The 144,179-nt window shown below is 36.8% G+C and overlaps 2 protein-coding genes across 3 annotated transcripts; one reads left to right on the top strand and one right to left on the bottom strand.

The window, feature by feature from the left end:
• Positions 1 to 65,960: 65,960 nt before the first annotated feature.
• Positions 65,961 to 72,729, bottom strand: TENT5A (terminal nucleotidyltransferase 5A; the record flags this gene model as incomplete). Of its 2 annotated transcripts, none has more annotated exons than XM_080805566.1 (3): positions 65,961 to 70,692; positions 71,820 to 72,372; positions 72,606 to 72,729. In XM_080805566.1, the coding sequence occupies 2 exons, from the start codon at positions 72,333 to 72,335 to the stop codon at positions 69,916 to 69,918; spliced, it is 1,293 nt and encodes a 430-aa protein (XP_080661692.1). In that variant the 3' UTR covers positions 65,961 to 69,915. The 2 variants fall into 2 exon arrangements, with proteins under 2 accessions (XP_080661692.1, XP_080661691.1); XM_080805565.1 differs by lacking the exon at positions 72,606 to 72,729 and adding an exon at positions 72,551 to 72,570.
• Positions 72,730 to 73,496: 767 nt separating this feature from the next.
• LOC308344306 (uncharacterized protein) lies at positions 73,497 to 127,278 on the top strand (the record flags this gene model as incomplete). The annotated part of the gene is made up of 5 exons (XM_080805886.1): positions 73,497 to 73,785; positions 81,031 to 81,108; positions 82,269 to 82,320; positions 82,470 to 82,573; positions 127,128 to 127,278. The coding sequence occupies 4 exons, from the start codon at positions 73,497 to 73,499 to the stop codon at positions 82,531 to 82,533; spliced, it is 483 nt and encodes a 160-aa protein (XP_080662012.1). The 3' UTR covers positions 82,534 to 82,573; positions 127,128 to 127,278.
• Between the last annotated feature and the right edge of the window lie 16,901 nt (positions 127,279 to 144,179).

The following is a 144,179-nucleotide window of genomic DNA, read 5'->3' as shown; positions in this document are numbered from 1 at the left end:
TGCAAGGTCTCCTTGAGCTATATATATTACTTAAGGATTCATTATCTTTGAAAAACAGTTTTTTTAAAAAACCCTATTAAATGACCTGCTTCCCTTTTTGCATATACCTCATTTATGGAAGATATTCTATGGTAATCTTAAGCTTTCTTAGCACAATGGCTATTTTTATCTTGGACATCTGCATAAAAAATGCAAAATATTTATCTTTTAAACTGTTGGTTTAATCTAAACTGGTGTAAAATGTTTTATGGCTTAACTTCTTAGTCTTTTAACTTTCTTTCCAAAATAAATATGTCCTGTGGCTCTTTGGTCTCACTTTTACAATCATCAGCTTTTGTTATTGGCTTTTTCCCATGTGGAAAGGAATTGGATTTAATTCGTTACAAAACGAAATTTTGAAAAATGTATTTGCCAGTGATGTGACCTTAGCCAAAATGGATGATTCTAGATTTGGCTTCATTATTCTGGTTCTGGGTCAAAATGGATTTGTCCGGAATCTATTTGGAAAAGGATTAATATGTGATTGGAATATTTTGAAAGGCAAGGCTAGTGACAGTCCTGGCGTTATTCCCTCCAACATCTTGAATCATCATTGCAGAGAGAAGAGTCCATTGCCTCAGAAACAAAGAGGGGCACTAATGAATGTGTTCATTGTACTGAGGGTTTTAGAAAAATAGGGACAAATTTGGGAATAAATATGGGGTGAAATTAGGATATTCTATCCTTATGTGGCAATTGTGCACTAGACATTTCATATTGGTGATATATTTAAGTATCCTAGAAGAGTATTAGGTATTGAAAGGGATTAACCATGAAAGAAATACATATTATCATCTTATCCTTATAAGAATATAAAAATCATTTTACCTAATAGAGGAAAAATTTCAATTTGTCTTTTATAGCCATGATATGGATTGATCCTAGAATGGTTGTTAATATTTTTTGATACATCTGACAAAATTTTGTGGTTCTCTAGTTTAAAGGTAAAATGTATGTATCTGGGGAAATTAAGATATAAGGATATTTTCCATAAATAAACAAAATTCTGAAAATTCCAATTACCTTTCCCTTCATGACAATAAGTTAGCAAGTCTTTCATGAAACACACAAAATGTTGTATTGGGTGACATTAAGGAATATAAAAGAAATCTTGCTTGCCAGAAACCTATAACCCAAACATACTTTTTTCTTACAAATCTCATGAGCTACTTTGCACTGTCAAAGAAAATATTCTCCATACCTCAAACATACCAGATCCTATGAACCAACCTTCCCTACTAGAACTAAATTGCTAGGGAAAACCAGCCCTCCTACCCAGGTTATTTAATGGGGATGGCAGATGTAGTGTCTCAAGGACATTCTCTGTCCAGGTAGGTCCTTGTCACTCATCTTTAGCATGTGACAGCTAGAGCAAACTCTTGTCAGCATAAATGTCACATGGTTTCAAATGGGGTCACCACAGCATCTACTTCAGTCCAAAAGAAATCATGATTAGATTTAATTTATACTGTCCACAGAGAAGATTTATACATATTGCACAATAGCAAGGATTTCTAGAAAATTTCTCTTCTTCCAGTCATTGTGCAAATCTTTGTGTCTATCTCTAGGAACTACTTCCTCTTACTCACTCCCACTGAGTTAATTCAGGCATCATTATCTTTCTTTCACACTTTTTATTGAACTGTAACAAAAATGTAGAAAGATGCACAAAATGTACAGCTCAGTGCATATTTGCATTTTTGCAGAAATCCAGCACCAAGATCAAGAAGCAGAATCTCGCCAGTACTCTGGAAGTCCCCTAGTGCTCTCTCCCAGTCACTAACCCCACAGCAGTAATCACTATCCTGATGGCTGATAGCCTAGGATTACTTTCTGCTGTATTAATACTTTTAGACCTCTAAACTGAATCTCCTGTCTCTAGATTCTCTACACATGACCACTAGAACTTCTTTCTAAGACACACATCTGCCCCTGGTATTCCCCTGTCCCAAGCCTCCACTGATTCTCCACAGGTCACAGAATGAAATCTAACCTCTTAGTATTGCATTCATTTATTTCCTCACACCACATTTAATTCTCAGTACCCTCCAGCTTTATTACTTTTGGCTCCTCACACATCCTTTGAAAGGTTTAAGCACTGGTTAGTCTAAAAGGAAGATCATTCAAATGCTCGAATATCAATCACCATGATAGTAAGGATTTTAGTCCACATAATACCTATAGTTGATATTTGGGGAAGGGCAAGTAGTATTGGTGAAAAAAAATATGTATTTCAGTCATATTTCCTCCTTGACATAGTCATAGGGAAGGTCTCTATAAACAAGACAAAATGTTGGCAAGTTGGTAAAAAAGGGCAAAGGAAAAGATTTTGTTCATTTCTTCATTCATCCATACAGCAGTCATTTAGAGGCATGTTCACAGGTAAGGCAAACATGCAGATACGGCCTCAATCCCACAATATACCTGTTTTCACTTACACAGAGGTCTGCATTCTCCTCTACCAGTGGTTTGGCACCTATGGAAATGCTAATTTCATTTTAAAATAAGCAACTTCTTGAAAGACCCATATTCATTTGCAAGCCTGTCTCTTGCCAGATATTCAAAAGCAGGTGCAATGGGGTCAGCTACCTCTGAGATATAAACAAAAGGTTTCGTGTATGAGTCAGTATGACCTTTACCGGCAGAAAACAGGAGAACCAGAGCTGAAAGCAGCAGCTTATGTACTTAGTTAATCCAGTGGCATGAATAAGCAGAGTGTAAAAGGTACAAGTGTTTTTGGTGAATGTAGATTAAATGTGGGCTTCGTTGGTCTCCTCAATATTCACAGATGAAATGTGTTCTCCAGGCTTAAATTTCTTCTTCATGGACCCCTACCTCATGGACAGATGCATTCAAAGAATTATCACATTTCTCTCTCCAAAAGTTGGGAGCTTCTCACCCAACAAATTCATCACCTATATAAGTAGATTTTAACGAGTCAAGTCCTTCAAACAACAACAAAGTAATCTTTCTTTTGGCAAAGTAATAAGAAGTACTCTGTTCCTATATTTGAAATTATTTCAAATACTTGCCTCATAACATTTTAGTTATTCTTTTTAAACACTTTTGCAACTTACTGTTTCAAAAGAAAATTCTCCTTTAAAAATTTCCTTTCTAATATCTTTTAGGAAGATTTCTTATTATGAATGCCCTCCAGCTAATTTCAGAGAATATTAGCAGTGTTTGTTTTCTCCTGTGTATATTAATACTTAGAAATGTCCTAGAAGGTAATGAACTTAACTTGTCTTGGCATAAAGTATACAAACTGTGAGGAGTGCAGTCTGGGAGCTCTAGTCTGGTTTTCTGGATTTAATTGAGCATACAATTTTTCACTTGCAGATTTTTGGCACCAGAGAAGAAGAATATTGGAAGCACGACATTTATCCCAAGAGAATTCAAAATAGAGTTAATTTCCAGCAGCAGCATTAAGTTCCATTTTGCTTTCTCTATAAATGACTTGCACAATGTAGACCTCCCATTAATCATCTTTTGAATAAGTTAGCAAACCAAATGTATGCATGTATGTACATGTGTAAGTGTAAAATGGTCAGGGACAGGTACCTTGAGATTTCGTTGGAAAGGTGTCCATGGTGATCTGAGTACATTTGTACCACCACTCTTGAGTTTTCTGAACTGACACTGATATATCATGAGTAAGCAGATGCACCAATGCTTTCTCAGGCCATAATTCTGACAACCTTCAGAGGTTATTGAGGTCCATATGTGATAACGGAAAACATTACTTTAATAAGTCAGGCTCTTCTTTCTCCTGCTGCTCATGCTGTTGATTTCATTGACGTCAGAGTGCCTTGTCCTGGGACTAAGGCAACCAGATGACTTTCCATGAGCCTCTGGTAGGGCTCAGGAAACAAAAGCCCTATGGAGGGGTCCTGGATATATAATCTATTAGGCTTTCCTTAATTGTCTTCTAAAGCCCCAGGAAACTTTTTTACCTATAGATTTATGTGAAATGTTCTCATTTTCTATAGATTCTTTCACAGGAGAAAAGTGAATATTAATAATTAGGCTTTCCACCTGTATCTTTTTTGGATATACTTAGTGGCACAGGAACTTTATGAAAGGCCTTGGTCCAAATGCATAATTTCTCTGTAACAAAGTCATAAATTGATGACCTGTTATTCATTTTTTAACATGGATATTTTATTAAATTGAGTTGAATGTATGGAAACATTACACACACACAAAAAAGAGCACATTGTAAGTACATACAAAGTGAACACACCATGTAACCAAACTCCCCTCTTAATCATTAACCCTCCAAGAGTAACCACCATCCTGATTTTGCTAATAGATGAGTTTACATGACTTCTGAATTTATATAAGTGGACATATCAATTATGCATCTTAATGCGTCTTGTTTCTTTTAGTTAATATTATATTTATGAAACATATTCTACTCTTGTTGCATATCTGTAGTTCTTTCATACTCACCATTATACAGTATTCCTCTGTAGAAATAGATTAGGATAAATCCATTTTACTCTTTGATGAGCACTTGTTTCCAGTTGGGTATGCTTATGAATATTGGTGGGTATGCTGCTATGAACATTCTCATGCATGCCTTTTGGTGCTTTTCCTTGGCTGCACATGTGTATGTAGTTCTGTTGGGTATAAACCTAGAAGTGGAACTGCTACCGATAGGCTATGCATGTGATCAGTTTTAACACCAGTTTTCCAAAAGGTTTGATCAAATTTACACTCCAGCCTGTAGGGTTCGACTGTTGGTATTTTCAGTGTTTCTCATCATTGCCATTTTGGTGGATATATTGTAAGATCATATAGTTTTAATCTGCATTTCCTGATGATTAATATAGCTGAAAAAGAATTTTGCATATAAGCAACATATATTGGACACCTTCCTCTTTCTGAAGTTCAAGTTTATAACTTTTGCCCATTTTTCTATTGGGGTTTTTGCCTTTTTCTTATTAACTTGCAGGAGTTATATATTTTGGTTATAAATCCTTTGTCTTTGGTATATATTACAAGTACATTTGTCATTCTGTGTCTTGACTTCTCACTCTCTTCCTGATGCCTTGATGAACAGAAGTCTTTAATTTCAATTTAATATGATTTACCATTTTTTCCTTTATAATTAGAAATTTTGGCCTACCCCAACTCATAAAGATATTCCTATGTTTTCTTCTAAAATATTTATATTTTCTTTCACAATTATATTGATTTTTTTTCTGTGAGGTAATATTCAAAATATATTATGACCTGTTATTCTTAACTGAATTAGGTTGACATTCTTTGTTTATCTTCTGTATACCTTCTGAAATTTAAAAGGGGTCATCCAGGGAAAGTCTCAATAGATCCTTGTTTGATAGTATTTCAAATAGAAAAGTGTCTCACTGTAATATACAAACTATGATTAGGTAACACCTAATTCAAAAAAAAAGGGAAAAATACCATTATTCAAGTAGAGAATTTTATTTTCTTTTCTAGTTCTGCAATATTGTTTGAAGAAACGAAGGAGAGAAAAATTACAATTTTAAGATGGCAGAAAGAAATCCACTGGACCAAAAACTTAGAGGTCTACTTGAAATTGTGCTGTCCCTGTGAGTTGTGTATTATCTGTACCTACACAATGCTGTCCTTAGGCCCAGCCTATAAACATCATCAAATTTCCTTTTGAGATTGCTTTACTAGTCCATTTAAAAGTTGTCTTCATTTTACTATGAACCCACATATTCCACATTAAACAACTGTAATTTCATGCTTTAAGTTGGCATTCATTTTAATTTATTATTCACTATTTTATTTGCTTACTATGTTATTTACTCTTTGTTATTTGAGAAGTCAAGCAAGATATAGGATTCTAATTAGAAAGGGGATACATTAAAAAAATACCTAGTGTTGCTCAGCACTGTCCAACAGAGCTCTCTGCCATAATGAAAATATCCTATCACCCTAGAACTGCACTGTCTGGTACGGCAGTCAATGACCATTTATGGCTATTGATAGCACTTGAAATGGGTCTAGTGGGACAAAGCAAGATGATTTTCAATTTTATTTAATTTTAACTCATTTAAATTTAAATATAAATAGACTGGTGGCTACTATATTGGAATATATCAGATAGCATAGCATAGGTCTCACTAGTCTCAAAAGCGTGAAGTCTTCAAGGAATTATCCCCACAGTAAAATGAAGAATAAATAATAAGGGAAAAGGCTATATTAACCTTCTAAATGGTTAATAACATCAGGACTTTTGCAACTAAGCAACTATGTCTAACCTGGTAATGGGATGAGTAAGGATTATATTCCCTGACACACACACACATAACCACACACACACGTACTGAAATGTTTTGTTCAGGATGTAAAAATTCAGTGGCTGATTAGAAGGCAGTATATCTTCTTGCCACCAATTACTGCCTTCTTTCTGTATCCTATAGCTAAGTTTGCAATAAGTTTGGCAGGGTTCCTGCCACACATTCCACAGGCTAAGAATCACATACACTTTTATCCAAGTTCCATGAGTGAGAACAACCTTATTTTTTTAGGAATATTAATCAAAAATCACCTGAAGAAGCAACTACCTGCAATTCCAAAAGAATTCCAAAAGAAACTATATCCTGTATCACAAGTTGATGAACTATTAAAACATCCTATTCAAGTTTTGTAACTATACTTTGATAGAGTATATTTTAAAATTCTGTATAATTTAATTTAATATATTGATATTTATATATCATCTACCTCCTCTTAGAATTATCACTTAATATTATCTTAAAATTTACTCTTGAAATTATAATCCATTTTCATCAATATGACTAATTTTATATTGCTTATAGTGCCTTATACATGACAGACTTTGAGTGAATTTTAAGTATTAATGTTTAGTCTCAAAATTGCTTTTCTGGTTATAAAACAGGTATTCTAAAACAGCAATGAGCCCAGATTTACGACACAGATATCACTTAGTATGAAGAAACTATTATTATGTACATCAATATATTCTGTTTAGGGCCAGTAATTGGACAGGGGAGTATTTGTTTCACTTTGTATTGCTTTCTTTGGCAAACAAAAGAGTGAGAGTGCTATTTTTTCTTTTCCAAGGAGTAGACTACATCCAAAAGAAATTTTTAAAACCTTAAAATCAATAGTTTCAATATTGCAACTCCTCCTGTTGAAATAATCATGTTTATTCAGCAGCTGGAAGGAAAAAGACAACTATAATGAGTGAACTTCTCTGATTGATTCCTGTAGATGTTTGATATGTAACTTATAGTCACCCAAATCAATCCCCTCTGCCAGTCCCGCTTGCCCCTTTGGGCATTATGAAGCTTCCTTCCTCTAAGCTGACACCTGACTCCCAGAAAGAGGATCTACTGGGAACAAGGGAAGAAGGCTCCAGCTAGCAAATAGATTCAGTTTTGCCACTCGTTTTTCCCTTTTAATAAAGAAAATCAGTTATGTTTGCAGATTATGTTATTCATTCATCAGTCAGGTGGCCAGCCAAGCATTATCAGGGTTAGGTATTATCCCATTAGAGTTTGGCTATTCAGTTAAATAGAAAACTGTCATTTCACTTACACCTTTATTGACCAAATAAGTTTTGGAGTACTTAATTTGGAATAAATCTTCACATTTCATGCACTTCTGGGTATTGGTGGGGAAAGCAAGGAGAGAATATGAACAACAGAACTGTTCTTTATCATAAATATAGGACTGAACACTCCTTCAGTTGTAAAAAGTACACTGAGAAACTTTTGGATTTGAAGAAAAACTGGAGTACAAATAAGCAATGTCTTTGATTTGGTTCAATTAAAACATGAATGTTTTTTGCCTTTCTTAATTTGACACTACATATTATAAAGATCCATTTAAAAATTTACAGCAATTGATTTCATCTTTTTGAATCTCTCCCAAGGAAATAATCTAAAAGATAAACAAATTTGTCTTATAAAGTTGTACATTACAGAGTTATTTAAAATAGTGAAGATTCACAAACAACTTTATATTCAACAATAGAATAACAAGTGGGTACATTTTGGAAGATCTTCCACGTTTATATAAAATGTTTTTAACTGATAATTATAAAGACCACGCAGAGCAAATGTATTTATTAACACTATCTTCAGACCAAACTATATCAGAACTAAAGCAATTAAAAGGTCATTAATTAAGAACTGAGAGGTGAACCTCAAGTAAATAAGTTTCTAGAGAGCTGGAAAGCTAAATTCAGAGATTATTGATAGATAATAGAAAAAAACACTAATAATTAGATAAATAGATAATAAATCATAGAGGCATAGATGCATGTAAATATAAATACTATCATAACTACTGTACATGGAAATTCAAAAAGGAAGACAATATCATTTATATGTTATAGTTATAATTGTATAAAGTGAAAACAGCATACTGGGAAAATATTCTAAAGAATAATAATGGTTGTAATAGGGCAGAAGGATTATTTTTACGCCATCAAAGTAATTTTTTACAAAAAGGAAGAACTCCTTTCTCCTATTTACTGTCAGTTCAAGTCTTTCAGTTGCAAACTTTTTCCCATTGGCTATAAATCCCAGTAGAATTATAGGATAGACAAACTTTCCTTTGGAAAGAGGTTAAGGGTTAGTTATCTCCACTGGGTAATTAGAATCATGATTCTGATTTTTAAAATGAGAAAACAGGTCCAGAGAAATTAAGTGCTTGTCACCTTACTCCCACATTTCCTCCATTTGCACCAAAATATTAGTGAACAATGACAAATTTACTAAAAATTTTATAGAGGAAACTCAGTAAATTCTTGAAAATCATTTCAAAAATTACTCTCTGTTAACCCTACAGTTCTCTCTAGTTTTGTTCTCCCCTTGACACCAATCATGGGTCTCCTCATTACTTCACAAATGCTCCCAACCCATTCCCCTGTTTAGCACAGCAATTTCTCTCTGCCCCTACATCTGTATCCATAACTCTTTTTTGATGAACAATAATCCACACTCTTTAAAGGTAGTTTAGTGACCAGGTATTGTACACAAATCTGCTTCTGCCAGCTAAGTAGCTTAATTAAAGTGCTTTTTTTTTGGTATGTAATCCCCTTCCTAAATAGAATGATAATATAGCTCATGTGATTTAAACACAGCTTAATGACAGCCACCCCAATCCCCAAAAGAGGACATAGCTGAATCAAAATGAGACTGTTCCAAAAGACTGATTCACTTGAAGTTCCCTATCCCTGCTCTATACCACCAAGAATCACCACCATGGTAGCCCCTTTAACTATTAAGAATATTTTTCAGGTGAATTAAGGCTAAGAAAGAGTTGAGAACAGCTGAATACATTTCAGTCACTTTGCAGTCATCAGAAATGTATCATTCTGGTGCTTTTCTAGACACTTGGTCTGGCTTCTTTTGCAGCCCCCTAACTGTAAATGTCCATCCTCCCCCCCAAAAGTACATTCAACAATCCACTTTGTGCTAACGTAATTTCTTTAAAAGATGAGCCCTTTTGTAGCCTCCTCCTCACTGTGGACATTCTTAATCTTGTAGCCTCCCAACACCCATCCCCAGCTATTACCTTCAGCCCAAACCCACACTTCTAGCTCTTCCTGGGGTCACTCTTCTTTATAAAATTCTCTTACAAATCAATTGTAATGACAGTTGAATTCATCATGTTCTTGACAACAGTGTTGAAACAACTTGATTTAAAGAATGTTAGATATAAGATAAAAATCAGATAAATGTAAAGTGTATTTCTTCCTCATATCAAAAAGAGAATAATGGGGTGCCTGGGTGGCTCAGTGGGTTAGGCCTCTGCCTTCAGCTCAGGTCATGATCCCGGGATCCTGGGATCGAGTCCCACATCGGGCTCTCTGCTCAGCAGGGAGCCTGCTTCCCTCTCTCTCTCTCTCTCTGCCTGCCTCTCTGCCTACTTGTGATCTCTGTCTGTCAAATAAACAAATAAAATCTTTAAAAAAAAGAGAGAATATTATTTGCACTCTAGAAAAAAGATTTTTTTTTTTTTTGAAAACCAGTGGGCTTTCTTCATCCCAGAATTTATGTTTCTCTCCAACAGCATGAGATGTGATCTGATGTGAGTTACAGCTAAAAACTTATTTTTTAAATTTTTTAAATTTTTTTTTTTTTTTTTTTTTTAAAGATTTTATTTATTTATTTGACAGATAGAGAGATCACAAGTAGGCAGAGAGGCAGGCAGAGAGAGAAGGGGAAGCAGGCTCCCCGCCGAGCAGAGAGCCCGATGCGGGGCTCGATCCCAGGACCCTGAGATCATGACCTGAGCCGAAGGCAGCGGCTTAATCCACTGAGCCACCCAGGCGCCCCCTTATTTTTTAAATAAATGCTTAGGTAATGAAATGCTGATCTGTTGTGTAAGTATCTTGTGATGATCAAAAAATCTTGTGTGATTCTGGACCCCACAGGCCCTCAAGGTGTCATTTGAAAATTTTTTTTCCTGGGACATCATTGAAGAAAGCCCAGGTAAACAGACTTTTTCAGAACCTACTAACTTCAAGACATTGCATGGAGATTAAATTATTATGCTTATTTTTACATTTAAGTCCCTGATATTACTTTTCAGTTCTGTCTTCATTTAAGTATTAAAGAAAAAAAAGAAGAAGAAGAAGAAGGAGCAATAGAAGAAAGGCAAGAAGGAAAGGAGAGGGGAGGAGGAAAAGGAAGAAGGAAACGGTAGGGAGGAAAATGGGGGAAAGAAGAAAAAGGGTGAGAGGAAGCATGAAAATAAAAGAGAGAGAAAGTTAACTTAAGGTTATGTTTATTTGAATTCTGGCATAATTAAGGATTTTACTACACTGAAGAAAGCCCAGTCCTCTGATCCTTTTGCATATGATAACACCAGATTAATAATTTAATTATATCTTAAAAAATAATTTAATTATAAACTAATAGGATTTGTGGCCTGGGGCTTCCTTTGGTGGTAGAGAAACTTCCAGAATAGTATTATGTCTTCTTTACCTCAAATAATTCAAGTATAACTCATAAGCTCATGAGGAATAAATACCATATTAAGTTTTACATTCTATTTGTATATGTTATCATTGTTAAGTTCCCCCTTGCCTATGAGGAAAGACTGGCATCAGCCCTCGTCACTGGGAGCTATGGCAAGGAGATAATTGGATGAGTCAACTACAGATTTCCTGAGATTTAGCTAACCTTCAAGAATGTTGAGAACCCTAATGAAAATTGTGTTCCAACTCAAATATCTGCCTGAATCACCTTATGTAATTGCATGAAAAACACTCTCATGAGGTAGCAGAGCCAGATGTTTACAGAAAACCTTTAGTGTGATTTTATTTTACATTGTTAGAATGGTTTTCATCAAATTAGTTTTCAGGAATAGATGTTTCTGAAGATGAAGTGGCTGAGCTGGGGAGAGCAAGGAAGCTAACTTTTAAAGTTAGTTCCTAGCAATATTTCTCAGTGGAAGACATGTTTTCAATATTTTTTAGGAACTGGTTCAAATGAAGAACATCTTATAAATTTCAGAAAGAAACTGAATAATCTTATATATTATGATTCAGATTCGATATTTGTCTCATTCAAACAGGTGGGTGAGGTAGGTATTAACCATTACAGAAAGTACTACAGAACAGATTTAAACATTTTTAAAGAAAATAGACCTGATTTTGCAGAGACATGCAGGAGGAGTTTTAGTAAGTTAGCACCCCCACTGCTATCCTATCTGCCCAGAATCTAATTATAGGCTCTGACTGTGTCAGTCAGTGACTCCCTCAATCAGTTCATTTACTATAGCAGTTTAAATTTTGGGTGAATATTGCTGGTGCCTGCTTCTTACTTCCGTCCAAGTCAACCCATTTATTTCTATAAGATAGCAGTGTCCAGACTGATAGAAATAGATTCAGCTAAGGAGATTTGTATGTTGCTTTGCCACAGAGTATTGGAGCTGGGGCAGGAATGGGGGCAGTTAGAAATAAGTAGACCAGCTATTTACATTCTGTGCCTCTTGTTCCCTGAATATCACTGGTTGTAATTTAAGACATTTATGCTACTGTGGGCAAAAAACAAAACAAGGAGCGTCACATCCCCATTCTGCAAATTTGATGATCTTAGTATCATGCGTGTGGTGTGGAGAATAGGAAGGTTCAGCCCTTAGCAACCAGCTATGTGACTTTGAGGAAGTTAACCTCTTTGTAAGATTCCAGCACCATCCTTCACAGTATTGAAGGCTTCTTTATCCACTAACACATATTATTATTCTTTTTTACCATTTAAAAAATATATAGTCTTAGAAGTTAGAACTCCAGAATAATTCTATTTCCTTTTCATACCCAGAACATTGTACAAAACAAATTCTGATTTAATATTAAACTTGAAGGTAAAAATAGAATTCTATTTATAGAAAGATGTTTTACAATGGACTTGATAGAAATTACTCCCACCTCTGAAGTGAAATATGCACAAAATAGAAGAAATTAAATTTCACTAAGTATTAGAAATTGCTCTCTTAAAATTCCATATAATTTTTAAAAAATAAATATTTAGTATAAACCAAATAAGTGTTTTTTTTATTATATAATCAGCAGATGTTTCATTATAGAAAGCTAAAAAATACAAATAAGCAGTAAATGTATTCATATTAAACCTCACTTTTCTCATTTGTAAACTCAGGATAATAATATGTATATTACCAGGTTCTTCAGATTAAATAAAATAGATAGGTAGGTACATAGGTGATAGATGATAGATAGATAGATAGAGAGTTAGAGAGAGAGATAGACAAATGTAGAAAGTCCAGAATCCCACCACTGCTAATCTGGTTAAAGTCAGGAACACGATAAATCAATAATAATTTCTTGAATTTTACTAATACTTTTTCTTTTGATCCAACTGCTTATCCAAGTTTATTTAAACAAGAAAAAAAAATTAAGCACCAAGCTTGTGATTAAAATAAAAAATAAAGGATTGATACTTAATTACTATTAATTAGAGGATTCTCTTCAATAAAAAAGACACTTCTGAAATTCTTCTCCATATATCAAGTGAAAGTTACTTTAGAGCTTAATTGAATTCAGGATTAAGGATGAGTATGATTAATTAAAGCAAAGCACCTCAATTTAAGGAGAGATCTCCAAGGCGCTTCTTTTGCATCCTTTCCCCATTATATTACTTCCTCATCTACCTGTTCTGCTTGTCAAAATCAGAGGCATCAAGTTGTTCAGGCCCTCAAAGGTTACATGCTCCTCTCCAGGAGGAATGGGAATAACTTTTGATGTTAGTTCAAACTGTACAGTCCTCTTTTCTTTCTTCCAGAAATGGGGTAGATTGCTACTTACAATGGTAGAAAGAAGGAGAGGAGATGGAAGACTTAAGTTTCCAAATTTAATAACTATGAGAGTTGGGGCAACTTATTGATGATCCTAAGCAAGGATTTCTTTATTGATAAAATAAGAAAAATTAAATATACATATCTGGTTTGTGGAGATTAAATGAAAGCATATGTGTAACTTTTAAGATTCCAGACACACATTACTTTTCATTAATCCAAAAAATTAGTTTGGAGGTTAAAGTTTAGTCAATTGCTCATAAACCTTTTTTTGGTAATAAATTTTATTGAGATATAATTTACATATAATAAAATATTTATTTTATATAGATAGACTGATGATTTTTGATAAATGTATATATCTGTGTAGCAAATATTAACCATAATAAAAATACAGGATATTTCCACCACATCCTAAAAGCTTCCTGGTGCCTCATTACAGACAGTTGGTTTTACCAGTCCAAGCTTTAGGCCACCATAGTTCTGCTCCTCTTGTTTCTTCTAGATTTTGACGTAAACTGAATATGTACTCCTCTGTGTTTAGTTTCTTTTGCTCAGCATAATGCCTTTGAGATTCGACCATGATGTGTCAACTGGTAGTTTCTTCCTTTTTATTGATGAATAATCTTCCATCGTAGTATATACTGCAATTTCTTTATCCTTTCATGTTTATCACACACACACACACACACACACACACACACACACACACACACATATTCCTCCCTCCCCAGTATGGAGTATTATGAATAAGGATGCTATTAACATTTATTTGAAGTTTTGTGTGGATGTATGATTTCAATTTCCTATGGGTAAATATTGAGCAGTATTGCTGAGTTGTATGTTACATGTATGTTTAATCTTATTAAAAATATGCCAAACTATTTTCTAAAATGGTTGCTCTATTTTGTATTTCTACCAACAATTTATGAAACTTTTACTTGGTTCACAACCTTACCAACACTTGGTGGTGTCAATCTTTTTAATTTTAGTCTTTTTAACTCTCGTGGGTATATAATGGTATCACAGAGTGATTTTAATTTGCATTTTATGAATGACTTTTCCAGTGCTAGCTGACAATTCCTATATTTTCTTTACTAAAGTGCCTGTTCAAGTATTTTGCCACTTTTGATAAGGTCATTAATTTTCTTATTACTGAGTTATAATAATTCTTTATATATCCGGGATACAAGTTTTTGTCAAATATATTTATTGTGAATATTTTCATCTAGTCTGTGACTTGGCCTTCTTATTTTCTTTATAAGAACAGAAGTGAATAATTTTGATGAAATCCAGTTTATCAGTTATTTTTATGTTTCATCCTTTTAAATGTTCAATGCTGTTTTATGAGGATTTTCCCTTATGATTTTTTCTAGAAGTGTTGTACCTTAGGGTCTATGATTCCTTTTTGGATTGATTTATGTATATGATAAATACATATTTATATCAAATACATGTGTTTTCATATGGCTATTCAATTATTTGACCATTTGTAAAAAGGCTGTATTTTCCCTATTCTATTATTACCTTGGCACCTTGTCAAAAATCAATTACTCCTTTTGTGTAGGTTTATTTCTAGACTCTCCATTCTTTTCTATTGCTTTATATGTCTATCCTTTTGCCAATACTTATAATAATGTAGCTTAGTACTAAGTCTTGAAATGAAGTATTTTAAGTCCTCAGTCTTTGTTCTTATTCAAAATTGTGTTGGCTATTCTAGATTGTTGGCATTCTTATATAAATTTTAGAATCGGCTTGCCAGATTTCTATCACACAAAAAGAAAGCTATTGAAATTTAAATTGGAGTATTGAATTTGTACTTCAATTTGGGAAGGAATGAGTCTTTTACTTCTTTATTAATTTTCTATCTTCTTTTTTATAAAAAAACAAGAATGTTGTAACCCCAACTGTAATTATGTTTTATTTTTCCTTTCAAGCTTTGCTCTGAATATTATGAAGTTCTGTTATTTGGTGTATAGACATATATGAACTATATGTCTTGAATTTGTTCCTTTATTATTATGAAATTTCCCCTTTATTCCTGGCAATATCCTTGTTCTAAGGTCCATTTGCCTGTGGTTCTTGGTCATGCTACTTTGAAGAATGAAGAGGTAGACTGGAAGAGTGGTGGGTAGCAAAGCAAAATTTACTGAGAGACGGTACAAAGCTCCTGATGAGGAAGGGGACCTGAAAGTGTTACCAGTAGAGTGTCTAAATCTAGGGGTTTTATGAGACTGTTGGTGGGCTGTTTTAATCTGATTAACCCTCCTTGCACCTGTCACCTGATCAGGTTTTTGTCAATGAGCTCATCTACCTATCAGATATGTGTTTACCTGGGAAAGGGTGAAGGACTCCTTTCAGGGTGGTGTAGAATAAGAGGGTGAGGTCTTTTCCTTTTAAGGGTAGTTTGCTCTTAGGAGGGGCGAGGGCCTTGCTCCTGTCTGCCTTTCTTTCAACTATCTTCCTTATTTTTCCCCTTTTTTTCTTTCTTTAGATTTAATTTATTAAATGTTCCATGTTATCTTCCCTATCATCTTACACTTCTTTTATTTTTTAATTGCTTTATAGTTTACAATATGTATCTTTAACTTATAACAGTCTATTTTCAAGTGATATCACATTGCATATAAAATGTAAGAACCATATAACATAGAACAGTATATGTCCATTTTCTTACTTTCTATCTTTTATGCTATTGTTACAATATATTTAACTCCTACCTGTATTCTAATTCTCTCAATACTTTGCTATAAACTTTATTAGCCATCCAATTATGTCCTGAAGAAGTGCTTTAAATTGGAAAAAAATATACCTTTCCTATTTAGTCACATATTTAACGTTTCTGGCACTCTTTATTCCTTTATGTAGATGCAAGTTTCCATGTGGGGTCCTTTCTTTCCATCTGAAGAACTTCCTAAAACATTTCTTGCACGTACATGTACTAGCAATAAACTCTACCAGCTTCAGTGTTTTGCAAAAACTCCTTCATCTCCATGCTTTTGCTTTGTTTTGTTTTGTTTTTCTTTTTCTTTTTCATGCAATACATACCTTCCTTAATACACAACACCAGGCTCACTATCCCCCCCAACTTCCCTCCCTTCCAAAACCCTCAGTTTGTTTTTCAGAGTCCACAGTCTCTCATGCTTTGTCTCCCCCTCTGATTCCCCACAACACACTTTTCCTTTCCTTCACCTAATGTCCTCCATTTATTCCTTATGCTCCACAAGTAAGTGAAACCATATGTTAATTGACTTTCTCTGCTTGACTTATTTCACTCAGCATAATCTCCTCCAGTCCTGTCCATGTTGATACAAAAGTTACTCATCCTCTCTGATGGAGGTGTAATATTCCACTATACATATGGACCATATCTTCTTTATCCATTCATCCGTTGAAGGACATCTCAGCTCTTTCCACAGTTTGGAGACTGTGGCCATTGTTGCTATGAACATTGGGGTACAGATGGCCCTTCTGTTCACTACATCTATATCTTTGGGGTAAATATTCAGTAGTGCAATTGCAGGGTCATAGGGCAGCTCTATTTTTAGTTACTTAAGGGATCTCCAAACTGTTTTCCAAAGTGGCTGCACCAATTTGCATTCCCACCAACAGTGTAAGAGTTCCCCTTTATCCACATCCTCTCCAACACTTGTTGTTTACTGTCTTATTAATTCTGACCATTCTACATGGTGTAAGGTGGTATCTCAATGTGGTTTTGATTTGATTTTTTTTTTAGCCATCTCCCTGATGGTTAAAGATGATGAATATTTTCTCGTGTGTCTGTTAGCCATTTGTATGTCTTCTTTGGAGAAGTGTCTGTTTATGTCTTCTGCCCTTTTTTTTGACGTGATTATCTGTTTTGTGTGTGTTGAGTATGAGGAGTGCCTTATAGGTCTTGGATATCAGCCCTTTGTCTATAGTGCCATTTGTGAATATTTTCTCCCATTCTGTGGGTTGCCTCTTTGTTTTCTTGACTGTTTCCTTTGCTGTGCAGAAGATTTTGATCTTGATGAAGTCCCAAAAGTTCATCTTCACTTTTGTTTCCTTTGCCTTTGGAGACATGTCTTGAAAGAAGTTGCTATGGCCGATGTCAAAGAGATTACTGCCTATGTTCTCTAGGATTTTGATAGATTCCTGCCTCGCGTTGAGGTCTTTTATCCATTTCGAGTTTATCTTTGTGTATGGTGTAAGAGAACGGCCGAGTTTCATTCTTCTACACATAGCTGTCCAATATTCCCAGCACCATTTATTGAACAGACTGTCTTTTTTCCACTGTATATTTTTTCCTGCTTTGTCAAAGATTATTTGACCACAGAGTTGCAGGTGCATATCTGGGCTCTCTACTCTGTTCCACTGGTCTATGTGTCTGTTTTTGTGCCAATACCATGCTGTCTTGGTGATCACAGCTTTGTAGTGAAGCTTGAAATCAGGCAACATGATGTCCCCAGTTTTGTTTTTCTTTTTCAATATTTCCTTAGCAATTTGGGGTCTTTTCTGTTTCCATAAAAATTTTATGAATTTTTGTTCCAGCACTTTGAAAAATGCCAGTGGAATGTTGATCTGGATAGCAATGAAAGTATATATTGCTTTGGTCAGTACAGACATTTTAACAATGTTTATTCTTCCGATCCATGAGCAGGGATTGCTTTTCCATCTTTTTGTGTCTTCTTCAATGTCTTTCATGAGCGTTCTGTAGTTCCTTAAGTACAGAGCCTTTACCTCTTTTGTTAGGTTTATTCCAAGGTATCTATGGTTCTTGGTGCTATAGTAAATGGGATCGATTCTCTAATTTCCCTTTCTGTATTTTCATTGTTAGTGTATAAGAAAGCAATTGATTTCTGTGCACTGATTTTGTATCCTGCCACATTACTGAATTGCTGTATGAGTTCTAGTAGTTTGGGGGTGGAGTCTTTTGGGTTTTCCTTATAAAGTATCATGTCATCTGTGAAGAGAGAGAGTTTGACTTTTTCTTTGCCAATTTAAATACCTTTTATTTCTTTATGTTGTCTGATTGCTGTTGCTAGGACTTCTAGTACTATGCTGAACAACACTGGCAAGAGTGGGCATCCCTATCATGTTCCTGGTCTCAAAGGGAAGGCTGTCATCTTTTCCACATTGAGAATGGTATTTGCTGTGGGCTTTTCATACATAGATTTTATGAAGTTGAGGAATGTTCCCTCTATCCCTATACTTTGAAACGTTTTAATCAGGAATGGATGCTGGATTTTGTCAAATGCTTTTTCTGCATCAATTAAGAGGACCATGTGGTTCTTCTCTCTTCTCTTATTGATTTGTTCTATCATGTTGATTGATTTGCGTATGTTGAACCACCTTTGCATACCAGGGATAAATCCCACCTGGTCATGCTGGATAATCTTTTTAATGTACTCTTGGATCCTATTAGCTAGAATCATGTTGAGAATCTTGGCATCCATATTCATCAGGGATATTGATCTGAAATTATCTTTTTTGGTGGGGTCTTTGGCTGGTTTGAGGATCAAGGTCATGCAGGCCTCATAGAGTCTGGAAGCTTTCCTTCTGTTTCTATGTTTTGAAACAGCTTTGGGAGAATTAAATAGGTATTATTTCTTCTTTCAATGTTTGGTAGATTTCCCCAGGGAATCTGTCAGGTCCTGGGCTCTTGTTTTTTGGGGCAATTTTTGATTGCTGCTTCAATCTCGTTACTAGATATTGGTCTATTCATGTTGTCAATTTCTTCTTGTTTCAGTCTTGGAAGTTTATAGGTTTCCAGGGATGCATCCATTTCTTCTATGTTGCTTAACTTAATTGGCATATAACTGTTGACAATAATTTCTGATGATTGTTTCTACTTCCTTGGTGTTAGTCATGATCTCTCCCTTTTCATTCATAATTTTATTAATTTGGGTCCTCTCTTTTCTTTTGGATTAGTTTGGCCAGTGGTTTATCGATCTTATTGATTCTTTCAAAGAACCAGCTTCTAGTTTCATTAATGTGTTCTACTGTATCTCTAGTTTCTAACCCATTAATCTCTGTTCTAATCTTGATTATTTCCCTTCTTGTGCATGGGGTTGGTTTAATTTGTTGTTGATTTTCTAGTTCTTTAAGGTATAAGGAGAGTTGGTGTATTCTGGATTTTTCAGTTTTGGGTTTTTTTTTTTTGTTTTTTTTTTTTTTGAGTGAGACTTGGATGGCTATGTATTTCCCCCTTAGGACCACCTTTGCTGTATCCCATAGGTTTTGGACCAGTGTGTCTTCATTTTCATTGGTTTCCATGAATTGTTTAAGTTCTTTGATTTTCTGGTTGATCCAAACATTCTTGAGCAGGATGGTCTTTAGCTTCCAAGTGTTTGAATTCCTTCCAAACTTTTTCTTGTGGTTGTGTTCCAGTTTCAAAGCACTGTGGTCTGAGAATATGGAGGAAGTAATCTCAGTGTTTTGGTATTGGTTGACCCCTGATTTGTGACCTAGTATGTGGTCTATTCTGGAGAAAGTTCCATGTGCGTTCGAGAAGAATGAGTATTCTGTTGTTTTAGGGTGGAATGTTCTGTATGTATCTGTGAGATCCATCTGGTCCAATGTGTCATTCAAAGCTCTTGTTTTTTTATTGATTTTCTGCTTGGATGATCTATTACTGAGAGTGGCATGTTAAGATACCCTACAATTTAAAAAATATATATATTTATTTACTTGACAGAGAGATGGAGATCATAAGTAGGCAGAGAGGCAGGCAGAGAGAGAGGAGGAAGCAGGCTCCCTGCTGAGCAGAGAGTTGATTTGGGGCTTGATTCCAGGACCCTGAGATCATGACCTGAGCTGCAGGCAGAGGCTTAACCCATTGAGCCACCCAGGTGACCCAAGATCCCCTACAATTATTGTATTCATATCAATATGACTCTTTATTTTGATTAACAATTGGCTTATGTAGTTGGCTGCTCCCATATTGAGGGCATAAATATTTACAATTGTTAGATCTTCTTGGTGGATGGACCCTTTAAGAATGATGTAGTGTCCTTCTGTATCTCTGACTACAGTCTTTAACTTAAAATCCAATTTATCTTATATGATAATTGCTACCCCAGCTTTCTTTTGAGGCCCGTTGGCATGAAAGATGGTTCTCCATCCCTTCACTTTCAGTCTGGATGTATCTTTAGGTTCCAAATGGGTCTCTTGTAGACAGCATATGGACTGGTCCTGTCATTTTATACAGTCTACAGCTCTGTGCCATTTTATGGGAGCATTTAGGCCATTCACATTGAGAGTGATAATTGAAAGATAAGTTTTTACTGACATCATGTTGCCTGTGAAGTCCTTGTTTCTATAGATTGTCTCTGTAAATTTCTGCTATATGTCACTCTTGGGTTCGTTCTTCTTTTATAGAACCTCCCTTAATATTTCTTATAATGCTGGCTTAGTAGTCACATACTTTTAAACCTTGCCGGTCTTGGAAGCTCTTTATCTCTCCATCCATTTTGAATATCAGCCTTGCTGGATAAAGTATTCTTGGCTGCATTTTCTTCTCATTTAGTGCCCTGAATATGTCTTGCCAGACCTTTCTGGCTTGCTAAGTTTCTGTGGACAGGTCTGACATTATTCTGTTGGTCCTTTCTCTGTATGTAAGGGATCTCTTCCCCCTAGCTGCCCTTAAGACCTCTTGTCTGAAATTATGATTCATGAATTTCATAATTAAGTGTCTGGATGTGTCTATAGACTCGTTGATCTTGGGGGGATGGGGTGGTATCCTTTCTGCCTCCAGGATATGAACACTTGTTCCACTCCCCAGATTAGAGAAATTTTTATCCAGAATTTTTTCAACTGTATCTTCTAGTCTCCCTTTTTCCACCCCCTCAGGGATCCCAGTAATTCTGATGTTGGAACATTTTATGGTGTCATTTATTTTCCTAATTCTGTTTTCATGGCTTCTAAGCTGTTTGTTCCAGTCTTCCTCCTGATTCTTCTTTTCTATCAGTTTGCCTTCTAGATCCTTAATTCTATCTTCTGCCTCAGTTACCCTAGCTGTTACAGTATCTAGATTAGAATGGATCTCATTGATAGCATTTTTAACTTCTTCCAGATCAGCTCTCACTTCCACCCTTAGAGATTCTATGTTGTCACTTATGGTCTTCTCCAACGTAGTCATTGCTTAGATAATCATTACCTTGTATTCCCTTTCTGACATACTGTTTATGTCCATATCCAATAGTTCTGTGACAGAAGGCACAGTCTCTGAATTTTTCATCTGTTGGATGTCCCTTCTCCTACTTATTTTGGTGAGAGGTAGTTGAGGGGATATATAGCTGAATATATCAAACACAATCCAGACAAGGTGCACCCTGGGATTGCTGCTAATAATCCTTCCCTGCATATCCTCTCCGATGATGTCCCCTCCCCCAGGGAATGATTATTGCCAGCATTCCATCACAGGAACTGCTCCGCTAGATTCTTTATTTTCCAGACACTGTTATCATTATACCTTAGGTAAAATCTCACAGACATGCACTGAGTCACTGATTAAGGCTAAGGTCTTTCCTCATCTCCATCTTTATTTATTTTTTTAACAATTTTATTTAAAAAAAAATTTTAATTTGGACAGAGAGAGAGAACACAAGCAGGGGAAGTGGGAGAGGGAGAAGCAGACTTCCCACTGAGCAGGGAGCCTGATGTGGGTCTCAATCCCAAGACACTGGGATCATGACCTGAGCCGAAGGCAGATGCTTAATGACTGAGCCACCCAGGTGTCCCTTAACAATTTAATTTTAAGTAATCTCTACACCCATTGTGGGGCTCAAATTTACAACCCTGAGATCAAGAGTCCCGTACTCTACTGACTGAGCTGACCACACACGCCTCCATGTTTAAAAGGTATCTTTATCGGATATTTCTTCTTTCAATATGGTAAAGTTTTTATGGTAGAGTTTTTTTTTCTATTATCTTCTGAAAACAAAGTCTGAGATCATCTTTAATTATTTTTCTCCTGTGTTTTTTGTTTGATGGCTTTTAAAGTCTTCTTTTGATCACTAGTTTTCAGCAGTTTGATTATGATATGTTTGGCCAGGTTTTCTTTATGTCTATCTGGCTTCAGATTCTTCCCACTTTTTTTCAGATCCCACATCCTGGCATCTAAATATTCTCTATTACTTTTTTCAGTCTTTTTCCTTCTGTGCCCTTCATTTTGGATTATATGGTCTCTATTTCTTTGGGCTCAACAGCATTATATCCTGTAGTATCTAATGTTCTATGAATCTTAGTCAGTGAGTCTCACTTCTATATTACATATTTTTCACATGTATTTCATGCAATTTTTGTCTTTTTTATATTTTCTATTTCTCTTCTCATTATTATTTGCATTACATTCTTGAACTATTTACAAGATCTATTTAAAAGTCTTTGGTTGTTAATTCCATTATCTCTGTATTTTTTTTTTCTTTTTTGTAGTTACAGATCACCCTATTCTAGTTCTTGTCACATATGGTAGTTTTTGACTGGATGATGGACATTGTGAGTAATGGCAATGCATATCTAGATTTTGTCATTTTTTTTTAAGAAGACTGAGATTTGCTCTAGCAAGCAATTTAGTTATTTGTGGATTATTTGATCCTTTAAGACTTGTTTTATTCTTTGATAGGGTGAGTCAAGAGCAGTCCTTATTCTAGATATAGTTTAACCTTACTACTAAAGGCATGACCATTCTACCTTGCCTATGATTTCCCAGAGATCAATAAACACTGTTCTGAGTGACCAGAACTCAAAAATTCCTTGTCGGTGATCAGATCATAGCTTTTGGTTGTTCTTTTTTCCCAACTTGTGGAATTTCACTTTATGTGCATATTTTAGGATTCAGCAAAGGTTCAAGCAAATTTGTATGCAGATTTAACACTTTTTTTTTCTTCTTGGCTTACTCCTTTTCAGATTCTGTTTAACAACTTCAAGGTAATGCAACCTCACTGAATTCTGATATTGGTCTCCTCAACTCAGTAAGACTAATCTGTTCTGCTTGAGATACCTGTCCCTATACCACATTCCAAAATGTGCCTCCAGGCAGAAAGCCAGGGTAAATGTAGGGTGCAATTTATTTAATTTGTTTCTTTTCTCTCAGGAATCACATTTTTATACTGTCTGTGGTTCAATGCTTAATGACAGTTGTTTCATACATTCTACCCTGTTTTAGTTGTTAGTTTGTTTTGTCTTAGCCTACTCAGAAACAGAATCTAACAAACAATTTTGACTGATTTTTTTCACTGACTTAGCATAATGGTATAATAGTAATAATATTTAGTAATAATATACATACAATGTGTCAGGTATTATAAGGGCTTTTAAAAAATATCTCATTGGGTCATCATAAAAATACTACAAAGGAAACATCATCAACACCATTTTATGAATGTGGAAAATGGACCTGAAGAAAAGAAATACCTAGACATGGGGCACCTGGGTGGCTAAATCGGTTAAGCATTAGACTCTTGATTTCAGGTCAGGTCATGATCTCAGAGTCCTAAGACTGAGCCCCGTGGCAGGCTCCCCATTCAGTAGGGAGTCTCCTCTTCCTCTCTCTTCCTCTGCCTCTGCCCGCCCCTCTCCCTGCTCTCTCTCATTCTCTGAAATAAATATTTTTTTAAAAAGAATACTTTTTAAAAAGAATACTTCACATAACAAAGTGACAAGTTTACATCTCAAATGAATTCTCATTTCCTTCTTCTAGTCTCAACTGTTACAGACATCACCATCCTGTACTTCAACTGACTTGGCCTGTCATCTATATAGGCTTTTCTTGCTATTTCATATAAACATGGAGATCACATGGCTTGGTTCAATTTATAATTAATAGATTTCTGATTAACTTCCTGAAATAAGAACTGCTTAGAGTAGCAGGGGAGTGGGTTGGAGGGAGAGGAACAAGGAATATCAATCACTCTTAGATCAAAGTCCTGGGGGAAGACGGGTCTTAAATTTGGACGGGGAAGAGCTATACTTACAATCATAAACTGCTTACATGGCTTCTATAAAAATAAGTGCTTAAGGAAAGAATCATGCAGCCTAAAAAGACTATTTAAACATCTGGAAACAAAGCTCTTTTTCTCTATCTCAAGATAAGCTCTATCCCAAGACAACATTTCAATCTAAAATTTGTGGGGACTTTGGGCTTTGAAAGAAAATAGAATATCAGCAATTCTATGTCATATTTTTGAGTGAACTGTCTGCTATATGGAGATAGTTAGTCATAGGAGGTCAGCTGATGCTAAAGCAATCAATGCAATTGTCATTATCAATGGATGACTAGAGTCTGACGACAGTAATATGACATCCTAGGAGCATAAAAATCCATTCACTAAGGAAGTAAGAGTCAACGCATATACACAAAGAGTGCTGGTTTTTAGATTATTCTACTATTCTCCCAACTGTATAAACATAATCACCTGAAATTGCAGACTCTAAACTTTTTGTCCTTGATGATAATGTTTGAAGCAGAAATGATACAAGCACATTTGCAGAGGGTGCATTAGCATGGAGATGTAAAGCCAATGACAGCATAAAGGGAAGGTCTGAACTCTCCAACTAATGAGCAGTAATGTAATGCATACTTACCATGGAACTGGGTTTTAAAACTGTTATTTTGTTTTTGGACTGGATATCCCACAAGATGAATTTTTTTTTAAAGCCTCATTATTAGCATATGATAAGCTTAAAATCATATGCCACCCTTAATTGAAGTTGGAAGGTGGAGCAGTTTTTTGGTCTTTTTCAAAACTCTGTAGAATGATTTAATAACTTATTACTTTTCTATCCAATCTTTCAGAATCATCTGAGGGAGAATAGATGGTTTTATAAATAACAATAAAGCAAAGACAAAATTAAAATAGTAAGTGAGTACCTTTTCCTTTACAGTCATCTTCATAACTTTTGATATACTAATATATTCATGATAAACTATTCCTGAAAGTATTCTAGAGTATAACTTAAATACTATTTCTAAATACAAGTTAGTGCCTTTCTTCTAATTATCATAATAGAGAATCTAGTTCATTAATTTGTATGGTATCTCAGATATGTAGCTAGAGGTACCAAATGATCAGTCTTATACAACCATATATAAACAAAGCATGTGACTTTCTCTTATGACTATTCTTAATGAGTTCATATTACTTCATGTTTACATTTTATGTTTAAAATATATTTTGTTGCATATAGAATACCACAAAGATTATCTCCATGCAAAGAGCACTTGCTTAGGACCAAGTTTTAGAACTGAGGACTGATATGTCTCAGTATTTAAATATTTTTCATGTTTCTCTCTTACAACCTTAGGTATCTCCATTAAGAAAAATAGAATTTTACAGGAATCATAGGACAGTCATCATGAAAGTGGTCCATGTACTAAAAAATATGGATAAGAGAAAAGTTCACTGTTGCCATGACACACAAAGAAAGAAGTAAGGGCATTTGATGTCTCCTGCGGAATACAGGAGAACTTTTTCTTTAGAAACAGTGACATCTTTAACTCCCAGAAATGATTGCTGGGAGCCTTTCCTGTCTGTACCATTGGCTCGCTGTGTCCCTTCAGGATAGTTATCATGGCTCTTCATTTCTCAGATTTAAATGAAAGCACAGTGGATAGTGACCCATTCTAGGCATGCTACTACTAACTGTTCTCTTTGTTAAACAGAAATTAGATGGCCTGTGTAACATGATTGAAAACTGCTTATAAAACAATCCAACCACCTTATTTTGAAGCTTAAAATAAGCAACATAGTTGGGGAAAAGAACAATATTTATACTAAAGTGGAGAGACAATAAAATTTCATTTTCAGTTAGCTTATCATCACTTTGTAGAGATGCTCAATGTAACTCTGTTTGGTGATCAATTAAATTGTTACTGCCATATACCCATGGAGGCCATTGTTTTCTAGGATCTTAGGTGAGAACACCCATCCTTAACTACTGCAACCTACTTTACAATCTAATAGCTGCCCTCAAATTTACTCAGTAAATTCCATCATAGAAAATAACATTCAGAATGGGGCTGATTTAAAAGTCTGACTCCCTGGAGTTGTGGATACTCTGACCCTCCTAATTTTTAAGAGGCTCCTCTAAAGGATATTATTAACTACAAAGTCAGTGAAGAATAAATAGATAATTCATCGGGAAAGGTAGAGAAAATAAGGTCATTCTCAACCCTAGCTAGAAAGGACTTCACAATCTTTTTATCCTGCCTCACATTTTATAGGTGAAGAACCTGAACTGAGGTGCCTGAGTGACTCCCCCAGCTTTAGCAGCTGGGTTGACCCATACAAAAATCCTGACTCCCACTTACACATGCTCCTCCACCCCTGCTAATGTTCTTAGAAGCGATGAAAGAGTCCTCAACACCACAAGAAGGTGTTGTTCAAAAAACAGTATTTCACTTCTCCGAAAAAAAGACATACAAATAGCTAACAGACACATGAAAAATGCTCAACATCACAAGCCATCAGGGAAATACAAATCAAAGCCACAATGCGATACCGCCTTACACCAGTTAGAATGGCAAAAGTTAACAAGACAGGAAACAACAAATGTTGGTAAGGATGCGGAGAAAGGGCAACCCTCTTACACTCTTGGTGGGAATGCAAGCTGGTGCAGCCACTCTGGAAAACAGTATGGAGTTTCCTCATGATGTTAAGAATAGAGCTACCCAATGACCCAGCAATTACACTACTGGGTATTTACCTCAAAGGTACGGATGTAGTGAAAAGATGGGGTACATGCACCCAATGTTCACGGCAGCAATGTCCACAATAGACAAACTGTGGAAGGAGCTGAGATGCCCTTCAACAGATGAATGGATAAAGAAGATGTGATACATATACACAATGGAATATTATTCAACCATCAGAAACTGAATACCCACGATTTGCATTGACATGGATGGAACTGGAAGGGATTATGTTATGTGAAGTAAGCCAAGCAAAGAAAGACAATTATCATATGGTTTCACTCATATGTGGAACATAAGCAATGGCACAGAGGACCATCAGGGAAAGGAGGGAAATCCAAAGGGGGAAGAAATTAGAAAGGGAGATGAACCATGAGAGACTATGGAACCCCCTAGAAGCAATCTGGGTGTTTCAGAGGGGAGGACGTTGAGGGGAGGAAGTTACAGGGTGATGGGTATTGAGGAGGGCACATGCTGTGATGAGCACTGGATGTTATACTTAACTAATGAATCACTGAATACTACATCAAAAATTAATTATGTACTATATGATGGCTAACTGAGCATGAAAGAAAAAGAAAGATAAGAAAGAAAGAAAGAAAGAAAGAGAAAGAAAGAAAGAAAGAAAGAAAGAAAGAAAAGAGAGAAAGAGAGAAAGAAAAAGAAATCATACAGAACCAACTTAAAGGGACATGCCTCATCAGATTCCAGACCACAGGCTGGCAGTTTGAGCAAGTTATGGGCAAGGCACATGGTATTGAGATGCAGCTGTTTTGAAGGAGCCATTTTTTTGTCTTCTGCCTTAATGCAATGATTTTGATGCCTAGAACAAACCATTAAACTTGCAGCTACATAAACAAACAGTCCTTTGTAATGACTCCAAAATTTCAAAATTCCATGTGAGCATTACAACATTTCATTTAGTCCCACATTTCTGTTTGAGCTAGTCTATTAAATGTCTAATAGGGAAACAATGGAACTGAGTGGAAACAAAGATAAAGACTTCCTACTATAATGGATTACCCACATGAATTTTCTGGACACATGAACATTTGCATTCTAGGAGTCTCACTTGCAATCAAAAACTGGTATCAGATCAAATAGTTACACTTTAACAATATTAACCAAGAGATTTTCCATTTATCTTAATCATCTATTTAGGGCCATATAACTCACATACACACATACATACGCAATGGTAATCACATTTATGAAAAGTTTCCTCACATAAAAATACATAATTTAATGTTTCACTGACCCAGAAGTATCAAAGCAAATAACTAAAGACAAGATTAAAAAAGAATTCTAAGTCAAGCATAAAGAAATCATGCCACTTGAGTAGTTGAAGTCAGCTTTAACTGCTAGGATTTAGTATTAGGAAACTTTTCATAAGAAAAGTGATATCTCAACTGGTAATTTCCAATTGCAATTATACTACTACAGCTGGAAAAATATACATATTGAATTCATAAAATTCCCAGGAAAACAAGAAAGGAAGTCTTCTTGCTTGAAGTAAATGTGGAAAAGACATTAGGTAGTGTCATAATCTAAACTGAAGCCTGATATCTTTGCCGTATTATTAATGTGGAAATAATGACTTAACAGGTAAAAACAATTGCACAAGAGCAGACTCCAGCTTGTAAAATACTAGAAACTAGGCAACCAAAAGAAGCTTTAAGAAGTAAAAATAAATAATATTAGTACTATTAAATAGGCGACATTTGTGCATGTGTGTGTGTGTGTGTGTGTATATATATATTTATCTATTTATATATTCATTCCAATAGGAAAGTGGAAGTAACAGTTTATTTTTTTAAAGTTTTTATTTAAATTCCAATTAGTTAACATACAGTGTAATATTAGTTTCAGGTGTACAATATAGTGATTCAACATGGAAATCACAATTTAAAGCAAGCATCAAAAGAAAGTAAATGAACTGAGGGTTGCAGGGAGTGGGGGGGTGGGTGGTAGGGAGAGGGTGGTTGGGTTATGGACATTGTGGTGGGGGGTGTACTATGGTAAGTGCTGTGAAGTGTGTAAACCTGGCAATTCAGCGACCTGTACACCTAGGGCTAATAATACATTATATGTTAATTAAAAATTTTAAATTTTTTTTAAAAATTAAAAAGAAAAGAAAGTAAATGTCTCTGAACAAAAAGAACCTGTTGATACATAAGATAGAGTGATCAGGCTAATGACTGTGTAAACACAAAATATGTGGAATATATTTTTGATTAATATTTTACAGAAGCTTGGAAGCTTGGATGACAAATTTAGTGATTTTTTTTCTTAACTCCTATTTTTGATTATATATATCCCAGGAATCTCAAGAAAAGTAATTTTTTAACCCTTATAAAAATATTTTGAATTCTCTGATATAAGAGAACATCACAAAGGAAAGATTAGTAGTTTATGAATATGTGAATACTACCCAATAAACCTAGATCCCAAATGAGGAAAAAAAAATAGGAAAAGAAAACCACAGATCTTGGATGACCTCTTTACCAAACCTCCGAGAGACAATGGAAGGAAAAAAGATTTGGGGAAAAAAGAAAAACTTGCAAAACCTGAGTCATGAAGCTGACTTTTAGTTGTAGGGATCTTTTCCCTTTCCTCTAGTAAAAACAATTTGTTTGTATTTTCCACAAATGATTTATAAATAAGATTACCTAATTCAATTTTTTACGTAGTCTTCTCATATTCTACTGCTAACCTCCCAGACACCAAGCTATTGATTGGCTATAATAACTTTCAGTTTTACAGTTAATTTTGCTGACATACAGTTAATTTTTGCTGACAACATGAAACCATATTTCATTGTGTTGATAGCAGAACTGTTCAACAGAAGTATCCCTGAATTTGGGGGTGGGATTGGAAGAGGTATTCATTTAGTAGTGTCTCATGGGAAGAATTATGGCCTTTACGTCATCACCCAAATATCAGTCTCTTCCACTAGGCTGGGAATTCTAGAAGGAAAATCATTTAACTTCTTTGTATTCTTTAGCTGGTGGTATTCAAGAAATATCTGTTGAGTACTTATATCTTTATTTTCCTAACTAATAGAACTCTGATTACTTGGCTATAAAAAAAAGAAAGCCGTGTTCCAAAGCACTTATCAGTTGCCTAATTTTTCCCAGCCATTCTTTTCTATCACAGACCATTTGTGAAGACTTGGTAGCTGACATTATCTGTTTGATTGTCAAGACTTATCTATACTCCACCAAACTGTTCAACGAAAAATTTTGGCACATCTCATTTTTGTTCCAAGGGGTACCTTAAAAGACTTCTCTATCTACAAAGAAGCTGGTAGAAATACTGTTTGTAGGATTCTTCCTGAGGAAGCAGAATTAGCATTTCTCTAAGAAGCTTAGAGTTTCAGGGCACCAAACACAATCAAGAAATTCCTGTGTTTTAACAGTTTGCAGATTGGTATGGAAAAACCATACCAATTAACCATACCGAAAAAACGTACCTGCTATCCCAACAGGAAGAAGCTCAGAGACCCGGGCCTGAAATGTCTAAGAGGAGATCTGAGCACAAACAAAAGTAAATTCAGGTTTTGTTGGTCCCAGAAGCCCCTTATCAGCAGCTGTCTGTTACAGATTCTGTCCCATGGGTATTCAAATGCCTGTGCAGAATGAGACCCTTTTGCTAACCCCATCTTAAGGACAAACTTACAGGACTCCTTTTGTGCCCCAGAAAATGGCCTATTTCTAGATGTATCCAGTAAATGTGGGGTAACTTTACATGGCATTCTAAATAGGATTGCATTTTTTAATTAATGATTGGGATGGTCATTTTTATAGCAAAATATATTTAACTTTAAAATGAATGTCTTCAGTAAAAGGAACATGGAGTGCTTAATAAGCATATATAATTAAAGATGGATCTGCTATATAGGTGATGAGATCACGTAGGCAAATAAGTATAGGCCAGAATTTTTGTTTGCAAGGTTGAATCATAACATGGACCAATCATGAATTTCCTACTTTGGAGAAATTTGTGAAATTGATACTTTGGGGTCTGATAGATCTGAATTTGAATTGATTCAGCTTCTTAATTACCTCTAAGATCTTGAAGAAGTTAATCAGTATGAACTCACTTTATTTATCTGGAAAAAGAAAATAATACCTATCTGAGAGGGTTGTTATAAAAAATAAATGAGGAAGAGGGTTAAAAAAAAGCTATTTGCCAAAAATATATATAGTATATTTATGTATATAAATATATATAGTATGATTTCCCCTTTCTTTTCTTCTTCCGTCCCTCCCTTCCTTTCCCCTTTGTCGAAAGCAAGCAAAAATCAAAACAAAAATCTATGAGACTAGATATAATGAGGATTATGACAGCTTTAGGGAGTCATAAGTGGTCTGATTTGTCTAAGTTCTTGGGCCTTTGCTTTCTTGACTGGGATACAGAAACAGAGACTGGAGAAGAATATGAATGTTTGGGTGTACACTGAGTGGAAGGAGGACAAGCACAGTACTTTTGAGAACCTCTCTCCTGTGTCATTAATTTTCTTGCCCCTGAATAACTCCCCTCAGTTTACAAACACTCTTTTGTTTGTCCCATCTTAAAAAAAAACAAAAAAAAACAAAACAAACAAACAAAAAAAAAACCTCTTCCTTCCCACTCTAGCTATTGCCTATTTCTAAGTTCCCCTTTATGGAAAAACTCTTTCCCCAGAGATTTGTCATACACTCTGTTTCTAATACCTCTATTCTCATTCTCTTTTGAATTTATGCTAATCCAGCTATTGTGCTACTACTCCACTAAACGGTTCTCATGGGAGTCACCAAAGATTGTTACTTTGCAAAATACAGTGGTAAATTCACAAACTCATCTTGGTCTTGGTAACATTTGACACAGTTGATCTCTCCCTTCCTTTGACTTCCAGGAAACACTCTCAGTTTTTTCTCATGTCACCAGCCACTCTCTCAGTCTTTGGATTTGGTTTCTCCCCATCTCTACAACCTCTTACAGTTTACAAGTCCCAGGATTTTTTCTTTGAATCCCATACCTTCCATCAGTGACATCACTTATTTTTGGCATCAAATGTCATATACAGGCTTATAACTCCAAATTTATGTCTTTGACCCAAATCCTTATTATAAGATCCAGATATTTTAAATCCAAGCCCCACTTGGATGGCTAATAGGTATCTCTGACTTAAAAAGACTAAAACCTAACCCCTGGTGTACTCCTAAAATCTTGCTCCTCGTAGTTTATGTCATCCCAGGGAATGGCAATTCCAACATGTCAGTTGCTTCAGTTGAATCCTCCTTGACTCCCCTCTTGCTTTCATTCCTTTCATCTAATCCATAAGCAAGTCTTGTGGGTTCCACCTTCCAAATATATTTTCCAAAATCTGACCACTCCTCACTGCCTTCATTGCCACCACCTTGGCCCATGTTATCATCATCTCTCTCTTTGATAACCTCCTTTCTAGTTCCCTGACTCCCTGGAAGGTATTGTCCAGAAGCCAGAGGGATCCTTCTTAAATGTGGTTTGCTTAAAACCCATTAGAAACTTCCTATAGCACTTAAAGTCAAAGTCTTTTCTAAGGCCCTACATCATATGGCCTCACTTTGCATACACACACACACACACACACACACACACACTCCATATTGCCTATACTCCTTCCTTGCTTTTATTTCTCCTTATCATTATATAATTTTCATATTTATTCTGTTTAATGTCTATCTCCCCCCTCCAAAAATACAAAAGAATATAAACTCTATGGGGGCTGGAATGCTTACCTGTTCTATTCACCGACATACACTTTCTGTTTTTCTGCTTAAAATGGTGCCTGGCACAAAGCAGGTGCTCAACAATATGCATTAAATTAATGAATAAATAAATCAATTTGATGTTATGAGGATTCTACATATTTTCATATCTGATAGACCTGGCCATACAAAGCAATAATACCCTCTTATCAGCACATTCCAGATGAAACTTTACAAAATGAAAATATTATTGACCAATTAAATTGTATCATGTCTTAGTGCTTCCAAAAATGTTTCTTATCGAAGCAAATTAGCCAAGCACCTAATTCTTTCCCAGAGTGGAAAAGATAAAGCAAATACTAGGGGCATGGATATAAACAGAATTGGGTCCCCTAGATTGCCCTGGGAACTCATTCCCAGTCCACTCTCTCCATTGCCTCTAAGCTAGAATGCCTCAGCCCTCATCAAACCTGTCAGAGCTTCTTTCCCTTCACCTGCTTTTTCCTTAAAAATTACTTGTATCATTTATATGCATTATATCTTCCAATTGGGTGGATACACAGCATCAGAGCTCACTGGGTAAAATAACAGTAATGATGGTAGTAGTAGAGGCAACTTGATACATATTCAGCATTTGTGTCAAGCACCAAGATATATATTTTGCACACATTATGTCATTTGGTGTTCACAATAGCACCGAAAGGGAAAGAATATCATCATTCTCATTTTGCAGAGGAGGAAACTGATGCTTAGATTAGATGAAATAACTCTTTATCTCAACACAGTAAATGACAGACTTGGAAATCTATAAGTTCTTGTAAACCAATGAATACAAATTACCTTCAGACTTATTAAAAATATCAATTTCCAGGGAACATACCTGGAGGCTGCCATTGATCAGGATCTGGGCAGAGCTGGGAATCTGTGTTTTTAACAAGCACTCTGGGCAATTCTTTTTATAAGTCTGGGCAAGACTGCATTAATTACTCTGCCTCTCAGTCAGGAAGTTTAATAATAATGAATTGAAAATGACAAACAGAACTGCTGATTTATAGAGTGCTCCCTATTGCATTCTCCCCTACTAATCAAGACGGAAGCTCTCGTCAACTGATACAAATGGTTGTCACAGATGCGTGTTTGTTGTTGTATTTAAATTTCATTTATTTTCTATATGAGCAACAGTTAAGAAGTTTTCTAGCACATTTCACTCCCTCCTATTAGGCCTTTACTAATGTGATACTCAAAACTGTAACTGAAAAGAAAGAAAGGAATTCTAAATTAGTTAAGTTTTTAAAAGAAATTGTTTACACAATGTGTGCCTTTTCTTACCTTCTTTGTGTACGCACCTTGCCCTCCCTCATCTGTGCAGGGTCAGGCAGTGAGATGCATGTAGGGCTATAGTTCCCAGCTGCAAGCTACAGATGATGAAGCATCCAGAGAAAGGCTGATGAAAGGTCAGGGGCCTTCACACTGACTCAGTTCCTTTTCTTACTGTGGAGACAAATAAAGAAATTGGCAAAATACACAACTAACTGTATGAACACATGGTACTAATTGTACACAAATACAATCAAAATAATGGTCAAAGAAGAAAGCAAGTTGCCCCATATCGGGCTCTCTGCTCAGCAGGGAGCCTGCTTCCTCCTCTCTCTCTGCTTGCCTCTCTGCCTACTTGTGATCTCTATCTGTCAAATAAATAAATAAAATCTTTAAAAAAAAAGAAGAAGAAGAAGAAAGCAAGTTGCTGTGTTAAAAAAAAAAAAGCCCACAGAATTTTAAGCTGGTGAAATTCAAGAACAAATCCTACTACTTGTTTAATAAAAACTCAGAATCTTCAGTGATAAAAAAATCATTGTAATAATATAATTCATGGAAAACATTCTGAGACTAATTGTTGGATTAGACAGAGTCTAAGGTTAAAATGGGGTTTATGACAAAGGAAGAATTCAGTTAAGCAGCTTCTCACTCGGGGCTTTTCTCATATGTTCTGATGACTTCTTTTCTAATCTCTAAAAAAATAAATCAATTTAGCCTCATTTTGCTCTTTGTCTTCTAAGAGTTAAATGCCTGTCAAATGCCTGTGATCTAGACACTATGTGTCTAGATCAAGAGAGCCATAATATCAAATTAGAAAGAAAATTAGAAAGAAAATAAATTAAAATAATAAGAATTTAAAATTAATGAAGAATTTCTTTAAAATCTGGATATAGTATTATGGTATCACATGCAAACATGGTATGTATGTAAAAATTGCTATCTGTCTGCAGATAGCAATTATACATGTTAACGAGATGAATCATGAAATGTTTGTCCTATTAATAATCATGCTTATCCACTGTCAATTCTACAAAATAACCACATACCAACCTTTGAGTATGTTCTAATCAAAAATCGTCACACACTCACAGTTCATGATTAAGAGAGGTAGTATTTGTTTTCCACATTATTGTTTCCTTACAAACTACATTACTTAGTCTCTTGAACAATGGACTATAAAATGAGGTTCCTTCAGATCTTATCTTGGCTACCCAATCCCTTGGCCTTGATTTTATATTTGACAAGCTGCCTACCCAGTCTATATCTCAATTGGTAAAGTGAGAAAACCATCGCAAATAACTCACCAGTTAACTGAGAAGAGTTTCCAATAAAGAACTGCAAGGAGTTTGCAATGCTCATATTTGCATGGCTTCTTATTAATGCATAGCACTAGGTTGAGCCCAAGGATTCAATTTCAAAAGCGCAACAGAGCAATAGTAGGGGTGGGCAATAAGCTTCATCTTTGTAAAAGTCTATGTGAGTTGCAAGTCTCCTTGGTTTCAAAAGCCTTACTTAATACAAGCACTAGAAACACTATGTGTCTAGATCAAGAGAGCCATAATATCAAATTAGAAAGAAAATTAGAAAGAAAATAAATTAAAATAATAAGAATTCAAAATTAATGAAGAATTTCTTTAAAATCTGGATATAGTATTATGGTATCACGTGCAAACATGGTATGTATGTAAAGTGTAACAGGCATAATGAGAAAAGGAAATGACACTGAATAAACAAAAATGCAGAAAATTACTTGGATAAATGGAGTATAATATTATAATCTAGTTGATGAAATCAATGATTAAAAATATTTGCTAATAATCCTTAATATTTTGGCTTCCTTCATTCCTCCACTTAACTCATACTTACTGAATACCTCCCATATGCTAACTGTAGGGAAACAACTGTAATGCGGAGTTGATGTCCTTACCTTAGTGGAATGTACTTGCTAGTAAAAGAAAGAGCTCATTTCAGAATTTCAAAAGATGTTTTACAATTTGCTAAAAAAATGTATTAAATAAAACTATAAATAAATAGTTCCTACCCTTAGTTATAGGTATTCTAAATAATACATTAACATGCAATACTTTGCTAAAACATACTTTAAAAAGACCTCATGATTTTTCTCTCTGGCATAAAAGACCAGAAAAAAATTCTAAAGAGGAAAGAAGTGTTATTTATTCCAGACTTCTGTTTGGGGAGTTTGGGGAAGAAGGATGGGGTGGAATGGATGGTGCCATGGAAGTTAGAGGTCTTTTATGTGAAAGAAGGCAGTAAGTATGATTTCCCATGATCCATAACATGTGCAGCAGTGACACCTAGGAAACACCCACATAAAATAAATATGTAGCACATGGGTTAAGAACATGGATTCTAGCGTCAGACTCCTGAATGCTGACTCAGACACTTAGAATCTATACAACCTTGTGTCATATAAACTCTGTATCTCAGTCCTCTCACCTGTCAAATGGAAAGAGCTGTGCCCACCTGTGTCTACCTGGAAAAAAGGACACAGTCCTTTATGCCTCCCTATATCTACACCTGTTACGGCTCCTCCTTTTAAAAAGAAAAGTCTAGTTCCTTTCCCCCTTGACTAGACTGGTCTTCTGGCTACTTTGGCCAACAGAATTCATAAGTTCCAAGCCTCAGACCTTATGCAGTAGTCTCTTCCAAGCCCCTGCATTACTCTTGTGAATACAATGTGACTATCATGTAAACATACTCCTGGACAGCGAGAAATCACATGGCCCAGAAAGAGTGAGTCAGCCCAGTAGTCCCAGCTGAGACTGCAGAGATAGAGCAGAGCTCAACAAAAATTATCAAAGCTCTCTACCTGACCCACAGCTGACAGAAGACACACTAACCCAGCCTAGATCAGCAGAATTGCCCAACTAACCTACAAAACAGTGAATAATATTAAATGATTATGGCTGGAAACTACTAGGTTTTAGAGTAGTTTCAAACACTTCAAAAGTTAACTGAAACACCTCAGGGCACCTGGGTGCCTCAGCCTCTGCTCCTCTCTCTCTCTCTCTCTCTTTCCCTCTCACTCTCTGTATCAAATAAATAAATAAAATCTTAAAAAATAAAAAAGAAACATCTCAGGTGGGTTCAATGTGAGGATGTGAGTATTAAATAAATTCAAATAGTGCCTGGTATATAATAGCACTATGTATGTATTTGTTGATGTTATTAAAAGAGATGAATTTCAAAATTGAGACAATTTGCCAAAGGACCTCTAAATTAAAGTCAGCTGGACTTTTTCTTGGCTTTGCATGCTGGTGATGGATGGTGGCACAATGGCTGTGAACATGACATCTAGCAGTCAGGCTAAGATCTCTGGGATCTCCTAACTTTCCGTACAAGTGATTTAATCAGAGAATGATGCTTATCTAAACAGCTTCAAGTTCACTCACTAATGGCTAGGAGGAAGGAAATTAAAATTGTATAAAGGAAAGTATCAGGAAAGCTAACTATTTTATCATCACTTTTAGTCTTCCCAATAGTTTTGTTATAATCTTTATTCTTATTTTTTTTTAATATTTTATTTGACAGACAGAGATCACAAGTAGGCAGAGAAGCAGGCGGGGAGGGGGGGGGGGAGGCAGGCTCTCTGCGGAGCAGAGAGCCCGATGCGGGGCTCAGTCCCAAGACTCTGAGATCATGACCCAAGCCAAAGGCAGAGGCTTTAACCCACTGAGCCACCCAGGCGCCCCATAACCTTTATTCTTATTAATCGGACATAAGCAACTTCTCAGAGTGAAAAATTCAGAAGTAAACCTGGGATAAATAATTTTATGGATATGTTTATAAAATTAGGTAGTCCCAGATTCCTGGTATTCTCAGACCAGCAGCATAAAGACGTAACTGCTTTTGGCCAGGAGTCCCTGGTACTCTGTAGTGTTTCATAAAAAATATTATTTTTAACAGCTCCTTTAGCTATTTCACAATTAGTTTGTGTTATCTTAAACCTTAATACTAACTTACATGTCCTTTTCAACCCATTATGATACAGGGAAACTGTCTTATACATGTGCATGAGATGAACTGTGAATATCTTGTCCAATCAATTTTATGAATTTCAATATGACATTCTTATCTTTCCTTTATTAAAATTAGTTCTTGGGAATTTCAAGGCCTTTTACAGATGATCCAAATGCCCTTTGGTGGTTGCCATACATATCATCTTTTATGATGTTGGTACTTTTGGTTAATGTTTTCTTTTGTAAGTATAAAAATTGATTTCAGAGAACATTAATTCTCTCTCCATTTCTCTCTCTCTCTCAGAAAATGTAAGTCAGTTTGAGGTGTTGTTTCTATTTTACTACCCAACTTAATGTACTTGTTAAAAATAGAAATTTCACATTCAAATGAGGAAGATTTGATCTAATTATAATTTTCGAAGGCAAAATTATCATATTCTTTTTAAAAAATTGATATCATCAGCAGTTACCTGATTGTACAGAATGACAGGTGTTTCACTTCATACTAGATTCTATCCTTCCAAAAGTTTGGTGTACTGAAGGTCCATCACACACATAAAATATTTTCTGCCCAAATAACAACATATTGTGGAATTTATAGAGTTAGCTTATAAAAATAAATTTATAAAACTAGCATCGCAAATAATTTTAGCTCTAGAATATAATTTCTATTTTAAACAATTTTGAAGAATTTATAAGTCTTATGTGATTTGTTAACTAGCATGTTCTTCATTTTGGAATTCCATGTGATTATACCATATTAAGACAAATTTTTCACCTTTTAGTAGGGAAGTCAGTTCATGTAAACATTCAGAGGGAAGCCTTAAGAGGCTTGGTGAAGAACTGGAAGAACATGGGAGAGAATCTTCCTATAACTGCATAAATTTCTTTGCACTTGGCTTCTCACTTGTGCTGAAGTAAAAAAAAAAAACAAAAAAAAAAACAAAAAATGATAGACCCACACACCAGGGTCTTTTCTACATACCATCATCATTTCTTTAGTACTTCTGAAACTTTATGACTTCCCTTAAATTATCTTAAGAAAGCCATGGGAAAGCAAAGGTTCAACCAGCCACACTGACCCCATGTTTATGGAGAACTAATTCCTATGGCCTGCCAAACAGCTGGTCCCAGTAGTGGGCCAAGAAGAGACTGAATAAGATTTTATTCTTCCTGGAATAACAGTAAGCAAATTAGGAGAGAAACCATCAAACATCACAGGATCTTGGACCTAGATTGTAAGAGACTTTAGAAGACAAAGACTGACCCTGGATTTACATTCTCCAGCCAAAAAACAAGGTTAGAACCTAAGTTATACAAAATCCTCCAAGATTCCTTTTCTCACTCAGAAATGGCCTATAAGGCCCTGCACTAGCTGTCCTCCCCACCTCAACCTTTGGCCTCATCCTCAGTTACTTTCTCACATTGACTTGCCTCCAGAACATGGGCCTCCTTGCCAAGACAGATTTCTACTGTGAGGTGTTTGCATTTGTAGTTCTCTCTACCTGGAATTCCCTGCCCCCGCCCATTTCCATATGGTACATGCTCTTATCTTTACAGATCTTTCTTCAAAAGTTACCAGTGAGGATTTCCGCGACAACCTTAGTTAAAACCAAAAAACAAAAATCCACCTTTTTCATTTTCTATCCCCTTTGTGTTTTATTTTTTGCAAACCACTAACCACCTTCTAACATACTCTATTATATATTTATTTGTATATTTATTTTATTTGATGTGACAATAGTATGTTAAAAGACTTACTGAGATAATACAGGTGCCACTCTGAAACATAAGCCCCATAATATTTATATAGACCTTTTTTAATCAAAAAGCAAACTTAAAATAGTTCTCTTTTAATTTTCCTGACCACCCTATCATGTGTAAATTAATATCATTATTTTACACATTATAAACTTGATGCTCAAAGTGATTAAAAGAAAGATAGGTTAAAATGGGAAGAGATTATTAAACATGGTCTCCTTCCCTCTAAAACACCACTTTATTTTGCAAAAAGATGCACTGTAGATTTCCATTCAGTGACAGTTCTCCTAGTACCAAATTTTTTTCAGTTCTTTTTAAATTAACATATAATGTATTATTTGTTTCAGGGGTACAGGTCTGTGATTCACCAGTCTTACATAATTCACAGCACTGATGATAACACATACCCTCCTCAATGTCCATCACCCTGCCACCCCATCCCATCCCCCCTCCCCTCCAAAACCCTTAGTTTGTTACCTGAAACTAAGAGTCTCTTGAGTTTTGTCTCCCTCTCCAGTTTCGTCTTGCTTCATTTTTCCCTCCCTTCCCCTATGACCCTCTGTCTTGTTTCTCAAATTCCTCAAATCAATGAGATCATATGATAATTGTCCCTCTCTGACTGATTTATTCTGCTTAGCATAATACCCACTAGTTCCATCCATGTTGGTGCAAATGGCAATATTTTGTGTTTTTTGTTGGCTGCATAATATTCCATTGTGTGTGTGTGTGTGTGTGTGTGTGTGTGTGTGTGTGAAGATAGAGATAAAGATATAGAGATAGAGTTGGATAGATATAGATATAGATAGATACAGATATCACGTCTTCTTTATCCATTCATCTGTTGATGGAAATCCAGGCTCTTTCCATAGGTTTGTTATTGTGGACATTGCTGCTATGAACATTGGGATGCACGTGCCCTTCAAATCACTACATTTATATCACTGGGGTAAATACCCAGTAGTGCAATTGCTGTGTCATAGGATAGCTCTATTTTCAACTGTTTGAGGAACTTCCATACTGTTTTCCAGAGTGGCTGCACAAGCTTGCATTCCTACCAACAGTGTAGGAAGGTTCCCCTTTCTGCACATCCTCGCCAACACCTGTCATTTCCTGTCTTGTTAATTTTAGCCATTCTGACTGGTGTGAGGTGGTGTCTCACCGTGGTTTTGATTTGTATTTCCCTGATGCAAGTGAGGATGAGAACTCTTTCATTTGTCCCTTGGCCATTTGGATGTCTACTTTGCAGAAATGTCAGTTCATGTCTTTTGTACATTTCATGCTTGGATTATTTGTTCTTTGGGTGTTGAGTTTGATAAGTTCATTCTAGATTTTGGGTACTAGCCCTTTATCTGATATGTCATTTGCAAATATCTTCTCCCATTCTGTCGGCTGTCTTTTGATTTTGTTGGCTGTTTCCTTTGCTGTGCTAAAGTCTATTTATCTTGATAAATTCCCAATAGTTCATTTTTGCCCTGGCTTCTCTTGCCTTTGATGATGTTTCTAGGAGGAAGTTCCTGAGGCTGAGGCCGAAGAGGTTGCTGCCTGTGTTCTCCTCAAGAATTTTGATGGATTCCTGTTTCACATTTAGGTCTTTCAACTATTTTGAGCCTATTTTTGTGTATGGTGTAAGGAAATGGTTCAGTTTCATTTTTCTGCATGTGGCTGTCCAATTTGCCCAACACCATTTGTTGAAGAGACTGTCTTTTTTCCATTGGATATTCTTTCTTGCTTTATTGAAGATTAGTTGGCCATGGAGTAGAGGATTCATTTCTGGGCTCTCTATTCTGTTCCTTCGATCTACGTGTCTGTTTTTGTGCCAGTACCATACTGTCTTGATGATGACAGCTTTGTAGTAGAGCTTGAAGCAGGAATTGTGAGGCCACCAACATTGGTTTTCTTTTTCAACATTCCTCTGTATATTTGGGGTCTTTTCTAGTTCCATACAAATTTTAGGATTATTTGTTCCATTTCTTCAAAAAACATGGATAGTATTTTGATAGGTATTGCATTAAATGTGTAGATTGCTCGAGGTAGCATAGACATTTTCACAATATTTGTTCTTCCAATCCATGAGTATGGAACATTTTTCCACTTCTTTGTGTCTTTGTGTCAATTTCTTTCATGAGTACTCTATAGTGTTCTGAGTACAGATTCTTTGCCTCTTTGGTTAGGTTTATTCCTATGTATCTTATGGTTTGGGGTGTAATAGTAAATGGGATTGACTCCTTAATTTCTCTTTCTTCTGTCTCATTGTTGGTGTATAGAAATGCAACTGATTTATGTGCATTGATTTTATATCCTGACACATCATTGAATTTCTGTATGAGTTTTAGCAATTTTGGGGTGGAGTCTTTTGGGTTTTCCACATAAAGTATCATATCATCTGCGAAAAGTGACAGTTTAACTTTTTCTTTGAAGATTCAGATGCCTTTTATTTCTTTTTGTTGTCTGATTGTCGAGGCTAGGATTCCTAGTACTATGTTGAACAGCAGTGGTGATAGTGGACATCCCTGCCATCTTCCTGATGTTAGGGGAAAAGCTCTCAGTTTTTCCCCATTGAGAATGATATTCGCCGTGGGTTTTTCATAGATGGCTTTGATGATATTGAGGTATGTACCCTCTATTCCTACACTGTGAAGAGTTTTGATCAAGAAAGGATGCTGTACCTTGTCAAATGCTTTTTTAGCATCTATTGAGAGTATCATATCATTCTTGTTCTTTCTTTTATTAATGTATTGCATCACATTGATTGATATGCAGATATTGAACCAACCTTGCAGCCCAGGAATAAATCCTGCTTGGTCATGGTGAATAATCCTTTTAACGTACTGTTGGATCCTATTGGCTAGTATTTTGGTGAGAATTTTTGCATCCATGTTCATCAAGGATATTGGTCTGTAATCCTCCTTTTTGGTGGGGTCTTTGTCTGGTTTTGGGATCAAGGTAATGCTAGCCTCATAAAAAGAGTTTGGAAGTTTTCCTTTCATTTCTATTTTTTGGAACAGTTCAGGAGAATAGGTATTAATTCTTCTCTAAATGTTTGATAGAATTACCCTGGGAAGCCACCCAGCCCTGGGCTCTGTTTGTTGGGAGATTTTTGATTACTACTTCAATTTCCTTACTGGTTATGAGTCTGTTTGGGTTTACTATTTCTTCCTGATTCAGCTTTGGCAGTTTATAGGTCTCTGGTAATGCATCCCTTTCCTCCAGATTGTCTAATTTGCTGGCATATAGTTGCTCATAATATGTTCTTATAATTGTTTGTATTTCTCTGGTGTTGGTTGTGATCTCTCCTCTTTCATTCATGATTTTATTAATTTGGGTCCTTTCTCTTTTCTTTTTGATAAGTCTGGCCAGGGTTTATCAATCCTATGAATTCTTTTGAAGAACCAGATCCTAGTTTCATTGATTTGTTATACTGTTCTTTGGTTTCTATTTCAGTAATTTCTGCTCTGATCTTGATTATTTCTCCTCTCCTGCTGATTTTGGGCTTTATTTGCTATTCTTTCTCTAGCTCCTTTAGGAGTAGGGTTAGGTTGTGTATTTGAGACCTTTCTTGTTTCTTGAGAAAGGCTTGTATTGCTATATACTTTCCTCTCAGGACTGTCTTTGCTGCATCCCAAAGATTTTGAGTAGTTGTGTTTTCATTTTCATTTGTTTCCATGAATTTTTAAATTTTTTTTCTTTAATTTCCTGGTTGACCAATTCATTCTTTAGTAGGATGATCTTTAGTTTCCATGTACTTGAATTCTTTCCAACTTTCCTCTTGTGTTGATTTCTAGTTTCAAAGCATTGTGGTCTGAAAATATGCAGGGAATGATCTCAATCTTTTGGTACCAGTTGAGAACCTAATGTGTGACTCAAGATATGATCTGTTCTGGAGAATGTTCCATGTGTACTAGAGAAGAATGTGTATTCTGTTTCTTTGGGATGGAATGTTCTGAATATATCAGTGATGTCCATCTGGTCTATTCTGTCATTTAAAGCCTTTATTTCCTTGTTGATCTTTTGCATAGATAATCTGTTCATTTCAGTGATGGGGGTGTTAACATCCCCTAGTATTATTGTATTTTGTTGATGAGTTTCTTTGACTTTTGTTATTTATTGGTTTACATAGTTGGCTGCTCCCATGTTAGGGCATAGATATATATAAAATTGTTAGATCTTCTTGTTGAAAAGACCCTTTAAGTATGAGATAGTGTCCTATCTCATCTCTTATTATAGTCTTTGGCTTAAAATCTAATTTAACTGATATAAGGATTGCCATCCCAGCTTTGTTTTGATGTCCATTAGCAAGTAAATGTTTTTCTACTCCCTCACTTTAAATCTGGAGGTGCCTTTGGGTCTAAAATAAGTCTCTTGCAGACAGCATATCAATGGGTCTTATTTTTTTTATCCATTCTGATACTTTGTATCTTTTGATTGGGGCTTTTAGCCCATTTACATACAGGGTAACTATTGAAAGATATGAATTTAGTGCCATTGTATTGCCTATAAGGTAATTGTTTCTGTACATTGTCTGTGTTCCTTTCTGGTCTATGTTACTTTTAGGCTCTCTCCTTGCTTAGAGGACCCCTTTGAATATTTCTTGTAGAGCTGGCTTGGTGTTTTCAAATTCTTTTAGTTTTTGTTTGTCCTGGGAGCTTTTAATCTCTCTTTCTATTTTCAATGACAGCCTAGCTGGATATAGTATTCTTGGCTTCATATTTTTCTCGTTTAGTGCTCTGAATATATCATGCCAGTTTTTTCTGGCCTGCCAGGTCTCTGTGGATAGTCTGCTGCCAATGTAGTATTTCTACCCTTGGAGGTTATAGACATTTTGTCCCAAGCTGCTTTCAGGATTTTCTCTTTGTCTCTGAGACTTGTAAGTTTTACTATTAGATGATGGGGTGTTGACCTATTTTTACTGATTGTGAGGGGGATTCTCTGTGCCTCCTGGATTCTGAAGCCTGTTTCCTTCCCTGCATTAGGGATGTTTTCTGCTATATTTTCTCCAATATACCTTCTGCCCACCTCTCTCTTTCTTCTTCTTCTGGGATCCCAATTACTCTAATATTGTTTCATCTTATGGTATCACTTATCTCTCAAATTCTCCCCTTGTGGTGCATTAGTTTTTTATCTCTCTTTTTCTCAGCTCCTTCATTCTCCATCATTTGGTCTTCTGTATCACTAATTCTCTCTTCTGCCTCATTTATCCTCATAGTAAGAGTCTCCCTTTTTATTGCACCTCATTAATAGCTTTTCTTATTTCAGCTTGGTTAGATTTTAGTTCTTTTATTTCTCCAGAAAGGGATTTTCTAGTACCTTCTATGCTTTTTTTCAAGCCCAGCTGTTATCTTTATAATAGTCATTCTGAACTATAGTTCCAGTGTCCATATTGATTAGGTCCCTGGCAGTCAGTACTGCCTCTTATTTATTTTTATTTTTTTTGAGGTGAATTTTTGTTTTGTCATTTTTTCCATAGAAGAATAGGTGTATGAGAGAACAAAATGCTAAAAGGGTAACAATGATCCCAGAAAAATATACACTAAACAAATCAGAAGAGACCCACAACTGGGGGAAAAGAAAGGAGAAAAAAAAAAAGCATACGATCAGGCTGGTGAATAGAACAGAGTCACACACTAGATTTTGGGTGTATTTTAGTCTGTTAGAAGAAACTGTATCCCAAAATTTTAAAGAAAGAAAAACTTAAGTATATACAAAAAATAAGGTTAAATACAATGAAAGGATAGAATATGACCATAATAATGAAAATTTAAAAGGGTTTGTAAAAAAAGGTATTGATAAGATGTTGGTTAAAATAGGAAAGAGGAAAAATGTAAAAAAAGAAAAAACAAGGAAAATTTAAAATTTTATCTTTGAAAGACTAAAGAATCCTGCGGCGGGGAAAGCCATAAATTCTATATGCTGTATTCCCTTAACACTGGAGTTTTGCAGTTCTCATTAATCAGTAAACGTGGTCTTGGCTCGATGTTCTTGCTGATCTTCTGGGGGAGGGGCCTGTTGCAGTGATTCTCAAGTGTCTTTGCCCCAGGTGGAATTGCACTGCTTTTGCCAGAGGCCAGGCAAAGCGATATGTTCTGTTTGCTCTCGGTAGCTTTTGTTCCCTGAAAGCTTTCTGGAGGACAAGAATGGAGGACAACAGGACAAGAATGAAATGCCAGCCTCCCAATCTCTGTCCCATAGGACCCAAGAGCTCAGGGCCCCAGTCCTCAGTGCACCCTCAGAGAAAAATAGTCAATCCCTCCCATCTCCCTGGTCTCCGGCTGCACCCTTTGCTCACCCAGCCTGTGGCCAAGCATTTCTATCTCTGGTGCAAGGCCTTGTTTGGAGTCTTGCAGATTCCTACAGTGTGCTCCCATGCCACTCCTCCTGGAGGAAGGAGGAACTGCCCCTTGTAGAGTCCCTGCTCAAAGAGCAGTAGCCTGACTGTGCCTCAGATCACAGTTTATGGCAACCCAGAGCTGAGATCCCCCTCCTCGGCTCCATCTCTGCAGCTGGCTTCCCTGCTCTGATAACTGGGAGCTCTGCCACACTCAGGTCCCCTCGGTCTTTCTGTGACCCTGAGGGTCCTGAGAGCACTCTCCCAGCCAGGGCTCCCCCCCCAACCCCCCCCCGCCCCCGGCCTTAGCCACTGAAGCAACATCCCTCAGTGGAGCAAACTTCTAAAATTTCTGATTTTGTGCTCTGCTGCTCTATTGCTTGCTGGGAGCAAGCCCCTTCCCCCAAGGTCTATCTTCCTAGGTATCACCTCAAATTCACTTCTCTTCACATTCTACCTTCCAGAAAGTGGTCTCTTTTCTGTTCATAGAATTGATGCTATTCTTTTTCTCAATCTCCTGTTGAGTTTGTAGATGTGCAGAATGGTTTGATAACTATCTAGCTGAATTCCTGGAACCAGACGAAATTTAGGTCTCCAACTCCTCCACCATCTTGCTTCTCTCCCCACAGTACCAAAATTTAAATGCAGTCCAATGTGCCCATAACATTTCAGATATATTCTTAAGGCATAAAGCAAGTGTTCCATTAGTATCAGTTCATCTGGATTTCATCCCTCATTTTCCCATAAGATTTTATAAACATAATTCTGAGGTCCAAAAATATTGTATAACAGAATAGCTCGCATTTCTTTCTACATATTTTGATTTTATGTGGATGTGAGTGTGTGTGTGTGTGTGTGTGTGTGTGTGTATGTGTGTGTCTGAAATTTGGTTTGTTTGTTTTCAGTTTGAGAGGATCTACCAATCTTGAAAAGGGTCTGGACCTAGTTTTGAATACTTTCCATCACCTAAAAAGGTCAGTATAATATTTAAAAAACAAAACAAAACAAAAACCACTCAGGGAAAATAAAAAGAAACAGGAAGGAAAAAGGGCAGATAATTTAAAACATAATTAGCTGAGGAAAATGCAAAAGTTATCCCATTACATTCTAATAATTTTTAATGAATAATCTGCCTTCAGGCTGCAGGCAGACAAGTCTTATAAGCAACCAGTGCTGTCAATCATCTGTCCTAGGAGAGAAAACCTTAGGTAACCTCTCATCTTACAAGACTGCAGTCAAAAGTGTCAGGTAGAGAATTTCATTGAGTTCATTACACAGGTCCCAGTGGAAGCAGAACCTGAAATGGAGTGATAAGCTTTGTTGCATCACAGAAATGACCCATGCCAGTTGCAGGTGTTATGACTTTACCCTTCCTTGTAGTTGAGTATCTTCCTTACAGCTTTTTCTTCACAAATCTGAGGAATGGAGAAAAGAAGGATCCTACAAAGGCTTGTATGGAGCACTGCCAAAGGACTCTCCCATTGTTTTAACTGATTGTCCCAGTTCTTTTACTTGACACCTTTAGATTTTTATCAAGCTAGTGCACAAGATGATGGCCTGGAGGTCGACTACCATGTGAACACTAAATACTATAGGAAAAGAGGAAAATTATCTTTAATAAATTAAATCCAAATAATTTTAAGAGTAAGGAATTGAAAAAGGAAACAAGTTATGATGGTGAACTAAACAAACAACAATTCCTAGAGTATTATCAAAGAGAAATATCTCTTTATTAAGCATTCCAGGAATGAGATTTGTATTCATGGTTTATGACATCTCCACATTTTTTCCAGTGGCTAATAAGCCATTAATGTGCCTGGGTTTTAGATACTGGCATTTTCCCTTTTAAATGCACCCCAATGAAGGAGATACAAACATCCAACATTTTTGCTGAGTATAATTCTATGTCTACTTGTGGGACATTCTTGGGCCTGTGAAGATATGAAATTTATCAGACTTGACAATTCTAATAATTAGAAAATCTGGGCCTACAAGATACACTCAAGATACCGTAAGTAAATGCCTTTATACCACAGCTAGATGGAATACTCTGAAATCCAACCAAATAAAAATTTCTCCCATTACCAAATTATAACCGACCTTTGAACAACACAAGTTTGAACTGCATGGGTCCACTTCTATATACGATTTTTACATTACTGTAAATGATTTTCTCTTCCATACAATTTTCTTAGTAATACTCTTCTCTAGCTTAGTTTATTGTAAGAATACAATATTTAATACATATAGCATACAAAATATGTTTATGCTATTGGTAAGGCTTCTAGTTAACAGTAGGCTATTAGTAGTTAAGTTTTAGGGGAGTCAAAAGTTGTACATTGATTTTTCAACTGTGTGGAGAGTCAGTGCACCATGCTGTTCAAGGGTCAAGTCTACAATAAGATCACAACTAGAAACTCACAAATGTAAACTGATTTATAAGAAGAAAGTATAGGATCTAAGGTCTTTTCTATGTATAAAGCATTTATCACAAGATATTTAGTTTTAAGAAAATTTTACTGGGATAATAATGTATATTACACAACACAGGTTAAGTAGCTATATGACAGCTATCTTTATCAAAATAGTAAGCTAATCAATCATAGGAGAAAGTCCCAAAAAGAATGTTTCCTAATGTAGCAATTAGGAAATTGGGTATGCAACAAATTCTCTGCAAACATAACGGTACTAAATGTGTCTTTTATGGACTTAAACTATGTATATGTACATTGTAGTATATTTATAGGCAATCTATAAATTTGTAAATAAGCATTTTTTAACTTAAAATATTGAAAAGTCTTTAACATAAATGGAAAAGAAAAACTAAAACAAAAAACAAAAAACACTAAATTCATAGGATCTTAGACTCCAAAGAAATATGTACATCACTTCTATCTTTAGTGTGTTAAGATATTATGATACTTAAAGTCATTCTAGGGAAGGAAAAAAATCATTTGTCCTATCACAACAAAAATTTATTTAACAACCAGCCTTGAAATTCTACTGTAATTATTAACTATACATTTGATTTTTACACCTTGTTATTTCCTTTACTAAAACTAGCCAAAATTTAAGCTCTTGACTCAGCTAGATGAAGATGAATAACAGCAAGGTGCCTTCATATGTAAGAGTTATGAATGAAAAATCACTTTTCCTGGCTTGGTCTGAGAATAAGTTTCCCATGGATTACCCATTTTCAAAGTATTAGAAGGCACTAAAATTACATATAGTGAAATTTAAACTTGGTGGCAAGAGACAGAGATGGAATGAAAAGCGTTATAGAAATTTGCATTACTCCCAGAACCAGTCATGGACATCTCTTGGCATAGTGCTTGTAGTCTCATAGTGTATGGTGGAGCATAGGGGAGAGTTCTGGTCGACAGAAATGGAAATGAATCATCTCTTCAAACTCTTTCCTCTCGAAATTAAATAATCTCAGCAAGTTACACTTTCTTGGGTCTTATTTCTCCACCTTTTAATCAACTTTAAGGCTCTCCTCTGAGCAACTTTCAAATGTTCATCACTCTTCTCTGGCTTTTTAGCTTTAAGTTACTTGATCAAATGTCAAAGGAGACTGTTATTAGTCTTTAGACTAGAATTTAGCATAATTTCAGGAGTAGATATACTCTTAGAAATCATGACTTATCTGAAAGCTACATAAATGAAAGCATTTAGCTGTACCACCTCAATGGAATATGTTACCAGAGGGAATTATTTTATTAGGGTTCTATCAGTTATAGGAAAGAGTTTTTACTCAAATGTATATCATAAATTTACTTTGTTTATCTGAAATGTTGGGGAAGAACAGAGGATAAAGTGATTTTAAATATCCACTGGCTACAGTCTTATTTTAGGAAAATCAATGAACTGATGAGTAGGAAAATGTTTATAGCAAAAGTACATATTTTTATGAGGCACACATCAACAGGGATATGGCATTTTGGTGGGAGGTATACATATGTTTTTACTAGCACGTATACATTTACTGACATGACCTTTTGATGGGAGGTGTACACATTTTTTTTTTTTTTATTAACACATGTACCTATGGTGATTTGACATATATATTTTGGCAAGAGGATCCTTAACCCCTTTCTCTCAGGCCTATCAGAATAGAAAAAGGAATCCAACTGCCCCCACCCACACACTTAGTAGGATGTCACCTAGTCCATTTTTTTACAATAGTTCCCCCTCCCCCCATTTCCACCTCCAAATGCCCTTTCAAATACTCATGAATCAGGCTAGAAGACTGAAAGAGTTTCCCATTGCCTATAAAGGTGCTGAGGGCAAGAAGTGTTATCAGGAATAGAAGAAAGACAGATGGGTTTAATCCACTGGGGATCTATGCAGACCAGCTCAATTTCTCCAGTTCACATCCAGCCTACAGCTTAATTCTCAAATTTAGTTAGATGATGTTCCCAACCACATTATTGGCCTTGCATTGTCCCCAATCAGGACACTTGTGGAGCTATTAATATATGTTTGCAAATTCTTTTACACTCCTCCCATCAAAAAATGGAGTCTTATTCCCAAAGGGATTTACTTCTAAAAATTAAGATGTGACAAAAATAACCCTATTCAACTTTGGAAGCTAGATTAGAAAAGGTTATTGGCCTTCCACCTGGATCTCTCCCTTGAAACATGCACCTTGAGAGCCCTGACCTACTCTGTAATAAGTTTGGCTAAGCTGAAGTTGCCATGCTGGAGAGATCACGTGGAAAGACCACAGAGAGAAAGAAAGAGGTGCCAAAGAGTCCCAGCTATTTTTGCCTCCAAGTATTTGAGTCTTCCCAGATAACAGCCAGCATCAACTGCCAGACCTGTAAGTGAACAGCATTCAGATGGCTCCAGCCCAGCTTTCAACCACTCTGATAGAGCAGAGACAAAGAGTTCCTGCTGAATCCTGCCCAAAAGCTTTGTTACAAAATTAAATATTGATACTCTTCTAAACTATCAATTTTTGGTGGTGGCTTTTTACATTGCAATACATAAGTGGAACACAGACCTTACTTCTACCCATAGAGAAAATCAACTTCAGGTACAAAAATGGCTAAATTGGTAGTCTCCAAACTTTTTTGATCACGCTTACTTATTTATTAATTTAACACATGTATGAATACACTAATGTATTATATACAAATATAAACCAATGAAATGGGGGATCAGCTAAAATCAGAAATTCTAATTTTTTTTTTTCCCTGCTCCAAAAGGATGATCATGCTCACTCAACTTTGAAAACTTCTGGAGTCAGTATGTGAATTGTTTAGATAATAGCTCTGAAGCTCCAGGTGATTAGACAACCCACTAGTCAGGAACAGATTAAAAGTGTTAAGGTTTGAGGAAGCATGTTATTTATATAATCTTTTTTTTTTTTCTTTTTAATCACTTTAGCAAACAGTGGAGACTTTTAGAATAGGAGGCCTTGGAAATTTTAGGTAAAATTTCTCCACTCTAGTATCAGTTATGAAATTTATTTGTTATAAATATCAGTTAAAATATAGCAATTCATGAGGCAGTCTCTTTTTTTAATAAAGTCAGCTGGGTCCCAGAAAGTATCCATAGTAAGATCTACCCAGTTGCTCATTTTCAGTGGCAATTCCTGGAAGCAAACAGCACTGTCCATCACTACCTTGCAAAGACAGCGTAGCTTGGTGGTTCAATGCTCTGAGTAGGCCCTCTGCTTCCCACTTAAAGATTGTGTATTCTTGGGCAACTACATAATTTCTTTGTGCAGTTTCTGCTTCTGAAAATGGGGATAATAATGACATCTAACCTGCAAAGTTGTCATGAGGATTCAGTGAAGGATGTAAAGCTCTAAGCACCAAGGCTAAACTAGAATGAATGCTCAATAAATGTTAACCACAGATTTTTGTTATTATGTCATTACAGAAAGAGAAAGAATTAAATTTTAAATTTGAGGAATTGGTTGAAAATATATGTCTTGTCTATAAATATTATTATTTAAGTCAAGATCAAGACAGAAAACTAGCCCAGTTTTTTGTTTGTTTGTTTGTTTGTTTGTTTTATGGATTCATTTATTTATTTAGAGAGAGAGAGCACAAGTGCAAGGTGAGGACAGGCAGAGGGAGAGGGAGAGAATCTCCAGCATACTCCACTATGCGCTAAGTACAGATCCTGACATGGGGCTTGATCTCAAAACCTTGAGACCATGATCTGAGCCAAAACTGAGTATCAGATGTTCAACTGACTAAGCTACCCAGTTGCCCCCAAACTAGCCCAATCTTATGCTCACACATTTCCTCACACTCTTCCACCTCAGCCTACACTCAAATTATTTATAAATGAGGCAGCTGAGGTAGAGAGCAGAAAAATGTCTTGTCTCAAATACTAAAGCTAATTATTGACAAAGGGTGTGCTAAAGCTACAGAACTAAATGTATAGCAGAAATACCAGTGTGTTTTGGAGTATGAGGATGTAATTCACCAGGAGTTATAATACACATGATACTCTTGTGTAGAGTGAAGTAAAAATATATGTAATCTATTGTTTCTTAAACAAAGGTAAGGTAGAAACACTATTAGAATCTATAGTTCTTAAAAAATTAAGACACATTGTCCTCAAACTATATCAAAAAATAGAAAAGGAAGGAAAATTCCAAGTTTATTCTATGAGGCTAGCATTACCCTGACACCAAAACCATACAAAGACACTACAGAAAAAGAAAGCTACAGGCCAATATGACTAACGAACATTAATATAAAAAAATATTAGCAAACCAAATTCAACAATACATTACAAGAATCATTCACCACAATGAAGTGGAATTTATTCCAAGGATACAAGGATGGTTCAATATCTGTAAGTTAATCAACATGAAACATCATATTAACAAAATGAAGGATAAAAACCATATGATCATCTCAACAGTTGCAAAAAATGCATTTGGCAAAATTCAATATCTGTTCATGATAAAAACTCTCAACAAAGTGATTTAGAGGAGACAACTTCAACATAATAAAGGCCATATATGAAAAACCCACAGCTAACATTATACGAAATGGGGAAAAGCTGAAAGCCTTTCTTCTGAGTTATGGAACAAGACAAAGATGTCCACTCTTGCCACTTGCCACTTTTATGCCACATAGTACTGAAAGTCCTAGCTACAGCAATAAGACAAGAAAAAGAAATAAAAACATCCAAACTGGTAAAAAAGAAGCAAAACTGTCACTATTTGTAGATGACATAATACTATATAGAAAACCCTAGAGACTCCACCAACAATTTGTTAGAAGTAATAAATGAGTTCAGTAATATTGGAGGATACAAAATGAATATATAAAAATCCATTGCATTTCTATACTAATAAGGAAGTAACAGAAAGAAAAGTGAGAAAACAATCCCGATTACAATTTTACCAAAAGATTAAAATACCTAAGAATAGATATAATCCAAAAGGTGAAAAAACTTGTACTTTGGAAACCATAAGACACTTTTGAAAGAAATTGAAGATGGCACAAACAAGTAGAAAGCTATGCCATGTTCATGGATTGGAAGAATTAATGTTGCCAAAATATCCACACTACCCAAAGTAATCTACAAATTCAAAGCAATCCCTATCAAAAGACCAGTAGTATACTGAAATAAATAGTCCTAAAATTTGTATGGAACCAAAAAAGGCCTTGAATAGGCATAATAATCTTGAAAAGGAAGAACAAAGCTGGGGATATCACAATCCCAGATTTCACAATATACTACAAAGCTACAGTACTCATGGTATGGTATAGGCACAAAAATAGGCACAAATATCATGGATCAGGAACAGGATAGAGAGGCCAGAAATAAACCCATGCTTATATGGTCAATTAATCTATGACAAAGGAGGCAAAAATATATAATGAGGAAAAGATAGTCTCTTCAATAAATGGTGCTCAGAAAACTGAACAGCTGCATGCAAAAGAATGAAACTGGGTCATTTTTTTTACACCATGCACAGAAATAAACTCAAAACATATTAAAGATCTAAACATGAGACCTGAAACCATGAAATTCCTAAAAGAAAACATAGGCAGTGACCTCTTGGACATTGGCCTTAGCAAATTTTTCAAACCAAAATAAACTACTAAAACTATGCCATGATAAAAAGCTTTTTCACAGTGAAGAAAACCATCAACAAAACAAAATCCAACCTGCTGAATGGGAGAAGACATTTGCAAATGATATGTCTGATAAGGGGTTAATATCTGAAATATATGAAGAACTCATACAACTTAACACCAAAAAATAATCCAATTAAAAATGGTCAGCGGACCCACATAGATATTTTTCCAAATAAGGCAACAAATGTCCAACAGACACATGAAAAGATGCTCAACGTCATTTTTCATCAGGGAAATGCAAATCAAAACCACAACGAGATATTACCTGATACCTATCAGAATGCCTAATACGAAAAAGACAAGACTTCAAAAGTATTGGTGAGAATGTGGAGAAAAGGAAACTTTTATACACTATTGATGGGAATGTAAATTGGTGCAACCACTGTGGAAAATAGATAGTATGAAAGTTCCTCAAAAAATTAAAAATAGAAATACCATATGATCCAGTAATTCTACTATTGGGTATTAACACAAAGAAAATGAAAACACTAATTCAGGAAGATATATGTGTCCCTGTGTTTACTGCAGTATTATTTACAGTAGCCAAGATATGGAAACAACCTAAGTGTCCATCAACAGATGGATAACAAAGCTGTTATTTATACACACACACACACACACACACACACACACACACATTTATACACACAATGGATATTACTTGGCCATGAAAAATGAGGTCTTGCCATTTGCAATAACATGGATGGACCTAGACAGTATTAGGCTAAATGAAATGAGTCAGACAGACAGAAAAATACCATATGATTTCACTTATACATGGAATCTAAAAAACAAAACAAATGAACAAACAAACAACACACACAAAAAAATCATGAATATAGAGAATAAACTGGTTGTGGCCAGATGGTAGGGGGTTGGGAAGAAGGGCAAAATAAGTGAAAGGGTTTAAGAGATACAAACTCCATTTATAAAACAAATAAGTCATGAGGATTTAAAGTATAGCATGGAGGATATAGTCAATAATATGCAATAACATTGTATGGTGACAAATGTTAACTACATTTATGGTGAGCATAGCTTAATGTATAGAATTGTTGAATCACTATGCTGTATACCTGGAACTAATAAAATGTTGTATATCAAACATATTTCAATTAAAAGGAAGCCATAGTTCTTAATTCTAGTTGTAATGTTTTATGCCAATATTTTTCAAACTATAGGTGGTTACACACATGATTTATGGGATCCATTTGGTGGATCACAACCAGAATTTTAAAAAATTAAATACAACAGAATCAAATAGAACAGGAAATAAGATTTCCAGTAGTAAGTTTCAAAACAGTTCTGTGAAAGTGTCACAGAACAACACATTTGTGATAATGTAAAAATGTTTTCTCACTAGACACATTTAAAACCACCATATCAGTGGTTCCCAAACTTCTTCAGGCCTCAAAATCATCCACAGAACCTCTTAGAAATAGATACTTTCAAGGAAAGCAGGTCTGCAAGAAGGTCCATGGGTGATTTTGATATATGGAAAATTGAGACTCTCTGCACACTACCACATTATGAGACAGACAAGTGAGAAAGAGCTTATATTTATACATTCTTCACTTGTTCCTAACAACTGGATTTTCATTGCATCAATAAGATTTGGTAAAAAACAAACAAACAAAAACCCTTATATATTTTGAGAAGTGCTTCAAACATCATTTGAAGGAAATGCACTTAAAATTCCCAAATACCTGGGATGCCTGGGTGGCTCAGTGGGTTAAAGCCTCTGCCTTTGGCTCAGGTCATGATCCCAGGGTCCTGGGATCCAGCCCCGCATCAGGCTCTCTGCTCAGCGGGAAGCCTGCTTCCCTCTCTCTCTGCCTGCCTCTCTGCCTATCTCTGTCTGTGAAATAAATAAATAAAATCTTAAAAAAAAAATCCCCAATACCTTATTAGATCACCAGTCAAAAGAGGGCAGGAGTTGATCAATGAGTTCCTTAAATGCTTTGTACCAACCTTACAGTGTGCAGTGTTGGTAAGTCATGAGTGAGACCAAATACTGTTCTCTTATTACTTTCCTACCTGCCAATTATAGTCTGGATATAAGCTGCCAGATATCTTGTCATTCACTCATTCCATAAACACTTATCAAGCATCTGCTGTATGTCAACTCTGTATTAGGAACTGGGGATATAATGGTGAGCAAACTGCTCTTACATCTGTGACTGAGTAGGTTTATTACAGTCCCAGTGACAACACACAACATGCATTACTTGAAGTACTGATGCTTTAAAGTTTTCCAGTTTAAAACATAGTGTAGCTGTTAAAAAGAACTTTTATGCCCATTGTCTCATTAGGTCTGTGTAACAAAGATCTAAATTATTAGGTTATTGAGCATTAGTCCATTTTTACATTGAGAAAACAAAAATCCAGAGGGTTTAAATACCATGTGTAAGGTTAAATAAGTTGTGAGCGGAGGGACCAGAATTCAAACCCAAAAGCTTGACCACGTGGTCTGTGCTATTTCAACCAGACAGCCTTGCTGCTGCTGACCTTTCCCATTCCTGGGTTGAGGACAGACAGAGATAAGGAGCAGAACATGAGGCTCAGTGCTGCAGGCTTCCACAGAGTCTGCTTTGCTCTTGGTGCTTCTAAATGCATTACAGGAAATGGAAACTGCTTCAGATATTTCCATCATAAAGGGTTTAAATGCTGAAAAAGGGTGCTTACAAAATATTTGGAAGGGTTGAAGAAGTCAGAGGACCTTACTGGACTCTGGCTCTTAAAATCATGCAGCCATACCTGCAATCTAGAACTCAAAAAAACTACTGCTGCAACCAGTATACACATCTAGAGGAACTTTCTTGGGGGCACCACAGTGACATAAGAAAGGCCTCTCTACCATGTCTCATGCAAGTGTCTCCTACTGGCAAAACCTGTAATGCACTCAGACCCCTACCTGCAAGAGAGCCTAGTAAATGGAGGGTTTGTTTTATTTTGTTTCGTTTTGCTTTCCAATTCCTAGGATACAGAGGGAAATGCAGAAAGAGGGGAAGAGATGTCAAGTGCCAGTCAACAATAGTCGACACTAATTTCCCTTTTCTTGATATCTTCTGTGTGGCTGCCATTCTCCCAATCTTCCACTCCCTCTTTAAATCTGACTCTGTCTTCTTGGCATGCTGAAATAACCCCTCAACAGTCTCTTCCGTACTCCAGGGACAATACTGCATTGTAGGACGCAAACCTTGACCACCTTCTTCCTGTCTTTCTGACTTATTGCCAGATCCACGCCAGCTCTGGAATTGAATGAAGCAACACCCTGGAGGACATGAGAGAGACCTGTCCTCCTGCACATCCACTTAGGAGCCAAATAAGGCAACTGGAAATGTCAAAGAGGTAGTTCCCCAAGGAACGAACCTTGACTAATAGAAAAATGGAGACAGAAAGAAACCAGGCAGATAAATTTCTCTTCCGTTCTCTATCCTGTGTATTACTCCAAAGTACAGAGCTTTCTTGCAAACCTTCTGGAGAAATCTCTCCTGTTTGCTGAACATGCCTATAGATTCACCTTTCGTGTTGCTTTGTGGCACCCTGTGATGCCATAGTCAACATGGTGACACATTGCGTTCAATGAATTACACTTGTTCATTACCTCAACATCCTGTAATCGTTATCTGGAAAATAAACCATTAGGATCATAATCACCACTTCAGATTCTGCTTTCTAGAGGGTCTAGGATAAATGACATAGATTAGGCACTATTAACATCTGCAAAGCAGGGGTTCTGAGCAGAGCTGTGCTCCAGAAAAACTTTATAAAAATTATATAATGTTCTTGCCTCCCTTGAGGCCGACTAAATAAAAATTGCTAAGAATAGGACTTAGGTATGCATGTGTTTCCTTAAATACCATTTTAGAAGTCCATCAATTAGTACTAGTACAGAACTAGGATCAGGTCCATAGATCTAATCTTGTACTCCCCCACAATGACTCTGAAGTATTTTTACCAAGTGACAAAGGGTCTTGTTGAAGTTATATATTGAGAAAGGCTTATGACATCACAGAGCAGAAGTCCCAAACGAGGAGAAAAATGTTAAGGAATATGCTTTGGGTGGCATAACTGAACAGGTGTGATTAGCCCACACCATAAGAAGACTAATGAACATTTCAGGAGTTAACAGAAATTTGATATTCAGAGTTTTGTAAGAGGTTAGCATGTCTCATTACACTTTGCCTTTCCTTTCAGACATTCTTAAAAAAAAAAAAAAAAAAAAGATTCAAAAGCAACCAGCTGGTAGCATGCGTTGTCGGTAAGAAGTGACGTAGGCCAGGCTAACTGATCACTTTTTAAAGATTAAGTGGCCTATTCTCTGTAATAGGATATACAGAAAACAGCTTTGGCAGCATTGAAGTAGTTTACTGAGTTCTGACTGCCAACTGAAAATTTAAATCATGCTTATTTTTCATAAGGTAATCCACTCACAATAGGCAATTTACATGATCTTATCCTAGAAGAAAAGCTCTGATGCTCTTCTTGAACCTTCTACCTGCTGTGTTGCTATGATGCACCTGCATTTTGCATAGATGGTTGAAAGGAAAGAGTTGTAGAAGGGCCTGAAGACCAATTTGCCTTGCATGTCTCAGGCAGAAATAGACTCTGTGTAATCTCTGAATGAGTTCGAAAGGCCTTTATGGCTTACATACAAGCTCCGTCTCTCTAGCTCTCATTTTCTTAGCTGAAATAGGAGATAATCATGATACACTTTTTAACTAATTGTGATGATTAAATGGAAAATATAATTAGTTTATCAAATTGAACATGTATTACTGACATTACACATCATAAGGAAGGCCTGCTATAGGGAACAATTCACATCCTGTAATCACTCTTTCTCTTAGGGGTCACAGGGTCTTAGCTGGACTGCCACTGCTCATCCTTCCTCCTGCTCTTAAGCATAGAGGATTGAGAGAAACAGTAGCACTGACAATCCACAGCTAAGGGTGACAAATGGAGAGTTTAGGAAGATTAGAAGAAAACAAAACTTTCAACATTCAAGATTTGCTTTGGAAACCTCTCTCCCTCTTCTCCTTTCCAGTTGGTTAGCTAGTACTTCATCCCTCCTAGAGTCCATTTCCTACTTGGTAAAGCGGAGAAAATAACAGTGAACCATTATGGTGTTTGGTGATTAAGGAGGATGATGTATGTAAAGTGCTAAGCATCCCAACCCAGAGTAAGAATTTAGCAAATATCATGTCCCTTCTTCTAGGTTGCCTGAGTAGACTGCACTGTGGGTTGGGGGAGAGATGAGGATTTCTCCTTATATGCACATACTCTGGTCCATTTTCCAGAAGTAAAGAAAACATATTTGTTTCTATGACCCTCTTTTATAAAGATTTCTTCAAGAGGCCTTAAAACCTTAAGTTGTATCAGAACCTCCCAAATTACCTTTTTAATAGAGTTTTTTTTTTATGAACTGTTCAGTACTTTTTATGAAATATATCATACTGTATCATTTTTCTTGATTAACCTCCCTAACTAACCTCCTTCATCATGTGAATCATCATGGATTAAGTGGATTGGGACTTAGGACAGGATCCAGAGAATTCAAGTCAGTTTTAATGTATACAAGTGGCAATAATTAAAGTTTGAAATTAACTTGTAAATGATTTTTTGAAGTCTGAGATCCTTATTACACCAGACATCTAACTTGTTCAGTATTTATAAAATGATACCTATGATCAGAAGGCTTATTGTGACCATATGCAACAACAGGGCAGCACTCTGAAACTGGGGCACTCCTGAAAAATCAACAACAAATGATCACAGCAGGTATAATGCCCCAGGGCAAGACTGTTTGTTCTGTGAGGCTTGACCAGCTAAGGACGCCAGTGGAAAAGCTGATTGTCTGTTTTTAGAAAAGGCTGATGAACAGACTGGCTTTTACAATTTTGCCTTCTTCAGATAGCAAACTTCCCTCCTAATGGCCCCTGACCCTCACTTAAAATATGAGACAGACCTCAGTCTTTGTGGCCATGGTCCTGAAAATTTCTCTCAGGGATTCCCTAGTTCTGAAATGTAGCACATGGTGAAAAAGGGTGCCGTCATTACCCAGGACAACTGTAGTTCTCAATTTACAACACTGCTAGGTTTGGTTTGAACAAAGAGAACAGACCCTTGGCGCTAGAAGATTACCATCCTGTTACTGTCCTTAAGGGCTGGTGCCACAGAAATGCTGTGGGCACCAGTGGCCCACTGTTCTTAACAGCCTCAAACTCAGCAACCAGGGAGAGGTGAATACTCCTTCCCTGAGAATCCCCATGAAACCATCTCTCCTATTGTTTCATGCTTCTAACTTGCTTCAAGATGGGAATTTCTCCACCTGGGTTCTCATCTGGGCCCTTTCAAAGAGCAAGCAGTCTCCGAGATCCTATTCTTATTTTCATAGCACTCCTGGATACTCTTCACTCTTCCTACAAGTTCTTAACATCCTCCCAATTAGATATTTCATGTAACTGTTCACCTGGAACCAGATGGGACTCATTCATTCATTCACTCACCAAAATTTAACAAGTACTTCCCATGTAGCTGGCACTATTTTAGACACAAAGAACACAGTAGTAATTAGACAAACTCTTAGCGTTTATGGAATTTCTTTCTATAGTGACAAATAAACTATAAATAAATTATTTAGTTTATAATACACTTTCAGGTAGTGACAAGTGTAATGGTAATATACATCTAAAATTAGTATAAAGACTCTAGGGAATAACTTGGTAAAAACATTGGAGGGGAAATTCTATTTTTAAGTAGAAGATCAGGGAAAATCTGAGTAGTAACATTTCAACAACAGAAATAACAAGAACAAGAACAACAATAATAATATTATTAATAATAACAAAGTGAGGGAGTAAGAGATGCAAAAGTCTGAAGGAAGAGATTCTCAAGGAGATGGAACAATCAGCAGATACTCCAAAGTGGAAATGAGCTTGGCCACTCATACTTTCGCAAATTTCTTAATTTCACTGCTGTTCTGTGTTTTGTTTGTTTGTTCATATCCCTCTGTCACTTTTCAATTAAATGTGCCAGTGAAAAGAAGCCAGTTTTGTATAACTCCTTGTAAATCTTCAGTGAGTATCAAGCCAAAGGCATAAGAAACTATTTATTAAATGTTTTGATGATGGCGAAAGCTACAGATTTTCCCACTCCATGAAGTCCAGGAGAGTGCATAAACAATCAGTGACAGTTATAAATGTTCTTTAAATAAGAGCTCTATCCTGACTAAATAAGTACTCTGAATGAAAATGCAACTGGTTCTACACAAATGTGGAGGGGCTGAGATCCAGGGTGCAAGGTGTTTTTGGTGCATTTCAAGCATCAGAGAAAGGGACTGTCACTGCTCTGGAAAAAGCAGGAAAAAATAAACTGTAATACTTCAAGATGACAGTTAACCAAAAGTGGTTACGTAAGAAACATTCAAGGGAATTTTAATGTGCTGCAGCAAACAGGATGATAGGGCAATAAAATTTCAAGGTGCATTCTAGTTAGGTCCTAAAGATTTTTGCTGTAGTTTTGAAAAGAGAATGCAAGTGCCCAGAACTTCAGGGAGAATTTGTGCTTCCCTCAGCAGAAATTGCAAAACATCTACGCTTATCCTTTGCTGCAAAACAAACAAATAGCCAGTGCCTGTCTATACTGGGGCTACCTGTGGGAAATTCAGCCCTGTGACCTCCCGAAAAGGCACATTTCAAGGACTATTACCTTCATCTTGACTCTCCATTAGTCCACAGTGCTCTTTACGGTGCCCCATGCAGAGCTAAGCCTTGTGAGTAATTAACCCCAGGGTAGCTGAAAAATTAATTTTCAGCAAACAAGTTCTACTTGCAGGTGTAATCTAGCCTTCTAAAGGGCAATAGACCAGGTCTTTCACTTCTTTTTGGGTCTCAGAATCCAGCACAAGGCTAAACACACAAAAGTTATTCAGCAAATACTTAATGGATGAACCATATCTCAAAGGGTTTGCTGCTATGGCTACTCTAAGGATGCATTATTTAATGGTTCATAAAGTTAGATATTAAGGTGTAAAATGTCCTTGACTCAAACTGTAGTAGAAAATTTTTCAGATTTTTGTAATCCTATGTAGATTATCAGAGTTGCCTGATATATTATGGGACTCCTACTTAAAGTTGAATTTCAGATAAATGCAGGTAAGTTTAGTATATGTCCAAAATATTGCATGGAACACACTTAAAATATTTTTCATTGCTTATCTGAATTTATGTGTCCTGTATTTTTACTTACAAAATGTGGCAACTGTATTTTCAGCCACTAGGCCTTGAACCTGATTGAATTTCTCTTTTCTCTGATAATTGAACTCTAAAATACAGGCATTTTAATAGTTCTTAATTATTCCCTTTTAAAATGAAAAGGATATGAACTATGTCCATCTTCACTTTACTTAAGAAGATATGGAAGAAGAAACTCCAGAGCATATGCAATTTGGGATTAATGCATAGAATGGCACTATCCACAGTGCCTAGTATAGTTTGTTATGTTGAATTTTGCTGAAAGAAGAAGAAAAAATAAATAAAAGAATAAGGTTTCAGCCGTTTTCTAATGACATGCCCAGATGATGCCACAAAATCTTGGCATTACTGATAAGTACACACTGTGCTGGAAAATCAATAGTTTCAGAAGGGGATCCTGAAGGGAACTTTCCGTTATGGAGGTTAGAAATAACTTAGCCCCATACTCATAAATTCCTATTCAGGGTGCTCCGTGTCCCTAAGCAAGAAAGCACAAGCCTTGTCCTAACTAAGCTGGAATTAACGTTTTTAATTACTAAAAGTGTCTATTTTTTAAAATTGTATTTTTAACCATTTCTAATAACAGTGATTGAGTTGAGAAAGTAAATTAAAAAACAGGTGTCCCAGGACTTTTAAGAAAATCTGAGAGGCTGAAAGAAAAGCTTAGGTAAGCAGATACATTTTGAAAGTGGTTATATTAAATAATAATTCATATCAACACTCCCCTAAATATTCACCTCCCCTGGCATTTAATAAAAATTATCAATTTACTCCCTTGCAAAGAGTTGCTAACCAACTTTCCAGGGTCTTCCATATATTTGAGCTGTGAAAGTTTAGCCCCTTGCACATTTTAGAACTCCATGTTTATAAATACCTACACAATCATTTGTAGCTGTATTTAGTATTGGTGTTCCTTAAAACTAGAGGGGAATAGGAATTCCTCCTACTATTCTACAAGAAAACACAGCCTATAACAAATCTCTCTTGAACTTCTTCCTTTTCTCTAAAACTTGTAGGTAAAGCTTCTCTAAAACTTTGAAGCAAAACATGTCACTTTACTTTCACTCCTTCACATGCTCTCCTAACACTCTTAAGTGCAGAAGACATTAAAATAATAAAATTCACTACTCACAATTATTTTTCCAAATGGAGTCACTTCCCAAGAAATAGCAAGGAAGGGCCCACTCCATCTTCATTTTTCAATAAACTTTTGAAAATAGTTTTAGGTTTACAGATTTGTGAAGATAGTACAGAATTCCCCACATCCAACACCCACTTTCCCCATTGTTAATGTCTTGTGATACATTTGTGAGACCTAATAAACTGATATTGAAACATTATTATTTCAATAATGCTTTATTCAAATTTCCTTAGGTCTTACCTAATGTCCTTTTCTGTCCCAGGATCCCCTCCAGAATACCACATTACATTTAGTTGCCATGTCTCAGTCTTCTCCTGGCTTTGGGAGTTTTCAGATTTTCCTTGTTTTGATGATTTCAAGAGTACTAGTCTGATATATTATGGAATACCCCTCAACTTATATTTCTCTGATGCTTTTCTCATAATTAGACAGAAATTATGGTTTTTTTGGGAGGAAGACCACAGAGATGAAGTGCCATTTTTATCACATAGCAAAGCACAGTATCTTCATCTTTTTCCATACTGTACACTTTGCAGGAAAATCACTATGTACAGCCTCACTTAAGAGGAGGGATTTAAGCTCCATCTCCTTGAGGGGGCAGTATCTACACAGATTATTTGGAACTCTGCACAGGATATTTGTCTTTTTGCCCCATTTATCCATTCAAGTATCTACTTGTCTGTGTGAACTCATGGATATTTTATACTTTGGGTTATAATCCAATACTACTTATTTATTTTGTTCGTCAAATTGTTCCAGTTTTGGCCACTAAAACTCTTCAGTTGGCTCTTGTTCTGTTTTGACATGCCCTGCATCACTGTGGTTTTTAGCTTTTTTTTTTTTAAGCACATCATTGCTTTCTGGAACTGCGAGATGGATTCTCCAGCTTCCTTTGGTATCTTCCTTGCCCCAGCCCTAGATTTGTCCAAAGAGACTTGGTTCCTTTTTTTGGAGCACGGCATTAGAAGGCAAAAACTGGGCCTTGATAGGTGAAAGCCACTGTCATTTTAAAATCATTTTCTCTTCTTCACCTCCTAACTGAATTGGCATTAGACTGAAGAACATTCATATCGTTTATTCCAAACTTGGTTCAAAAAGGAAATTAGTTAAATTTCTGAAGTATTTGATGATTTTAACAGTTCTTATTTTACTCCATATGTATAAAGGGCTGATTTTAATTTCCTTTTTTTTTGCTTTTTTGGGTATTAATTTTTGTTTTTCTTCTGAAAGGAGCAAAATGGTTGGAGAATGAGCTTCCTAAGGAAAAACAGGGTGGGTTACTTTTACCCAGGCTTAGCTAGGTGCAGCCTGGTAATTCAACCAGAAATAGCCGGGTGTATCTAAGTCTAGGAAGAGCTTAATATATACTGTCCTTATTCAACCCTTGCTTAGAAAGAATTATATGATGACAACAGACATGTGAGAGACAGAAGTTACAGAAGGATGAAGAGGTTGAAACAAAGAGAATGACACATTATCAAACCAAATAACTGCCTTGTATTTTTTATGATATATATGTGAGGGAAACTGCATTTTAATACCAGGAGTGGCTCTTTCATAGATGCAGTGCAAGCATGCATTTACCCAACATCAGGACTTTAAATGGCTTTAAAAATCACGAGTATGTCCTATAACAGCCGAGGCTTACCAAATTCTCATGCTACTAATGGAGAACATCTCCAAAATTACATGAAGAAAAATATTTAATAAATAAACATATGTCCCTGGTGATCCAAACAGGTGAGATTATGTTGAGTATCAGTCAAAGGGGCGGTTTCTTTGCACCCAACACTCACATGCACACAAACTATAACTTATTAGATCCTATGATTGCTCTTCCTTCCACTTCCCCTTCCAATTACCAGCTTCCAAGTCTTATTCCCCTTCTCTCAATTCAGAATGTAAACACTTCTGGACAATATTATAGAGCCTCAAACCATAAACAACCACTGCTGACTTTATCACAGCACTTGGGCTACTCATGAAAACCAAGGCCCATTTAAGGTTACTGGAGCCCTGTAATCCAGAGCTGTGAGTCTCTACTGATGGTGGAAAACTCGTCTGACTTCCGGGTTAGTTAACACTAAGTTCATACCCAGATAAAAAAATTTGGCACCCGTTAGCTAGACTGTTTTGGAGCTAATTGAGCTAGTGAGAGATAGGCTGGCTGAAAGCTGAACATTTTAATGTTACTGTAATTAAAACTTTGCAAAGGCTATTTTTTTCCCAAATATTGTCTTGTCTTTTCTCATGGACTCAAGCTGGGATTTAGAGGACACAGTCTTTTGCCAGAACAGACGCCGAAGATAAAAGACACAACTCAATAGAAAAAAATAACTTCTTTTTATTTACAAGAAAAAAAAATCCAAATATTGGATGCTGTAAACAAAATTCACAATCTGTTCCCTCCAGCACTGATTCAAACATGTCAGTTTTCAAAAAGTTCATTCTCCATCAACTCCTTTTCTGCCTGTGACACAGTCTAAAGTCAAAAAATTCCAAAAGAGTGACCCAAGGTGCAGCTTGCTGCAATAGGACATCTCAGAGCAGGCAACGGTTGTAGAGAGGTTGAAGAGAGAGAGAGAGCCAGTGGGCAGAGCCTCTTCCATTCTGCAATCTTTGCAGCAAATTTTGCCAAGTTACCTTGACATCTTCAACTTTGTACTTTTTCCATGTATTTTGTTAGCAAGCCATTATTACAACAAAATATTACATAGAGATGCTTTCTTGGCACTGAAAAGGCTATGCTATGAGAAATCTTAAAGAAAGATTATATTTAAATAGGTGCTATATATGATTTTTTTTTTTTTTTTTTAGTTTTTGGTTTCATCTAATACACTGTCTTTAAACAACAGAAAAAGCTTATTTTTGAACTGCTGACAACTTTCAACATATTACATTTCATTTACAAAATAGTTCACAATATTTATTTGACAAGCACTGCATTGAAAACAACTTTATGCACAGTAAAGCAACCAACAATAAGCTAACAGAAAGGGGTGGCAAAAATAGGATGTTCACTTTTTTTTTTTTTTTTTAAGTTTCTTCCATGGCATGGCTTACAGATATTCTTCCATCCTAGGATCGTTTGGAGCCACATTAAAATAGTCCACCCTCTACCAAAGGCAGCAGCTACTTGATCACACTTCAAGAAGGAAAAAGTCCACCTCAGTGTAGGACTTCTTGAGGCAACCAGATTTACTGCATATCAACTTTTTTAAAGGGCACTGTCACAGGTCAAATGTTCTCTGACATGCCAAACTAGACAGGTGAGAAGAGCCTCCAGAAGATAAAACTTCTTCCTGCTTTAAAGTTAACAGCACGCAAGGCCAGATAAACACAAAAGCAAGCAAATCACAGGCACTAATCAGGAGTTGAGAGCTGTTCTTTTCTCTGACTTATACACACGGCTCTCTCTCACCAGACATTCAAACTTTTAGGTTACACATCCACAAAGAGAGACATATATTCCACTGTTTGTTCTACTACATATGCACAAGACTATAGTACGTACAAAAGTGAAATAAATTATGTAAGTTTTAAAGTACTGCTGAAGGTTGTCTTGAGCACAGCCTGTTCTATCTGAATGCCAGGTGTTGGCACTTCCAACTATGCTACCAACCCTGGAATAAGCAGGAAAAGAACATAAATATTTCAGAAAATGGAAAGTATATTTTCAAATAAGGCCCTAAACAAAAATCCGTGTCATAAATTAACAGCAGATTGTTGCTATGGCAGAGCCAGAGATCTCCAGATTCTTGTTAATATAGTGGACGACTCACTTGTCAAAGAGCTAGGATGAGAAGGAAGAAAGCAGATCACCATCTGCTCCTATGTTCCCAAGTGTTCCCTTAGTTTTCTTTTAGGAAACTCCAAATAGGTAAACAGGTGGAGCTGTGGCTTCTGATAGTTAAGTATGAGGCTTAATCTGCAAATGGAATCATTTCCGGGGAATTCACAATTAATTTTCAAACCCAGGGCTGGAGTGAGGGAGGATGAGCCAACATGGGAGAAAAAAGAGTTCCCTAGGAAACAGTGACTGGCAGTGCAGTAGCTGTTACAGCTCAGACAGAATTCACAGGGAAGCTGCCACAGCAAACCCATCAAGTTCACGTTAAGGCTTCAAAGAAAGATGTGCAAAAGGTAGTTTCCAATGGATTAACCCTACAATTGAGCATCTGGGTGATGCCTAGATAGCAAACAAATGACACTGCCAATAGGATGATGCTATTTTCTTCCTCAGTCCCTCTTGAATTTGATGACAAAAATCTGGTAGGTTCTTCAGAGGAATTATCATAGTAAGCAGTCATCCACTAGAGTTGGTAGGGATTATGTGGCTATTTCACAATACAAAGAAAGTTTTGCATGTGTTAGTTTTGTTTTTAACAAACGCATTTTCAGAGACCAGTGTCCAAAGGAATTCAGAGCTGGGAAAAGGAACAGTTTTAGGATTAGCTGTCACTGAACTGAAATGGTAATGCCAGTTCATTTCACAAAGATTTAACTGGTCTCTTGGGAAAGAGATAATAGAGTTGGATCTGATTCAATGCAAAGTGACTGAATTTAAAGTACAGTACTAAGTATTTAAATGCAGTGTGACAACCAGATCTAATGTGTTTCATATTGACATGAATTTATAAAATTGTATATATAATATATATCTCATATATAAATTTTAAGCAATTGTGCAAATACTCTTTAAAAAGGGTCATTTCACATTTACTAAATTCTAGTGGTCCTGGAATGCAGAATGCATTCATTAAAAAATTCATTTAAATATTAATAAGTAGTGTTCAAATCACCAGAAATTTTATTAGCAGTCAGGGATTTAAATGGACTGTTCCATGATCCACTGGATTATACACCATGGAAGCATGCAAGTACTACACAAAATAAAAGGGTTCCTACTGTCAAAATGGCAGTTCAGTACAAAAAGAGTGCTCTGCCAAACAAATATTCTCCCATTTGTAGAATTCTATGGCTCACAAAAAAAAAAGGAAAAAAAAAAGTCACTAAAAATGTATAATCTCTGCTCTTCCTATTATATATATTAATTGTTTTCCTCCTTCATTTGCTTTAATTTTTTAGATGTGGGTTTTAACTCATCACTGCAATATGCCCACGTCTCATGTCATCCTGTTGAAAACATAAAAGCACACAGTATTTAAACATTTTCTATTTGCTACATTATTCTAGACCATAGTCAACGTATTATGTGTATATATATATACATATCCCAAATATGTATATCTATATGCACATCATGTACACACACATACACATGTACCTATAATAATATTACACCAACAATGTTAACTTTATACAAGTATTTGCCAAGAAAAAAATAGGGCATTTCCTCCACCATTCACAAGCTTATATGTTGTTTTATTTTCCTCTTGAGTCCCTGATAAAATAAAATAATCATTAAACCATAAAATTTTTCCACTTCAAATTTTCAGAAGGCAACAGGCACTTTGATGTTTATTGGTGTGTAACAAATATAGTTAACTCTTTATATATTCTACTATATCTCTTCTACTTGGGTATTTTTATCTGTTAAATCTTTGGTCCTTGAGCATACTTTCTTTGCTATAGCTGTTTTTGCTTGCATTTTCGTATTTTAAAAATGCAAGCTATGTACACAGCTGGAAATAATGGAGTGGGTCATTAAGTTCTGCTGTTTGCTATGAGAACTGCACCAACCTACTACTGTTCATTCGGAGCAAGCTGTTTCTGTTAGCGTAATAGGATAGTTTGACAGACAGCACTTGCTGCAAGTCTCAGATAGTAATCCCAACTTTGGAGTCCCTTTCTTTCCATTATTGTTACTATCTGAACTTCTGAATTGGTAATTAGGTTGGGGTAAGATCTTTCTTCTGTATTTTCCCTTTTGTAAATTCCACCTTATAAGAAACTCTCTTTTTTCCTATGGCAAAGCTATGGGAGCAGGTACTGCAAACCCATATTGTCATCAAGCATTTTTTTTCCCTTGTTATTTTAGGAGAACCTGATTGTTTTGAATGACAGGTCTCTTTTATTTCAGGATAGAATCCAGCTAGGTTGGAGGAACAGATGAGAGGGTTGGTGGGTAAGGAGGGATGTTTTGAGATCATGTTCCCATACCTATGAAAAGATCCACAAGCTTTGCCAAGCTTAAAACCAGGAGCAGATCTTCATTGCACAAAGCATATCTTTAATCGGGGCTGGGTCATTCAGCCTTTGTTATTTACTTATTTACCCTATCCTGTTTGAAATGGCTCCCCCTCAGGACATTTTTAAATGATTCTTAATTGCAGGGTAGCCAAGTGGAGTATGTCTGTTGCTGGCATGTGAATACTGGCTGGACCTGTGCAATGTAGTAATTGCTGAAGTTGGCATCTGCTACATAGGGAGCCGGCTGGTAATAGCAAGTGACATTAGCCACATTAGGGATGACATTTTGGTCAGCTAGCACCCGGATAGCCAACATTGTGATAAGGTTTAAAGTCTGTCTTCTTTCATGTCCCATCAGGCACACTGTACTCTCATTCACCACTCCATGAAGGGTCATGAGATAGTCATACTTGCGGTCTTCCAATCCCACGAAGTGGTTCTGCAAATAGGACTCCAGTTTTCTCTGCTGCTCTCCAATGTCTGAGAAGTCGATGAAAAACCTGGAACACATATACCTCTGAAGGGTCTTGATCTCATCAGAGGCGGGCCTAAAGCCCCTCACTAATAGGTTGCAGTACTTAAGTAGGCCGCCCCCTCTGATTTCCTCCGGGTTCCTGGTGGCAATGATCTTGTTACAAAGGTGATCAAAGGCTTCGTGGAAATCACCATAGACGCTCTCACCAATTATTGTGGGGTGAAATGTTTCAGTCATTGGGTTCTCTGAACATTCATAAAAGAGGAGAAGAGAGTCTAATTTGATTTGAAAAGAATCTACACTAAATTCAAACTGCCTCCGGAGGGAATCCACAAATTTCAGTTCCACATTTTTGCCACTGTTGTTTGACAAGGATATAAGACTCCATCGGTCAGAGTCATTGCACACTTTAACCATTTTCTGCACATAAGCTTCCTACAATTTAAAAGATAAAACAAGAAGATGAGCAAACCTAGAAGAAATAATAAATAAATAAATACATCATCTTCACAGTTGAGAATTATTTTGTTCCTTCCCTTTTGTTTTGTCAAGTTTCAGCAAAACACTACCTACAGTCTCAAACAGTCCTCTGAAAACAGAAAAAAAAAATGCATTTAACGAGTGGTTTTAGCGTCTGGGAAAGAGACTAGAAGTAATAGTTTGAGGCTTTTGGCAGACATAGCACACTACTAAGACGTTCTGTTGTCATGTCTGACTTTTGAAATGTTATTTTTTTTAAATGGTCTTATAGGTAGAATATTCACACGATATCCACACAATACGCAGAAGACAGAAAGGCACACAGTGGAAAGTTGGTCCACTTCTCACCCTTGTCCCTCCTCACCCAGTTCCACCTCCCCTGAGGCAACTGGTGAGATTAGAATCTTGTCCTTCCAGGGGTACTCTGCAATTACAATCAAGTATGAACTAAATAAATTTAGGATATTCTGGGAGACTGATTCCTCAGACAATTTTAATTGTATAAAACACGCTTTGAGCCAACTGTGTGTGTTGGGGGGGGAGTACCCACAATATCCTTCACACGTGAGCCGACCAGGAGAAGCACCACATATATCCCTCACACACGGAGTCAGTGGCATGCAGCTGAGAAACCTAATCACACTATCCAATACAGTAATAAGCCCATTGACTGGATCCTGATTCAGGCTGCTCTTTCTCCAAAAAGCTAGACCATAAAATGACTCAAAAAACGATACACATCATTTCATTCTTCCACTTAATCAGAATCCACTCTGGACAAGACGCAAGCAAGAAAAGCCAAAGAGTTTAAAAAAAAAAAAATACGAAAGAGAATGGAGAACAGAGAAGAAAGCAGAAGAGTAGTGGCGCTGAAGAACCAAGTGAACTTGAAACACTCAACACCGTCCACGCACCTTCGTTGACTCATTAAAAAATTTTTTAAAAAGTAAAAAAAATATATAGAGAAGCATGCCCAAACCCGTCACGGCCGCAGGTTTGCGGCATCAAACGGACGCCCCTCGGCCCGCCGCAGCCCAGCCCGGCCCCGGGCGCGGACCCAAGCCCATTTCGGGGGGCTTTACCTTGAGCGTGAGTGGCGTAATCTTCTCTTTGTTCACCCCTTCGGGTAAGAAGTCCAACAGGCAGTCCAGCACGACGTCCTTCACAGTCTGAAACTCCTCTTCTCCGCGCAGGTCGGCGCAGAAGATGAGGTCCAGGTCCTTGTAACCCAGGCCGCTGTCCTGGTGCAGAACGTGGCTGGCCGCCGAGCCGTTGAGGCGCACGTCGCGGACGCCGATACGCTTCTCGGCCAGGCGCCGCCGCACCACCTTCACGATCAAGCTCGGCTGCAGCTCGAGCGTGGGGAAGTTGCCGCGCCCGTGGATCGGGATGGTCTCGCTCAGGATGCCGTCCAGCCGCTGCACTTGCTCCCAGTTCAGCACATTGCAGTGCGCCGTGGGGCTTTCGCAATAGTCCAAGCAGTGACCGCCGAAGTCGCCGCCGCCGCCGCCGCCGCCGAAGTCGCCGCCCAAGGGGATGTAAGCGCCGCCGGCTAGCTCGTCCTCGGCCATGGCAAAGTACCCTTCGCCTTCCGCCATGAAGTGCCCTCCGAACGCCACCTGGCCCTGGTCAGTCCTAAAAGCCAAAGAGGGGGAAGGAGCGCGGTGAGGACGCGCCGCGGCAGACAGGAGCCCGTAAAGAGCGCGCCCCCTCCCCGGTTCGTCCGCAAGCTCGAGGGTTCCTCGGAGACTCTCCCTCCCCAGACCCCCACAGTTCCCAGCCGCGCCCCGCGTCCCGCAGAGAAGCCCCGCACCAAAAGTATCTCTGATGCATCTGGAAAGCGTAAGCGGGAGTCCCGTCTGTGTCACCTGGAGGCGGCCGCCCCTTCGAGGAGCGCAGCGAGAGCGAGGAACCGCGAGGCGGCAACACTTCTAGAAGCCGCGAGTGCGCTTTCGGCAGCGGCGAGCGACTTAGTCCTTCCCAGACCCCGCCGCCTGCGCTGGCCACTCCCGCCCCTCGCCCCCGCCCGCGCCGCTGTCGCTTCAGCTGCGGTGGTCCCGGAGGTGGCGCCTCCAGCTGCCGCCGCAGCACACGTTACTGTCTCTGGAGCTTTAGCAGTTGTGCGGGGGAAATGTCTTCAGTACTTTTTTTATACCGGGCCTTTCCGCGCTTCCGGGGCCCGGGCGCAGCTCACTCGCCACACCCTCCTCATCTGCATAGGGCACCGCCCCGCCCCCCCCCCCCCCCGCCCGGCGGGCCAACGGGCTGTGCTGCGCGGCTGGCCAAGTGGTCGGTAGAGTGCGAGACCAGTAGGTGTTTGTATGTGCATGTATGTGTGTGTGTGTTTGCACGTATATTTAATTTAGGGACGGTCTTCCGCTTCCAAGCCTCTTTTTTCCTTTTCATCCAACAAAAAGACACTTAAAATACCTCAAGAGTTATAAGTGGCCCTAAAAAATGAGCCACGGCTGAAATCGCACAACTGCAGAAAGTCGCCAAACATAAAATTCTCTCCAGATTAAAGGTGTCGTTTTAGCTTAATGATGGGGCTCAAGGGATTCCTCAGGACCTCCCGTTTAAACAGCATATCGGAATAAAGCTAGACCGTTTTCTTAAGCAACAAAACCGGTTCCGGTGTGAACTAAAGAGTCCACTTGTCCATGCATATTAATCTCCGCGAGTGAGGGGAAGAGCTTGCTGTGTTTCGATTCTCGAAACCTCTGGAAGTGGGAAGTGCCTGGGAGCTCCAGGCGAGCCCGATGAGACGCGGGGGCGGGGCAGCGAGCGTGCGTCCAACTCGTGCGCACGAGCAGCTCCGGGCGTCCGGGAGCGCGACGTCGGCCAGCGCGCGTCACCGAGCGGACGCCCCGGCGTTTCGGGCGGCTGGGCAGGCGAGCGGCCAAAGGCCAAGAGCGACGCAGGCCCGAGGTAGGGCGCGGGGAGCGCGCGGCCTCTGTGTCGCGCTAAGCACTGCTACGCGGGCCCGGACGTACCGCGGCGCGTTCTGTCTCGGACAGAGGAAGCGAAGCGCGTTCGTCCCACGCCAAGGTTTGCCTTTCTCAAGTAAATATAGATGTCAGTGTGAAATTATCTAGTTTTCCACGAAACGTGAAAGGATGAGTCTAAAAGATAAGAGTTTCTCTACTCAAGTTCAGTCACTTAGGCAGTGCGAAAGGATGGTTACCCCCACACGCGCTCCCGCTCGCACCACCGTGTTTGCTAGAAAGCTCCCCCCCCCCCCCCCGCCTTTCTTCCGGCTCTCTGTTCCGGCCGCAGGCTGCTTTTTCCAAACTGAGTAACTCCCCTGACGTGGGGCAAAGGGGAACACACCCGCCAGAGAAGCTGAAGACGCTCTCCCAGGGCCCTGCACAACCCCAGCCGCGCAGCCTGGGAGGAAGATCAGTCAGTCCCGCGGGAATTGAGGGAGCCCCATCCTAGTTACCAAAGCTGCGCGCCCTTGGGAGAGCGGGTGGGGCGGGGGCGCGCAAGTAGGGGGGGGGGGAAGGAAGGTTACCCGCTGAGTATCCAGCTGCGTGGCAACGCCGCCCCCTGCCGGTACCCAGCGGAGCCGTGTCCCAAAGCGGAGAGAACAGACTGGACCTTAGACGGAAGCCATTATCCCTCAGTGCCTGGCCTAGCAGTGGTGAGATGGGGTGACGCTAGGACGACCGCACAATACTCACAGACCCATAACCCCCCAAAGCACGTGCATTCCTGTCCGATTCGAATCCGCCATTCTGTCCAGGCATTCAGAAAAATTACATATGTGTATATTTATGGTTTGATCACCTATTATGTGCCAGGCACCAAGCTAAGTGCTCAGGATATAAGAATGACTATATTTCCCACAATCTAAGTGGGCTTGACTGGCAAGTACATAATTATGGTTCAGCCCTACCTCTGTTATGAGAGAAGTATGTCCTGACATGAATGGTGGACCACCTGATCAGGGGAACTGGGAGAGAAGCCCAGAAGAGAGGTGTCATTTCGATTGGATTTTTTTTTTTTTTTAAGATTTTATTTATTTGTCAGAGAGATAGAGAGAGTACAGGCGGGCAGAGAGGCAGGCAGAGGCAGACAGAGAAGCAGGCTCCCTGTGGGGCAAGGAGCCCGATGTGGGACTCGATCCCAAGTCCCTGGGATCATGACCTGAGCTGAAGGCAGCTGCTCATCCGACTGAGCCACCCGGGCGTCCTCGATTGGATCTTTAAAAAGTGGACTTTTTAAAGTCCATGGTTGAGTAAGGAAGAGACAGGCATTATCAACAAAGGGAAGAGAGAATTAGAATGTTTGAGAAAGGATGTGTAGACTGTCATGGTAAGGAATGAGATTGGTAGTGCATTTGCATAAGGTTTATGGGCATTCCAGGAACTTGTTGGGCACCTGTGGGCTATCCTCAGGGCTTTACACCTAAAACTTCATTTAATATTCAGTTTAAAAGAAGGTATTCTGTGTCAGAGAAATTTGGAAACAGAGAAACTGTGGGGTAAAGAAACCTGCCCAAGTTTCATGGCTAATAAGAGATGGAGTAAGACCTTGAATCCAACTTATTTGACTGCATTTAGCCATCATTTTCAGGAACAGGATTATCTGTAGTTTACAAGTATCTTCTCATTGGATGGCAAGAAAAGTACAAATGGCAAAAATAATTCGAAGATTAAAAAGACCTGTTGAAAATGTTGTGTACTTTATTTTAACCCTTCCTCTAAAAAGTGAAGGGAAAATAAGTTTCAGAGCTGTGAGCACCTAAACTTCATGCATGTCCAGGATTTTGTTCTGTAGGGCTAAGGGAATCTGCATTTAACCAAGTTCCCCGATTCTGTTACAAGGCCCAACCACACTTTGCACTGCATTGACAACATTCACTACAACCCAGTTCTCTAGGTGCTCTCCCAAGCAGAGCCTGCTCTTCTCTGCCCAGCTGTTCCTTCTGCCTGGCTGCTCCTATGGCCTCTCCCAAAAGTAGAGGTCATGGCTGAAAGGCAGTAGAGCTTGAGACCAGACGTGGAAGGCCTATGCATGAGACCCTGCTCTGGAGAAAAGATGAATTCTAGGATCAGTGGGCAAGAGTCCTCCTCTTAAAATGCCAGGGCTTTGTGGTTGACACTTTCTTAAACCTTTATCAAAGCATTTCCTGCTCCCCAACTGGGTTCTTCATCACAGCAACCTTCCATATCTCCATAATCCAGACCCTGCTACCTCCTGCACTAGGACATCTGGGATATCTTGCTTTTGGCAGTACCTTGGTGATGCTTTGACTGGATTAATATGTGCCTGATTCATAGTGGCCACTTGATATGTACTGTTGAATGAAAACGTCTGTTGTCCTTTGTTTCTCTTCTCCCTGTCTTCAAACTGAGGTAATGTTTACATTTCGGGGGGTGGGGGATGTTCATCCTTCCATGAAATTGCAAATTTTGCAGTTGCAAGCATTTATTTTTTTTCTAGATAACCAAAATAATTTTCAAATGAGAAAAAATCCATACTTTCCTAACGTATTCACAGCCTAGATATCTTTCAACACAGTTACCCTTAGTTTAAATTTAGGTTTGGAGCTGTTTTTTTCCCTCCAGTCTTCAGCTTCTGAACCTATTTGGTATATAATTTACTTTTCTCCATTTAAAAGGAAAAAGAGAGGATACCTGGGTGGCTCAGTCAGTTAAGTGGCTGACTCTTGATTTCAGCTCAGGTCATGATCTCAGGGTCCTGAATGGAACCCTGTGTTGGGCTCTGTGCTGTGGGAACTCTGCTTGACATTCTCTTCCTCTACCCCTTTCCTCTCTCTCTAAAACAAATAAATACATCTTTAAAAAAAAAAATGAAAGGAAAACATATCTATGGCAATATGATTCTGAGTCTCTAAGCTGAAATTATTTTTTTTAAATATTTTATTATTTATTTGACAGACAGAGATCACAAGTAGGCAGAGAGGCAGACAGAGAGAGAGAGAGGAAGGGAAGCAGGCTCCCCGCTGAGCAGAGAGCCCTATGCAGGGCTTGATCCCAGGATCCTGGGATCATGACCTGAGCTGATGGCAGAGGCTTTAACCCACTGAGCCACTGAGGCACCCTTAACCTGAAATTCTTAAAAGGAAGTTTTACATATATTTTTGAGAAAAAAACCCTTATAATTAGTTGATCTTGATTTAAAGGTTACAATAATGTTCAATCTACTGAAAATAAGAAATAAAAGAAAAAATTCAATTTGGATCTTAATAATTGTTATCATTATTTAGTTTGTTAAGATGTGCCAAGTAATGTGCTAAGTATTTTATATACATTATTTTCTTTTAAACTTCCTGCAAATCTCGAAGCTGTTACATATTGCATACCTGTTTTCCAGATAGGGAAAATAAAGTAGAAGGTTAAATAACTGGGAGAAGTTGCAGAGCCTTGCTTCAGACCCACATATGTACTTCCTCTCCTTGTCCCTTTCATTCTGTGAGTCTGCCTTCTGCCTGTCTACTCATTTACCTTTTAGACTTGAAACTGAACTGGAATTGCACTCTGCTTCTTCTTTCTTTCAAAGTACTGGACATTCAGATTGGACACAACGTTGAGGACCAAGATGTTTTATCCTGAAACAACTGTTGAAGACCAGAATGCACAGGGGCCTAACCGGACTAATGAGAGTGTCTTCCCCAAACACAAGTGACCTTCCTGCCTCTATGGCAGTGAAGACCAAGCAAGCTGGCAGTCTTACAGCACTTAGAAGTAACAGTGTACACCCTGAAAAACAGTGTGAGGTGTGGAAGTCTGCCCCTGGTGCATGTAGCAGTGATAATATGTTTCCCATTTTGCCTAATCGGCTTCCTATCTTCTCTTCTCAAAAATGGTTTTCGAAGATAGGAAGCAAACAAATATGAAATGATTCTTCCAAGCTCATACCCAGAACGAGAAAAGAGTCCAGAAAACTACTGTTTTCTACTAAAACTGCTGCTCCCACTCTTGTGCCTCTCCCGGTCATCAAATCCCATTGCATAACGTATGTTGTTTAAAATTATATACCCCCTTTCTGTAGCATACTTTTTGGACTTCTGTTTCTTTTTTCCTTCTTTTATTTGGATGCTCACTACTTCTCTGTTTGGCAGCAGTCTAGCGGTCTCTCCCCATATTCTTGTCTTGTTCTTGGTATTTTCATACCAGCTCTCTCTACTTTATTGGCTTTTCTACTTTCCATTGCTTCTGCTCTTTGATCCCTCCCACCAAAAGTGGCATAACCCTGTGGAAGCACCTTGCAATCCAGGAGAACAGTGGCAATGTGAAGAATTTGAACCACCACCCCACCCTCTTGTGTTACACTGCCTTAGGGCAGAGCCTAGTGATTCCTGAAGCCACTGAGGGATAGGCAGGCATCCTTTTCCAAACATGCACATGCAGTTGTCTACATTGTAGGGTAAACTGGAGATATCCCTGCTGTCCAGTTAGTGTTAGAGCAGCAGCTAATCAAAGTGCTTCATGTAAAAATTAAACCTCACTTGGGAACCTAAATTACCTGTTTTCACAGGGAAATGGTTCTGTGAATGACTTTCCCCATGCTTCCTCAGGGAAATACATGTTTTTTTTTTATTTAATTCAGGACCTATCAAAGGCCAGAAATATCCTAAGCCATACAGCTTGTACATTCGTTTGGGAATAGTAGTCCAACTTTTTATTTCTTATATACTTATTAGCAAGCAACAGGTTAACTTTTGTAGTTTCAAACTTTTCAGCCTTTTTTATTCTATAACATTTAATTTTATCTTCAAAATTACTCTGACCATTGTACAGTCCTAATTTTGGAGAAAGGCCAGATGATTTTCTCCAAGTTTATATAGCTAGTTATGGAAAAGTTAAAGTTAGACTCAGTTACTGCTAACCGTAGGCCAGCACCTCTTTCTCTTGGCCATACTGTTTAATCTTACATCTGTGTGAATGGATTTAAATGATTGGTAACAAGTAGTTAAGTTTGAAGGCATCCTCTAGCTACACAGAGGGTCAATTGTATAGACTACATTCACACTTTTGAATGTATTATAAAAGTATCACTACTCTACTGTTAATCATTTTGTAAATATAATTTACTAAGGTGTTATTTTTAAGAGTATTTGAAGTCTATGACTTCATAAAAATTTTATTCACTCATAGATCAGTGAGCTTAGGTAATTCAGTATGCAAGCAACAAATATGGTAAACAGATGTACATCATCACTCCTAAAACCACAATTGATATAGATTGTCCTTTAATAGTTCTTCATCAGAAAGATTAGCCAGTATTTTCTTGTTCGACTATCTGCTGATTATGCCATAAGTTCTTCCTGTTTTGACATCTTGGTGAAATGCTTGCCGTTTCATTCAATGTTGTAAGTCCATGGACCAGACATTTTCCTTACTCCAAACAAAAGAGACATTCAGAAGTTGCATTCATTTGGCAAAATGTGAACTGGAAATACACATATATTTTCAAAAGCTACCAAATATGAATAAATAAACCCATTTTCCCTAAAGTAATATTTACATTATGAGCTTTTCCTTCTGTACGTTTGTACTAGAAGAATGTTTAATTTCTCCGAAGAAGATGTTGATGTTTACTTGTGGTAACTTCTAAAGCTTTGAGAAGGGCTCAAGAGGGGAATATAATAAATTATCCCTCTTTTCTAAAAGGAATTTGGTCAAAAATATTCGTGTACCTTGTGAGGAAAAAGAAAAAAAAAAGATCATCTTTGTTGGTATAGCCAGCTCATTCTGATATTTTTTTAGCCAGTTCTTAACTTGTACCTATTTTGATACATCTGACAATTGATTGATAGTTTCTTTCCTTCCACTGATAGCTGATTTCTTTTATAGGAGCTTTGAATTTTTGAAGATATTTCAGAATAGTGTATACCCATTTTGCTAGAACAATTTTAATATGCCAAAATCAGAAATTTTATAACTACCATTTGAATTTATAGCAGATTTAGAAGGTATATTTTACTCATATTCATAAACCATACATTGATTCAATAATATCTGCTTTTTTGAGAAAACTTTTTTAATACATTTCTGTCATCACTGTGTTTCTAAAGTCTTTTTGTACTAATGGCATCCCTTACCTCAAAATTTTCTGCTGCCAAAGAAGGAAATTACAACTTAAATAATATAATTAATGTTATCTTGATGTTCAAGATAAATTACTAACCAAAAAACATTGTCGTTGAAAGTATGAGAAACTGAACACAATAAATAATACTTAAAAATGTTTTCTTTTATTTAAGATCTTATTTATTTGAGAGAGAGAGAGAAAGAGCATGAGCAGGGAGAGGGGTAGCAGGAGAGAGAGAGAGAACCAGGCTCCCAGCTGAGGAGGGAGCCTGATGCAGAGCTAAATCTCAGGATCCTGGGAGCATAGCCTGAGCAGAAGGCAGATGAACCAACTGAGCCACCCAGGTACCCTCAAAAATATTTTGTTAAAGCTACCAGAATGAAGAACATTTTTTAAAAGACAGTTTTTAAAAAACGGTACAAACTGGACTCTGAAATAGAACACTTACTTGAAAATCCTGGGTTCTTGAAGTAAAATATGAGTGAGGAAACTAGCCACAGAGTTTCTGCAGGAGGTGGGGAGACACCTTATTCTAGCATTGTGGGATAAAAGAGATTCAAGTTTAATTTCCTAATGAAAAGAAAAGCTTCAGGATGCTGTGAATTGAGCCTTGTTTGAGGAAGTGTAGGGGGGAAAAAGAGCTATCAAAGTTATTGATATTTGAAACATGGAAGCTTCTGACTCAAGAAGATTGGTTTCTAGTAAGCCACAACTACAGCAGGGGTGCTAGAAATTAAAACGGAATTTGGACTAACACATGATTAAATAGCCACAGTTGAGATAAGTTAGATATCTCTAAAGGGCAATAGAAAAACTGCCCTCCAGGTTTTGAAATGTACAATTACTCAATGCAGTGAATGTTTAGCATAAAGCAAGTGACATTCTTAATTTTTCTTAGCAAAAAGCCAGGATAGAATATTAAGATAGAAAAAAATACTGTATTGTGGCTGAGAGTATTTGCCCTCATACCATCCCTGGTTTCCATTAAAATTCTGAAAACATTTATTTTTTCTTCACTGGTATTAATTTAGCCACCACTTCCCACTCCCATTTACTTAACATGAATTCTATATAAATAGTAGTTCAGCTTCCTCATACTGATCAAGAATGTATGGCTTTGCTGTGTGTTAAAAAATAAATGCTTTATGCAAGTACCTGTGACTTGTCTGGTTGTCCACTCTTCTCCTTACATGCCTTTGAACATCATCAATGTCCTTCTGTTTGTTACAGGACTCATTGAGCAGGTCACAATACTCGGAAGTGACATAGGCACCTTATACACTGCTGAGCACTGGAAATACCTGCGAGGTGAGTCCATTTCATACTTGGAGTAGTATATACATATTTTAAATTTATTATTTGAAAAATAAAATCAATAATCATAAGAATATAACATTAAGAATAACTTCTGTTTTACTTTAAAATTTGTTAAAATATTAGGTTTATGTAGTACATGCACTGTATTCTGTTTTGTATGTTACAACTCTAGACCACACGAACAGATGACTTGAAAATATTTCTGACTCCAAGTAATTACCCTTTGCATATTGGATAGGTCATTACTTTGAGTCACATTTTTTTCATAAATCAAAGAAATTGAGTTATCATGACTAATTCTTAATCTGCTTTCTGTCTAAATATAGCAAACATTTAGACTAAAAAATTGAAAAACAAGCTAATTATTTAATTGTTCTTTCTACATGATATTAAACAACCAGATGTCTGGTTTAAAGTTTTTTTTTTTAAATAGGGCAAAATGGAAATCTCAGTTGTCTTCTAAACTTAATTAAAGACCAGTTTGATCAAAACATTTACTCTGAAACTTGCATTATCGATTTTGAATACCTGTGTTGATCAAATTAACCAGAGGCTTTACACACTGCACTTTACGCTGCATTCAAACTTGGGTAGCCCAAGCCTCTAGCAACCCTCAGCCCTGATGTAGTGCACTGTCCCCATATGTCTGAGTTAAAAGGGTCGGGGAGTGGGGCAGGGGGTGGTGTTTGAACCTAGCTGTGCTGGGAGGTGAAGGTATGTGTGCACATATGTATACATCTTTCACCTAAATTTTTTCCCAGATATTTATTCTTTTACTCATCCTTTCTCATTTTTCATTCATTAATACAGATGCATGGCTATTGAATCAGACTAGTGCTATCAGCCACTATTAAGCTACCTTTTGTAAATCCTTAGTTTGATCACTGCCATCTGAAAATCAACTGGCAAATAATCTAAATTAAGTAGCTTAATATGTTCTGTGTGTCTGTAATAAAAATTCTCTATTTAAGAGGATGTTTTCAGTTGAAATATGGTCAGCTTTAAAGTTTTAATAAATATCCTCAGTGTTATTATGAAACTAAGTTTCTGATTTTATGTTCATTTAATGACTCATTTTCCTGAAGCCCCACTTACATATGATTAATGGGATTTTATTTGGGACTTACTTATTTCTCTCTTTTGTTTTTCAGCACTTCTGGGAATACTTCAGAAGCTTCCACCACTGTTCTGTTTTTTAATCAGGTGGGGTATGAAGACTAATCAATTTTAGGTTTCAAATTGTGCCTTCATACATGTGATATGAAATTATAAATACACCATTTACTTTTATGAGGATGTTATGTTACAACTTAAATTCTTCTCTCTCTCTCTCTCTTTTTTTTTTTAAGTAGACTCCACACCCAATGTGGGTCTTCAATTCATGAACCTGAGATTAAGAGTCACATGCTGTATTGACTGAGCCAGCCAAATGCCTCCTTAAAGTCTACACTAATGAGTAAGTTTTGATTAAATGAGTGTTTTGATTAAAACTTATGTGCTTATTCTTAGAACATTTAAGTATTATGACTATATGTCCCAAATCAAAAATACTAGTATGCTAATAAATACTAATACTAATAATACTAATATGAGGACAAAATGACTATATTTTATATATGCTTAGTTCTTCAGAAATCTAAGATGTATGGTGGTCATACAGCTACTGTGGAGGATTTGGATTCCTCCTTTAGTTTGTTTCTCTCTGACAGTGATGTTTCATATTGGTCATTGTTATGTTACAATAGAAATGAAATACAGGGGGTTTAATTCAATATTCACAAACCCACAGAGATATCACCATACTCTCTCACTTAAAATTAAAGGCTTTTGCACACTTAGTGGAAAGCATTGACTCTAAATAATCAGTTTCATAAAATTGCAATGTAAGTTAATCTCCTAAGGTCTATGGACAAATGTGATGTCTCACTGAAGAACACTGTAGCCTTAAATAGTTTTAAGTCTCTTGCCATGACTTCTTATCTATCTGTAGAGTGTCTTTCATTTTTGGCTTTAGTCCAGCTTGCTTTGATTTGGGGCTGATTCTACTTTATTTTTTGTGGCTTTCTTTTTTAATTAATTTTGGCTAATAAATGCCTACAATATATTTAATTGCACTAGGAAATTGGATTTTGATTACAATTAAGTAGAGTATTTCAAATATAACATCATTATAGCATAAATTGGGCTAGCATCTGTGTTAGATTACATTATCCAAACACATGAAGGAGTCAGATTTCTGACTTGGTCATCCCCTGCAGGCAGGGATCTGCTGTTTCTTGCTAGTTGAAGTCTGTTTTCTTGTTATTGCTGTCACTGTCAGTGGATCATCCTCACAATTCCATAAAAGCTGTTGAACACCCAGAGGTTTCCTATAGTTCTTATCTATTACATTGTTCAAGAATATTACTTTAAACAACAACAAAAAAGAAGAAAGTAAACAAGAATAGGCCGTTCTTACAGAACTTCACAAACTATTTTTTTTTCTTTCCTTACAAACTATTTTCAATTGGGATTTAGGTAATTAACTCCTAGCCCCAAAATAGCCAGTTCATTTTGTGTTCAATAAATTTTAATTCAAAGAAACCTTACCCAGGAAGAAACTGAGTTTGTTCCAAAGGTCCAGAAGCTCTGGAGATCAGTTGTCCATGTTCCTTTAACCTTATGGCAAGGTTGCCTTAGTTAATGCCACATCTCCCTTATTCATTTCTTGGGAAAATCAAAGGCTAACATGCAGACAGCTGAGTACATTATTCTAAGATGAAGTTATTAAATCATGTGGTTGAGGGTTGGATGCAGGAACCCTGGGGATGGATATTTTTTCCCTAGTTCTTGACACGGAATCTTTCTATGAGAACTTACAATTAGTCTCTTTAAAAGCAGCCATAGTAAATAAATTCTCTTCAACATTGAGCCTAGGAAGGTTTGTGGGGATGAGTGAAGTATTATCACAAATCTTTGTTGAGGAATTATAGGGGATTAGAAAGACATGTTTCATAACACAGAACATGTACATTCATGTCATAGCTTTGGAGAGATGGTTCCCTGGTGCTGAGGTGAAAAGGAATAGACACAAGATTGTTATACATGGCCAGGCTGGGAGAGCAGTAGGCTGGGCAATATTAAATGAGAAAATACATATAAATATATCCTAGAGCATGCTTGATGCTTTGTAACTGTTCTGCAAGATCTGGAGTGGAGCCTAATGCTTAGAAATGAAAGCCGGTGGTAGCAGAGGGAGGGTCCAGGACCTAGGTGGCACTTCTCCTAGGCATCAGGCCCATGAGGGTTCAGATGATACTCTTAGTATTAGGCTTCAGGGAATCCTCTTTCAGGGCATCCACTTTGAGGCTCAGTCAAATTTAGCTTATTCCAAGTACCACCTGAACTCAAAAGCAGGTATATCCTGCATCCCCATCCTCCCAAACAGCTGCTGGTGAAGGATAACACCATTTACAAATATCTGCTTATAGATGTGGAACTGTTGGAATAGACAAAGGGGCTTTTAGTCCCTAGGACAGAGAGGGTTACAGTGCCTCCTCAAACAGACTACCCTGGCAAGCTGGCAAGTTAATAGAGTACACAATTGGCAAGTTATTCATGATCTCCATAACAGGAAGAATCTCCAAAGTTAGAAAATTTAAGGTTCAAGGATGGATATATCTTCCTTATTAAAACACTACATAAAACTCTTTAAGTAAAAAAGAGATCTTATTTTTTTAAGATTTATTTAAAGAGAGTGCATGGTGGTGAGGGGCAGAAGAAGAGAGAGAAAGAGTCTTTTTTTTTTTTTTTTCAGGTTTTGTTTATTTATTACATCAGAGAGAGAGAAAGAGAGTAAAGGCAGGGAAAACAGCAGGCAGAGGGAGAAACAGGCTCCTGCGGAGCAAGGAGCTCAATGTAGGACTCCATCCCAGGACCCTGCCAGGACTCTGGGATCATGACCTGAGCCAAAGGCAGATGCTTAACCGACTGAGCCACCCAAGCTTCCCAAGAATACTTAAAGAGAACCCTCACCTGACAGGAGCTGACCCTATGGGCAGTCTCTGACCCTTGCACCTAAGCATTGCCTTTTGGTAGGGTCTGTTGTTTTGCCTCTGTCACCAGATAGCCACTCTTAAATTTGTTGGCCTACATGTAATCATGGCCTTCTTTTTCTTCATTCTTCTTAGTGATATAGTGACATGTAGCATTTTAAAAATCAATGTGATTCAATAATAAAAAATTGAAGTGCAGTAATTACAGGCAAGGTGCTTCACAAAGCCGTGCTTCCAAAGTCCAAGATCTTGATTTTAAGATAGATACAACCTAGTCCCTAAAACCATGCAATTTCCTGCTCTGGGTCTTCCTTCCACCTCCCCATCCTGCCTGTTACTTGGTCAAAGTTTTCTAGCTGCCATATTTTTTCCATATTTCTCCAAAGGTGGTAAATATTCAAACAATAGGCTGAAATAGATAACAATAGGGAAAGACTTACTTCAACTAGGGTTGTCAAGAAAGGCTTCTCTGTAGAGAAAATAAGGCAAAAAACTGAAGCATAAGCAATAACTAGGCATGAGAAGTTGGCAAAAGAAGGTTCCTGGCAGAGGGAAGAGGTTGTATCCAGCAGGCAAGAATCTGGTGTCCTAGTGGGATATTAACAAGTTCTATGGAGCCAGGACATATTGAAGAAGGGAGACAGGACATAAGATTAGTCTGTAGAGGAAGTAAAGAGCTAGATCATGAAGGTAATGGTGAGGTGTTTGGCTTTTATTATTAAGTGCAAGAAGTCAATGAAGGTTTTGAGCAGGGGAGTACCAGGATTTGATTTATTTTTTGAGGTCCTTCTTGCTCTGTTTGGAATAGGGAATCAAAGAGAAAAAAAAAATGGAAAAAAGAGAAACCACTTAATAGGCAACTGCATATATCTGGGCAATTGATGAAGCTGGCTTAGACTACTGTTTTCAGTCTCGTTTGTCACAACCCATTAGGGTCACACAGTGATTTTAGTGGTGTTGACCAGCAATACCAGTGAAGTAGAATGATACACAATCGAGAATATTAGAGGCCATCATATCATTTCATGACATTTTCTTCACGCTTGTTAGGCATATCCACCAGATATGCTTATATAGAATTATAATGTAAAGTGGACTTACCACTCTGGGTACTGGTCAGAGAAACCATGGTGATAACAGTGGAGACAGAAAGAAGAGGGGATTCATTAACATAAAGATGTCTTCAGATACGTGGAGATGAGGAGGTCGCCTTAGAAAGCACATAAAGATAGAAGAGACAAATTTCTGTGATATATTTCATTTGATTTTAAATATTACATTCCTGTCTTTGTACCCTGACTATTCTTTAAAAAATTATTTACAACTTAGAGCAAACATATAAAAAGATTGTACCATTAATATAGGAAAACGGGAAAATTGCAGATAAGCAGCAATTTTTTGAAGTATACATATAAGAAGAATCAGAATGTAACCTGATGGTTGCCAGTAGTTCTTTCTCTCACCTTTTGTCTGACTGTTACCTTTGGGGTCATTGATATATCTGTAGCAGAGATTATAAGCAAATTAACAGTATTTATAAAAAAAACTGTATGCAGGGGAGGGGATAGTAAACTCTATTCAGTCTTCATTCCTTCTAAGAGGGACTGTTCCTAGGTTTTCTGAAGGAACAATTCTAGCTTTGCTGAACTTTTTCACAATATAGTTTGATCTCTGCTTAGTTTTGTATACTCAAGTCAGCACCATACAACTAACCATTCAAAACTTACATTATCACCAGTGAGTAATAAAAATGTGTGGTGTCTTGAGTAAAATGTCATGTTTATGTTTTATTTTATCTAAAATAGGATATAATGACCTCTCTTTCAGAAGGTCATCTTAATGAATATCACTGTCCATATCTACTTGAGCATCTTAGATTTAAACTGCTATTTGGGATAAGTTTTTAACCTGATGAGAAATAGATTTATATTAAATAATTGAAACTCAGAAACTTGCCTTGAAAAGAAAGGGTGCATGTCATGGGCAATTAGCAGATCATGCCCTTACGTGGGGAACTGCATACTGTGCTGACAAAAGGCTGAATCTAATAATGCTTTTTATTTTACAAACACATATGTACACACCCACAATTTATGAGCATTTTAAAACCCAGATGTACAAACAACTCATTTACAAATTGCTAGATGAGACCAGCATTTATTTCCTACTCCCTCTGCCATTTGAAGAAAGCCAATTTACTATTTTATTACCTTTCTTCCTGGGATCCTTTGCCTCAGTTATAAAACTACATCTTTCTCCCCTCCTTTTGTCAGATGCCTATCTTGCTGTGTGGTAGGTGACAACCAAAGACCATAATTGTATTTTAATAGTAAATTCTTAAAGATCTAGAGAGTCATAGGAATGAGTCTCTGATTGTAAAAAATTAACTTTAATGGGAGCTATTGTAGTTGAAGTACTTGAGATGCCTTCCCCATTGCTTCTCAAACCAGAACATCCAGGTACCTTATCTGTATATGCTGAATGTCCATACATTTTGATAAAGCCATCCAGAGAGCCACTCCAGACCCAACTAGTTGTGCTGCTGACTCTACTGTAAAGTCATCCCTGTGCCAGATGTACCACAGAATTTCAGCAGGTAAGGAGCTGAAGACATGGTAGCATCATGATTTTCAATCTGTTTCTTCTTTCTCAAACTTCACAAGATTAAACCTTTCTGCAGAATTTCAGTTTGGTTTTTATTATTCACTAAGGAAGTCTGGTACATATAAAAGCTTCCTCGTAGCACAGATAAGATTAACAGGCTAACAGTTCTTTGGGTAAGTAAGATTAATTATCAGGAAGCTGTTGATAGTTCATTGTTGACCTGTAAAAACCCAGTAAGAATGAGGTCAACTAAAATAATAGGTCCATTTAAAGTTTGGGTCATATAAGACGTCATTAAGGATCACATTATTTCAGCAAAGAAAATATTGCAGAGAGCTCTCCTTTTAAAAGAAAATAGTTTTTCTGCTGGAGAGCTTCCAAACCACACCATTTCAAAACTAAACACTTCAAACCATTGAAAGCTAATGTTTAACTGTCTGGTTCTCATCTTGAAAACCTTTTCCCGCCTTAGTAATTGGTTTTTGTTGAAATCCAGGTGTCATCTAGTTTTTAATCCCAATTATGTTACTTTTGCTGGGCCAAATACTTTCATTGCCCAAGGGTTACTTTTTTATACCTTATGCAGTATAGAGTGAATTCTACCATTCTCTGTGTGATTAGGAGAAGTAGTAATCAGCATTTTACTAGAGTTTAGGAAAACAGTAAAGAGCAGGGCTAGCCCAAGGCAGGATTGTGAAACACCTGAAATTGTTAAAGCCCTAAACTCCTAATTGTCATTTAACTTTCTGTCCCCTAATCTCTGTGAAATCTTGTTCAGCCAAGAGCTATATGATCCCTCTGAGCATCAGTTTCTTCCTCTTCTGGAGGATGGACTGGGATGTGTGGTATAGTACATGACATACGGCCTGATACATAGTAGATGTTCAAAAACTATTAGGTCATCATCCTCATCTTCATTAGTATCTCTTAAGGCTCAGGAGTAAGGGATATTTAATACTGATTTATGATGAAATTATTTATAAGACTGTTTGCTTTTAATAATTGCATTCTTGAGGACTGGAAAGCTCTCCAAACCTGGAAGAATGTGTCTCTAACTCTGACATTATAGGGCCCATAAGAGGAGGAGGAGATATGTATGAACTTGGGAGAAGCTTCACTTCTCTACAGTGATAATAGCTGGTTTTTCATTAGACTGCATTAGACTGGCCTTGCTGGGGGAGGAAAATAAAAAAAAGGCTGTGTAAGTCGGGCATGGAGGCCAGCATGTGGGACCTGAATGCTCATACCAGAGCCAGAGAGCCCATGTGCCAAATCAGTTCCAAAACCATTCCCCTAGCAGCCCACAGGTCTGGATTCTTCTGTCTCCTTCCTACCATCGTCCATTAACTGAAGGGTCTACTTAGTGCATTTTTTTTTTTAAGATTTTATTTATTTGTTTGACCGATAGAGATCACAAGTAGGCAGAGAGGCAGGCAGAGAGAGAGAGGGGGAAGCAGGCTCCCTACTGAGTAGAGAGCCCAGTGCAGGGCTCAATCTCAGGTCCCCTGAGAGCATAACCTGAGCCAAAGGCAGAGGCCTAATCCACTGAACCACTCAGGTGCCCCAATTTAGTGCATTTTTAAATGTTATAGTGGTGGAAGCAGATACCAAATTTGAAAGGTATAAAGCTTATACAATTATTGGGGCCCTCTTTAATAAAAGGATGCAAAAAAATAATAGATACAAGGGTGAATATTTAGTTAGAATAAGAGAAATCACCACAAAGTAGACTTAAAAGTATATCTAAAAAGATGATAAATACCACAAAACATCACAAAATCCATAAAAATAATGTTTGTTAATTACCTTCCTGACACCCTGTAGTGTCCCCCCAACCCTTTTTTTAGGTTGCTTACTCTGATTGTTTCGTTACGTATTTCCTGATTGGAGAGAACTTGTGAGTTAACATGGCATCAAAGAAAACCAAAACATTTGTTTACAAATTTCTATGTAGGATGGTTTGAAAACTTTCCACAAATGAGCTTCTGGCTCTGAACATCTCAAACCTTTTTTCTTCTCCATCATCCACAGATTTCTAGTATTGTAGCATAGGCTCATATTGCTTTACAACTTCTAACCTTGCGTCTTCATTCCGTGACTTCAAATGAGTGGGTAGTGGGAGTATTTATGAAAGTATTGCTGCATAAGGACAGGTAGCAATAACTTAGCTACACCTGAAGTGAATGCAAACCACATAAATACATTTCACTAAACTCAAACTCAAATGATCTTCAATTCAATTTCCCATTAGCCAGATACCCAAAATGTCCACAGCCAGCCTGTGGACAACACTCAGGATGAAAGGACAGGGAGAGAAATCTGATATGGAAAGAAACAGCAATCTAACTGATTGTGGTTAAAATGTTTTACTTTTTCAAATTTTACAAAAGCCTATCCCTGTGTAAATAAGAGTCCCTTGAAAATTTAGGTTTTTTTAGCTTCACAGAAAATCCATTTCTGCAAAGAGGCATTAGCCCAACATAGAATTCTGAGGATGAAGGAGAGGTCCTCCCCTTTCACTCTCATGGAAAGAGCTCTTTTGTGCTGAAGCACTTGGTAACTTATAAAGACTTATACAGATGTAATAAAAATAATACCAATATTATTACTGAAGTCCACTGTGCCCAAGCATGAAGCAATCTCAGAGGCAGAAATCACAATATCTCACTGCTTGAGGTATGGGGAAGGAATTTGAGTTGGCTTCTTCCCAAACCTTGAAGAACCACTTTTTCTCCCTCCTGCTCCTTCAGCTGAAACAACCTGAAGAAGCAACTTGAATTGTTAAGCATTTTTTTTATCTTGTTCAACAATTTTAGTTGTGCAATTATTTAAATCCTAACTTGACTTTGCCACTAACAAGTTATGTGAGCTTGGACAAATTAGTGTGCCTCTAAGTCTCTAAGCCTCAGTTTTCATATCTATAAAATGGCAATAATAATAATTTGCTTAAAGGACTGTGGAAAGTTTAAATGGATAGCATATACTACTTGGCTCCTGGTAGATGACTAAGATAGTGCAGCTATTAATTCCAATGATAATAATAAGGGAAGGATCAGGGGAATGGTACACAGCCAGGAGTCCAGGGACTCCAGATGTGCTAAACACAATATGAAAAGACAAACTCTATAAAAGCTGAAAGGGATGCTTTCAGATTCAGCTCTTCCAGTTTTCCCCAGGGGGACACAGTAGCAACACAGTAAAAGTTACCATGGCAACATGATGACCATAGTACTCAGTGAATAGAATTTGTCAATAATCATGAGGCTGTTAGGAAGCAATAGGAATTCATATCTGGCTCAGGTTTTCCTTCTGATGTATGCTTTAATTCTGAAATTGCATGAGATTTGGAAGTGTTCCAGCCTCAGAGAGTTTGATAATTGAACAAGAACAGCAAATTGGGGGCACCTGGGTGGCTCAGTGGGTTAAAGCCTCTGCCTTCGGCTCAGGTCATGATCCCAGGGTCCTGGGATCAAGCCCCACATGGGGCTCTCTGCTCCACAGGGAGCCTGCTCCCTCCTCTCTCTCTCTCTGCCTGCCTCTCTGCCTACTTGTGATCTCTGTCTGCCAAATAAATAAAATCTTTAAAAAAAAAAAAAAAAAAAAAGAACAGCAAATTGCCTGTAGTGATGTCTGCAAAGGATCAACATACCTGAGTACCTAGCAGGTAGTCGGGGCCCTGTAAAGAGTCTTTGAATTCATCTAAAGTAATTTATCCTCAGAGGGCCTGGTTATTACTGCTTGGGTTAGACATGACTAGGCTTCGAATAGCCTAAGACATTAGGTAATTTGAAGAAGCAAAGCACTATTATTAATGATTGGCTTTGAAGGTAGACACACCAAATCCCAGCTCTAGCATTTAACATTCTTTTAATTTAATTTGAATTCAGTTAATTAACACATGGTGTATTATACGTTTCAGAGGTAGAGTTCAGTGATTCATCAGTTGTATATAATACCCAGTGCTTATTAGATCACGTGCCCCCCTTAATGCCCATCACCCAGTTACCGCAGCCCCTATCCCCTCCAGCAACCAGTAGTTAAAAGTTTCTTATGGTTTGTCTGCCCCTCTGATTTTGTCTTATTTTATTTTTCCTAACCTTCCCCTATGATCTTGTTTTGTTTCTTAAATTCTACTTAAATATGAGTGAAAACATATGATAATTGTCTTTCTCTGACTTATTTCACTTAGCATAATACCCTCTAATTCCACCTATGTCATTGCAAATGGTAAGAATTCCTTTTTTTTTTTTTTTTTTTGGTGGCTGAGTAATATTACATTGTATATATACCACATCTTTATCCATTCATCTGTCAGTGGACATCTGGGCTCTTCCCATAGTTTGGCTATTGTGGACATTGCTACTATAAAAATTGGGGTTCAGATGTCCCTTTGGATCATTACATTTGTATCTTTTGGGTAAATACCTAGTAAGCACTTAACATCTTTATAACCTAGAGCAGGCTACTTGAATTCTATGTCTCAGCTCGCTCATTCTGAAGTGAAGATATTAAGTACTTCATAGCATTGTAGTGAGTACTAAAGTGAATATTAAATGAGGTAATATTTATAAAGCAAGTGTTCAATAACAGCTAGTTCTCATGTTAAATGGGAAGTCTGGTGCAATGTCCAGTAGGTATTTGGCTTTGTGTGTCTGGCACTGAAAAAAGAGATAATAATTAAAGATAAATTTTAGATTTTGTAGTTGTGTTAGTTCCTTGTGGCTGGTGTGTAAATTTTTTTTTTAAATTTTTTAAATTTTTTATTAACATATAATGTATTATTAGACCTAGGGGCACAGGTCTGTGAATCGCCAGGTTTACACACTTCACAGCACTCAACATAGCACATACCTTCCCAATGTCCATAATCCAACCACCCTCTCCCTACCCACCTCCCCCCGGCAACCTTCAGTTTGTTTTGTGAGATTAAGAGTCTTTTATCGTTTGTCTCCCTCCCGATCCCATCTTGTTTCATTTTTCCTTCTCTACCCCCATGGTCCCCACTTTGCCTCTCAACTTCCTCATATCAAGGAGATCATATGATAATTGTCTTTCTCTGATTCACTTATTTTGCTCAGCATAGTATCCTCTAGTTCCATCCATGTTGTCACAAATGGCAAGATTGCATTTCTTTTGATGGTTGCATAGTATTCCATTGTGTGTGTGTGTGTGTGTGTGTACACCACCTCTTCTTTATCCATTCATCTGTTCGTGGACATCTAGGCTCTTTTGATAGTTTGACTATTACGGACATTGCTGCTATAAGCATTGGGGTGCATGTGCCTCTTTGGATCATTGCATTTGTATCTTTAGGGTAAATACCCAGTAGTGAAATTGCTGGGTCGTAGGGTAGCTCTATTTTCAACTTTTTGAGGAACCTCCATGCTGTTTTCCAGAATGGCTGCACCAGCTTACATTCCCACCAACAGTGTAGGAGGGTTCCCCTTTCTCCGCATCCTCGCCAGCATCTGTCGTTTCCTGACTTACTAATTTTAGCCATTCTGACTGGTGTGAGGTGGTATCTCATTGTGGTTTTGATTTGTATTTCCCTGATGCCGAGTGATATGGAGCACTTTTTCATGTGTCTGTTGGCCATCTGGATGTCTTCTTTGCAGAAATGTCTGTTCATGTCCTCTGTCCTTTTCTTGATTGGATTATTTGTTCTTTGGGTGTTGAGTTTGGTAAGTTCTTTATAGCTTTTGGATACTAGCTCTTTATCTGATATGTTGTTTGCAAATATCTTCTCCCATTCTGTCAGTTGTCTTTTGGTTTTGTTGACTGTTTCCTTTGCTTTGCAAAAGCTTTTGATCTTGATCTAGTCCCAATAGTTCATTTTTTCCCTTGCTTCCCTTGCCTTTGGCGATGTTTCTAGGAAGAAATTTCTGTGGCTGAGGTTGAAGAGGTTGCTACCTGTGTTCTCCTCAAGGATTTTGATTGATTCTTTTCTCACATTGAGGTCTTTCATCCATTTTGAGTCTATTTTTGTGCGTGGTGTAAGCAAATGGTCCAGTTTCATTTTTCTGCATGTGGCTGTCCAATTTTCCTAATACCATTTGTTGAAGAGACTGTCTTTTTTCCATTGGACATTCTTTCCTACTTTGTCAAAGACTCGTTGACCATAGAGTCGAGGGTCTATTTCTGGGCTCTCTATTCTGTTTCAATGATCGGTATATCTGTTTTTGTGCCAGTACCATACTGTCTTGATGATGACAGCTTTGTAATAGAGCTTGAAGCTGGAATTGTGATGCCACCAACTTTGGATTTCTTTTTCAACATTCCTCTGGCTATTCGAGGTTGGCTATTCTGGCTATTCTGGTTCCATATAAATTTTAGGATTATTTGTTCCATTTCTTTGAAAAAAATGGATGGGATTTTGATAGGGATTGCATTAAATGTGTAGATTGCTTTAGGTAGCATGGACATTTTCACAATATTTATTCTTCCAATCCATGAACATGCAACATTTTTCCATTTCTTTGTGTATTCCTCAGTTTCTTTCATTAGTACTTTATAGTTTTCTGAGTACAGATTCTTTGCCTCTTTGGTTAGGTTTATTCCTAGGTATCTTATAGTTTTGGGTGCAGTTGTAAACGGGACTGACTCCTTAATTTCTCTTTCTTTGGTCTTGTCTTTGGTGTATAAAAATGCAACTGATTTCTGTGCATTGATTTTATATCCTTACACTTTACTGAATTCCTGTATGAGTTCTAGCGGATTTGGAGTGGAGACTTTTGGGTTTTCCACATAAAGTATCATATCATCTGCAAGAGTGATAGTTTGACTTCTTTGCCGATTTGGATGCTTTTGATTTCTTTTTGTTGTCTGATTGCCGAGGCTAGGACTTCTAGTACTATGTTGAACAACAGTGGTGACAGTGGACATCTCTGCCGTGTTCCTGATCTTAGCGGAAAAGCTCGCGGATTTTCTCTATTGAGAATGATATTTGTGGTGGGTTTTTCATAGATGGCTTTGATGATATTGAGGTATGTACCCTCTATCCCTATACTTTGAAGAGTTTTGATCAAGAAAGGATGCTGTACCTTGTCAGATGCTTTTTCAGTATCTATTGAGAGGATCATATGGTTCTTATTCTTTCTTTTATTAATGTATTGTATCACATTGATTGGTTTGCAGATGTTGAACCAACCTTGCAGCCCTGGAATAAATCCACTTGGTCGTGGTGAATAATCCTTTTAATATAGTGTTGGGTCCTATTGACTAATATTTTGGTGAGAATTTTCGCATCTGTGTTCATCAAGGATACTGGTCTGTAATTCTCTTTTTTGATGGGGTCTTTGTCTGGTTTTGGGATCAAGGTAATGCTGGCCTCATAAAATGAGTTTGAAAGTTTTCCTTCCATTTCTATTTTTGGGAACAGTTTCAGGAGAATAGAAATTAATTCTTCTCTAAATGCTTGGTAGAATTCCCCTGGGAAGCCCTCTGGCCCTGGGCTCTTGTTTCTTGGCAGATTTTTGATGAGTGCTTCAATCTCCTTACTGGTTATGTGTCTGTTCAGGTTTTCTATTTCTTCCTGGTTCAGTTGTGGTAGTTTATATGTCTGTAGGAATGCATCCATTTCTTCCAGATTGTCAAATTTGCTGATGTATAGTTGCTCATAATATGTTCTTATAATTGTTTGCATTTCTTTGGTGTTGGTTGTGATCCCTCATCTTTCATTCATGATTTTATTTATTTGGGTCCTTTCTCTTTTCTTTTTAAATTGGGTTTTAAAACAACGGAAATTAATTCTCTCACAGTTCTGGAGGCTACAAGTCTAAAATCAGTACCAGTGAGCCAAAGTCATGGTATCAGCAGGCCATGCTCCTTCCAGAGACACTAGGAGAGAATCTATCCCTTGCCTCTTCCAGCTTCTGATGGCTGCAGCATTCCTTGTATTGTGACCTCATCATTCCAGTTTCTAGCTCATGTTATCTTTTTCTCTGCTATCTGTAAGAAATCTCCATCTTCCTCTTTCTAACAAAGACACAGTGATGGCATTTAGCACCCACCTGGATAACCCAGCATAATCTAGGATAATTTCCTCATCTCAACACTGTTATCTTAATCACACCCACAAAGACCCTTTTTCCAAATAAGGTGACATCTACAAGTTCCAGAAATTAGGACCTGATGGTTTTGGAGGTCATTATTCAGCTTATTACTCTTGTTAATATATGATACTGTAAGACATATGGGGAAAATGAAATTATGAGAAGGAGATTTAAATACAGGACTCTAGGAACCATAAACATATACAGGGAAGCAAAGAAAGAGGAGTCAGTACCAGAAAGTGAGTAAAGAAAGAACAGCAGTTAGAGAAGGAGACAGTTGGGGTAGGGGTAGAGGGTTGTTTCAGATTCCAAGGACATAGTACATTTCAGAAAGGACAGCATGCCAGAAAGGATTCAGAGAATCAAGGAAAGGGCTGAGAAGGAATCATTGGGTATGACTATTAGGAAAAAAAAAATCTGTAAATTTGGCCGAAGTGGATTTATTGGCATGGGGGAGAGAAAGCGAAATCGTGGTAGATTACAGATGGAATCACTTATCTCTGTGATAATACTTTGTGTGTAGTTATAGATAGAGGGGGAAATGGTGCAAATATTACATCTTGACAAGCTACTCCTCCACCTCTCTCTCAGTGGTATTTTCTTTGGATTCCTAATAACAAAAGCTCATCAAAGGCCCTGAACTTGCCAAGGTGGACATGGCCTATGATTAGAAAGGGGAGGCACTGCCTCCTTCCTATGTAAATATGTTCACTTTCCAGCTAGAGAGGTTGATGACAGAGGCTTATTCATCCTTATAATTGTTCAGCTTACTTGCTCTCTAAAGTGTAATGACTAAACTAGTCAAGCAGTGATTTTTTTTTTTAAATCATTATACTCTTTTGCAATATCTTCAGGGAACTCTAAATATTAGTTTGAATGTTTTCAAATACATAAACATCATTTAATCATCCAGCAATCATTATAGATCACAATGTACAAAGAAATGTATTGGGGATAATGTAAGACATATTAGGGATAATATAAGATTAGTGTAATATTAATGAGTAACATCCCAGTGCCTTGTATGTGACAGGAACTGATTTAATACTTTATGTATCAACATATTTCAAAATCTGATGACAAAGGAGACATGAGTATGATATTAGTATTATTGCCCTATTTTATAGAAAAAGGAACTGAGAGCCCCATGGCTAGGAAGTATGAAATATGAGGCAAGGCCTATTTTCTGAACCACTATGACTTTTTTTTTTTCAGCATCTGCAAGAAAACATCTCTAACACCCTTATTTGGGACAGAATCATAAAAATAAGTATTGCTTCAAAGTGATATAACAAAAATAAACTTTTGACTTTAAGAAAGCCTCATAATACTGAAAATCTGCATCTATTATTCATTTTCACATTTACTGATATCTACTATGTACTAGGTACTGTTGTAGAAACTGAATTTTCAAAAATGGACCAAAAAAAAAAAAAAAACCAAAACCCTTGTTCTCATGTTCAAGTGAACTGGCTCCACCTTTCAATTTCATGCAATAATCAATGCTGTCACCCTAGTCCCAGAACTGAGTGAGATGAAGCCAACTTTTCCCTAACTGCGTGTAAGAGAACAGCATTGACTCATTGGAAGAATTACAATGTATGGTAGAAACTACCACTACTCACTGCTGAAATCATCCTTCTGGGAGAAACTGTACTATACTGAACCATGGGTAAAAAATAACACAGAAAAAAGAAAAAGAAAGGAAAGGAACAGAAAGGAAAAAAGGAAGGAAAGAAGAAAGGGAGGGAAGAAGGCAGGATGGAAGGAAGGAAGGAAGGAAAAAAGGTAGGTAGGTAGGTAGGTCACACACAGAGAATGTTTTCTTGCAGCTCACTGACCTTTCAAGCATCTAAACCTATTGGTTTAGATAAGTACTAAGGTTTAGATAAGTACTGTCTTCATAATATTGAGCAACTCATTCATGTAATTCTGGACATGTTTCCTGAGGACTGTATTACCTGACATTTAAGATCACTTTCAGTCTACTTCTTGTGATCCTGAGTAACAAATATTGGGAGTTAAGAGGACTCCGTAAAGCTCTTCATGTTCCACTTCCCACCCACTCACAGGAAGGAATCTAAAGAAATTTCAAAACCTCAAATACTCAGAATAAGACAGTCCACTCTCAGCCTCTACAGCTGAGAAAATGGAGCCCCAGAGCTCTGGGACCTTCTCTCTTTCACACCCTGTGATACCTCCTTATCATTGAAACTCATTTGTTCTTTATCCAAAAAGAAAACTCATCCCTTGTCTCCAGGCATGGTTACTACATAAAATGCAGGATGTTTGATGGAATTTAAGTGGCTGTCCTCCATTTTTATTTGCTGGGTTTGGCAGTATACCCAAGGTCTCTCAGTGCCTTAGGAAAAAAGGCACCATATCCGGGAAGACTTTTGCCATCACCCAGCCTATGTCAAACTGCAGTTTCTCCTCCCTCAATAGTCCCTATATTACTCATATATTAATTTTCTCCATAGTATTTGTCATCATCTGAAAAGTGATTGCATTTTGTTTTTTATTCTCTGTTCTCCCCTCCTCCCACCAGGATGAAAATCCTACAAAACTATAGATAGATATTTATCTATTTTGTTTATGCTATCCAGTGCCTGCAGTAATGTCTAGCACAGAAAATATCTGTCAATGAACTCATAAACTGTCGATTCATTTGATGTCAAAAATGATATTGCCATTATAATAAACATCATAGGTAAATTGAGTAATAATATCTAATCATACAAATAGCTGGTATTTACTGAGCATATAGCATCTACCAGGCAGAATACTAAGTAACTCACTGTATGTTCACAAAAATCTGATGAGGTAGGAACAATTATTCCTTTGTTACAGCTGAGCAAACTGTCGTAAGAAAAAAAAAAGTAACTTGCCCCAGGTCACATAGGGTAGCATTGACATTCAAACCCAGTAGCTTGACTCTAGCTAGAGTCTGAGTTCTTTACCTGAGTCCTTTCCTTGAAAAGAATGATTTTACATAAGGACATTAAAAATAAGAAAAAAGGGGTTGAATTCTCACAATAACTAATAAAGGCTTTTAAATGAATGAATTACTATCCCAGGCCAAAGAATTTTATTTAGTGAATTCCTATATGTGAGAGACAGACTTAAGTCATGTTAATAGAGCATTTGATTGGAGAAGAAGATGTGGGAGTGTGGTCATAGCTGCTCATCCTTTTTTCCTAACTTTGAAACTCAGAATCTTGACTCCACTGGGCCCCAACATGTAACGGGCCAAGATACCACATACATATATTTAGGCTGTTTCTTAGAACTATATAAAGATGGTGAAGGAAATTGTAGGTCAGAACTGAAGCCACTGTATATTCTAGAGTAAAAACTATTTCCATTTTACTGACAATTAATTTGAACACAGATACATACAATTCTGGGTACAATCTGATTTAAATTTCTAGTCACTCCTTGCTAAGGAACAGGCTATACTCGTTACCAGTGACACAAAGGGAATCCCCTCTATCTTACCGATTCAGAAAGCCCTTTTTCTCCTCCTTCTGTGCTGTTTTTAACTCACACTGCTCTGTGCTGGGTTCCTTTTATATTAGGGTACTTATTGTCATTTTCACAATATTCTCAGTCACTATTAAAATTTTCCAAGTTTATGTTAAGGAGTTCCTATTATTTGGTTTGAACACTAGTGTACTATATCAGTATCAAGACCTAATAACAACTCATGGAAAACAGTAACCAAGGGCCATTAACTGGTTAACTATTATTTGCTCTTTCATGAGCATGCTTTACTTGGTCTTCTTCAATGAATCTAACCCAAAGATTGGCAATCTATAGCCAGCAGAAATAAATCTAGCCAATAGCCTGTTTTTGTATGGTTCCAGTACCTAGGAATGATTTTTACAAAAAAGCATTTGTAATCAATTGGATGATAGGGAACTCTAGAATTGAACTTCAGTTAAGTAAAATGTACTGGAAAAAAAATCCATTCACGAATAGACGTATTATAAAAAACTGTACTCACTTAATATTATAGTTTAAATTTCATCAATAAAATCTGGAAATTTGTTTTCTATTTGCTATGTAAGTACCTAGTTATTATACTCAATTTGTCCTCTTAGCCTGCAAAACCTCAAATATTCACTGTCTGTCCTTCTACAGAAAAAGTTTGCTGATCCCTGATCTAATGCTTAGGCACTATGATCAAAAAAAGGCCAACTGGTCATTATTTTATAAAAGGAGTAATACTGTTTATCAATTCTTACTTTATTTATATTTAAATATGCTATTTTATGACATCATTTTAAAAATTCATATTTATTTGCCACACACAGGGGTTTTTTTGGGAGGGGGAATTATTGCTACTGTTTATCATGCTCAAAGGATGTTCACAATTCTAGCCTGTCTGTTAAGTTTGTATTGTCACATTTGACTAATTTTTACTAAAGCATTCCTTTTGGCCTTGTTTTTGGTGGATGCCAAATTATGTGCAGGGTAGTATTAAAAAATAGTTGGGATCATCTAAATATATACCCCAATAAATAATCTAAATATATACCCCAATAAATAAATAAATATATACCCCAATACATTTGGATCATTTCTTTCTGCCTACATTAATAAAAATGTTAATGATTTTTTCTTAATTGACTACCATCTAGTTCAGAAAAAAATACATATTTTTTTAATTTAATTTACTTGAAATAGAGAGAGCATAAGCAGGGGGGAGGAAGAGAGGGTGAGGGAGAAACAGGCTCCCCCCCACTGAGCAAAGAGCCTGATGTGGGGCATGATCCCAGGACCTTGGAATCATGACCTGAGCAGAAGACAGATGCTCAAGTGACTGAGCCACCCAGGCACCTGAGAAAAAGAATATTTTGAACAAAGAGAACTTGCTGAAGAAGACTTGTAAAAATATCTATTTATACACTAAGGAATCCCTTTAGTTGATCCCAAGGAAAGTATGCAGCATCCTTAGTGGAACTATAAAGACATAGTTGTGATTTTTTCCATATTAAACATTTTTTAAGCTGTCCCCTCCCCCCCCCCTTTTTTTGGTAGACCTTGAATCCACCAGTGGGAAAGGAACAATAGGAGTGGCTGCATCCCCAAAGCTGTGTCTAAAGGCTGTCTTTGGATTTAGTCAAGTTAGCTTTATGGAGCAAATAAGTTCAGTATGGACTTCGGGCTGTTTATTCATCACTTACTAATCCACTGAACAACGCCTTTACTGAGAGTTTATTGTGAGCACCAAGACAACAGTTTCTGTTTCAGTGGAAATTGTAGTTAATTTAATCCTGTTCTGCCACAGTTAACTGTAGGAGAAACTATAGTTCAAGAGAATATAGTTAGGTGTCTCTCTTTGTTTACCTACATTGCCTTCGCCTTTTAAAGTCACCAATATCATTGCTCCTTAGATACCAAAGATTTATAATACAGCCCTGCCATTCCTGCCTTAGCTTCTGGAAGTCAGAACCTACTCCTCAAGACACCATTATAGCCTTTCCCATGGCTCACATCTCCAGGACATTCCCCACAGTACACAAAAACCAAGACTCCCCTTTTATTGCTCTGTTTTACCTTTTTCCCATTTCATTATTTCAGGATCAGATTGAGTATAAGAATGTCAAACTACCACTTTAGAAAGGGTACTAACTTCTCACACTTCTAATTGAGCATAATAGCTAACAGTGATCAGTTCTGGCACTTACTTGTTCTGTTCTATACACTTAACCTGATTAACTCATTTCCCTCTGACTGTAACCTTATACGGTGAGCAGTATTATTCTAACTTTTGAAGATGAGGAAACAGGCACAAAGAATTTAAATAACTTGCCCACAGCTGTCTGCTGAGAAGTGGAAGAGCCAGGATACAAAGCCAGCTGGACTGGCCTATAGTGTCTACTCTCTCCATTGCCTCTAACAAGTAGATCCTGCATAGATTTTAAGAGTTGATCAGCAGAGGCAGTCTTCTAAATTTGTCTTCACCCTAAACAGGAGCTACTTTGAGGAGGGAAATTTTGAATTAAGCGTGAGGGGACGGGTAGCCTTCCTTATGGGGAAAGACACTTTTAGTAAAAAGATACCAACACTCGTCAGTGTTGAATCTGGAAGCCCATTCATAAAGGAGTTCCATCATAAAAGAGGCCCATTTCTTGAAAAGTTAGAAATGAACAAACTTTTAGGCTTTGGTGCCTTGGCTTGGCTCACTTTGTTCCTGTGCATGATCCACTGGGGCTCTCACCTCAGGTGGTTTTTCACAAAAGTAAGAGGATAATTCAAGACTAGGTTATGGCCAGGTTGAAAAGTTACCAAGTTCAGCTAGGACTTGTGACTCTCCTGCTCTAGTCAGAGGCCAAGTCCTTCAGAAAAATCCATTCCTGTCACATAAAGAGAAAAAGGCTGGAGCCAGTTGGCCAGTTATCCAGCGTTTTCTGAGCTAAAAAGCTCTTCAAGTATGGGATGTCATGTCAGACTAGGCTACTGAGAATTAATACATGAATAAAACTGCCAGAATGAATTTTTGGTTTTGACTTTTGTACATATGTCTGTGCCTGTCCTCCAGAAGCTTCATTGAATGTGTCAAAAGAAGCCTTTAATTGTGAACTCCTAATAAACGACTATAAATGAGTTGCAAGAATAGCATCCATGGCATTCCTAAGCTTTCTGGCATCCCCTTTCCATTCCCTGCCATGCACGGGCTCTGAGACTGACTGGCTTAGATTCTGAAAGAATAGAGATAATGTGACCCCTCCAAAGGGGTGACAAAGGGAGTAGTATCTTCATGTGCCCAAAATAACAAAAATCTATACCCCACAGGAGTGTAACAAGGATAGAGATAGGGTGAATTCGGTTATTATCACCAGATGCCAATCGTTCTTGCCTATTTAGGAAGGAGAGTTTTAACTTCAGGGATGGCTTTTCAGGTTTTGACCTGTTACGCATAATTCTTTACTATTTACCCTTTTGTTTTTAACTGATATTTAATGTTTAACTTGAATAAGCTAAGTAACAGGATACTAAAGTGTTTCAAGAGAGGTTTGCCTGTTTGTATGCTTTGTCTTTCTGTTTGCAAATACCAGTCTCCATTCTCCATATATAAAGCAATTTGGAAGATTATTTGAAATAGATTTTCCAGAACATCAGAGATGGCAAGAACTTTTCAGAAATCCCAGATAGTCTATGAAAATGTACTTTATTACAATGTACAGAATAGAATCCACCAGGCTGCCCAAAGACATACCTCCTACACTCCCCTGTAGGATACAGCTGGACTTCTCTAATGACTGGACTAAGGGCAGATAGGAAGACTGTTGTAGGGGTGATGAATGCTGCATCAGTCTTACAAGAATTCAAGGAGAGTAGAGGGGGCATGATTTCAGAGCTCCTTGGAAGTCCTTGTTTCTTTCCTTCCTTTTTTCCTATTTTTAACTCCTTCCTTCCTTCCACTCTTACTAGTTGTTATTGTGGAAAAAGTAAAATATTTGAAATTTGGGTTAAAAATCCTGGCTTTGCAAAAGAAAGAAAGAGAGAGAGAGAAAGGAAGAAAGAAAAGGAGAGAAAGAAAGACAGATAGACATAAGTCAGTCCTGGGTTTGCCATTTCTATTTGCTAGGGTCTTTCTCATATGTAAAATAGGAATGATATTCACCTCTCAGGTTACTTCTGAGGATTACATGGAACATTTGGGAAGCTGAGAATAGCCTGATGCTTACTCTCAACAACTTAAGCCACTAAAGCTGGAAACCTCTTTAATTTTGAAGGAAAAGCCTTTTGATTAGAGATAAAAAGTGCTAAAGTGGTAAAATGATGTACTATATAGTGACTAACATAACAATAATAAATAAATAAGTAAGTAAATAGATAAAATAAAGTAGTAATCAAGCTAGGGTTTTCTCCTTTCTTTTGCTATCTACATTTTAAAGAGATTGTAAAGATAACATATTAATATAGTATTTTAAAGTATATTATTTTTTTAAAGATTTATGTTATTAATAAGCAAATAAATCACCAGGAAAGGAACAGAAGGGATATAAAGTTAAGGCAATAAAAACTACCAGTATTTATTGAGCTCTTATCCTTGCCAAATATTGTTCTAAGTGTTTTTCATGTGTGAATCCATTCCATCTCACAACTTGATGATGTTAGATATTATTTTTTCCATTATACAGGCAAGGAAACTGACTAGCCCAAGGTCATAAAGCTAATAAATAATAGGTCTGGATTCAAGCCCAAGAATTCTGGATCCAGAGCAATACACCCTTATCAGGACATACATGCTTAGTCTTCAGTTCCAAGATACTGACTAATCAAACAGATGGAATAGTTATACCGGGAGTATTTTATTCAACTTGAAAGTCATCCTTTGGTGACCAAATGATCTTAGATTTAGGTCTATACTGCATATTCTGAAAAGGGGAATTTGTGATTGTCTTGTTTATTCATAATCATATAATTTTAGAGCTCAAAAATATAGGTACCATCTAGCCAACTTCCTAATTTTACTGGTAGAGGAATTAAGAGTCTTGACTGTAGTTACAGAGTTAATTAGTAGCAGATCCCATACAAAAATTTGGGCTTCCTAACCTATTTTCCAGTTCAGGACTCTTCTTTATTGTACTGTATTATTTTGTTTTATTTTTGTATCCTTTTACCAACATTTCCCTATTTCTCCAACCCTACCCTCCAGCAACTGGCAACCATTTTTCTATTCTCTCTTAGTAGGAGTTCGATTTATTTATTTATTTTTTTTAGATTCCATTCATAAGTGATACCATGCAATATTTCTTTTGTCTTTCTCAGTCTGACTTACTTCTCATAGCATAATGCCCTCAAGGTCCATGCATGTTGTTGCAGATGGCAGAATTTCCTTCTTTCTCATGGCTGAATAATATTCCATTGTGTGTGTGTGTGTGTGTGTGTATACCACATCTTCTTTATCAATTTATTTATTGGACACTTAGGTTGTTTGTATATATTAGCTATAATGAATAATGCTGCAATAAACATGGGAATACAGATGTCTTTTCAAGATAGTATTTCATTTCCTTTGGATATATAACCAGAAATGGGATTGTGGGACCATACAGTAGCTGTATTTTTAATTTTTTGAAGACCGTCCATACTGTTTTCCATAGTGAGTATACCAATTATATTCTTATCAAGAGTGAGCAAGGATTCCCTTTTCTCCACATCTTCACCAATGCTTGTTATCTCTTGTCTTTTTGATGATAGCCATTCTAAAAGGTATAAGGTGTGATATCTTATTGTGGTTTTGATTTGCATTTCCCTGATGGTTAGTGATATTGAACACCTTTCCTTGTACTTCTTGAGCATTTGTATGTCTTCTTAGAGAAATGTCTATTCAGATTTTCTGCCCATTTTTTAGTCAAATTGTTGGGTTGCTGTTGTTTGTAATCGAGTCATATGAGTTTCTTATGTATTTTGGACATTAACCTATTATATAATGATTTGCAAATATTTTCTCCCATTCTTTAAGTTGCCTTTTCATTTTGTTGATGGTTTCATTTGCTGTGAAGAAGCTTTTTAATTTGATGTAGCTGCACTTACTGATTTTTGCTTTTGGTATCAAATCCAAAAATCGTTGCCAAGGCCAATGTCAAGTAACTTACCCTCTATGTTTTTTTCTAGGAGTTGTATGGTTTCAGGTCTTAAGTTCAAGTCTTTGTCTGTTTTGAGTTTGTTTTTGTGTATGGTGTACGACAGAGGTCCAATTTCACCCTTTTGCATGTGTCTGTCCAGTTTTCCCAGTACCATCTATTAAAGAGACTGACTTTTCTTGGTTCCCTTGCTGTAAGTTAATTGACCATATATTCATAGGTTTGTTTCTGGGATTTCTATTCTGTTCCGTTGATTTTTGTGTCTGATTTTTAATACCAACATCACACTGTTTTGATTACTATAATTTTGTAATATAGTTTGAAATCAGGAGGTGTTATGACTCAAGATTTGTTTCTCTTTCTCAAGATTGCTTTGGCTATTTGGGGCCTTTTGTGACTCTACACAAATTTTAGAGGACTGCCTTTTCTTTCTGGAAAATGCCATTGGAATTTTGATAGGGATTGCACTGAATCTGTAAATTGCTTCAGGTACCATGGGCATTTTAGCAATATTTATTCTTCCAATCCACAACACAGAATATTTTCCATTTATTTGTATCTTCTTCAATTTCTTTCATCAATATTGTATAGTTTTCACTGAACAAACTTTCCACCTTCTTAAATTTACCCTATTTTATTCTTTTTGATGTAATTATAAATGGGATTATTTTCTTAATTTTTCTTTTGATGGTTCCTTATTTGTGTATAGAAATGCAACAGATTTTTGTATGTTGATCTTGTATCCTGAAACATTAAATTTATTTACTAGTTCTAATAGTTTTTAGTACAGTCTTTGAGGTTTTCTGCATACGTTATCTGCAAATGGGGACAGTTTTGCCTCTTCCTTTCTGATTCGGATGCCCTTTATATATTTTTCATTACGATTTGCTCTGGCTAGAGTTTCCAGTACTGTGTTGAATAAAAGTGGTGAGAATGGGCATCCTTGTATTGTTCTGATCTTAGAGGAAAAGTTTTCAACTTTTCAGCATTTAGTAGGATGGTTATGTGTGCATCTGTCATATATGGACTTTATTATGTTAACGTGCATTCCCTCTATACCCTGGTTGTAGATATTCTACTGTATTCTAATAATAATGATAGTGAAGCCTCACTGTGTTGTGTTAAGCCATTGATTTATGTTTTCCTATGTAATCTTCCCTGAGATCTTATTGGATATTTTAATATTTGTTTTATAGGTGAGGAACTTATATGGCCTATGGGTCTATGTGTATGTATATGATCCAAGGTTCACACTATAAACTGTACTTTAATTGAATCATATTTTATAGATCAGATTTATTATTTAATTTAAATAAATGAAGACCTAAAAGACTCCTGTCTAGTTTTGTTTCAGGTTATTTGATGTAGCTCTCTCTTAAATTCACTTAGTAGTTCATCTCTCTGTAAGACTAAATTGAGAACATTAGTAATCTATGCTACCTGTTGGTGTTCCTTGTTTACATAAGAAAAGAGAATGAAGCAGAAGGTTCCCCAAGCTAAAAAACTTTTCTTCTAAGTGAAAATCGTTTTCAAAGGTACTAGAACCTATTTTTAGTTTCATGAATCACTTCAAGAGCCTTTGTTATTTAGAAAGCAAATGTTAGGAGCAGAGCTGAATGTCGTAGTGTATGCAATAAAGTCTAGCTGGTATCTGTGTGTTTTTCAAACACATGAATCTGACTACCATTTTGCAGGAGGTGGGAAGTGTTTCGTTGTATTCTGGTTTCTCCATAAAGAGGGTAAAATGGCAGCTGTAATTAAGAAGCAATGCAGAATCCTGTGATAATTTTTGCAAATAATACAGGCTTATCTATTTCAGCCTTTGCTTTTGTATATTATTAGTCTTACTGTTTTGTATTTTCTCCACTCTAACCATCCACTTCAATTAACTGATTATCAAATGATCTATTAATGTGGCGTTCAAAAGATGTTTTCCACCTAACATACTGGATTTACATACAGATACTTTGAAGATATTTAACATTACATGCAAATTAAAATTAAATAATTGTTATTTAATGATTATTAAATAAACCAATTATAAATGAAAATAGTTTGTATTAATAAATTAATATCAAAGTGCAAAGCATCTGGACAACTGAAACTCTAAAGACAAAGTACAAAACAATGCAGGCTGAACATTTAAACTAACTACATTGACAATTCCTATTCATGTTTAAGAAAAAAGCACACTATAGAATCTTAGAGACCTTGAGAAGAGCTTATAATGAACATTTATTTTAACCTATTACCCAGTGCCAAAACCATAATTACATCATCCACATCAGAAGGTCTGTTTATCTTTCCTTGATTATTTACAAGTTATACCTCACAAATGTGCTGAATTTTTGAGGACCTTTTATTGTTTTTGAAAATTTTCTTTATATTGAATAAAAGTTACTTTGATAATTTTTATCAAATAAACTTTGGTAATTAATTTCTCTTCCACAGTTCTATTCTGGCTTCTGAGGCTGCATATCTAATCTTTCTGATACAACAGCTGCTCAGAGCTTTTAATATACAATGAATGTAGTTTCCCTTGACTCCATCCTCTGTGACCACCACCACCACCAATTTTCCAGGTTGAGCACCCCAAATTCCTTCAGTTGCTCCTTGAAAGGCATGGTTTTCAAAAATTTAGCCACTATAACAAATTATTGGCAACTGTCTACTTTATGACTTTTCATAAATCCCAAACCTTACAATATATTAACTCACAATAGAATAAATGCTTCAGATATGATGTGACCAATACACAGTTCAATAAGACTCGTTTAGTCGTATTCTACGTGATATATTTTCGTGAAAGCAAATTAAAATTGTTATTCTTGAACAATATTTTAGGAAGACAAATTTCTCTCCATCTGAACTCACTTAATCCTTTAACTGCATGCCCCACCTTAATATATTTTAGGAGTAGCCCAGGACTTAAAATCAGAAGACCTGACCTTGAGTTTAGCCAGCAACTTATTAGATGTGTGACTTTGAGCAAGTTGTTTAACTTGTTTCACAGTTTATTTATTAAAAAGTGAATATGTAACAATATGGCATTTTATGCTAGGTATTGAATAGAATATATATGTGTAAATGATAGTGTTTCATTTAGCTCTCTCATCAGCCCTATGAGGTTAGGCTATTATTAGTCACATCTCATAGACAAACAAAGCTGTCTTGAGAAGTTCAGTGAATTGCCCAAGATGACCGGTCATGTAGGTCAACGCTGGAGGTCAGACCCAGTTCTAATTCCAAGTTAAGTTCTCTTTCAACTGAACCATTACAGGGAGTAGTAATGGGCCCATCCTGGGTTGATCGCCTATGGAATAGTCTTTGTAACAGAAGAAATGTCTGTTTAGGTGGTAGAGACACTCCCTAGCCACTCCAAAGAGTTAAGCATTAGACCAGAGCGTTCTTTGAAGGACACTTTTTAATCTCTCAGATTGCTTCCATGGGTAAGTTTGCCATAAACATTACACATCAATGGATCATATGATTACAAAGTTTTTGTATATAGGCATTTGGAATTTCTCTGATTCTGTAAGTGGATTGAAATGGAAACTTGGAGCATTGACAGGCATTTTAACCTTTACATTTTTTGTGGAAGATGAGTTATGTAGGCAACAAAATGTTGGTATTTACTTTTTTTTTTTTTTAAGATTTTATTTATTTTTTTTGACAGAGAGACAAGTAGGCAGAGAGGCAGGCAGAGAGAGAGAGAGGAGGAAGCAGGCTCCCTGCTGAGCAGAGAGCCCGATGCGGGGCTCGATCCCAGGACCCTGAGATCATGACCTGAGCCAAAGGCAGAGGCTTAACCCACTGAGCCACCCAGGCACCCCGTGGTATTTACTTTTTAATTAGCTTTTCTGGAATAAGCTCACCTTTTCTTTTAATCTTCAAAAATTTCTTGGTTGCCTATAGTTATATGGTTTTACATTTTCTGAACCAGAGACATTATTAAAATATCCACTGATGCAGGGCGCCTGGGTTAATTGTGATAATTATTAAAACCAAAAAATAACAAATGGTGTTGGAAAAAACTAGACAGTTACATGCAAAAGAAAGACCACTTTATTATACCATACACAAAAATAAATTCAAAATGGATTAAAGACCTAAATGTGAAACCTGAACCTGTAAAAATCCTAGAGGAGAACACAGGCAGTAACCTCTTTGACATCAGTGATAGCAACTTCTTTCTAGATATGTCTCCTGAGGCAAGGGAAATAAATGTAGGAATAAATTGCTGACTCTACATCAAATGAAAAAGCTTTTGCACAGTGAAGTAAATAATCAACAAAACTAAAAGGCAACCTATGGAATTGGAGGAGATATTTCCAAATGACATATCTGATAAAGGGTTATATCCAAAATCTATAAAGAACTTCTAAAACTCAACACCCAAATAATGAATAATCCAATTAAAATGGGCAGAACACACAGACATTTTTTTTTTTTTCAAAAAATACGTATAGATGGCCACCAGACACATGAAAAGATACTCAACATCACTCATCATCAGGGAAATACTGATCAAAACTACAATGAGACATCACCTCACACCTGTTAGAATGGCTAAAATCAACAATATAAGAAACGACAGGTGTTGGTGAGGATGTGGAGAAATGGGAACCCTCTTTTACTGTTGGTGGGAATGCAGACTGGTGGAGCCACTCTGCAAGACAGCATGGAGGTTCCTCAAAAAGTTAAAAATAGAACTACTCTATAATCCAGAAATTGCACTACTAGGTATTTACCCAAAGAATACAAAAATACTGATTTGAAGGCATACATGTACCCTGATATTTATGTTTAAAGCAGCATTATTTGTTACAGCCAAATTATAGAAACAGCTCAAGTGTCCATCAACTGATGAATGGATAAGAAGATTTATCTATATCTAGGTATAGATATATCCACAGTGGAATATTGTTCAGCCATAAAAGAATGAAATCTTGCCATTCCCAATGACATGGATGAAGCTAGAGTATTATGCTAAGTGAAGTAAGTCAGTCAGAGAAAGACAAATATCATATGAATTTACTTATATGTGGAATTTAAGAAACAAATGAACAAAGGGGAAAAAAAGAAAGAGAGAAAGACAAACCAAGAAGAAGACTCTTAACTATAGGAAACAGACTGATGGTTATCAGAGGGGAAGTGGGTGGGGGGATAGGTTAAATAGGTGATGGGGATTAAGGAGTGCACTTGCTGTGTTGTATGCAAGAGTTGAATCACTGTATTGTATACCTGAAACTAATATTTTTTTTTTTTAAAGATTTTATTTATTTATTTGACAGAGAGATCACAAGTAGGCAGAGAGGCAGGCAGAGAGAGAGGAGGATGCAGGCTCCCTGCTGAGCAGAGAGCCGGATGCGGGGCTCGATCCCAGGACTCTGGGATCATGACCTGAGCTGAAGGCAGAGGCTTTAACCCACTGAGCCACCCAGGCGCCCCTACCTGAAACTAATATTACACTGTTTGTTAACTAACTGGAATTTAAATTAAAACTTAAAAAACAAAAACAAAACAAAAACAACTGAGAAGTAATAATTTCCATAAGTAAGGTCTGGATGTTTATGGTACATATGCTGTGTTTAGCTATACAGTAATACAGATTAAAGTATTTTAATGAAGGTTCAACCCTAAGCAGATTTGACAACACCTTTCTGAACCACGTATCCCTAACTATGTCCAGCTAGCCATCTTTCAGAGTGTCAACAGGTCTGTACCTCTGCAAAAAAAAATCAGAGAAACAATCTACTCATCATTTCTAGATTAGTCAATTTGAAATGGGACTATGAAGAAGTAAAAGTATCAATTTTGTGGTCAGACTTCATTATCAAAGCAGTCCATGCTGTGCTAAGAAATTTCAAAACTTACAAACCTTTGGGCTTAGCAAATGGGTATGAGGAAGATACATCATCAACAACCTATGTTGCCAATGAAATATTTAATCCAGATACCCACTTGCACTCCGATATTCCTGAAGCCAGTTTATTTCTTTTTATATCTGAAATTCTGCTGCCTTCTGGACTCTCTCTCTGATTGATTGCTTTTAAATTTTAGTAGTAATCGGAATGGAAAGTCAATAAACTTAATGGAATTGAGAAGGAGATTGTGGGAAGAGTTCTAATCTAGGAAATTGTCTCCATTCAGTCAGGAAATGGAGATTCTTGATCTAAAGGGAATGCGTGCTCCCAATCAGGTGACAGAGATTTTGTTGCTCTGTTGCTTGAGACTCTCCCTGTGCAGTGCCTTCCCTCTAACCCATCTGCCATCTCTGTCTTCAGAGAGCAATTTTAACAAAACACTCTGGCCTGCATGGAGCAGTGGAGAAGCCATTCCTCTTTAATCAGTTATTTAAGTGTGTCTTGCTCCCTGACCAGCAGGGTCACACGTTCTCCATTCTTAATGCCAGAAAGATGTCTTTATTTGTAAACAGCATGTTCCAGGAAGCTTCATACACCTGCCATCAATAAAGCACCACTCAGTACCTTGGAAGCTGGTGATTCAATGGTGTTTGTTCTCTTTCTTTTATTGCTGTTTATGGAGGACTATCGTACAAAGAAAATTAAAGCCTTAAAAAGCAAAACAGTTCTGCCAATACCGCATTGATAAAAACTGTGCTACTGATCTCTGTTTGCCTCAAGGTTCACCCAGGATTCTTACCTAGTTAGTCTCGGTGGAAACACTCTGATTTGGTGTTTTGAAGAACAAATTGTGCCTTATAGCCAGAGCAGGCAGAATATTATTAATGGTTAAGAGTGAGGGCTTTGAAGTAGACCACCTGCATTTGAATGCTAACAGCACAACTTACTAGCTGTATGGCCCTGGGCAAGTTCCCTAACATCTGTGCCTCAAATTCCCCATCTACAAATGGATATAATAATAGTATCTACTTAATAGGGATTGTATGAGGATTCTATAGATTAGTAAATGCCAAGCTCTTAAATAGTGAATAGCACATGGACCTGTCACTGTCGTCATTTCAGGTGCCCAACTGTCCCGGTGTTAATATATTAGAGAGGTAACACCTCTGTGTAAGCATGCTCATGGTGGCCTCTCATGGATGATGGCCACAGAGGTTATAAATCAAAGATCACCTCGGCTCTTCATTTAGTGTAAGCAGCACAATGTACTGAAAGAGCTCTATTCTGGAGGTGAAAAAAAAAACAAAAACAAAAACAGATTTTAGTCCATGTTTGCTATTAACTCAGGGAGGTTACTTTATCTTTTGTCCCAGCTTTTTGAACTGTAAAAGTAAGGAAATTTTTCTAAGTCCTATATTGACTTACTATGCTACAATTACTTGACCTTTTAGGGGGAAAGAGAAAACCTACATAAACTGGAAATAATTTATTCAATGAACATTTGCATACAGTTGTGGGTATGGAGAATGATGCCCTCCTGGGGTTACATTTTAGAGAAGGGAATTCATCACTCAATAATAGACTAACAGATAACAAGAAAATTCCAGGCTGTGCTATCAGGAAATTAACACATGGTGAAGGCACATGGAGGGAAGATTACATTAGTTTGGGTGGGAAGGAAAGTTGTCTTTGAGATGTCTTAATTTGAGAGCTAAAGGGCAAGACTATATATATAGAGAGAGAGAGACTATAAAGACTAGTGGAAGAGCATCCCAAGCAGAGGGAACAATGGTTCAAGTCCTAAGACAGGAACTCATGTAGAATATTTGGGAACAAGGGGAAAACAAAGAACATAGGAGAGAGTGGAAAGCAGGGCAGAATCCTGTAATCTTCATAGACATGGTAAGGAGTTAAGGTTTTATCCTTAATATTACAGGAGCCACTGGGCTATTTTAAACAGGGGGGATTGATGACTCATTCCGATTTATAGTTTATAGTATATATTTTAAAATGAAGACTGGTTCTAGAAACCTCACTGAAAGAGGAAGTTATCATTTCCTGACTAGAGGAATGAATTGTTTACTTATTAATTCATTGGTTATGAGTTCTTATCTCAATTTAGGTCTTCAATGAGGACATTTGGGGAGGTCCTATGATTCACAATTGACTCCTTTAATATTGGAAAAATAAGAATCAAAATATTTTCTTACCCTGAGTTTGGAGGTATGACAAACAGATTACAGCTGTGAAAACCTTTTGGGTTTCTTTAAGGATAATGTATCCCACACATTTCTGATTCAATGTTATGAAGTGTTCCATATTTCTGTGGGAAATGGGGGGGTGAAGTCAAGGAGTGGACATCTCCATTAGTAAGTCATTAAAAATATAGACTCAGGAGTCAAACTATCAAGTCAGTATTTCTGCAATCCTGAAAAAATTACAGAACCCTATTTGTAAAATGGTAAAATGGTGATGATAATAGTACCTAACTCATAAAGTTACTGTGACTATTAAATAAAGCCCATATAAAGTGCTAAGAACAGTAATTTATACTTATTAAGTGCCCAGTTAATAACCACTAGTCCCTTTGGGATCTCCAACTTGCCGACCCCATTCCTGTTTTGAGGGACTCCAATTGTGCTGTGTTTGTGGATGTCCCACCATCCACTGTGGAAGCTGGGGACATGGTTTTCTCTCTCTCCCACCTCTGGCAACCAAATATATGTGACCTAATCTAGATCAGAATTAATATGGTACAAAGATGATGGCATTACTTGATTTTATTCACATCTAGGTTGTTGTTGCTACTTTTTTTTTTATTATGATATATTAGTCACCATACACCAATGTTATAGTACATCATTAGCTTTTGATGTAGTGTTCCATGATTCATAGTTCGCATGTAACACATGCAGTCTGTGCCCTCCTTAATACCCATCACCAGGTTCACCCATTCCCCCACCCTCCCTCCCTTCTAAACCCTCAGTTTGTTTCCTGGAATCCATAGTTTCTCATGGTTCTTCTCCCACTCCAATCCCACCCCCCAACTTCATTTTTCCCTTCCTTCTCCTAATGTCCTCCATGCTATTCCTTATTTTCCACAAATAAGTGAAGCCATGTGATAATTGACTTTCTCTGGTTGACTTATTTCACTTAGCATAATTTCCTCTAGTCCCATCCATGTTGATGCAAAAGTTGGGTATTCATCCTTTCTGATGGCTGAGTAATATTCCATTGCATATATGGACTGCATCTTCTTTATCCATTTTTCTGTTTAAGGGCATCTTGGCTCTTTCCACAGTTTGGCTATTGTGGACATTGCTGCTGTGAACATTGGGGTACAGGTGGCCCTTCTTTTCACTACATCTGTATCTTTGGGGTAAATACCCAGCAGTGCAATTGCTGGGTCTTAGGGTAGCTCTATTTTCAATGTCTTGAGGAACCTCCACACTGTTTTCCAAAGTGGCTGCACCAACTTGCATTCCCATTAACAGTATAAGAGAGTTCCCCTTTCCACAACTTCTCCAACACTTGTTTCTGTTCTTGTCAATTTTTGCCATTTTAACTGATGTGAGATGGTATCTCAATGTGGTTTTGATTTGAATCTCCCTGATGATTAGTGATAATGAACGTTTTCTCCTGTGTCTGTTAGCCATTTATATATCTTCTTTAGAGAAGTGTCTGTTCATGTCTTCTGCCCAGTTTGTTACTTGATTATTTGGTTTTTGGGTGTTGAGTTTCAGAAGTTCTTTATAGATCTTGGATATCAGCCAAATGAAAGTCTATAGTGTAATTTGCAAATATATTTTCTCATTCCCTGGGTTGTCTCTTTGTTTTGTTGATTGTCTCCTTGTCTCCTTTGCTGTGCAGAAGATTTTTATCTTGATGAAGTCTCAAAAGTTCATTTTAGCTTTTGTTTCCCTTGCCTTTAGAGATGTGTTTTGAAAGAAGTTACTGTGGCTGATGTCTAAGAGGTTACTACCTATGTTTTCCTCTAGGATTTTGATGGATTCCTGTCTCACATTGAGGACTTTCATCCATTTTGAATTTATCTTTGTGTATTGTGTAAGAGAATGGTTGAGTTTCATTCTTCTGTATATAGCTGTCCAAATTTCCCAGCACCATTTATTTAAGAGACTTTTTTCCATTGGATATTTTTTCCTGCTTTGTCGAAGATTAGTTGACCACAGATTTGAGAGTCTGTATCTGGGCTCTCTATTCTGTTCCATCGATCTATGTGTCCGTTTTTGTGCCAGTACCATGCTGTGTTGGTGATCACAGCTTTGTAATACAGCTTGAAATTAGGCAACGTGATGCCCCCAGCTTTGTTTTTCTTTTTCAGCATTTCCCTGGTGATTCAGTGTCTTTTCTTGGTTCTATATAAATTTTAGGATTGTATGTTCCAGTACTTTGAAAAATGCCATTGGTATTTTGATCGGAATGGTATTGACAGTATAGATTGGTCTGGGCAGCATACACATTTTATCAATGTTTATTCTTCTGATCCATGAGCATGGAATGATTTTCCGTCTTTTTTGTGTCTTCTTCAATTTGTTTCATGAGTGTTCTGTAGTTCCTCGAGTATAGATCCTTAACTTCTTTAATTAGGTTAATCCCAAGGTATCTTATGTTTTTGGTGCTATTATAAGTGAAATCAACTCTAATTTCTCTTTTTATGGTTACATTGTTAGTGTATAAGAAAGCAACTGATTTCTGTGTATTGATTTTATATCCTGCCACATTACTGAATTGCTGTATGAGTTCTAGTAATTTGGGAATGGAGTCTTTTGGGTTTTCCATATGAACTATCATGTCATCTGCAAAGAAACCGGAATACACAAACTTTACCCCTTAAAGATCTGAAGAATCAACAACAAATTAAACCTAAACCATGTATGAGAAGGGAAATAATTAAGATTAGAGCAGAGAGCAATAGATTAGAAACCAGAAATACAGTAGAGCAGATCAACCAAAATAGAAGCTGGTTCTTTGAAAGAACTAATAAGATCAATAAACAACTGGCCAGACTTACCTAAAAGAAAAGAGAAAGGACCCAAATTAATAAAATTATGAATGAAAGGGGAGAGATCACAACTAACACCAAGGAAATAAATACAATTATCAGAAATTATTATCAACAGTTATATGACAATAAATTAAGCAACATGGAAGAAATGGGTACATTCCTGGAAACCTAGAAACTACCAAGACTGAAACAGGAAGAAATTGACAACCTGAATAGACCAATAACCAGTAACGAGATTGAAGCAGTGATCATAAACCTCCCAAAAACCAAGAGACCAGGGCCTGATGGATTCCCTGGGGAATTCTACCAAACATTCAAAGAAGAAATAATACCTATTCTCCTAAAGCTGTTTCAAAAAATAGAAACAGAAGGAAACTTCCAGACTCTATGAGGCCTGCATGACCTTGATCCCAAAACCAGGCAAAGACCCCATCAAAAAGGAGAATTTCAGACCAATGTCCCTGGTGAATATGGATGCCAAAATTCTCAACAAGATCCTAGCTAATAGGATCCAACAATACATTAATAGGATTATCCACCAGGACCAGATGGGTTTTATCCCTGGGATGCAATGGTGGTTCAACATTCACAAATCAATCAATGTGATAGAACACATAATTAAGAGAAGAGACAAGAACCACATGGTCCTCTCAATTGATGCAGAAAAAGCATTTGAGAAAATAAAGCATCCTTTCCTGAATAAAACTCTTCAGATTATAGGGATAGAGGGAACATTCCCCAATTTCATAAAATCCTTCTGTGAAGAACCACAATGAATATAATTCTCAATGATAAGGCTCTCAGCCTTTCCCTTAAGATCAGGAACACGACAAAGATGCCCACTCTCGCCACTATTGTTATTGCTAAATGAAAGGTTTTGTGTTCTCCTCCATCACCACCATCACTCTCTACTGTCTAAAGACGCTTGCTACCTACCTATATTTTCCAAGTTCAGTCTTCCAGCCTCCACTGATACCATGAGCTCCATGAATATCCAACTAATTCATTCCTCTTGGTTTTAGTAGTTAGGGTCAGTTTTAATTGCAAATAAACCACTCCTAATTAATACAGGCTAGAATCTTACCTCTGGCTCTCCTTCCAGCATCTTCCTCTCACCCCCTGGATTTTAATATGGTTGAACTGGCAGATAACAACTAGTGATACTACCAGAGCTTCCCAGTCTTCCCAGCTAATGATATACCCAAAGCCCAGAATGCTGTACAGTAGAAAGTTTTTTTGTTTTTTTGTTTTTTTTTTTCCATTAAGGACACTTTAACTAAACCCTTCCTCCTCCAAGAAATGGAAGGACAGATTCTTTCCACTTTCATATTCCTACCACACATAGTTTGGATATAATGATAGCACTGACCACACTGTGTTTTGTATTAGAATTATTTGAGTATTTTTTGTTTCTCCTCTGGATTGTTAGCACTAGACAGCAGTAATTACTCATTACTTTTAAATTAATATTTAATGTACATTTAATTCACTAATCATCTTTAAGAATTAAAATGCTGTAGATAATTCCTAAGGCTCTCTTTGACAATTAGTTTTAATCCTGGTCCCCTTCACTCCCCTGGGCTAACCAGTCATCAGTTTGATGTAGGGCCATCAGTGATGGCTGCCAGACTGTCACTGAATAACCTGACTCCATTGGGAATAGCACTCTTGCCACTGTGCGGTAGGGAGACCTACTTTGGAGGGTATTCTTCCAGGGTTGTTTCCTATGCATCTAATGCTTATGGAGAAAATACATAGTGTTGTGTGTGTTTACATAGAGTACTATACTGAATATGTCACTTTGTATAGTTTTCCTCTAACATCAAAGGTCTTCGACACTTTTCCACATACAAACCTACCTCACTCTTTACCAAAAATGGATGATTTTCCATTGTATGGATATCTCATAGTTTATTTTGCCAGTCTCTTATTGATAGACATCAGGTCATTATTATAGACAGTACTTCAGTGAACATATTGGTACATGTCCCCTTTAGTTCAAATGTACGTTCTAAGCTAGATAAGAATCACTGGCTTTCTCATTCATATTGTGTCCCCATCACATTGTCCAGCACAAAATCTGACTTGCAGTGAACCCTTAGTAGATACTTTTTTTTAGACTGATTTGAATGATCCCAGCTCACAACCTCTTCTAGGTTCTTTTCCCCAAATGGAAATCCAGTTCAGAGACAAAGTGAGATGAGACCCATATGCCTGTGCTAAGAACAAAGGAATCTTCTCAATTCTGGAGAAATCTGGGAAGTCTTTTTACTACAGGGCATAATCAAGTCCAGTATTAATCATTGTTTTCAAAGGACCCTATTGAAATAGACAGAAAACAAAATTTAAATGAGCCTCAAAAAGGTACTTCATAAAAGCAAGCAGAGTCATTTCTTTTTATAGCAACCAAATTTATCAACATGTCCTTTTTTGTTGCCCAAATACCTACTATTTACAGATGAAAAAATTGTTGTCTCCCTCATGAACAGTTAATGATATTTATATAATGCCCATCTGCTTCACAACTTCCATACACTTCATGTGATTTCATTTATTCACAACAGAGGTATGTTAATAGCAAATGCTGAATGACGAATTATTTCTCACGGGAAAGATAGTTAATTTCACTGACCCTCCCCCATCCCATGTGTCATAATTCAATGCATCACCCTGTATGAGGAAGCAGACCTTTGGAGAGGAAGCCACAAAAAAGCCAAATCAATGCAAAGCTCTGTGATCCAAAGCTAAGGTCATTTTTAATGGAATAAAAGGGCACTCCAGGGCTTTAGTTATTATAGCACAGTCACATGCCACTGTGCCCTCAACTGTAATTAGAGCACTATAATACCATCCTAGGAATTTTTTTTTAAGTGGCACTGAAAGCTGAGAGGGATGAAAAAGGACTACATTTCAAGTAAGTACCAAGATTTAAAAATAATAATAAATGCAACACTGATGGAAACAATCCATTGTGTTTCTTCTATGGCAGTGTCTTTTACTTTGCTCCTTCTGCTAGTCACCAGATGCAAAGTATCCTTCCTTTAAATAATGTTGATATTAATGAGTTTATTATTGCAGAGTTTCAGTTAACAATCATGAAGTCATTCCTTATTTTAATGGTTATATAGTTTGTGAACTTTCTGGTAGTATTGTATCATATGCATTTCTTGGGAGCAGCAGCAGAAATGTTGATGGGAACTGGATCCCTAAGTATCACTGTACCATTTCTAAGAGCATATGAGAACAATGTATGCAAAAGCTCTCTTAACTGCTCAGGCCCTGGTGGTTTTCTAGTTCTGCTACTGTATGCGTTCTTCATTAAACATCTTTTCCTGAAATGATTTGAGTCAGTTTCTTTTCCTTGTATTCCAAAGTTCCCAAACTAAAGAGTAGTAAAGTGTCAAGATTTATTACAACCTATCAAAGAGTAAGCAAATACATTCCTTGGACTGTAAGGGTCTTTTCATGAATACAGCTTCTGAATATTAGCAAGGAGCCATGTTTTCATCTTTGATTCCAAGTTACTTGTTTTAGTTCATTGTTCTTAAGCTAAATGCAGTAGAGGCTAGAAGACAGAAGAGCATACATGGTAAGATACTTCTCATCAGTAATCTTACTCCACTTGACCTCTGTCTGGTAAGCAGGCTACTGCTGACCTGTGACTATCTGAAAGGTTCCCACTGAACCAGACTATAGAGTTCTTAGAAATCACATACTCTGTTTCTTCACATGGGATTATGATTCTCCTCAGGTAGTAAAGAGTAAATTAACTGGACCATTTTGAGATATATTATTCTGATTTCCTTTCTAAATTATAATTGTTTTCTCATAGAGGAGAGGAGAAGAAAAATGTTGGACAGAATTCAGGTTAAAAGGGACTAGAGATGAGAGATCACAATCACAGAGAGAAAAAAGTATGTGGAAACAGATGTGAGTTAAATGTTTCCACTTTGAAGCAAAACAAGAAAATAGGTGAAAGAAAAAAAAATTTACTAAGTTTAAGGAAATGGTATTTTAATTTTTACTCTTACTTGCATAATACAGTCTGAATTCAATTATTGGCTCTATTTTTTTCATTAAAAGTGTAAATTACTAAATCACAAATAGAATGCTTTGTATAGTTCTGTGGTAATAAATTTGACAATCTTAAGGGAGATTGATTATTTCCAAGAAAATATGTATAAGCAAAACAGCAAGGTGGGCTAAAGAAGAGACTGGGAATTCCAGGAAACAATTATATAGGAAATGAAAAGAGGTATCAAAGAAGTACTCTCTCCTTGCCCTAGGTACCCAACCCAATTGGATATATGAGTAGATCGCCCCCAAATATTCCCTAAACAAATAATTTTCATGCTACATAAATGGTTTCAAAGTAGAGAATGAAGGAAAGCTTTATAGCTTATTTATATACCATTAACAAAACCTTGGGGCACTTGGATGGCTGTCCAGTGAATGTCTGACTTCAGCTCAGGTCATGATCTCAGAGTCCTGGGATCAAGCCCTGTGTTCGGCTCTGCACTCAGTGGGGAATCTGCTTGTCTCCCTCTCTCTCTTCCCCTCCCCCTGCTTGCGTGTGCATGCATTCTTTCTCTCTCTCTCTCAAATAAATAAATCTTAAAAATTAGCAAAACCTCACTGTAGCACAGTCTCATATATGGATTAATGAAAAGATTATAAAAATATTAACATTACATGTCAAAATATAATAATAGGGGTGCCTGAGTGGTACACTTGGTTCAGTGTCTGATTCTTGGTTTTGACTCAGGTTATGATCTCAGGGTCATGAGATCAAGCCACATGTTGGGCCCTGCACTCAGCATGGAGTCTGCTTGAGATTCTCTTTCCTTCTGCCTTTGCCCCTCATGCTTGTGCTCTCTCTCTTTCTCTAAAATAAATAAATAAACCTTTAAAAAATAATAATATCCCACTATTTATTATCTAAATGCAAGGATGGCTCAATATTAGGACATTGGTCATATAAATATGATTAATTTGTAATATATTACTTTTCTTAAAATTTTTCTAGATGTGATGGCCAATGCATTAAAAAAATGTGAAATAGGAAGTATAAATATTGGAAAAGTGAAGATTAAATTATCAGTATTTACATATGGGATGCTTATTTTATCTTCTTGGAAAACCCAAATGAAGTGGCTTTAAAAAATGTTATAACTAAAAAAATAAATAACAAATAAAAATAAAATTTAAAATGTTATAACTAATAAAATTCAGTAAGGTGACTTGTTATAAATTTAACACATTTCTGCATATTCTAATGATAGAGAGCATGATGTGAAACATGATCAGTTTGTAATAACACCCCAAATTAAAATAATGTAGGTGTGAACTCAGCAAATAATATGCAATACTTCTTTACTGAGAGACTAAATTGAAATTTTCCATATTGAAAAAAAATTAGTCATTTCCAAATCTAAACATTTTGCTCACTATAATAAAAGTCCCTATATGACAATGTACTTTTCTGATAATTAAGTAATGAACTTTATTTATAGATTATCAAATGTATCACAAACCCAATATTGAATAAAATGTAATGATATTGGTATAGGAATAGACCCAGAGACTAATGAAAGAGAGTAATAAATTCAGAAATAAACATAAGGATTTGGTATATAATAAAGGTAGCTCTTTAAATTAGTAGGTAAAGAAAAAATATTCTATTAATGGTGTTGGACTCTGACTAAACTTAGGAAAGAGTAAAGCTAGTTCTTTACCTCACCTGTTTTCTTAATTTGAAATAAATTCCAGATGGTACATATTAAAAAGAAAAGAAAACATAAGAACATAATATCACTATACAGGACACTGATAAATCATTACATAATCTTTATGTGAGGAAAGCCTTTCAAAGCATAATTTTCAATATAAAAACCATAAAGGAAGAAAGGGCATCATAGTTCCTATTTAACAGCTTGAAAGACATGTGTGTCAACTATTTTTAAAACGTTTAAAGACAAATCACAAACTTTGAAAATATTTGTAGCACAAATGGCAATATGACATCCCTTTATATGTATAAATACACTCACATAAATATTTGGAATCAGTAAGAAAAAATAAATCCTTATATAATAGCAGGCAAAAGACATACATAAGAAATTCACAAAGAAATGCAAGGGTTCAATAGAAATGCTTTTCTTATAAGTGATCAAAATGCAAGTTAAAACAAGACATCAACTTTGGACTTTCAGGCTGACAGCAGTTAAAAAGGATAATACTCATATATTTGTGAAATTGGAGAATGGATCTGCTCACATAATTCTAGTGGGAATGATTAGAAATTAGCATAACTTTTCCTGATAACAAAATATATATTAAAAGCATTTAAAAATTGTATATCCCCTTGACCTACCAATTCTAATTTTTTAAAAGAGTTTATTTATTTATTGGAGAGAGAGTGAGCACACACACACATGCATGAATGGGGGGAGGGGCAGAGGAAGAGGGAGAGGAAGAAGCAGACTCCCAGCTGAATGGGGAGCCCCACATGGGGCTCAATCCTAGGACCCTGGGATCATGACCTGAGTCAAAGTCAGACACTTAATGATTGATCCACCCTGGTGCCCCAGCAATTCTAATTTTTATCTCAAATAAATAATTGAAAAAATTCATAAATAAAGCTTATACAAGAATGTTTATAGTCATTAAGAACTATAAATGTATTAAAATCTCATCACATGATCCAGTAATCACATTCCTGGGTGTGTTTGTCCTATGGAAATAAAAATTTACATTCTCACACAAAAATCTGTATATATTTATAGCAGATTTATTTGTAGTAACTAAGTAGTAGAAACAACCCCAAATTCCTTTCAGCTGGTAGAGAAATGAATAAAGTGTGGCACATTCATTCAGTGGAATACTATTCAGCAACTAAGAGGAATGATATATTAATACATGCAACAACTTAGATGGATCTTATGGGTGTTGTGCTAAATGAAAAACACCAATGACAAAAAATGGCACATTGTTTGATTCTATTTATTTAACATTCTTTAAGTGCCAAATTAGAGATTTAGAGAATGGATCAGTGATTTCTAGAAGTCAGAATTAGAGGTAAGAGTGTTACTGTTAAAGGACATGAAGAATTTTCTTTGTGGTACTGGAATAGGTCTATGTTCTGATTGGGGTAATGGTTACACAAATCTGTGCATGTGATAAAATTGGACAGAATTACACACAAATACACACATGCAATGCACATAAATGAGTGCCTATAAAAACTGGTGAAATCCTAATAAGGTCTGCTGTGTAGTTAATAGCATTAAACAAATGTCAGTTTCCTAGTTTTGATAATAATATGTAAGGTGTCAACATTGGGGAAAGCTGCCTGAAAAGTACGTGAGAACTCTACTATTTTTGCACTTTTTGTGAGTCTAGAGTTACTGTAAAATAAAAGGTTAAAAAAAAAATGCTACCAAACCTTCCATACCCTTATCAAATGATCTCACTGAGTTAAACCTTTTCTTATCATTTGACCCATTTTCCCTTTCCAATTTGATTTGATCTCTCCCTCTCTCTCTCTCTTCTTTCTTCTTTAAAATACTTTATTCCTCTTGTAAGAAATGTAAGTGTTGAGCTTTGTAGTTAGTGTGCTTTTGTCTCATTACCATACTAGGTTATAAAGCTTTTAAGAGCAGAAACTATAACATTTGTATCTTAGTATCTCTACATGTTTGCCATGTACATTGCATGTGAACAACACCAACCCCAGCATAATTTATATTCAATAATGTTTGATTAATTCATTTGATTTCATTAAATTCATTAAATTCCTCTTAATAATAGAAGAGTAATGGGGCTAAAACACTCACTCTACTACTTCCACTTTGGTGAATGTCCTAAACTATGCCAAGCATATGAAATAAAGATATAAGTATTGAAATATACCTAAAACATTAAGCATGTTCCAAAATTCTCAATAATGGTATTTACTGGATTAAACTAAAACTAAGTTTCACAATTTGTATGGAAGAAGAAAAGAGATTTTTCATGTGAAGTCCATGTAAAATGTCCCTGAATTCTTGAATCTTTGATATTATGAATTAGTTTGTTACATGAATTGAATTTTGATGATGAATATTGGTGTTTCTGTTATAGCAGCTCCAAAAATCAGAAAAAGAGAATCAAATTACTGAATTTCTAAATACTATGCTGTAATTGTACTGGTTTTTTGAGACACAGGATACAAAATAATCTTGTTTGAAGTTTTCCATTGTATACTGCCTTAGAGTTTTTTGGGAGGAAGTCAAGGAAGTAAAATTTCCAAATGCATTCCAAACCTGAGAGTCTATTGAAATGAATGTGGAAGTTTCATGCTGCTGCCTTCTCACATCCTTAGTTAAGAAATTGACCCTTATACTTCACTATTTTGTAGTTAAAATTAAAAAAAATATTTTCTCTCATAAGGAAAAAGAGGCAATTTTATATGGTATTTTTCTGTCAAAAGGTGTTTCAGCAGAAATTATATAAATTCATATGTCATGTTATATGACTATAAAATAATGTAAGCTCAAAAATAAGTAATTTGGAGAGAAAAAGGAGAAAGAAAGAAAGAAAGAATACTAAACATTTCTAAAATCTAGCAATTAAACAAATCCTGAATAGTTCAGTTTATTTCCTTCCAATCTTTTAAAAAATTTTGTTTATGCGCACAGACACCCCATACACTTTACCTGTTCAAAAATTAGGTCATACTCTTACCATCATTTTATATCCATCTTTTCCCCATTCTGAGCATTTTCTTATGACATTAAGTATTATTTGTAGAAATGGTGTTTAATGATTACACGTTATTTTATAGTCAACTTATAAAACAAGTTCTTATTTACATAAATATGTGTCTGTTTATATATGTATATTTTTTTCTTCATCTGCTACTAGAATTGTAGGCTAAGGAAGGGCATACCATTTTCTTTAAGAGAAATTTTACTTAAGACAATGATTTTTATTGTCTTACAGTGCTATATGATTTCTAAGCACAAAATTACCAGGGGATGCTGGATGGAGAAGGTAATTTATATTAAGTGAATTTATATTAAGTAAAAATTTTACAGAAGAAAGAAATTACATAGAATTCTATAAAATTGAAATATTCCAAGACTTTAAATAGAAGTCAATCCTTGTCAAGATAGAATAATAATTATTAAAGTAATAGAAATAATTCCTACTATTTCTATAGTATCTTTTATTTTTAAGCCCCTTGTACATACAGCAGTTCATTTTCTTTTCCTAGTACTCCAAGGAGAGCTTTGTGTCCACCATCCACTCCCCTGTAAAGTTTTAGCCATGCAGACTGAGGTACAGACATTTAAAACTCTAAAATATACTGCATATTCAGTTTCAGGGTTGACTCAATGTGATTAATAAATTTACAGTCTATGGTTAACCCAATATCCTTCAGAAAAAAACTTTGAATATATAAAGAGGAGCATTGTGACAGCAATTTCTGACTGTTTTATAGTCTAATCATTTTTTGTAAGAAAGATATTTTTTAAAGATTTTTATTTATTTGAAGGGGAGAGGGGCAGAGGGAGAGAGAGAAGCTAAAATAAACCTCCTGCTAACCCAGAGCCAGCCAACATGAGGCTAGATCCCAGGATCATGACCAGAACCCAAATCAAGAGTCAGCCACGCAGGTGCCCCAGGAAGGGAGATTTTATTCATTGTTACACATTAAAAGAGTTAGTTAACAAATAATTAGGAATAAGTAGCAATGAGAATAGCATTCAGAAAATGAGCCAATAAAAAAGATAAAGTTAGAACTAGTCATCATGACCTAATTAATATGATGCTGATTCCTGGGATTTAATGATTGTTTGATCAGTAATCTAAATGCCAACAAATAGAACGGATTTTTCCCCCAGGATTTTTTTGTTTTGTTTTGTTTCAATTTTTATTCTAAAGTTTTATTTCAGGGTACATTCATTATAAGATCTAATGAAATAACATACTTTGCCATAGGCAGCTAATAAATGCAGTTTAGGAACAGAATACCTAACATTTTCTTCTGCTCAATCAGTTTGCCACACTGCTCTATATTTAGTTCTAGTCTTTACATTTTGTTTCCATAAAATAGATTATCATTGTAAAGAGTAAAAAGTAAAGCAATTGGATTAAATTAAAAAGTAACAACTTTTCCATTCTTCCATACCAAACCTACTCCTCTGATGTAATCACTACTAAAAAATAGTTTGGAAAAAAAATAGTTGTATGTGTATTGCACCACAAGATTTTATGTGACCATCTGTGTGTGTGTGTGTTCCTCTGTTCCTTTTCACACAAATCAGTCATACTATTCACATTGTTCTATAATCTAGGTTTTAAAAAAATGTAACAATATATGATGGACATTTTTACTTACCAGAGCATATTAGTCTACTTCATTTTCCCTTCCCACCAAATTTATCTCATTTTAAATTATGCAAATATACATAAATATACTTTTTTTAAAATAAAATCTGTTACAGTTTTCACTACTACCTGTCCAGGACATGCAAGAGAAAAGATAATGTCATTAGAGACTCCACATTATGAACCAATTTTTTCTTCCTTCCTCTACTCCTCTACCTATGCTTTCTTGGTATATTGTATATTACACTCTAGCACAGGTGGCAAGTACAAATGCATGACGTTACTAACTGTAAAAACGATGGACTTCTAGGCATAAACGATGCACTGTTCAGGCTAAATCTCAACCAGAACTGCACATTATTTTGTTCCATTGGTACCAGTATGAAGCATTCTGGGGGTGGTCCCACTTCCTACCATTTTTTCCTCATGCATACGTATTTTTCTCCTCACAGCTGTCTCTTACCAAAATCACATCCAGAGCTGGAGCAAACTCTGTAAGTAGAAACCCTAATAAGAAAATATTATGGAACTCTGCATTTTTCCATTATACAACTAAAAATAAACCAAAAATAAACCTCTAAATAAATATTATATGTATTTCTGGATTTTGTAGAGTTTGTTGTACTTTTCTCCTTCTTTATAATAAGTTTGTGATTTATTGTCTTAAAATTTTAAAGCAATTTCCTTTTTATATCTAATTTTATGTATTTATACCTAATGCATTTTTATATCTAATTTTGTATTCATGATTTTGTCTTTTTTAAAGAAGGCCTCATAAACTCCATAGAACTTAGATATATCTCTATTATTTTTCTTGTACCTATACATATTTTACAGATATTTCCAGATATATTGAATATTTATTAATAAATATAATTTTAAAAAGAAAAGTGAAGGCTTTTGCCTTAGAACTGCTGATCTTTCTCTGCTGTTCTATTCTATTCCAGTTCTAGGTTTGTTTCTGTCCTCATGCCTGTTTTTATCCTAATACTTAGTTATCTGTTTCTTATTTTTCCTTCTTACCTATCATCCCATCATACCTCTCAATGCACAATCTTCCTTCAATCTTACTCCTTTAAGTCCCAATTTTCTATTCCTGTGGAAAATCATCTTTAGTGAAAAAAATACCTGCCTGTCTCTGAAATCTTGGCCGCCACTTGACTTCCCTGAAACCTTGGAACCTTCTGTTGCCTTCTTGCAGTCAATACACCCCTCACCTTTCAGATCTGAGGCAGATACTTCCCACAGGATGTCTTTGAGGGCAACTCTCTACCATATTGCCCACTGCTGAGCACTCCCCTTCCCAATAGTCTCACCCCACTTCAGTCTCCATGACTTTTATGGGAGTTTGCCCATTTCTGACCTGGTCTTAAGGAGAATACCAGTCCCTTCTCAGAGGAAGTAAGTGTAATGGAAAGATTGAATACTCGCCTCTCTCCTACCTGCCTTATTTTCCACGAATACTAGCGATACCATCTGCTTTTGTAGGCTCTAAACTTGAGTCCACTTTGATGTCACCTTCTCTGTTACCTCCTACATCCAGACTAGTCTTGCCAATATTTTGTTTTTCCTTCCATTTAATTTCATCTACACTTCCATCTCTTGTTTTCAAACCTTTATTGACAACAATTTAATGATGATTATTATTTTTATTATATCATTCTCTGGTCCAGACACTGTGCTAAGTGTTCTGTCTTTATATTTTACTTAACTGTCACGAAAACATGATGAGAAAAATACTATGTTACTCTCCTTTTTGTTTTGTTTTGTTTTGGTATGAGAAATGCAGGTTTAAAGATATAAGTAACTAGCCAAAGGTCAAACATCGAATTCAGGATATTTGCCAGGAGTATCCTAACTATAATTCTCTCAGTCATGCCACTGCTTTTTTTTATTTGCCTAAACTATTACTTCCACATTTCTATATATTAACTTTTCAATAGCTTTTCAGTGTCTGCATAATAGAGTTCAAACTTAATTACATTAACCCTAGAGTTAAACTCTCTCTGTGTACTTTGTGTACCCATGCTTTTCTCTAATTATCTTAGAGATATTTAATTATCTCTCTTAATTATCTAACCTTAATTTAATAATTCTCATCCATCTTTCAAAGCATTTCTCAGTTCTCACCTTCTCTATGAAGCCATTCTCAAGCCCCCAGCCCATAACCATCTCTTTAATTCTTTAACAGTTCTCATATGCTGTTTTATTTATTTATTCATTTATTGCTTCTTCATGTGATCATGTTTTTCTCCCCAGTTACTCTGCAACATCTCTAAAAGTAGGTTTTAAGGGTCTTACATATCTTTTTATTTTTTACAACACTTACCAAGATATCTATTGTATAGTAGGAACTCAATAATTATATGTTGATTGATTTCCTAAATTTTCTACAGCAAACTGTTGAGTCTTATTTTGGTAATTCACAACAGAGATATATAAATTAATTTGAAGAGGTTTTTTTTTTTCTCTTCTAATTTTTTATTTTTTATTTTTTATTTATTTTCAGCGTAACAGTATTCATTGTTTTTTCACCACACCCAGTGCTCCATGCAATCCGTGCCCTCCCTAATACCCACCACCTGGTTCCCCCAACCTCCCACCCTCCGCCCCTTCAAAACCCTCAGGTTGTTTTTAATTGTGGTGTTGTGGCACATTTCTTTGTACCAGACAACCCCTCAGTGCTATCTCTCACTTGTAGCTAGTCATGCCCCCTGAGGCCACTCAAAAATAGTTTAACACTAGGGACTGAGTTATAGTGTCAGATGTTCTAAAGTTCCCAGAATGTCTTTGTCACTATTTCTTAGAAAGAAAATTGAAACTATTGTTGAAAAGGAGCGTAAGACTAAAAGAAGATAAAAAGTGCAGTGAACCTGAAAACAACCCAAAGGACCATTTTTATGGATGCTAGAGCAAACACATTCTGCTTTGAGTAGCTTTAAGTCTCACAAAAGACTTTGAGAAGACTTAGTCACTAAAAATCAGGACTATGCAGAGGGAAAAGGAATAGCTAAAGGGGCCAGGAGATTGTGTTGTTAACTCCCATTTCCTAATTCTTTTCGCACACTTATAATCACTGCAAAGGCAGTCATACTTTTGTTTCAGTGATACCATAGGGTTGATAGGGATGGGTGGTTGGCCCTTGGGAATTTCCATCAGTGATCCTGTAGCTACACCAATATAGTAATCTATAGCAAGTTGATGCTTTCTTTTTTTGCTTACCTAAGCAGTTTGAATACAAGCATTTTTAGAAAACTTTGTTAATTTTATTAACCCAAAACATATATGAAGTAAAAATACTAGCAAATTCAACTTCCGAATGAGTCCACAATTTACCTTACAGGTCATAGTATTGCCATAGAACCCTTTCTAGATAGAATTTGGGAACTGTGTTCAGTTAATGGGCAAATTTTTTGTCATCCATATCACTTGCCTTCCAATACCTCTTGAAGAGGAAAAATATTCTGTTCCACATTCACTTTCTAAAAACTGTATCTTTTTGGAGTCACCAACTTCCTTCCAGACCACTGTTCCACTGTCACTGAAAATTCCTTTTGTTTGTAAGCTCATACCATCTGGATTCCCATATTTCTTCATTTTTCTTTGTCACCTCTTCCTGGTCACCTCACCGTAGTTCTAGGACACCTGAATCTCACCATTTTACTCATTTTACTCTCTTTTACTCTGTTCCTTAACCATTTAATCTGAGAAATGGCCCAACAAACATCCTACTCTCAATTTCCTCAATTTCAATGACTTTTATTTCCATTTCTGTTTTAAAAAAATTATGGCCACCTGGAGTTCCTTTACTTTTTAATTCTCACCTCAGAAGTTCCCTTTTGTGCCCATAGCTTTCCATGCTGGCTCCCTCTCCAATATTCTATATTGTCTTAGAATTCTCTAGAGAAACAACATACAGTATGTGGTTGGATGGATGGATTGATGGATAGATAAGTATGTAGGTCTGTCTATTTTAAGGAATTAGTTCATGCAGTTGTGGAGGCTGATTAAGTCCAAAATATGGAGGGTAGGTGTCTTAGTCCATCAAGGTTGCTATAACAAAATAGCTTATAAACAACAGAAATTTATTGCTCAGAGTTCTGGAGGCTGGGAAGTCCAAGATCAACGTGCCAGCATTCTTAGGATGGTCCTCTTCCTGGTTCTTAGCCAGTGACTTCTTGCTGTGTTCTCACACAGTAGAAGGGGCTAGGAATCTTTGTGGGGTCTCCTTTATAAGGCATTAATCCCGTCATGAAGACACTACCCATATGATCTAAGCATCATCTAAAGACCCCACTTCTTAAAACCATCATCTTTGTAATTAGGATTTCAACTAATGAATTAGGGAGTGGACAGCACAAACAGATGACACCAATAGGACAGCAGGCTGGAAACACAGGGAATAGTCACAGTTTAAGTCTAAGATAGCTTGCTGGCAGAATTCCCTCTGCCTTGGGGGAGGCGTCTTTTTATTAAGGCCTTCGACTGATTGGATGAAACCAACCCACATTATGGAGGGCAATCTGCTTTACTCAGAGTTTACTAATTTAAATGTTAATGCTATCCCCCAAAAATACCTTCACAGAAACACGTAAAATAGTGTTTGTTTAAAAATATGGGTACCATGGCCTAGACAAGTTAACACATAAAAGATACCATAACACACATAACCGAAGTCTGCCCTTTGAACTCACCAAGGCTTCTGTTAGCCCACAAGCTCCTATTAATCAGTTCCAGTTTGACTTTGCTTCTTTCCCTTTCTTGGCTGCACATGTGTACTTTGTGATCACTCTCAAAACCCTTACCTCAAGCTTTTGGCCTTATCTGCTCCACATTAACTCTCCATCTTCACTGCCATCATTCACTGCCATCATTCACTTCACTGCCATCATTCACTGCATCATCATTCACTGCTCATACTCAGCCTCCACTCCAGTGATAACAAACAACTCAACTTTCAGCCTTCTCAGCATGCATCATGAACTCAATACAACTTTTTCCCTGTAATGCCTTCTTACTCGTTCAACTGATAGGTCTCAGCAAAAACTTAAGCAAAACCCCATTCTCCTTCCCTAGGCACTATTTATGCCTCCTCTCATAAATGGCCTTGAATCGTTATTCACACTGCTGTTAGAGCTATTGTTCTCATTGCTAAATTATGAGCCTCATCAGGATATTGATTTCATCTTTATAGGCATGATAAATTTTTGATAAAACATATCCATCCTTGTGGGAGGCCAGTGTAGTTTTTATGAACTTAGATAAGCTAAGTTACTCTATTGCTTCTGTTTCTTCATTTGTAAAATAGAGATACAAATAACAATACCTACCTCACTGAGCTATTGTGAGTAATAAAGGTGTTTATGAATCTAAGTACTTAGAACAATACCTGGGATCTAGAGAGCACTAGATGTATGGGAGCTATTATTAGTATAACTAGATAATAATAATCCATTACTATGCTAATTATTATTATATATATGGCTGTTACTAGTATAACTATTATCATTATAACTATTTTAACAGCTGTTTCCAGCATCCTTCAGCAAGGTGTACTGGAGCCAGCTCATTTGATTGTTAATATTTTGGGGGAATTTTGTGAGCCAATTATTAAACATGCCTAAAAATTAAATTTTATAAATTTATAATTCAATAAATTATATTAAAAATAAAGGTCGTAAGTACTCAAAGCCCATTGCATTCCAGTTATTTTACTCTATTAATATTATCTGTGCTTTGAGGTTAACACTATTATATCAGCATGGTGGAAATGCCATTTGATGGTGTGCTACTGAGCATCTCTTCCTAACTCCATTTTAGTGATACTGTGTTGGTAGCTTGAAAATGGTCCCAATGGCAATGTTTCACCACAGAAAGCAGCTAACACTACAAATCAAGGCCTGATTTATTGTCTTATTGATTGCTTAGACTAAAGAAAGTAATGGAGAAAATGCAAATTACACCTAGTGTGTTGTGTCTGATGCTGAAGATAAAAGATTTCAATTTAGCGACTATGACTTTTGTACAAGAGTTACAACTAGCTCAACGATAAATCATATATTAAAGAGAAAAAATAATTGGGAAAAGAGGTAGCAGGTTGGGATGTGACTTTGTCAAATCATGGTTGAATGACATAAAAAATTCTATAAAAACTAACAAAAGCATTCTGTGAGAATGAATTAGATATCTAGAATTTACAAAAGAGCATTGCATATTTTATTATTTATAAGTTGTGTGTTATACATTCTCTATAAATGTAAAATCTGTAATAAATTTAAATACACACACACACACACATTTTTTTTCTTAAGAGCTTTGTTGTGAAATATTTACCAGCACACCACTGCCTTTAGATTTTCTTAACAACCAGAGGGTAAAAAAAGAGAAAAAAAGAGTTTTACTGAGGCTGGGATTCATAGTGAAAGGAGACAATGAAAAGGAAAACCTAATATCACCTAGGTAAACCATGGAATCATTCAAATGAGAATATTTGTGGTTAGTTATTGTTAAGTAAGAAACTACCCCAAACTCAGAAACTTCAAATGAAACTTTTTTTTTTTTAATTGGTCGTGAGTATACACTTCAGCTGTGTAGTTTTGCTCATCTGGCCCAGATTTGACTGGGCTTACTCATGCATCTGCAATCATCTGGGGTGTCACTAGCACCTACCTGGTCTAGATTGGCTTTGCTCACATGTCTGGCTGTTGGCTAGGGTCATAGGAGTAAGAAGGCCATATGACTCTGTCTATTAGGATAGCCTCAGCTTATATTCATAGCATCTGGGCAGTATTAACAGGAGGCCTCTTGAAGCCTAGACTCTAACTAGGATAAATTCACTTCTTCCTCATTCTGTTAGCTAATGCAAGTCACAAATCCAGCTCAAGTGCAGTCTGTGGGGAAATAAAATTCTCCTCTTAATGGGAGTTTGTGAAGTACATTGTGAAGGGTGTGGATATTAGAGAGGCATGAACAATTAGGGTCATCAATCCAGCAGTGTTTTCTATATCTACATATATTTATCCCAGGATAGAGCTGAAATAAAGGCTTTTTGTTTGTTTGTTTATAGCTAGCCTGATTCCATTCACAGGCAGTTTGTTTAACCAAGGTAAAAAATATTTCAGCTCTATCCTGGGATAAATATATGTAGATAATTGTGGTCCTACTGTCCTTCCCCATTTTCTGAATACCAGTAATTTACTAGACCTATTCTAGAAAAGGGTAAAATAGCTAGAATTTATAAGGAAACAGAATCAAGTTATAAAAGAAAAATTTGAAAGAGATTTAGTAGAATTAAGGAAGCTGAATAAAATTTAACATCCCAAATGCCAAGAAAAATATACTCAAACTGCTGTGAATTTACAAAGGGGGAGAGATAGACACCCAAATCAAATATGCAAAGGGAAAAAAAAAAAAAAAAGAAGTGGCGGTGGAGGGGGGATGAATTGCTTTGCTTTCAGATACAAAACCTAAGGTTAGAACGAAACTATATTGTCATAAAATCCCTTTCTCTTTCTTGAATTGGATGGCTGGTTTGTTGGCTTCTGTATTTTTGGCATCTAACGCAATATCTGGCCCTGTAAATACTTAGATATTGAATTAATGCCTGAAAGAATGTGACAAAATGATATTCATAGAAAAATCAAAATCACATATGCATTTCAGTAACATTTTCCTTTTAGAATCACTTCCTCATAGACCTCCATAATCTTCAAAAGTAAGACAGTAGAAAGGAAGGGCCTCTTTTAAATATTGGAAAGTACTTGAAGATGGTATGGTTCCGTCCTTTTGGAGGCTGCAGAGGAATTCCAGTATCATACCAACCTTCACATTTATTCAAACTAATCAGCCCTGTTCTGTCAGTGTATCAGTGTAATCTGCACAAATAATACTCATGCATCTGTTTCTAATGCTTCTATGTGCAGATCACATTCACCCATTTGGTTTTCAATCACAGTAGTGACCATCTCTCAGGTTATTTAGTCAATCATATAAAATAATCCTGCCCATTGATTCAGAGTAGAATTAAGGAAGAAAGGAGAAAAGAGATACTTAATATTCAGTGGGTGAATAAGTACCAGGACTTATCCTAGAGACTGTAAATACATCATCTCATTTGATTATCTAAAACAATTCTTCAAGATAAGTATGAAAATTCCCATTTTACAGGTGAGAAATCTGAGGGTCAGAGAGGTCGAGCATTTCAGCCATGTTTATGATTTAGAAATAGGAGATGTGGGATTTGAACTCTAGTATTTCTGTCTGACTGTATAGCTTTTATTCTCTCTACCCTATAACTATATTACCCCATCTGCTCTGTCCTCAATCAAGATGAGTCAGTTTTCCTTATTTGAATTTTGACTGAGAAGAAATTTTGTATTTTATTAATAGAAGTATAATAGAAAAGAAAAAAATAATTCCAAAGTATCTCCTTCCACTAACAGTGCTTCTGGAAAGCACCATAGGCCAAGTATGCCATGTTTCAGCCCTCAGAGATATATATTCTCACCAGTAACAGTTCATGCTGAAGAAGAATTCTGCATTACCCATGACTAAAATATGCGCCTCCTTCTGCTAATGAAGATCCCTAGTACTGCTTTACTCCAGTATCATTCATCCAGTTCTGGCACTGGTCCATGGCTGCACTCCCAGAATCCGTACATTCCCAAGCCAAACCATTCTTCTATTTCATATTATGTCTGCTTTTATGGAGGGAGTCTCAGAGAAAAGGAAACAGATATAGGCTGTGTAAACAGAGCATATTGTAGGGTTGGGAGTGAAGTAATTTTAGAGGAAGTTTGAAATTTTGCTAAGTAGTAGCAATTATAAAGTTTAAGCACAATTACATGTAACCACCATACATAATATGAAAGAGAATGATACCATAAACAAGTGGTAAGAAAAGACAGAGGCAGACATCAGTGTACACACAGGGATAAGAAAAGAGCCTTTGGAGGATTAATATAATTTCTTTCAGAGGCAAGCACAAGGTATTTTGATTCCATTCACTCATGTATTTGACTAACTTAATTTTATGACCTATGCTATTCCTAGCCAACTATTCTCTAATCCAGTACTTCTCAAACTTTGATGTGCATGAAAATCACCCAGAGAGCTTGTTAAAATGCAAATTCTGTTCCAGTAGCTGTGGGGTGGGGTGGGGGGGGCTCTGAAATTCCTTACTTCTGTCAAACTCTCAGGTGATGTCCATGCTACTGACTCAAAACCTCACTTTGAGCAGCAAGGCTTTTATCTGTAAGACACTCTACTGGGGAGTGTGGGTGAGGACAGCAGTAAGAAGATCAAATACATTAGCAAGTGAAGTAAAAAAGAACATTTACACACTTCACATTTTTAAAACTTTTTCACTTTGGACTACAAGCTTTGACATTCCATGTAAGACTGATTTCAGAAATTTGTTATGTTTATCTTTTAAAAATAAACAATATTTACTTATTTTGCTGACTTCTGGGATTTGAGACTAGTTACTTCCTCAAATGTTAAAGATGTGTTTATGTAACTGAAAATGAAACTAGTCTTTTACTTTCAAGAACCCAATAAGACTATTTTTTCTTATACAGATGAATTTGTGAAGCCACAAAAATAAGCATCAATTTCATTCATTTTGTATGGATGTATATATATCATCTAAATCAAAATGATCATCCTTAAGATAAAAATACATACAACACAATTTTGGGCTTTCTTTTTGAAAAGCAGTAATAAGTTTCAGTCTAGCCAGGGATAACCTAATCTAAGGAAAGGCTCCAGGGGCGCCTGGGTGGCTTAGTGGATTAAAGCCTCTGCCTTCTGCTCAGGTCATGATCCCAGGGTCTTGGGATCGAGCCCCTCATTGGACTCTCTGCACATCAGGGAGCCTGCTTCCCCCCCTCTCTCTGCCTGCCTCTCTGCCTCTCTGTCTGTCAAATAAATAAAATCTAAAAAAAAAAAAGAAAAGGTGGATAAATGTACGAGGGACACAGATTTGCTCACTGTCTTATAGAAGCTTCAGACTAGAAAAAAATCCTGAAATAAGAGTTTTGTTTGTAAAATGAAGCAATAAAAAAAAAAAATGAAGCAATATCTTTATGAGTGAGGTAGTCACTTCTGAGGCTTCCTACTTCCCAGTTTGGAAAAGCAAGGCACAGGGAGGTTAGACAACTTGCTCAAGATGGCACAGCCATAAGCTCCAGAGGAGGCAGAAGGATGAAATTCAGCCCACCAACAGAGATGGTGAGTTCCCTGCCTCAAACCACGGTGCAGGTGCACTTAGAGTCTGTCCAACTTGGCTTTGCAGTCCCCTCAACTTCTTGCTCTAATAACATGCCATTGGCCACTTGGAGTCTGTCTTTTATCATTGATATGCTGGAGTTTTTCCAGGCAGTTTTTAACTCAGTTTGTCAATGAAATGTTAAGATCTGGATCTCAAGAAGAGTGACTATCTTACTTCTCATGAATATTTTTGCCCTGATCCATAGTAGAGTTCACTGGCTGCTTTTACAGCTCCTGTTATCTACAATTAGGGTTTGAAAATCTCTAATCTTCCTCTCCCACTCCAACTTTCTCCCACTCCTTTCCCATGGCTCTTCCTATCCCAACTAATGGAAGCACATGATTCTGCCACTCCCCAGTTCAGTTATTCAGAGTCAAGAATGAGAGAAAAAGTGAATTGTCCTATTTTGTAGAAACTTTTCCCCTCACAACACAAACATTTGCTCTGACTCTCAAAGCTAGGATGATAAGGTAACTTATCATCTAAACCAAGACACTTTTGCAAATGGAAGGGATGAGATTAAAATTAGGCCCACATTATAAGCATAAATTGGAACTGTCCTAGGCACACAGCATATGGCTTGCATGGGTTCCATACACAGACATCTCTTAGATACCACTAGAAAAGGTCTTGAATGCCAGGATGTTTGGTGAACCTGAGCAGTTCTCAATGAGTGAAATGTGGGGTTGTACCTCTGGAATTTCCAGTACATTATAACCTTCCGGTACCAACTGGTTTAATAACTTTCAAGAATTTATAATGAACACATGCAGAGATATGCACAAAGCAATGGATTAAAGGAACAGCTAAGACTCTTTTTAATCTTAATGTTTTTGTTCTTGCTTCCAGCTGATTTAAAACCTCTTACTGTTGGATGTAAAACATTTTTATATTTTCTGAGCACTTATATCAGACACCAGTGTTGGTCAAGAGAAGAAAACTAGAAAAGTTTATATTTAATTACTTTGGCTTCCCATTCTCATTCCTTGTTTAAAAGCCAAGTTTGTGTTTAATTTAAAAAGGAAGTAGGGTTCAGACTTATTAAATTAGGTATTATAATGCTTTTATTTTATAACACAGTTTAAAATACAAAGGTTCTCCCTGTGGAGTGACATTTAGTCACCTAGTGGACAAATGCAACAACACAGAGGAATGGAGAGTTGTATCATTTTAAGCTGCTTTATGGATTCCACTTCTAAAATATTTTCCAATCTATTCCTCGACTCTAATCTTTGTCGCTGATAATCTCCTAACTCTGATTCCTCTTCAGTTCATCTGCAGACCCTGCTAGTCTGAACCTGTAACTCTGTAGTGTAGATCCTTTCAAGGGCACCCCATAAAGGAATTCCAGGATCTTTAATCTGGTTTATAATTCCCTGTATCATCTCCACCAGTAACCTTATCACTAAAACAAGAAATTTGCTCTCATTTGTTGAATGTTTATAATGATGATAAAAAAGACATGCCAAGGCCTTTCCCTCAAAGTGCTAACAGGTAATTACCCTACTGGCACTGAGATGGATGGAGACTCCCCAAAAGTTTGTTTGTGCATAGTTTTTATTTTTGTTTTGCTGAACATGGTGGTAATTGGGGAAGCAAATAAGAGGAACTGAGAGGGGACTGAAGTGTTTTGGTCTAGAAAGCAGGTCAGGGAACTAGGTCCTAAACAGTGGAGAAGAGCTGAAAACTAGAGAAGGGAGAGGAGAGACTAAGAATGGAGAACTTCTTGAACTACTCTTAAATCTTTTTCAGGTTGTAAGAGCTCACTCAAACAAGTTTAAATGTCCTGTGCCATAGATGTAGACCATCTGGCTCAGTGATTCCCAGTCTTGGCTGTACATTAAAATCACAAGAGGCTCTTTAAAATGCTAACTCCTAGGATTCCTCTCCAGATGTTCTGATATCACTGGTCTCAGGTAGGGATAAGAAATGTAGTGTCTAAAAGCCCCTAGGTGATTCTTGTGAGGATTAAATGAAATTAGACATGTGAATGCACTTTGCACAGAGCTCTCTAAAGGTTAGCTTGTATGGATGGGATTACTAAATCAATAGCCACTGAATTTCAAAGCAAAGGGGGAGAAACAGCACAGTTATGGATTCTGCTACAGCACAAACTCAATTCAGAGTAAGTTTTGTACTGAAGCCCAAGTTAGGTGAAGAAGAGAGTCTTTAGCCCAAGAGAAGAAAGTATATATAAAGGAAGAAAGGTGAGAATAACATATTCTGTGCAGGATAAAAATTTCATTTTCTGATTGATTCAGCGACCGTTTATTGCATATTTAATTCATGCTTTCCCCTGTCCTGTTCATTGGGGACATAAAGGGAACTCACAGACCCAGGCTGTCTTCCCCTCTAGGGTGCTTAAAAGGATAGGTTGGTCAAATTGAATTTTAAAAACTCCTTTAGGAATAAGCAGGCGAAAGGTTTTCTACAGTGAAATTCTCATTCATCAGCTAATCCTGAGTCAAAGAGATGGATGTTAGGAAGAAAGAACTGAAAAGTTCCAGTGTAATTAGACTTCACAGAACTAAAGTGGGTGATGGAGTCTTACATACATCCCCTTTTTGGCACACTGTGAAGTACTTTTCAAATCTAAAACAACATTATTATTATTATTATTATTATTAACTCTTCAAAATGAATGTTAATAAATTATTGAAGGAAAAGCTTTTTTAAAATGCCTAGTAAGTAACCTACAGAATGCATCTAATATTTAATACATTAAAATGGAAACATTTATTCAGATCTTTAGATGTGAAGTAACCCAGTTCTCTCAAATTTTAGTACTTGCCGCAAATTGTTTGTGGAAAGATACATAAATTCACAAACATATATACAGACTTACTGAGATTGCAACTATTCATAGATGCTCCTCCCCCAGAATTTCTTTCCTAAGGAAATACATGTGTGAATCAAGGTCAGCTGATTTGGTCAGCCCAGGGGAGTGGGGATCAAAGAACAGGGAACCCCTGGGCACTGAAACTGTTCGGTAAAACAATCTGGAAACTCAAGGAAGACCAACTGCACTACATAAATTGGTGGATTGATTTGCGAATATGGTCCTAGGACAAGCTGCATTAGTATTATCTAGAAATTTGATAGAAATGCAGATTCTTAGACCCCACTCAGGGATACTGAATCAGAAATGTTAAGGCTTAGATTCAGTAACCTGTGTTAACAAGCTCTCTAGGTGATTTGATGTATGTTAAAACTTCAGGACCATATTAGTGGTTCCTACTCCCAACTACTTATTGAATCTATTTAAGGACTATATTAGTTTTTCTAGGACTACCTTAAAAATATGACAGACTGAGTGGCTTAAATAACAAAAGTTATTTTCTCACAGTTCTGGAGGTTCAGAGTCTGAGATCAAGAAGCAAGCAATTTGTTTCTCTGAAGTCTTTCTCTTTGGTTTGCAGATGGCTTTTTTCTCCCTGTGTCTTCACATGTCTTCACACTCTCTGTGCATGTCTGTGTCTCAATTTCCTCTTCTTATAAGGATGCCAGTCATATTAGATTCCAACTCACCCTAATTTTAATTTAGTTACCTATTTTAATTTAATTACCTATTTAAAGACCCTATCTCCAAATGCAGTCACATTTGAGGTACTGACTGGGAGTTGGGCCTTCAACATATGAATTAAGGGGAGTATAATTTAGTCCATAACAAAGGCCTTTAAAAAAATTATGAATGTCTCATGTAAGACCAACTAAATCCAAGACTTTAGGGGTGAGAACCAGACATAAGTATTTCCTAAAAGTTCACTTGTTTTTCAAATATGCAGCCAGGTCTGAAATGCATGTGGCTGTAATATGTGAAAAGCCAAACAGGTAGACACATATCAGGGGATCTGGTTATCAGTGGTCACATGCTGCATAGTCAGGCAGGGGACCCTAGTAAGGATAAAGAGTGTTGCAAGGTAGTAGGAACTCAGCCATGGAAGTCTGGTTTAGGGCAGCATATCAAGCCAAGTCCTGAGGAAAAAGTGGACAGGTTAAGAATTCAGATGAGGGCCATTTCATTAGAAAGCCATATCAGAATGGGTGCAAAAGATGGGAACTCAGCTGTGACCAACGTAGCTGATATAACTCTGGGAGCACAAGTTTCTGACCAGAGCTTCTGGCCCAGAAGTTGTTTCCAGGTCTGGAAGATGTAGATGAAGAGCCCGAAAGATGGCAGTGAAGGAAGTCAGATGGAGTCTGAAGCTTCCATAAAACATCCTGACTCTCATTATCTCCAGTGCATCCCTTTAGAGGGTTTATAGAAAGAGAAAACAAGATAAATGGCAACAACAACCAAACCACTGACCTGAAGCTATAATGTTTGCATGGACTTCTGATAATGTGTGAAAAGCTATACAATTCTAGTGAGTTCCTGGACTTTATTTCATGTGGATGATGGGGTGTCTTACAGAGTGGATGTTGGGGAGTCTCACAGAGTGGCTGATAAACTTCTAATCACTTTTGTCAAAGCCAATAATCTCTGCTTTGTTCTCCCTCACAGAGAGGAAGCCAGTCTTGTTCAACTTGTCATTATTAGCTCCATTTCCAACACCACAAAATTAAAGGATCATTGCAAAGACACAAATGGGATCCAGGAAGTACATACAATCTCTTTGAAAGAGCTCACCTCCTCACCTTCTTCCACCCACCTGGCCCAGAAATGGAAGAATTACAAGGAATCCAGCTGAGTAATAGTGTTATTGATTCCCTGCTAATCGGATTTTTCTCAAGTCCGGCAACAGTCAAGTGTTTATAAGACTTCTCTTTTCAAAACAACTCAAAAGTCATTCCCAACATAGAACCTAGAAACCATAAAATCAATAATACAGGAATTGCTACTAAGGATTTTCATCTACCCCAGTGAGGAGGATATTTATTTATAGAAAAACTGGCCACTCCAGTTTAGTGTGGTAATAACATGGTGCAGCTAGTTCAAAGAGTGGCATGGTTGAACACAGCCTTGTATTATGCCCACTGTAAATGGTCTCTATGAGGAAAAGCCTATAATTTAGAGAGATTTGCCATGAATTGTAAAGCTCAGGTCATTGTAACAGATACTTTTTACCAGCTCTGTTTGTGGATAGAACATGTAAAAAGGAAGGAAAAGGGTTAGCTTCAGGAAACTTGAAAGGGAAGAGTGAGCGTCATTTGGTTTTACCTGTGTGAGAACTATGTGACAACCAACCTGAACCCTTGATGGTTGAAGACAAAGACAGAATTTTTAAAAAATGTAATATGTATGTTTCATACCCTAAAGAACCATTTTCCCACTGTCCTACTTTATCTCTCTTTACATGCTTCTTGAACTCTGAGGAAAACTATGTACTCTTTTCAATTGCATTTTTATAATAAGGTTTATCATTGGATAGAAGTCAGGAAACACGGACTCAGAATGTCAAGCTGTTTTCCAGGGAACTCCTTGGAGTATGGTCTGTTGACCTTCTGTAATGCATCCCATCAGTCTTCATAGTTGCTGCTGGAAAACCAAGAGTGCAAATTGTAGGTGCAGATTCTCAAAAACCAGTTTTAGAGTATCCATACAACAATCTCATAGACTTTATTTTAAAGAATAATCATCAAAGAAATATTCTGTTAAGAATTAGGTAATAGTGGATCTGAGCTTTAATCTTTACATGCCTGTCTACCATTGTCATTTCCAGTTTCTTTCAGCTGTGATGAATTCCCAAGGATGACATTTGCACAGTGGTATGCTAACAAAAATTTTAAAGTGGATTTCTAGAGAAAATAGCCCTGATTTGTATTGTTTGACAATTTCCATGGTATAAATATTTGCATGTGGCCCATTTAAAGCTACTGATGTGAAGTCATAGAAAGCTGAGTGATGATGAGAATATATAACTATGTAGTATTTCTAGAATACAGATACAGTTGAAGTTTAAAAAACCCTCAGAAGTACACATAATAATAAAATGTAGTAAAATAATTAGGAACTGATGAGTTCTGATTATTGGTGAACTTGTTTTTAATGTATTTTACTTAAGTTTATGTAATTTAATTGTAATAATGATTGTATTTATTTTTTTTTAAGATTTAATTTATTCATTTGAGAGAGAAAGCACAGAGGGAGAGTGAGAGGAGAAGCAGACTCCCTGCTGAACGGACAGCCCAGATACAGGGCTCTGTCCCAGAACCCTGAGATCATGACCTGAGCCAAAGGCAGATGCTTAACCAATTGAGCCACTTAGGCACCAATGACTGTGATTATTATCTAGTTTACAAAATTCCGGCAAATATAAAATTGGTTCTCATGAGGCAGTAGAAATTAGTACCAGCACACCTCTGGTCCTGCAGAAGGTAAAGCCTGGATTTATGAATTAAAGAAAAATCCAGCCCCACAACATCAAGCCATTGGTACTATGCAAAATCTTTGCTTGTGAGCAGAGATGAGGCTAACCAAATAAAATGATGGGGTTGGGGAACAAACCTAGAACCAAATTTTTAGATTCCTGCTTTAAGGCAGAGATTACCAACTAGTTATATCTGGAATTATATTTTTCTGATGCCAATTGGCCAGCTGGTCCATTTTTCGTGGAAGAAATGAGCTAGATCCGAGAGGTGGCTGCCAGCTTTGGGCAAGACTGGTAAACTCCCATTTACCACTGTCCAAACCATTCTTTGTTGTCTCTTCCCCATGACTTATTTCACTCATGTACATGCCTCTGAAAATTGAAGCACTTCAAAATCAACACTTATACACCAACTGTCAAGGCTTTTCCTTCATGGCCTTAAGTAACATCTGCATGCTAATAACTCCCATGTTTATATCTCCAGATTGGACTTCTTTTCTGAACTAGACCTTCATATCTCACTGCCTACTCACCATATCTACTTGGATATTAATGGGCATCCCAAACCCAACATGTTCAAAACTGAACTGCTCCCGCCACCACCATCTTCACCAGCTCAGAAAATGGCTACTCCATTCTTTCAGCTTCTTGGCCAAAACTCATAACTCATCTTGACTCTTTAATTTCTCTCTGTCCCACATCCTATTCATCAGTAAATCTTGTCAGCTCTACTTTCAAAATCCACCAGTAACTGCCTTTTTCTTTTTAATTACATCCAACATAGCTTCCATAATCTCTCCCCAAGTTATTGCAATAGTCTTCTACTTCTGTCCTTACCCACCTACAGCGCATTCCCACAGCAGCCAGTGTGAGCATTTTACAATATGATTTGAGTCATGTATTTTCTCTGCTGAGGAACTTCA

Source organism: Martes martes (assembly GCF_963455335.1).
Source record: "Martes martes genome assembly, chromosome: 6".
In the NCBI taxonomy this organism is placed as follows: Eukaryota; Metazoa; Chordata; class Mammalia; order Carnivora; family Mustelidae; genus Martes; species Martes martes.
Note: the sequence above shows the minus strand (reverse complement) of the source record. Positions and strands in the feature narration are given on the sequence as shown.